Source organism: Mugil cephalus, chromosome 16 (genome assembly GCF_022458985.1).
Source record: "Mugil cephalus isolate CIBA_MC_2020 chromosome 16, CIBA_Mcephalus_1.1, whole genome shotgun sequence".
Lineage (NCBI taxonomy): Eukaryota > Metazoa > Chordata > Actinopteri > Mugiliformes > Mugilidae > Mugil > Mugil cephalus.
The window spans coordinates 5,472,152-5,616,048 of NC_061785.1; the positions used below are offsets into that span (position 1 = coordinate 5,472,152).

Genomic DNA, 143,897 nt, shown 5'->3' on the forward strand with positions numbered 1-143,897 from the left:
ATGGGGAAACTTAAACGCACACCCACTAGGGTATAGCAGAGCTGGCACAAAGTGAGAAGAGGTCTTAGAACATCTCCCAGCCCGAGTGGATGCCAGCGCTGCAGCTAGCACCGAGACTGGATGACAAAGAGAGTGAGTGTGTTTTGTACAGTGCCTCTACTTTTTTGTTCCTTTTTGCATATTTATTCTTTCACCAAACTGTCGGCCCTCTGTCCTCCCGCTTTGTCTGCGGCGCTCCGCGGCTACGCATGTCTAACTTTAGGAAAATGCATCCCCCGTGTTGTCATTTCCTATTTGGTGCTTGTTTAAAAAAATAAAATCAAAAATGACACAGTTCAAGATGTGAAATGAGCCGTGATCATTCATTTCTCTTGTATGTGTTTCAAGGTGAAGTTTCCTTTCCTGCTTGATTAATAAAAGGAGCTAACATTTTAACATGTAACGTTTCACCCCATGATGAGAAACAAGATTTCAAACAGTCCTTCGTGCAAACACATAAATGCACCACACACTTTATGGAAGTCGCCATCTGCCTCATCATATATAGGAATTAATCAGCACTTTAAAAAAAAAGAAAGAAAGAAAGAATAAAAGCCACTCATACCAGCACAATGAAGAATAAATGTCATTATCTACAGCCTGAGGTTTCATCACCTCAGACTCCACAAAGGTTTTACTGAAACTTTATTATTACCTCTTAAAAATAGCTGTTCGTCACTAAGAACGGTAGTTTGATGTGATATTTACAATACATTCACTTTATTTTGTGGATATACTGCAGTTATTGCTTATAAAATTCACGGCCAGCAGCAAAAAGATTTGTCCCATGTTCTAAAATCTAAAAAAAAAAAAAAAAAAGGAGAAGCCCTAAATCACCGACTGCTTGTTCAGCAATCATGCAGCAAGATCCTGTGCCAACCCCTTAGTCATGCGTCACATTTTGCAAAGCGTCTAAGTCACTTGGGACCAATCTGTGAGGCCTATAAATCAGCTCTGGAGCTCCGTGGTGGGGAAGGCTGGGGTAAAAAGGAGGCCAGTGATTCCTCCCACAATGAGATGCACATGTTGCTGCCTGGTGGGTGGGAGCTGGAAAGGTCAGAGGGGGTGTGTGTAGGTTAATAATGAGGTGAACTTGATCTTCTCCAGTCCCAGACAAGACTAGTCCCTCTTCCCCCCCCCTGGAGGGGAGACCATTATCTCAACAATGTAAGAAGAGGAAAGTGATGAGGGAGCGAACGGTGGTGGTGGTGGTTCTGGGTCAGATAATGGCTGTGAGATCGCAGATAAATCGATGGTTAGAGATTGTTAAATCTGTAGCTGTGTCAGAGACATTAAGAAGAATAGAAAACACTTAAAAGGGGAGAAGGAATAAAACAACAAGCCGATTCCTCAGTATATCCAGGTTTTCTTCTGCTTAACGAGACAAGAAGAATGTGCTTACCCGCTCATTGAAAAAAGAAATACTAGCCCAATTTTCTCGGATTGTGAATGTAGCCAGACCAAATAAAAGATTTGACTTAAAACTTAAACTTTAAAGCAGGGGTCTTTAATGTTTTTCAGGCTAAGGACCAACAAACTGATGGAGAGATTAAGCACCAACTACTATTATTATTATAACTAATATTATTCTATACTAATACTAATATTAGTCCTTAAAATCTAGTGACGCCCCTGTGTGTTAGCCATCAGTAGTAGCTGTGCCTCTGATGACTTTTATTTATCACTTACTGCACTAAACCTCTATTTATTATTGTGTTTCTCCTCGTTTCCCTTCCCTTCACAAGTTCAAATTAACCCGAAACCATTTTAATCCAGATATTTAGCGCGCTGTAGTGATTTCATGCCAGCTGACACAATGTTTCTTGTGTCCGCCGGGATTTCCAGAGGCATCTTTCTGCCACGATCAGCATGGTTCAGTTATACGCCAGTGGGCGAAAGGTGAACGTAGCACTGAGCAGCTTTTGGGCAATCGGGCCTCGATCCCCTCAGGCGCACTATTCCAAAGCTTAATTAAAAGGACTTTTAACACTCCCGACCTTCAGTCTGGGCTGTGAATGACCAAAAAGGGTCTCAGGCTGAGGTAAAAACACAATTTCTGTGTATAAGACACATTTACGTAAAAGGCCTGTCTGAATAACTGCTGACTAGCTACACTGTATATACATGTATGTTTTTTGCATTAGTTTATTGAATTGGGACAGTGCACATTAATCAACATTGATGCGTTCATCAGTATAAATGCACCAGACTGAGCAAAAAAATGGTAAATTTTAGCTGTAGTCCAGAGGCAGGTACAAAAACATACAATCATACAATAGACAATTACAGAACCAGATACAGACAATATTACTACAAAACATTTGACCCACAATTATATAAAAAAAATTATTAATGGACCAAGAACCTCCAAGACTATGAATCTGATTAAGAAAACTATTTATGTGAGTATATGTCTGATTTATTTTTAACCAATGTATGGGATTTATTTTTTTTATATACTAAGTAGTTGTCTCAGTTTTTGATGTGTGACTTGTTCCAGGAATGTGTTCCTCTTAAAGATAAAACCATTTTGGAGAATTTAGTCCTACGCCTCAGTTCATTACAGTCATTTTCTAGTCAGAGCTCTCCTTCTTTGTCCTTCAGTGTTTTTTCTCTGGATGAATTCATTCAGTGATGGGGAGGCAAGAGCATTTAAAACTTGGTAGCTGTCTAGATCAAGAATATTAGACTTTTTTAGGACATTACAATAATAAAAGTGAAGAGGTTTCCTGTCTAAAATTTTAACTGCCTTCTTAAAGAAAAACCTGATCGGTTTGACTGTACTTTCTTTTGCGTGTGTCCAGGTTGTAAAACAGTAATTTATGCGCAAAAATATCATGGCATGCATATACAGTATGTGGGTAAAATGTAAGAAAGGATAATGAACGGAGCTGGCAATTTGTAGGGAGTCGTGATAACTTCTATAATTCCCCTATCATCTAATGATTTTAGCTTATATTTTACTTGATAGGATTCTGGAGCGGTTTAAGTTGAAAAGTTTAGGGAACTGTGCCAGCGGCTAAGTGGCTGTTTATGGCCGATAACAGAACTTGGTAGCGCACGTGTTTAAGGAGCTCTTTGGGATCATTTCGAGGATCTAATTCGAGATACTAAAGGGCCTAAGACCTGAAGGCGCGCTGAGTTCAAAACAGCTCAACAGCTGTGAAGTTCCTGATAGCAGGTCAACAGGAGAGGCTACCGGCTATTTAAAAAAAAAAAAGAAAAAGAAAAGATAAAAAGTCTTCTTTAGTAAGGTTCGACCGTCGATGGAAGTCAGTTAATGCTCGAGGATTTTTATTTGGATAACGACTCAGAAATGTGCAGGATGAAGAGTCGGACTCGTCGAAATTAAACAGACTGTAAATCGTTCCGCGCGCGGATAAGAAAGCACTGGAGTGGTTTGCTGCACTCTGTTAATGTCACTTAATGCCACTCGGGTTGCGCCTGGAGATTGCCTCAACGTCTCTGGAAGACACACATGGAAACACATAAACACGTTTCCCTCCCCTCCCTGCTCTCCCCTCCCCTCCCCTCCCTCCCCCCGAACGAACGCTCGAGTTTGATTGATGAGGAAAAAGATGGCAAATTGCAGTGTCCGTCCTGATGGATGACATCATTTGGCCCGATGTGCTGATCACGTATGCCAAACCAGGAGCAGCCCCCCCTCGATTCCTCCTCCTCCTCCTTCTCCTCCCTCCCTGATCAGTGGGACTTTTGTACACGGCCCTGCTTTGAATTTAATGCATGAGGAGGGAGAGCAGTTGACGTGGCTCTTTACTGCCCGTCCCAGTCCCTCAGCCCCCCTACCCCCCTCCCTTCCCCCCTCCCTCCTCCACGCTCCCCATCTATCTTTATCTAGGGGTGGTCTGAGGGATGACAGATCCGGTGGCGGTCTGTTTGTTTACCCTCATATGCAGACAATCACTCCGTGTTAAATGGCCCTTCTGCTTTTAGATGGATTATTGTTTACACGGGTTCAATTATGGGGCTCGTACACGCGCCGACTTATCGAAGGGGAGACGAAGAACGATGGGGCAGTGGTTGTCGGCCCTTGATAGTTTCTGTCAATGTTTGTTCTTGTCATCAAACCGGAGCAAACACTGTCGAGTGTTTCATTTCCAGCCAGCGTGTTTGCCAAGGAATTTAGTAAAAGTCTGCTCAAACAGTCAGTGTCAACATTAGAGGCAAATATTCAGATTGATTTTAGAAGCTGTGACTTTTTTTTTTTGCCACGGGATGATGAGATGCACCTTATAATGTGCAAATAAGACCCCCTGACTCAGGAGGGAGAGGGGTTGTCAAATCTATTGGCACATGGGAGCCGTGCATATTCCTCAATCAAAATTGCTACACGTGTAAACAGCTCTTCTGCCAGGTCCTTGTTCTCCCAGAAGCTTATTTCCTGGAAGCCATCCAAGCGCCACCTCATATTCAAATGGGCTGACAGGTGAAAAAAAGTGTCAGAGGAGGCGGTCGGAGGCGGAGACGCGTTGATTGATGGGCCAATGGCACGCGGTGGCGGCTGGGTTTATGAGCCGGAGCAAATCTGAATATTGAGAACGCGGCCGTCGTGTCACGCCGGACATATTAAGAGTTATTTGACAATGCATTATGTTGGAGATCTGTCACGCAAAAAAGATGAGCGTGTCCTCCCCCTGCGGCTGAAATTACAACCTGCGGTGCGGTGAAGAGTGGCTCCCACTTTGTCAAATCTCCGCGGACGATCTTGACACGGGGCCCCGTTGACCGGGGGGCCCTCCTCCACTTATTCACAGTTAGCGCCTGCCAAAATAAATGATAAAAGGCATCAGTATGCATGGATTCCACTGTCCCAATTTATACTGTAGCGTAGAGTTGACCTTACCTTTGCATTTCTTTCGTGCATAAACTCGACTCCGAAGGCCGCCGCTCCGAGGCTGAACACTCAAACTATTGTGAAAGATGAACCTGAAGGAGAAACTCTTATTGCGACTCGTCTGTTGCAGTTGACATTTTAAATTTTAAGGAGTTCACAGCTCTCTCATGTGCTGCGCATTTTCCCATTACGTGGGAATTACTGGGCCCGTAAGCGTGCCACCTCGGGTCCGCCCCAGGGCTGTTTTACGCGGCGCTAACAAACGGTTTCCGCCTGGGCCTGCAGGATTCGGTTCGTCCTCCTCGGACACGGAGCGCTCCTGCGGCCGCGTGGATGCGGGAGGTTTGACAGCTGCGGTGTCAAGTGATCTCCGGCTGCGTAAATTGCGCACGTGCCGTTATCTAATTACGAGGCCGTCGGATTTATATTTAGACATTTTAATGAGAGAAATTAACCCCGAGGCTGTGTGTGCTTTTAAATTGCAAGATTAAAAAGAAAGAAAGAAAGAAAGAAATCGTGAGCCCCTTCATGAGCTTTGTGTGCGTTTGTGTGTGTGTGTTTAGCTCGTGGTGCAGGGGCTGAACATGACAAGAGTGCGCTGTAATAACTTCAAGGTATTAATCTGATATTCATTTAGATGTGGGCCGTGTTCCTCTAAATGGTGGAGGAAACAAATCATTGGCCCTTTAATAATAATCAATGCCTGATGCAACCACCACCACCACCAACCCCCCCACCCCACCCCAACCCCCCCTGCTTTCCGTGTGCATCATCTGGTGTGTGTGTGTACGTGTGGTGTTTCTAGGTGTACTCTGTGAGCCGTGTTTTTTCCTCTGGGGGGTCTCTTTGGCTGACCCCCCGACCCCTCTTTCTCTGAGGACAGCCAGCTAAGAACCAAGCAACATATCAAAGAGTGGGGGGGCACAGCCAGGCCACTGGGTTTCTGGCAAAATCATCTCAATAAATAAATATCACAAGACACCGCTGGAGGGAAAAGCTTTGATGTGGTGGTGGTGGTGTTGGGTTGTGGGAGGGGGGGGGAGGAGTTGAGCCCCATTCTCTCTTTTCTGTCTTTTGCAACCTCAATACAGGCGCTTCTCCTCTGGTGTCTTCACTCACCGCCGAACCCTCACCACTTGCTCTGACAAAATGGCTCATGTGAGCTCCTCTACACACATCTCAGCAGCACCAAACGTTTCCATCGGTGAGGAGGGGGGCGGGGGGTGGGCGGTGGGTTGGGGGGGTCTGGGTTGCAGTTTTCATCTCTGAGGAGGTGAGAGTTTTGGAGAAGCACAGTTTTTTTTTTTGTTATCAATAGATGCAGGGTGCAAAAGAGTTGCACAGAGGAATTTATTTTCTTTCACGGCGTTCCACTCAGGTGAAAAACAAGTTGAGGGAAAAGGCTTTTTCAGTGCAGGTTTCCATGAGGTGAGATTAGAGGCGGTTATCGGGTGGCACAAACCTGTCAATCGCTCTTTTGATTTTTTCCCATCTAAACAAGACCGGTGAATTAGACCTAATATAATATACAGGTGTATCTAAAAGTCCACAAAGCTTTCTCTGCAACACAGTAATCAGTTTCTCTCTCATCCATCATCCATTCTTCCTCTATTCACTCACGCCTGATTAGGAATGAGCATCATCTTTGAACAAGAATAAGTAGTTTTTGACAAAAAAAAAAAAGTCCTCATATGTGGGCACAGGGATTATTTTGCTGTATGATACAATAAAGTCACCAGTGTGTAACAAAATATAAAACTATTTATTTCAATTCCTGAACATTAATAAAATCCCAACGTCTTCAAATGAGTATTTGCTAATTAGAGACGTTGTAGCTCGTAACTATTGAGAGAATGTGTTAAATTTGAGCGTAATATCAAACTACAGAAGTAAATAACCATAAAAAACAAGTTACATCTGTAAAATTTGATGAGGTTTCGTAGCTTGTCCACTTTTGTCCCATTTTCTGAAATTCCCGCTATCGTATTTTTACACAGATTAGTGTATTGACCCTCCGCTGCCACAAGATGGCAGACTAAAGCGTCCACGTACAAGGACAATGGATTTAAATGGAGCAGAAAAAGAAGCTGCCACAAACCTAAAACCTAATGTCCCCATATGAGGACACGGGTTCAAACTGCTTCAATTCATAGATATTATTAGCCGTTATGCTCATCGATTCCCCTTATTGATATTTTTGTCTTTTTTACGTCCCAGTCCAGGTGGTGGCGGTGACGCTTTTAAAAGTTGATTGCCAACTGCCATAAAATGAAAGAAGAAGAGGAAGAATATATTTTTTTTACTAGAAGTACGCAAGCGGCAACCAAACGATGAAGCCCATGTGGAAGTGCAAAAAACTTGAGACTCCAAAAGGGAGCAAATCCCCATAGACCCCCACGTTAAAAAGCCCAACTTTACAGCATTATTAAACATGTTTACAGCCTGGTACAAAACGGTTTTGGTCTCAATAGTTTATTTCACTATTCACAATCCAGTGGGTGTCGTCACGATGGGTTTGTCCATAGTATAAACAGTCAATGGAAGCACATCATTCACATCACGTGATGACAAAGAAGATACGATGGCAGAGAGACTGAAACGGTCCAAGGTGTGACTTCACTTCAACAGAAGGAACTGTAACGGCGCAATGTGCAACTTATACTGCAGCGTAATTTCAAGTAAGGGCGGCAACACCATCAACAAGGATTTGTCAATGTATGTATTAAATACGGAGAGAGAGCCATGTGTTAGACGATCTCCAGTCAACAAGTCTCAGCAGATCTAGTGAGGATCCAGTGACAAATTTCCTATTTGTTTTCTTACACGAGCTCTTATCTCTTGTTTAGAAACTCAATAAAACTGCTGTTGTTTACATGAAATCACAAATGTTTTCTAGACCAAAAATTCACAGGAGGAACTGACAAGAGAAACGATCGATAAGCAGAACCGATAATGGCATCGGTATCAGTGAAATCTTATCGATGTCCATCCCTACTCCTGACTCATATAAATGAACTGCTCTTATATTTATTTTTTTGCTGGTTATTGTTTTCTGTCCTAAAGAAGATAATAGTTATAGAAAGCATCTTGACGTAAACTGTGTTAAATTCATTCAAGGGAATTGCAACACTTTTGCCGGCTCTTGCCTCAGTCTGTCGCTAGACACCGGATTTTTTATTTTTTTTATAGGGTGACCCCTGGGGATGAATCACAATGCCTACTTTATGGAGGAAGAAACACACACACTGGGCAGCATGAGTTGTTATGTGTTCCTTTTTTGCCCTCTTCTCCGCTCCGTCTTCTGCAGAGTTGCCTCATCCCTGCGTCTGCGAACGCCGAACTTGAACACACTGAAAATAGCTGACTTCTCCAAAAAAAATGTATCTGGCGCACTCTCCTGCAGAAGATATGAGACCGTCTGTAATGTCAAACACAGCGTACAGTGGATGGCTGAACACAAAGCTGACAGCAGCATTGTCAGCTGTTTTCTGTGATCTAGAATGAAAATACAAAAAGTCAGACAAGCGGTCTTATGGGTTTAAGGTCAGTGCATTGTTTGGTTTAGTTTTAGTTTTTTTTGGGGGGGTTATTTCACCCCCTCTGTCCCTTCTCCCTCAACTTCTACAGAGTATCTGCGCACAACATCTGTCCTTTAACAGGAAAAAAAAGGCCACATTATTTAATTATTCACACAATTGTAAAGTTTATCTTTCATTAAATTTGAATAAATCACTTTTAAATGAGTTTTGTCAAACCTGTTTTTTGGTGAAATACCACAAATAAGCTTTGGTCGCAGAACATTAATGTGGAATATTAATGTGTAGTTTTCCTTATGAAAACACATTCTTATTAAAAGCACATTTCCCCAAAATAATATACATAGTTTTTACCAATTCAGTTTTCAGCCAAATGCATTTTGTCTTTAGTTCTTTGTATAAATAACGTGTTCATACTCTGAGATGTCTGTGTGTATATATGAATAAAAACTGTATATAAACCGTGTGTACCTACCTAGATAAATAGCGGTTTGTTGTAAAGAATATTTATTGTTGACCTGTGTCCTCATCCCAGTCTCCTTTCACTGGAATATTCTCATTTAGTGGTGCAATGAATAAAAGACGACATGACAACATAACAACATGATAAAAGTGGGAAGTGTGTGTGTGTGTGTGTGTGGGAGGGGTGGGGTGTTGGGGGGGGGCTTTGCCTGGAGGGTGAAATGTAGGTACATTAGGCTCAGAAATTGGTCAATAATCCTTCCCTCTTACTATTGAGAGGCAACTGAGTGGAATGTGGATTGTGGAGTGTTTGTGTGCGTGCCCTAATACGTCGAGCACTATGGGGGTTAAACTGAGTATCTCCGGGGAGCGTGTTATTGACTGTTGACCAGCCCAAATTAATTTTCAACAAGCCTCTTCAGGGGAACAATAGAGATGGATTACTATTGCGAAGGGAGGGCCTCATGTGTTGTAGGTTGACTAAGTGGATGACCGGCCCCTCGATGTGCCCCCACCCCGGCTGAACTGAACTGCGGCGTTCTTGCTCTTGTGTGCTCTCGTGAGGGGTCGTCTGTCACGGTTTTTTGTTGCGCATCCATTTCGAATCCCGACGTCGAGGCGCGTTGACAGAGGATCCTCTTCTTCTTCTTCTTCTTCTAGGTCTCGTATGGATTTTAAACGCGCCTGTGTAGCTGACGCGCTTCGGCTGAGGGAGTCAAGTTAGCGAGTTAAACAAGGGGCCTCATTGTTAATTTGAGCATCCTGGCTTATTAGTTCGGTTTTGATCTATCGGAGGCGGCTGGGTGTCATCCCGTCGCTTGTTTTCCCTCTCCCACTTTGAATGGTACAAGTGACAAAAGGCCTCCCACACACAGTAGCTGGCGCAGTGTGATCACTGCATGCTGAGACACAGGGAGGTGTCAGCACTAATCTCCTTTAAAATGGCTCTCTTGTCTTACATCCGATGCTCACAGCATATCCCCGGCACTGTAATTGTATCTACTCGTCGAGACTTGCCGTCCCACTTTCGCACCACTTTTGTTCCGTACAGTGGGAGCGCGCCACTGAAGTTGTGATGCATTGCACTTGACTGAGGAGTCGGGATTCAGTGAAATGTTTTTACCTGCTATTCTGAGCCACGTCGGCGTGTCTTGTGCTTTCTAATCTCCCATCACTAAAAGAGGTAATAAGAAGTAATACGCAGTACAAACACACAATCTGCTCTCGTTGTCAGCGCCGGGATGAAACCAACTTGTTAAGTATATACTCAGGCAAAGTGATTGAGACTGCTGAATTTCGCAGGGGGCTTGGGATGCTAATTGACGAGTGCCTCTTCTGCCGGTGCTTTACATTCGGTACCTTGCAGGAAAAAAAAATTGGAGCAGGTTTTTTAGGACTCAGTGCATTAGATAGATAGATAGATAGATAGATAGATAGATAGATAGATAGATAGTATCACAGTCCACCTGGTTCCTCACATGGAGCTGTGTAGCGTCTTATGTCCTGAGGGACAAACGACCTCCTCAACCTGTCACTGAACGAGCTCCTCTGCTGCCTGTGGTGTTGTGTAGAGGGTGACAGTCTCCTTAAGACACTGTCACACACCCTTTCATCTTTTATCCACTGTATAAGGCTGTTCTCCTCACTTATTATTTATAACTTGGAACCATAAGTATCCGTATAAATATATATATCCGGCAGAGCAGCACCTCAAAAGTGAAGCCAAAGCAAGTAGAGCTCCCCCTGGTGTCTGGCTGCAGTGTAGGTCATTATTATAAGCTCCACCCCCCTCTATGTTAGCGAATGGGACTACATTTTGTTTCAAGCATTAAATCTCTTTTTTGTAATTAATATGATATAAAAATAATAAAATGCTGATGCATGGTCATGTGTAAATTCTTTGGATAAGCTCCTTTTTAGTTTAGTTGTTTAATTATTGGCGCTATAGAAACAGGTTTAAATAAAAAAGAAGACAAACGTTTGTGAGAGAAAAGGTTGGAAAAAAGAGAAAAATGTTGTTTAGTTGTGTCGGTGTTGGGAATTTTTTTTTTAGATTGTCTTTCACTAATATCGAACCCGTGCCTACTATCAAGCACCGTTTAATATCTTTATATTTTAGGCCCAAGTCAAAATAAAACTCAATAAACTCCATTGCTCCATTGCTTGCTTGTTTTTTTCTTCTGAGCATGAATGACCCGGAAGAACATTGCTATTAGAATTAATTGAATTGAATGAAATCTGACAATACTTTTTTTTTTTTTAGTCCCTTAGTGGGCTCCGTACAGTGGGAGAGTTGCAAGAAATGCAAGAAAGTGGAGACACATTGTCCATATTTATGCTTGGAACACAGAATACTCAGTCTTTACATTTTGATTTTCTGCTCACACTATAATCTGATAATCTAACGTGTTCTGGCCCAGTGGCACTATTTGTTTATATACAGCAGAAAAAAAGACTCTAACTATAATGTTCGCTGTGTAGCCACCTCAGTGCTGGGCACACAAAGTGAAACCAATCTTCTATACTGATGGCGGTGTTCATACACAGGATATGTCATATGTCAGGGTCGGCTCAATACAGTCGTCTCTGCTGGAGAAAGAAGAAACTCTGCGGTAGCTGAGGGATGCGAGCCACTCCATAAATTCAAGATTAACACACGGGATTTCTGTTCTTAATCCCTGTAAGCAGCGAGGAGAAGGAGGAGGCCCACAGCGGAGGTAGTTTTTCCCAAGGTCACTCAGTGCCTGTGATGAGGAGCAGAGCTGACTTGATGCATCTGGACTTCATTAAAGGAGGCTGGAACATCCTCCGTTATCATTCCTGCTATCTGCTGAGGGAGATGGAAGACAGCCGTGCAGCACCACTTAGCAGAGGCTTCTCCTGCTTCCCTCATGTTCGGGGGGTTCGCCTCCCATCTAACTCTCGTTTTCCCTTTTGTTTTTCGAATAACTTGGTCTTAATCTCCCCGTCTGCCTCTGAAGTGCTGTGTGTTTATGCAAAACCCATGTTTGGCACGCTTGTCGACACTGAAGTGAAGATTGAAGCTATCGTCAGTACTTCAGCTTCAAGTCTGCCTCACTCGGATGCCTTCCCTCCCCATCCCCTCCCCTCCCCTCCCCTCCCCGTGTTCCCTCCTTTCTCACTTTGCCGAGAAAGTTTCTTCTTCCTCTCCCGTGCCTCGTAGTTGCCCCGGAAAAAGTCAGAGCGAAGTCAGAGCTCTCCCTGTCTCACCCCCAGGACAGAGAGCACCTAGCCACATGCCTCGTAGGCTCGCCAGGAGCTCAGCGCCTCTGAACTGACTGATTGCCACACAGAAATAATAAAAAAAATAAAAAAATACATAAAAATCCTGCCACTTGCTGCCACACGTGCAAACGCGGAGCACATCAAAGGAGCATTACCCCCTCTCCGCCGCCTCATCAAGACGCACGCCCTCTTCCCTCCACCTCCTCCTCCTCCTCCTCACACGTCAGCTTGACTCTCTCTATCTAAAAATTTGCAGATGAAATCAAACGGACTAATTTTCATTGTGCATCAGAAGCCGTGCACCGGACCGCGTGGCTGAGAGGAAAAAAATCAATGCGGCTCTAAGTGGGAGATCAAAGTCAATATGTAGGTTTGGATTGAGCCGTAGTGTCTTCATTACGCCCGATAAGTCTGTCTTTCTCTGCACATGCGTGTGAGGCTGTGTTGCATTCGTGGCTTGAGGTGTGAGGCTTTTTATTCATTTATTGGTTGCCCCCCCTCCCCGGCGCTGACCCGACGTGGAACTTAAGCTCCAAGCTTCCAACCTGGGTCATTAGCCTCCTCACAAGCCGCGACAAAGTGGTCAGAATTAACGCGCGGCCGCTTAAAACGGTGGCCGCGCTTCGCTTCGCACCCGTCCTTGTCGAATTGCATCCGAGGGCGGCCGCCAATCCACCGGGAGCAGAAAAGGCAGCTCCCTCCGCGCGAATGACACAAGTAACACACATTTCTGTCTTCATTTGATATGTCATTGCTGGACCTTGTACCACATCAAGAAACAACAGGGATCCATTATTGATATCTGGCAGCTAAAGTTGCATCACCTTGAGAGTTCCGAAGGTGAGAAGCAGCATAGCACAACTGGGTGTTTTTTTTTATTATTTTTTTATTTCTTTATTTATTTCTGTTTCCCTCTAGTGAGATGTCACTTCAAAAACAGCCCCGACCAAGGAGTGTTATTATGCTGAGAGAATGTCAGCCAGTTACAATAGGCTGCTTAATGAGGTAGTGTGGCAAACTTTCAGGCAGGCCATAATATGAATTATTTGTCATTGGCTCTGTGTGTGTATGTGTGTGTCTTTGGAAAGGGCCCGGTGTAAAGCGGGATGAAGGCAGGCCTTGATGGAGAGATGTGGCACTAGCCTGGGGGCTTGCTCCACTGTGAGGGTAGTTAGCTTACTGCACACCGCCATCATTAGGGACTAGGGCACTTGCGCTGGGAAGGTGAAACACAGGCCTACATTCAGACAGCAGCAGCACGTACACGCAACACCTGTAAATATGCTGCACTTCTCCTCTGCGATTCTCTCTGTGTGGGTCTCGCGCGGTCTCAAGGCGCCTCTCCTCCACAATCACAGGGACTACAGTTCCCACGTGAAGCGCTGTTTAGCTCCAAAGCGGATCCCGAGAATAAACAAAGGCGGGGATGAGAGTCAGCTTTAAAAGTGCGGCTATTGACGTGTTAAAGAACTTTGCGCGGAATAACCGCGGTGTACGTGGATCAGGCATAACATTACGACCACCTTCCTAATATCGTGTGGGTCTCCCATGTGCCTCCGAAACAGTCATCAGAGAATGGACTCTGAGGTGTATTAAGGTATCGACCACATTTGCTATATAGCCGAGCTAATACAGCAACACAAAAAAAAACAAACAGATACAGTCATATAAAATATGTGAAAATGCTGTTTCAAACACTAAAAAAACAAATAAGTAAAATAATAAGACCATTAAAATAACTTATTGTTGAATTATTAAGAACTACCATAAAGTGAAAACTTAATTGTGACTCTGTCCTCTCCTCTTCTGTCCTCCTCATCATAAATGTCTCGTATTCCGTGTTTGTGCTTTAACCTGAGGTGTTTCTCAGGGTTTGTTGTGTTGCCACAACTCAAATAGTTTAGTTACTTTGCACCGTGTTCCTCTGTTTTGAGAATAGATTTTCGAGCATAAAGATCTGGTAGAGGACGTATCGATATTTCATTTTATCAGTGAATTTGGAGGCCAGGTCAACACCTTGTGCGATCCTTCATGTTTTTCTTTTTTTTTAAGTTGTTCCTGGAGCGTTTTTGTGTCTGGTCTGGTCTGGTCTGGTCTAGGTGGGTGATACATCCACACGTATGAACGCCAGGTCTAAAAGTTTCCCAGCAGAACACGGAAATGTCACAAGACGGTTTAAATGTTATTCACTTCTCCTGTCAGTGGCTTTAACGTCGTGGCTGATCGTTAATGTATTTTGAGTATTTTAGGGTGACCCGTGATGAGCTGAGATCTTAATAATTTATGAGGATTAAAGGTAAGCGAAAAGCTGATGTGACAAACTTGTGATCAAACTGTTGCATATTTACTTTTCGCTCCTGCCATTTGCCACGTTGTAATGAGCTCGGGTTGGGTATCTGTGCATAATAAATGACCTTCACATCGTCCTCCCAGTTCAAAAACCCACCCAGTCCGTTTGACTATTGATATTAAACGTATCTGCGACAGACATTTTTCGCAAACCTCCTCTCTTGTAATTTCTACCTATTGTACCCTTTTTTTCCGAATCTACAGGCCGTAAGCTGCATTTATATCAGTTTATGTGACATTAAAACACTCCAGACGGGTCAAATTTGACAATACGAGGGCGCTAAACTGGGATTTCATTATCTTTATCTTCCATCTCCTTCACAGTTCACCTTTCAGTTCATCGCACGTGATGGCTCCTGAGTGGATCGCTGTGATTTGAGCACGTTTAACCAATGCTAAATCTGCCGCATCTATAAAGCCGATGTTCAGATCTGTTCTTCTTACAGTACAATGTCACCCAACTTTGGCGTCTTTCATCTGATGTTGTGGCTTTTATTTTATAGACATTTATGAGGCGCAAGACCCGAAAGGACCCTTCACGTTTCGGATAGAACATCTACACTCCCTGTTGCTCTTTCCTTCCCTGTGTGTGCCGGCTATTGCCGCTTTCATTGTCCCTCTTACCGGATACACACAATACAGTATGTCCCCCTATGGATCCGAGATCACCCTGATTAAAGCTGGCCTTGTTGCCGGCACGCCGTGGGGCAGCCCTTTTGGAAAAGCATCCTGCACCAAATTGTTGCAAATTTTCCCCCGTGAGGTAGCCCCGTCCCCCGCCCCTCCCCCCAGCCCCTATTTATTTCTTGGATAAAAGCGACCCTTTCATTTTGTAGGAAAGAGAAAATCTCTTGAAATACCCATCTTTTCTTTTCATGTGCATCATTTTGTACTTCAAGGTTATGGCACAATTGTTGCGGAATAAAGAGTTGGGTGAGTCTTTCAAAACTAGTTTTGGAATATATGAAGGTATCCAGTCTACAGCTAACTAAGTGTATGCGTTGAAATTTGTGAAAACAAGGGAGGTTTAACATTTAAAGCATTTATTTATATATATATACATATATATATTCAGGGCTCCTATAAGCCTCAAGGTATTTTATCATTTATTTATTTAGATTTTTTTTTTTTTTTTATTAATTTGTCTGTAACTGTAATCATCATATTTGGTTTTCCAAACTGCAATGAATGTAGGCAGGTTTGTGGGTTAAAAAAAAATAAAAAATCCAGTTGGGTCTGTGAACAGCTGGTTCACAAAATCTCAAGTTGGTTAGGTATTTTTTATATATATATTTTAAAATTTTCCCTGCACAACCACCCTTCTGTTGCACATTTGAAACAACAAAAAAAAATGAATATTTGGATCCCGTGTATTATTTGGATAGTTTAGTATTGAATGCAAAATGATAATAATAATGTTTATTTAAAAATAGCACGAGGCTGAGTTTAATATATTACGCATATGGTAGGCTAATCTCTCCATCAGTTCGGGGGTCCTGTTGAAGACCACTGGTATAGGGTGATATAGGAGGTGACCCAGAGTGCAACCTGCTTTGAGGAGGTGCTGCTGCAAGCCCTAAAAAAAACAAAAAACAAATAAAGAATAATTTCTTCGGGTAGAGACGATTTTGCATTGCATCCAGTTTCAGGATGAGATTAAGCCTTAAGTATTCTTTTAGAAAACTTATTAAAATATTTATACTTCTATTTTAGCAATGTTTGATTAAGTAGTTGCAGCCAAAAAGAATAGAAGCAGTGCACACTATAAACATGTCGTAAACACCACATTGTCTGAAATGCGCTACATTATTATTATTATTTTTTTTTATCACCTCCTTCATTGTCCTCTTCTTCCTCTCACTCTTCGCCTGCACTGAAGAGGACAAACCTGTTATAAGTTTACACGTGACCTCTGAACCCACAGCCCTGCAAAAAAAAAAAAAAAAAAAAAAAAAAACCTATCTAACTATCTATTGACTTCGGTTCATCTTCAGACACGTGACTTAAATCTGCGAGATGCGGTCAAGATCAGCGCAAACAGGGCCCTGGCTCCGTATTCCAATTCCCCGACAATTACTCAAGTGCTCTTTGAGGCCCGTCGAGTTTGATAGCTGTGGAGGGGGGGTGGGGGGGCTTCTTCAAGGAGCAGTAATACCAAAGTGCGCTAGGAATAAATGAAGGTCACAGTGGGGCTGCGGAACATTGGAATTGGTTACAATACGTTCTTTTGAACTAGCCACGTAATTCAGGCTTTGTATTTTATTTTTATTATATATATATATATTTTTTTTTTTTAGCTTGAAGAGCATTAAGAGAACTCCTTTCAGGAATAGCGGCAGCTCGGAGAACGCGGCCACGCAGCGAAATTGAACAGTGACCCTATGTGTCTTTTATCTTCACATTGACCCTAATTGGGATGAAACGGGGAAACATCATCATGAAGGACAACGTAAACATGTCAGCGGGAAGCTCTGTGAAAATGTGGAGCATTTTCATCTCGGAACGCGCCGCAGTTGTTTGCGCTCCGTCGCAGCCGTTCCCTCCACCTTCCAGTTCCGTCCTACCACCATGATCAGGGTCGCGGGCATACATCTATTTCTTTAATAACATCCAAAACAATATCTCGCTGCCTCTTGTTTGTTGGGAACCTAGGGGACATATTTAATGTTTTGCAATGTTGTCTGATTTGTATGCTCGCCTGCAGCGATGGCCTTCAACATTGTTCCTCCATGCCACACCGACATCAAAACACGCCATTTCTCTACTCAGGTACACAAAGCCTCTCCTCCTCTCTCAAAATGTAATAGAACTGTCACGGACGCGTCCGTGTTACGGGAAGCTACTTGGTTTATAGTTCAAGGGTATATCCCACACAAATGCATTAAGTGTGCAAACGGTATACATTCAAAAGAGACAAACAAAAGTACCACGTTTTCTTGATCACAACTGAACCTCTGGTTTCAGCTCTTCTGTGCTGCTTATTCACTCCACACACTGCGGGCCACATTCAATTACAACCCAGGTGCTGAATCTCAGGCCCAGCGTAATACTTTTGTGTTGTTTGCTGCGCTACTTTGTAGATTTGAGCAAACTTGAAATAAATAAGAAATCAATGCCGTTCTCCTCCGCGCGAGGAGCGAATCCATAAAAATGTTGCACCCACTTGCATGTACGCACAGACTGTTTACTCACAAAGCTGCGGCTGATCCACCGAGAACGTGACGTGAAGAGGAGTCCAACCCAAAAAAAATAAAAAAAATTTAAAAAACATAGCACGCATCGCCTGCGAAGTAATTCGCTTGATGCGTTTCTCGTACGGAACATTTTTAGAACTCCACCGGAGGAGGAGGAGGAGATGAAATGCTGCAACGGTTGTATTTAACAGATGAAAGGGAAAGAAAATGAAATCATGGCTCTGATGAAACTTCATTGTGACAATAAAACGTCTCATTTAACCGATGCCTGCCTTCCAGAAGAGGTCCTGCTCCTTTGAGCTCGTCTTAAACCTCTGGCCTCCGCGCAGACGGAAACAAGGGAACGGAGAATTTCCCCGCTGGGATTCAAGAGGTTCAACCTTTATTATTAATTTAGCCAAAGACGTCCATTTACATGAGACACTGGTATGAATGAATCCAGTCAGACAGTCTGAGCAAAGGGGATTCATCTTATGAAGAGTCAGCTCTCACCTTTTCCTCCAGTGATCTTTGATTTTTCACATGTTTTGTACCAATTATTACAAATCTGTGCACAGCGTAGATTTCTTTGGGCTTTATTTGATAACTGACATGCATAAAATAAAACACAGTCAGAGGCACGTCTACGTACGCTATGTTTTATGGAGTAGGACTCATTTCTGCGTTTATACTGGAAGAAATGTTCCTCTCTGTATGTGAGGCCTTTTGCAGATGTTGTTTTTCTGTTTAGCAGCAGCCGCAGCAAAACACAATCTGGTCACTATTAATACCAGCATGTAAACCAGGCCTACTCTAGACACTACATGCCTTTAGCCGACCGTGTCGACGTTTGGTTGTTGAAAAGAGTCCTGAACAAAACTGTTTCCCAGCCACTACAGTCAATGTTAACTACTGCCAAAAGTTCTTGTTATTTCACGGAGCAAAATTCATTTCAACACATAAACTCTTGACAGCCGACTAAACCGACATGTCAGTTTCTTTAGAAAAGATGATCATTATACATTGAAAAGTTACTTTCTGTCATCAAATGTCAGAGTTAATGAGGACAAATGACTCTAATTTCACAGATCTACAGACTAATGTTTTCATTTAAGGCTGTGATTGTGATTTTTGCTGTTTCACTAACACACATAAAGAGTATTATTTGACAAGATTAAAGGGGAGGGAACACAATGAATAGTTTGAGGGGAAGGGATGAAGGGTTCAAGGGGAAGAGATGAAGGGGTTAAGGGGTCCAGGGGAAGGGATGAAGAAGGAGTTGAGGGGAAGGGATGAAGAAGTCCAGGGGAAAGGATGAAGGAATCGAGGAGAAGGGATGAAGAGGTGGAGGGGAAGGGATGAAGGGGTCAATGGGAAGGGATGAAGAAGGAGTTGAGAGGAAGGAATGAAGGGGTTGATGGGAAGGGATGAAGAAGTCCAGGGGAAGGGATGAAGGAATTGAGGAGAAGGGATGAAGAGGTGGAGGGGAAGGGACGAAGAGGTGGAGGGGAAGGATGAAGGGGTCGATGGGAAGGGATGAAGCGGTTGATGGGAAGGGATGAAGGGGTCAAGGAGAAGGGATGAAAAGGTTGAGGGGAAGGAATGAAGGGGTCGAGGGGGAAGGGATGAAGGGGTCGAGGGGGAAGGGATGAAGGGGTCGAGGGGAAGAGATGAAGAGGTGGAGGGGAAGGGATGAAGGGGTCAACGGGAGGGATGAAGGGGTCCAGGAGAAGGGATGAAGGGGTCATAGAGATGACCTGATGAATGACGTGGAAACAATTATGCGTGGTCCGCTGTGTGGATGCAGGAACCCGGGGAGTGAGATTCAGGGTGGGGGTATATCTCTAGAGACTCCTTGTTTCCCCAGTTCCTGTAATGAGAAAGTAGAGAACAGAGACGGACGGGGTGACGGGGTTAGAGAACTGAACCCGAAATGGGGCGAGGAGAGGTTAGATGCACCTATATAGACAGGTGCGGGTAATTGGATGGTTGAGGCCTGGTCTTGTTCCTGAACCCAAGTTAACCCAAGTTTAACTTAAAGTAGAGGAGCCGAGGAACTGAATCGACACACTCACACGCTGAAAAACGTCCAAACTATCTGGTAAGTGTACAAGGGAATTTGCAAACGAGCTACAGAAATGTTCTGTAACCACTCGTCCTCTGGAGGGTTTGCGGGGGAGGGCTGGAGCCTATCCCAGCTGTCACCCTGGACAGGAGGGCACCAGTCTACCTCAGGGCTAACAGATTCATACTCACCGATTAACGAGCATGTCTTTGGACGGACGGTGGGAGGAAGCCGGAGTACCCAGAGAGAGGGAGACGCAGGGAGAACTCCAACACAGAAAGGCTGAGGGAGTCAAACCCAGAACCTTCTTGGTGTGAAGCATCAGCTCCAAGCTATAGACATTAGTGATGTTTGATGCCAATGATTTCCTTTGTGATCCGATACCGAGTAAAATTCAGGCTGGTATTGCCGATATCGATCCGATACTTGGTGAAATCCACCCTAATAGTCATAAATTGTTTAGTTATTAAGAACTACTATAAAATGAGAACTTACATCTCAATTCTGACTGTTTTCTCTTCTGTCCTCCTCATCATAAATGCTTCGTATTCTGTGTTGTGGTTTTGATACACAAGGTTTGTTGTGTTGCCACAACTCAATAATTTAGTTTCTTTCCACTGAGTTACTAACATCGGACGACTGAAGTATCCAAAGTATCGATATTTTGATATGAGAATTGATTTTAGAGCATAAAGACCTACGCTAAGTATCGATATTTCAGTATCGGTCATCGCTACTAGACAAAATTAAAGTTTTAGGTCAGGTTGGAGCTTCGAGACCTGTCATTTTACTTTTAAATTGCAAATAATTTGTTTTATAGAATTCTTATTAAACTTCTCTGGCGCTTAGTTGACTTCCCGTCTGTCCAAGTAACTTCTGGGTCATTATGTTTAAAAGTAGACACCAATTTCATGCAAGTTGGACAAAATGCAGTTTTTAGTTTTTGGCAGACGCGCAGATATGATAGATTGATTTGATCCAATTAAAATATCCAAATGATGTTATTTGTGGGTCCTCTGTCATAAACTAAGATAAACCTCTCACTACTAGGGCGCCGCGCCAGCCACCGAAACCCTCGATCAAATAAAAAGGGAGCAGACGAGTGTGCACATACTAAGTTGCTTTTATTAATACAGAACTGCATGCTACAGAGACTGTACAGCATAAACATTTATTCATTACAAAAAAACATGGTTTTTAGAACCATTTAAAATAACAGGAAAAAAACGAACAAACGAAAAGATAAGAGCATAAAATAGAACAGGAACATCACAGCCGTTAAGGAAACATTCAAACTATTTATCATTAGCATCTTAATAAACCAGAGAAGAAATCGACAGATTACAGTCGCGTCATGTCAACTACAATGGCACCGAGTGGATGATTCTCTTGTAGCTTTTTTTTACAGCCTCTTGCAACATCAACATGCCTATTTTTTCTATCTACCTATATGTAGTAGTGTACTTAAAAGTGGCAGTTTGTGTATTTTTTTGTATTTAATAGTTTTTTTATGAACCTCCTAATATACATAATTTGGCCCTTGTGGGTTTATACAGTATGATGTCCGTCTTTTTATTAAGTTTAAATTTTAATATTTGACAATTTGCTACCAAACACATTTGTTATAGCAACATTTATACTACATACATAGCAATCTATGTAACGTCACAGCAAAGAATGGTATCGAAATGAAAGGAAACGACAAAAAAAAAAGAAAAAACAAACGACAACGGAACAGAAAAGAGATCCCTACAGCGTGGTTAGAGGCGAGGGAGGGGGGGAGGGGGGACAGAAAATTATCACAAAATTTGGCACGGAAAAAATCTGTACACGAATCTACAGTCGGAGAGATGTGACTGTGCAATAAAAAAGAAGGGCTTTTAGACACTTTGCCAACTACTGAACACACGGTACCCACTGTCTCTTGTTTCAAGTTTACTTTCTTCTTCTTCTTCTTCTTTTTTTTTTTTTGTTGTGTAAAATGGCTTATAGACGCGTTTCTTGAAATGAAGTTGTGCATACTTCTTGTTCATGAGATCTACACAAGTACACTGAGCGGAATCCAGGTCGCCGGCGAATGAAAGAAACTCGACAACGGAAGGTTTAGCCTTTTTAAAACCTTGTAAAAATGGATCATTCATATAGTTGCTTACCTTAAGAAAAAAAAAAATATTTGTACAATGTATTAAGAAAAAAAAACCAAAAAAAAAAGTCAAAAAGAGACACGTACAAGATACAACAAGCAATCTCTAAAGCAATAAATACTACTGGTCCTAGCGTTGTGACATTTTGACTTTTAATAACCCCCAACCCTCCCCACCCAACCTCCCCCTCAACCCCACCCGACTTAGCCTGACTCCGCCCCCCCCCAAAGGTAAACAACAAAGAAAAAAAGACAACGCAGTGGAAGAATGCATATTTAACACAGTAATCCCCCACCCCCTTCCCCCCATTTCCCCTCCCCGTTATTCTGTACATTTAAACAAGAACAAGTAACATCACAATTAAAGTTGTTCCTCAGAGAGGTGTCGCCGCTAGCCCCCGTGCCCTCCGAGAGTCTGAACAGATGTCGAATGATTGGTTCGCGAGCTCGTATTTAATACAAATAAAGAAGGAGAACCAACTCTGTCGAGAAAAGGGCTCAGTGAATAATCTAGCCTACCTTTTTATATCCATCTTTTAAACATATTCCAAGTTGAACTAGATCATTTTTTTCCCCCGTTTGCGCTGTTTTTAACACTACAAAAAAGACAAAAAAAAACAAACAAAAAAAAGAAACAAAATTCATAAAAATTTTGGCAGATTCACAAAGCTATACTACAGCTCATTGTATCATTTCTTTATAATAATTTGATTTTTTAAATTTTTTTTTTCGATAATGACGGGTCAAATATTGACCAATGAACTTTAATAAAACAAAAACTAAAAATTTCAAAGCCGTATGGCACGGAAACGTAAAAAGAGAAAAAGGAACCGAGACGGCAAGTGAAATATATAGACAGAGAAAGAGAGACTTGAAAGGTGTTTGTTTTTTGTGCGGAGCTGAAAAACGAAAAAAAACAAAAACGAAAAAAAAAAGAGGAGGAGAAGAATAGGGTAGACTATTCTATAGACTTGGTCACTAGCGACAGAGGCTGAGGGGCTGCGGAGGGGAGGAGCGAGTGGGAATGACACAGCGATGCCGAGGGCCGGGCCATTGAGGACGCCACAGAGGAGCCCGGCTGCCGCGAGGACGAGACGTCGCCGTGCTCCAGAGCTCCGTTGTGGGAGGAGGCGCCGGGCGTTTTGCTAGCTGCAGCAGAGTTTTCCAGCTGAACCAAAGATGGCGGTGGAGGCCCAGCCAGGAGGTGCGGGTGGTGGAGTGGCTGGTGGGCCGGTTTCATAGTCAGTGAGAGAGGTTGCATTTGTTCAGTCTGAGGTTTGGACTCTTTTGAGGAGGGGGAGGGAACCACTGAGGAGGGGGAGGATGGGGGGGAGTCTAGTAAGCTTCCGTCCGTAGAGGGAGGACTGGCACAGCTGCCTTCACCTTGGATGTAGCGAATGCACTTTTTTTTTCTCCTGAGGGACAAGGCGAAAGAAAGAGAGCATCTTTTAGCATCACACCTTCAGACGGGGAACGCCTCTTAGCACAGCCGCAGACTTAAATGCACCTTTTCTCTGTTTCTTTCTTTCCTTTTTTTTTGGTGTTTTTTTATTTTATTTTTTTTCTCTTTCAAATGATCAAAACTCGAACTTGAAGCGCGGCGGGCGGGCGGGCTGCGCTCCTAAAGGTGCATTTAAGTCGCTTTGAAAACCCCGTGCTAAGGAGAAAGGTGGCAGAGGAATGAAAGTCAATTTCCAAACACTGAACCGTGAGACAGGACAGACATTAAAAAGGGAAAGATCACAGGTGGAAGCACCTGGACAGGAAGCAGGCGGGGAATGAAAAGAGATGATGGCGAAATGAAGCAGATCAGATGTGGTAATGGCCGCTCTCTGGGTGTAAACGCGCCTCTCGTACGCGCAGTGTCGGGAGTAACATGTTACAAAAGTAATGCGATGCTGTAACGCTGGTTATATTTCACTCGGTGCAAATGTCAGGAACGGGCGTTACAACAGATTTTAAACCAGAAATCGATTGAATTAATTAAGTTGTGTGTTTTTATATAAATTCCGGATTAGCAGAGCACACATTAACTTCCTGTTACGCTTTGAACAGCTGATTGGGGAGAAGATCGGACTCTACGTTCACGAGATGGACATACGCTCATTATCTTTAGTTGGTCAGAGAAAAGGATACGAAGAACATTATAGTTCAGTTCACTCTGAAACCAAAACATCTTTGTACCTCGTGAAATGGCGCAAGCAATTTAGGAAAACATCTAGCGTGGTGCAGCTTTCTTTAGGTGTTCAGTTACAATATACAGCAGTAACATCTAGTATTAAGTCCATATTTCCACTTATCTTTGGTGAAAATAACTTAAATTTAATGCAACGCCTTACATTTCAAAGCCATTATAATGTAACTTGTAACTAGTAATAAGTAATGCATCACGTTTTTGAAGGAACTTGCTGTTTAGAGTAAAGAACTGCAACAACATCAGCAGCAACAACACGGCCTCTGCGCTCTCCCTTCTTCCCTTCCTGAGGGGGGGCGGGGCGGGGGGGCAGAGTTTGGATGCGAAAAAGTCAACAAGATCCACAACTACCACCAGCATCTGCCCCACAGACACGAGTGTGTGTGTGTGTGTGTGTGTGTGTGTGTGTGTGTGTGTGCGCGCGCGCGCGAGAGGGGGGTCAAGGCATCATGTTTGCATTCCTGCCTCGGGTCGGGGACCCCTCCCGCTGCCCGCCCGAGTCCTGAGGCCAGGCCCGTTGAGCTCCCAATGAATGAAACATGGGAGGAGAGGCGGCGGTGGAGGGGAGGACGGGGCCGGGGGGGAGGAGGAGGAGGAGGAGTGGGGGGGTGGGGGTCGGATGGGTAAGAGGAGGTTCGCAGAGATTGTTGCGTTTATCTGCGGTGACTCCGCTGCGAAGGCTGCAGATTTGGTTAAGGGGGGAATCTCTGCCCACCTCGTCTTTACCCTGACCCTGGCAGTGACCTCTCTCTCTCTTAGCTCTCCATGCTATCGCGAGGATGCCCGGAGGCCTTGGAGCGCCAGTGTTTAAGATTTGCAGGGACACGAAGTAGGTAAAAGAAAGGTGTTTCTAAAAAATAAAAATAACAATCGAGGCTTTTGGAACGTATTAGGCCGATCCGCCGTTTAAGTAACAACGCTGCCGTCCGACTCCGAAAGTTTCTGCGTAAACAGAGAGCGTAATCATCGGTGAGGAAGGGGAGGGGAGGGGAGGGAGGGAAACAAAAAAGGAAAGACACGGACGCCGATGAAATTACACACACACACAAAATAAAAAGCCAGACGAAACCTCGTCCACATGCTGGGTGAAAGGCGGGCATGCATTTCCGATGGACACTACATCAGACAGCACGGGACACTGGGAAAGAATGAGGATGAGGCTTTTAAGAGCATCCTGCACCGACACTGTAGCTCTTGCGCGGTGCGGAACATCGACCGAGGGGAGGGGAGGGGAGAGGGGTTGGGGTTGGGGTCGGGGTGGGACGGGGGGGAAGGTGGGGGGGGGGCGTAAAAAGGTATCATTTTGCGCGCTACATACGCATCTCGGCCTCGATAACTGTCTGTCAAACTGCAACAAATGAGCTAATATCCATCTTTTAACAGACGTATTGATTTATCGTATGTGCCCGTGTAGGTTATTGATTTCTCCGCCTCGGGGGAAATTACGCCAGATGCATCTTTTAGGAAATGGGAGCCCAGAGAGAACTTTTAACCTCCCTGCTCCTAAAATGAAGACTGCACTTCTCAGTCTCCCGGTGTCGTGATGCGCCATTATTATTATTATTTAAGGCAGGGCCAAGATTAACTATACGTGTTCTATATTTACTCTGCCTGCCGCTATTTATAAATAGACACTATCATTTTACATCCAGTATTGAGCTATCCCTCATCCCTTTACAAAAATATGTTGGATTCATATTAATGTGCATTTAAAGAAATTTAAATATATATAAAATGTCTAATCGACCAAAGATTTTGCGACCCCCCTACAGTGTCTCTGCGGACCCCCTAGGGGTCGCAAACCCCCTGTTGGAGACCTATGATTTTACGGATAACGTCTTATTTTCTGTAATGCATGTGTCAGCTTGGAGGGGAAACATGGAACAGGGTGGATCGCGTGGAGGCGGGTGAACGTGACGTAAGAGGAGAATAAAAAAAACGTCCGAGATATATCTAAATCAAAGGCTACGGTCCGATCCGGAACCGACCGTTTAGTCTGGCGACCAATGACTGGGAGAGTTGTGTCGAGAAAGAGTGGGGCGGGGGGGGCGGGGTGGGGGGGAGAGAGGTGTGTGGTGTGGTGCAAGCCGGACACAAAGAAGGGTGTTACGTAGCAGAAACAAATACCTACCATGAAAATATTCCCAATTCAAAGACTGCTTGTGTCAGAACAGAAAGACAACAGGTAGGGACTAAGTAAGGGTTATTGAAGAGGAGTTTGGAGGAAGAAGAGGTGGAGAAAGGAGGAGGAGGAGGAGGAGGAGGAGGAGGAAGAGGGCACAGAAAAGAGCGTCACTGAGCAGGCCCTCAGAGAAAGCAGGGCTAAATTTGTAAGCATTAACATTGTTATTCAAAGGCCGCCAATTAGAAACATACATGACAGTTAAGATGGGAGGGAATTATCCAGGTGCCTGGGGAGAAAATGGATTTCAACCACAGCAGTTTTAGGGCAGAACGAAAACGTCTTTCCGGATTATATCAGCGAGCATCATTTTGCCATTTTTTTTTTTTTTTTAAATTTTAAAATATTCAGCTAGACTATTTCAGAAATCCATTTTCTGCCACTGGGCTCAAACTGAGTTCAATGAGGAAAAAATAGCAGGAGTTTAGAGAAGCTGGGAAACTTCTCGGTAAAGAGCTGAGGAGTTTTTCCATCGGGCTGCCGCGCCGATGGAAAAGCACGTTTTAGCGAGACATCTGAGCCAATAAATCAGAGAGATGAGTCTCATCGTCTTCATCCCGTTGTTACTAGAGCAGTTATACCTGCACGGTTTGCACCATAAACTCAGCTGGTCAAGCCCGAACAAGGCACGACACTTCTTTGGGGTATTTGCATCTGTTAGCCAAAGAGGTAGACACAAACACACACACAGAGACAAAAAAAAAAAAAAGGAAACAAAAAAAGGAAAGAAAAAAAGAAAATGGACACGTCATTGCACAGACAAAAACATGTAGCCAGGGCTTAGATTTAGGCTGGCAACACTGGGATGTCCTCCATATTGACCAAGCCATCAGGCTCCAGATCCTCCAAGCCCCGACCTGCCAGTTTTTTACTTCTGATCAAGGCTTACTGAACTGTGCATCCTGCAATGAAACCCCCGTAACCCCAGGAACTTTTCAACACATATGCAAGGACACCATTCATACAAACACTCTGACATATGCTGTTAATAATACCCCCGTTTTTTTTAACCCCAAACAGGAGGTTAAAAAAAAAAAAAGAAAAAAAAGGAGATATATAAAAAAAAAAAGAAAACCAAATAGTGAGAACCCAGAGATAGACCGGCAGGGCGTGGCTGGAGGAAGCTGAGAGGTCACAATAGCCTGGCGGGACAGACAGGGAGGAGGGAAGCGAGGAGGAAGAAGAGGCAGCTGCATAGAACAGGAGGAGGAGGAGGATGAGCAGGAGGAGGAGGAGGAGGAGGAGGAGGAGGAGGAGGTCCCAGCGTAGCGTTACCCAGCCCTCACCTGGCCCTGGCCTGTGCAAGCACACACCATACACACCTGCACGGGCCACACCAGTTATTCTGTTGATCGAGCCCAAAGCGCGCTCGACACTTCTTAGGAGCGCTCAGGTCTGACGCACCCGACAAGGAAGGGGAAGCCAGCAGAGAAGAGGAATAGAACCGAAAACCGATAAAAAAACAATAAATAAAAAATAAAAAAGTAAAAAAAAAAGAAAAAAAAAGAGGAGAGAAATGAGAAGAAAAAACAGATAACAGTGAATCTATGAAGCTTGGCAGTGGCTCATTGTGCAAGAAATCCCACCATGTCCAAAACAAAGCCCCCCCCCGCCCCTTCTTTCCCTTAAAGCCATCATCAAAGACAGGGCTGAACACAGTAAGTGTGCTTCAGACAAAATGCATGCATGCACATTATCAGATTAAGATATTAATAAGGAAACTTTCAGTCGAAAAGAACAAAAACAGAAACTGACTTTTAGTGAAAGCTCGGGGTGAGATTATTCGGGCGAGAGATAAACGGAGCAAATGCAGAGGGGATTGATTTTTGCTGTTAGACGCTTCCAGTGCACTAGAGATCGAAGAGGAGAAGGTCGCGGCGGTAGAGCTAGGCAGCAGTAGCAGATTGCTAAAGCAGCGTTAGCCTTAGCCGGGGGGGCGGGGGAAGCTTGAGAAAGGGGAATCTACTCTTTAGACCTGGCATCAAACAGCTGATCGGCTTCGGATGTCTGGCGCTTAAACAGCTTCCAGTCAGTTCTTGCTAGCTCTACCCGGGCATTATCAGAAGTAGAGCGTTTGAGTCCAGGCCTCGTCTGAGCAGAGCCATGTTTATATTTTTAAAAAAAAGGGGTGGAGGGGGAGTGGGCCAAACTCATGCTGGCCTATAGGAAAGGCACAAGCAGCTACTGAAGCGTATAGATTAAGGAGGTTTACCCTGACGTCATGATAATCTAAACTTTGCATAAGTTCCTCAAGCATACTGCACAGTGGTGTTTCACTACTGGCTAACAGTCAATGGAGGTAAATGAGTCTAGCTCCAAGTCAAATAAACAAGAGCAACATTTTAAGAAAGGAAAGAAGCAAACAAAGCAAAAAAAAAAAAAAAAAGAAGGGGATAGAATTTAAGCTTAAACCTGCCTGAGGTTGCACATTCATTGATAAATAAATAATCAAGTAAGTAAATATAGAAAGAGAAATAAAAAAAAAAAATAATGATAACAAGTTAGTAATTTAATACTCAAAATGACATTAGCACCTGTAATCGGAGGGAGTGAAAGGCAAGGGTTTGGAAAATATTCTCTGTGTTCTGAAAAAAAAGAACAGATAGAGAGGCCTTCAAGAAGAGATCCGTCACCAGAACGAGCGCAAAATACATGACAACAAGTCGGCATGGCTCCTCACAGTACGATCAGGCGGAGAATGTGAATCATAAGGAAAAAAAATAAATGAAAATAAATGGATCAATCACAGAAATTTAGCAAACCTCCTTAATTTTAGGGGTGTGAGTGATTTTTTTTTAATTATTTTTTTTTTTAATTTTAATACTGGTATAAAAGCATGCACGGATGAGGGAGGGAGGGGGGAGGCAAGCGAGGGTTGCACAGGCATGCACAGTCACGCGCACACGCATACACACACACACGAACACGCACATGGTACAAGTAGTGCAGTCGGTCTGCAGGGCACAGGCAGTATAAAACATGGCTCACACAAACACTGGCAAAGTTAATGGCTTTCACGATGCTTCAACTTCTCAAAAACACATATGACAATACCAGATGATGGAGGCTGGGGGGGTTAGCAGGGGAGGGGGGAGGGTTGGGAGGGAGGGAGAAGGGAGGAGGGGGGGGGGGGTCATGCATATTCAGTTGTTATTAGCAAGGGAGGGCTTGGGAAAAGGAGGGGGTGCGGGCAGGGGTGGGGATGAGGGGGTTACAAGCAACTCTAGCATTTAAATATTGCATTGGGTAGCATAACGATACCACACACACACACACACACACAAAAAAAAAAAGGCAGGCAAAATGATACACACACAAACCAAAAAAAAAAATAAAATAATAAAAAACATAACACACAGACACAAAAAAAAAAGAATTGCTTGACTTTTATCTTGCAAGATGTCACATCTGCCTGACACATGATGGGGCTCTTCTAATATGGGAGATAATTGCAGCTCACTTACCATTGCTCTCTGCTTGCTGCTTTTCCCTTTTTCTCTTCTTCCTTTTCCCCTGTTGGTTAGCCGCCAAAAAAATAGAAAGAAAAAAATAGACACAGACAGGAACCTTAGTTATTATATTGCAGAATGCCCAAAACATGAAACAGAGAATAGGACTTATCTTGGTGTTTACTTATTTATTCATTCATTCTTTTCTCTGCCTTTTTCTCTGTCTGTCTGTGCCCTCCGGTTTGTAGCAGCCACTGCAGGCCAGACAACAATCCCCTCTTTCTCCTTTCCCAGTCTTTTCTCTGTAATCTTTTGTTTTATTTTTCCTCTGTTCGAGCTGAACGGCCAGACATCTTGACACACTCCTGATTCTGAAGACGTTCCTCTCAAGGCTGCTCTTGGAGGGACCGGTCGCCGGTCGGCTCCGTCCCAAAACGGGACAAAACCGATGGGGATCTAGCGTTTATGTGTCAGGACAAAGTCTGGACCCGGCACTTTCAGCCTAATCTAAAATAACCCGACATTAAAATCTCAACGATAAATTCGGAAAATAGAGGCATTTTTATCCACAGCGCCCACAGTGAAGGTTTCTTTAGTGTCGATTCAACAATAGTGAACACACGCTTTATGACTCAACAGCGAGTTGAGAACGCAGCCCAGGATGTAGGCGTACGTTATTCTCCGTCAACAATCAAGAGAGCAGCACGCTAGCGAGGGGCAGAAAGGAAATGAGTCTAATTTCAGAACGAAGCGCGGCCTCTGCGTTCGGCTCCCGTCTGAGGAGCTGACACACACTGACAGGTTTCCGTGGCGATTCCACATCTGACGGATACGCGCAGGACCCCGACGCCTCCTTCTGTTCGCCCAGATTCGCCAAAAAAGGCATCAAAGCGGCTCCCGGGCCGCGTCTCGCCGCTCGGCTGAAAGGTAATCGCCTAGACGCGCAGCCCGAAGGGCTCCTCGAGAGGGGTCGGAGAATCCTTGGCTTAATCTCAATCAGCGTTCTGCTGATGCACTCTGCTCGGCGGAGACTTTAAAGGCTTCGCAGCGAGCGCGGGCTGAAGGCCGCGGCCGGTAAAGGCCTCGGAGAGCATCATCACCACCAACACCACAACCACAAGCACCAAAGCCGCCGCCACGGGAGACACAAACAAGCCAATCTACGGGCTAAAGACTTGAGGCGATCATCGATTGCAAAGGATTCCGCGTAAAATATTAAACGCGATTATTTGCTTCATGGTTATCTCTCAATTACTCTTGATCCCACAGATAGAAATCTTGGGCGGCCGCATCTCCTCCACAGTCCTTTCTATTGTGAAGTGCTCAAATTAAAGCCGAGATTCTGGCCCTTCAATTCCATTATGTTACTTTAAAACCTAACAACGCAGTCTGGAGATCCGACCGCCGGGAGTACTTACAGCCCGGGCTGCGTTTCTTTAAGGGATAACAAGGCGGGCTTAGGGTCAAGGCAACGCGTTCGGTCTCAGGCGCACTTCAAGAGAATGAATAGATCTCTCGGGCTGAGTTAAAGCAAAGAAAATGAATAAATAAAAAAATAAAATAAATAAATAAAAAGAACTCATTCTGGATGTGTGACCTGGTGAAGAAGGGGCGACTTGTAAACTTAAAAACTTACATAGTTGTCTCGTGCTGACCAGCCCGGGTACAGCTGCATGTGGAGCTGTCGTTCTTTCCTGGCCAGCTCGTAGTACTTGGCCTGCTCCTCCCGCGATAGGGCGTGCCACTGCGCAGACGGGACATCGAAAAAAAAAACAAAAATGAGGAGAGATCGTGAACTTTTATGTAAAACACAAGGCTTGATGCGACTGAAGTAAAGCAGAGAAACTGAGGGGAGTTTCTCTGCTTTACTTCAGCCCCATCCAGCTCTTAATCCTATTCGTTTCAGGTGTAAACGGACACGTGTGGATGCCACACCCTTCGCTTTTAAGTGTCTAGTAAAGAAGCCGCCTGGACTCACCCTCCGCCCCAGGATCTGGTTGATGGCGGCGCTCTCCTTCAGCGTGCACTCAGCCACCACCTTGGCCCTCATCTCCTTCATGTAGAGCATGAAGGCGTTCAGCGGCTTCTTTATGTGGACCTGCTTCTTCTTCTCCTCCTCCTTTTTAGCGTCCGACTGTTTCCTGTGGCGGAAGCAGAGAGGTGCAGAGAGAGAAAGTCTGGTGAGGCTCTCTTTCCGGGGGCCACCGCGGCACTCGGGGGTGGGGAGGGATTGGGGGGGAATTCGCGGAGCGGGGTCTACTCACGAGCTGTTGAGAGAGCTGATGTCGCTGTGGGAGGATTCCTGCTTGACGTTGGGTGTGACGATGGCTGGGTGAGGGATGCCCGTGGTGTGCAAACTGTGGTGAGGGGGCACCATGTGTGGGGGGAACCTAGAGGACAGAAGACTGTGTAAATCGTCAGAATGGACACGGGTGAAATGAGAAGATGGAGCACATATAAACACAGAGACTTATACTGCAGGGGCTAAATTCCCATTCCCGTACTACGACATATACAGTGCATGCTCAGTTTGTTACGTAGGAATGGACCTTTAGCCACAACAACAAACACATACAGTAAATGCACAGATAAACATATGAAAAGGGTCCGAGGCCGACTCTTGGCGGCAGATTGTATTTTAACACACACAATGGGGTCGTGAAATTTAAGGCGAGACACAGCAGGAAAAAACTGACAATTTTGAGATTCATTTCGCTATGGTTTGTCTGTGTTGCGTCGCTAATTTACTCCTACTTCCTATTGTGAGCATGTGCATATGAGATACTGTTGTGAAGCTCTTTATCTCCTGCAGAAAGCTATCGTTTCCAAATATGGTCACATCCTTTGCATTGGCAGCCAATCGTAAAAGCAGAGAGATCGATCCAAAGCTAAACTCGAACTTGAATGAACTTTTTGAAAAGTTAAACTTATTTTATATATGTTAATATGTTTGAGTAGATCTGTTTTTTGGTTCATAGTGGTTTCCAATAAAAATATTCATGATTTTACAATGTAAAACTTTAAAGGCCGTTTTCTCAAAATGGGTTTTTCTGCTACTCTGAGGCAGAAATCTCCACTTCAGCAGCACCTACACACACAAAACCTTCCACATCTATTCCTAACTACATTCTGCAGGTATTTACAGAGGGGATTTTTCACATACCGCTCAGAGTCTGATTTATATAACATTTTAGTCATGGCAAAAGTTGATTTTTTTTGGACTGTTGACAGGGTTTTGTGATTTACGGAGTGATAAAAAGAGATATCCAAAATCCCCTCTGTAAATACCTGGAAATCTAATATGTTAACAAAATGAAAAAAGAATTTTGAACCTCACTTTAGCAATTATTCAGATTTTTGTTCAGGATGTGTATGCAAATTAGCAAATATTTAAGTAGACAACTCCTCATGTGCGTATTTAAATATAAATTCACAGAAAACTTGTAATATAGAAAAATATTGTATTGCTGTAGGTAATCAACTGGAGAAGTTGATCTGTAAAATGTTTTTCCCTGAAGTGTCTCGCCTTAAAATTGAGCACAGAATCCAGCCTGGACAGACAGTTTATACAAAATAATATAAAACACATCACAGCAGTCGAGGGCAAACAGTCACCAAACTCTCAGTGGAAAATGAATTAATATAATAATAATAATAAAAAGCTATATTGTGTGGCAAAGTGTTATCGTACAAGGATAAATCTCCCTTTTTTAGACTTTTTTTTTACAACCCATCAACCGAACACTTGAGCCGCTGAATTTTTATAAGCGGCGAGACAGGTTAAGCACTTCTTAGATGTAAAGGCAACGTCCTATCCTTAGAGTGATGGTAGATGGTTTCCAAAGATTTAAAGGATAACTATCGGTCTTTGAACTGTAAGATGACAAATGTGAACGTCAGCCCATTGTTAGCAACTCCGCTAACGCTGGCATATCTACATTTCTTCATGCATCGCTGTTGATTGATATGCACTGTCCAAATAAACACAATGCAGTCGCGTAAAAGGAGTTTGAACAGCTTCATCTCCAATGGAGTAACACTGCAAACTGGATTAAAATGTTCCGTCAAACGTAGCGGCCCCTTCACATATTTGGATATTTGTCTGCTTCCTCCAATTCTTTTCTGCCAATTCAGCACTGTCATTGGTTTTTCTCTTCATCCCTCTACACTCCATCAGCCAGAAACTCTTATTTATCGGATCGTTTCAGCCGTGAGATGCCGCCGCTGCTGCTTCTGCTGCTGCTGGTGGTGGTGGTGGTGGTGGTGTGTGCATGACGCTAATTATCCGTGTCACCGTTTTCTGAACATCTACTTCTAGTGTGTGTGTGTTTACAGCCTCGGCTCCACGTGACCGCACGCAAATTTAAGAGAAGAGAGGATGATGATGAAGGAGAAGGGGGGGCAAAAAAAGGAGGAATAATTCTTCTTCTACTTCTTCTTCTTCTTCTTTTTTTTTTTTAAAGCAGCTCATTATCCGGCTGTGTCTGGCTGCATGGCTCCGAGCCAGAATATAATGATGAGGATAAACTCGCCAGGAACAACTAGTTTCTGTTGGAGGCCATCTCAGGGGAGTGCCAGCGCTCCCCCCTCAAACTCTTTCCCTCCTTTTTCTCCTTTCCCCTCTTCTCCCTTCATCACTGACACATCGGTGTTTGTGCCATGTCATCCGTTGATGGGGAGCTCGGGAGGAGCGGTGGCTGCATATCGCCCATCATTAAGGGCTGCTGCATTTTCTCTTCACTCGCTCCGTTTCCTCTGCCTCTGTTCGCCCTCCCTCCTTCCCTCTCTGTGCACTTGTTAAAATTTCCTCTGTTCCGAGATCTATTTTTTCTCCTCTTCTTCTTCTTCTTTCTTTACTCCTCCCTGTCCCCTCACCACCTCCACACCGCTTCCCCTCTCCATCCCTTCCCCCTTCCTCCTCCCCCTCCTGCTGCCACTGCACGGCCCAGGTTATGGTTTAAACATGACGGCCATCCCTTTGAAGCGCAGGGGCATCATCATCATCATCATCATCACCACCATCATCACCACCATCACCATCACCGCGCTCATCAGCGGCAAGCGGCGCCTCGGACCAATTTAACCGACACAGAGCGGGAGACGCCGCGGAGACCCCCACCCATCTACGCGCCCCCGAGCCCGAGGCTCCTACGTCTCAATCTGAAAGGTAAGAATGGCTGGCGGGGAGGAGGGGAGGGAGGAAGGGGGAGGAGGGGAGGGGGGGTCACTGCCGCAGCAAGCCCAGTGTCAGCCAGTGCCATTTAATTGCCAGTGTGAAGCAGTAGCCCCCGTGCCTGTTTAATGTATAATGATCCGGCCGGTGCACTTCTCTCGTTCCCCGGGAAAAGAGAAGGATGATGGGGAGAACATATCAAAGGGCAGGCTTAAGCATGAGGGGCGAAGGGGGCCTTCATATCCACCCACCTGTCACACATACATTCACGCGCAGGCAGCTATACAGGGGTGGGGTTGGGGGGGAACCTGCACCGGCTCCCAACCCCATTATCAAAATAATGTCTTTCATTTGCTCCGCCGACTGTCTCTCCCTCTTCCTCCCTTCCTTACAAGGGATGTATTTTTTAACAGGACCTTTAACAGGGAAGGTGCTCGGCACGGGACTGCCGAGGTAACCGGGCTCCTTCCCCTGCATCCTAATTCGGCATCGGGGGCCGCGGGGAGACACGTCCCGCGAAGACCTAACTCCCGACAAGAGTACAAGGCCGAGATGTCTTCTCCTCTCGCTACAAATCGCTTGAGCTGCCGCAACCGTCTGGCCCCGTTCTTTGAACAACTGGCTGAAGGCTATGTGCGAAGGCAGTCTGCTAGTTTGCTGACACAATTAGACAAATTGTTACTAGGTTTTGTGAGCTGTTTTGAATTTTTTCTCCACTTTTTTTTTTTTTTTTTCCCGTCAAGGGGTGATTTGCTAAACCCTCCCATTCTCCAGAGGACTCCCAGAGCCCTCCATCTATTCAGTTATACTAATTCAATTAGGGGCCTCATCACAGGGCATTAGCTCTTCCCCATGGCCAGTCCCCCACCCTCCTGCCCTACACACCCCGACCAGTATATTCAATTAGCCGCACTGGAAACAAGATGATCACAATGTAGGGGCTGTCATTAAGGGACCAAATTAGCAGTCACTTAAAGCCCAGGACGGCTGGGTGCTGCTGCCAGATACCGACGTCTGGACTGGACAGACCCACCATCTGACCCCTTTGCACCTGAGACTTCCTGGAGACGGGCTGCGAAGAGACTCTAATCCACAAGGTTTAAAAGCCAGGAAGGTGTTTGTACATAAAGGCTCTCCCTCGACACGCGATCCATCAACGTCACGGAGGTCTAAACAAGTCGCCCCCAGGAGCTGCTTTCCCAATCAGGCTGTAATTAAACTAAAGCTTGGCTCGATCCCTAGACTCCGAACCAGCCCTGTCCAAGCTCCCCCTGCTGCAGGGGCATGTGGAGGGAGGGAGGGAGGGAGGGAGGAGGAGTGAGTGTGGAGTGGGTGCATAGAGAGCAGGGAGGCTGTGTTGTCTGTCCCTTTTTCTTTTGGCTCATCCAGACCCACAAATCACGGGGCTTTTAGGCGTCCAAAATTAATTATGTCCGCTTCCCACACAATATAGACGACACGCGTCCCTCGAGGGAACAATAAGAAGCTAAACACCGACTGACAAGTACGCACACATGTATACAAGATGGCAACAAATACACACAACCCCCCCCGCTCCCCTCCCCTCCCGTGGGTGCACTAATGTCCACAGCAGCACTTGAACTGGACCCTAATGGGCTGGATGGAGCGAAGCCCCGGCCAAGTGTCAGGGCCGCGGCTTTACATCATCCAGTCCCCTTCAAAGCGCTGCTGTTTGTTTATCTGCGTGGCTGCTCAAACATCGCGGCAAGGACATGCCCCAGCTCATTTCAGATCTGCCTGACATGCAGCGGGGGTAAATGTTCTTCAGGGGCCTCATTAGAAAAAGATAAATATAATTAATATTTGAGCATGCGAGCTGAAAACCCCCACACGCTGGAGGATTGGCCTTTTGAACGCGATGAGATGGGGAGTGCGAGCTCTCCTTAAGGGAAAAGTTTCTGCTTGCACTCTGTGTGTGTGTGTGTGTGCGCGTGTGTGTGCGTACAGCCAACACAAACACACACAAATGGCTGCAGCGGTGAGCGAGAATCAGAGTGTGTGTGTGTTTAGTTTCTAGGGCTTCACTCACCTTGACATGGATGCGTTGACAGTGAGCGCAGTTGGGTAGGGGTGTCTGAAACCCCCTGTTGTGATTGGATAAACAGGTTGACCTTGCCTGCGAAGGGGGAAGAAAAGAAGAAAGACGGAAAGGTAAAGGAACGGGGTTGATGGAAGAGGAGAAGCTAAAGCCCCTCCGTCTCTCACGTCTCCCCACCGTGGGCCTCTTTATTCTCATTTGATCAGGACAAAAATCTAGGGGATTGCAGAGCGCAGATCAAAGGGAGGAAAACTCTGAACAATTTGAATGCCACAAATCTTGATAGCGATGGCTAATTAAATTTCATAACCCTTCGCTCTGTGTCGACAGAGCGGGGCCCCGTTCCTCCCCAAGCTGGAACTAGGTGTTTTGTTGTGATAATTAAAGACGAAGCGCGGGTCTCTTTAATGGAGCCATCACGCTAATTGAGGTCTACACATCCAAAGACAAACAATAATGAATGTAAATTTATACCAAAATAAAGTGCAGCAAATCAAAGGGCGCCATGGCTGCGCTCAGGGCCTCTCTCTCGGTATTTAGATCGCGGTGAGAAAACATTAAATTAACAGAGCTTAATTTGTAGCCTTTTGTCATATTAACAAGTGTTGACAAGAGTTACCAGGGGACAACCCCTATGTGGAATTGCGGGTAAAACATGGGCAATCACAGTTCATTACTCTAATTGAACTGTACACAGACATGCAAAATAGTATTGGCCACGAAATAGTGAGGCGAGGTTGCTCCGGCGGGCCGTAGCGGTCCGGGAGTGTTTTAGAAAGTTAGGGGATCGAATTTAGAGGCGCGCAAAGGGGAGATCCTCTCTGGGACGAATAAGAGACGGAGGAGGCTTTCACACATGCAACCCAACATCCTGCTTCTGCAATGCAAGCAAATGAAAGGTAATATCCAGCTTTACTAGGCGTGGGTATTGGCAAGGACTTACGATACGATATGTATCGCGATAAGTGAGTTACGATACGATACATTATTGCGATATAATGATAACGGATATATTGCAATATTCTACATAGTTCTGTGAGAATTTTTAAATCAGATGACAGTGATAATTCACTGGACAAATTGAGTCAAAAAACTATACTAATCCAAATTATCCATTTCCAATTTATTGCACTTCGACTGGAAAGGTCGCTGTGGCGCCACCTTGAGGAGCGGAGGTGTGGAAGTCATTCACGACCCGAACCACAACTTTTTCCTTTTAAAATCGATATTGAAACATTCAAAATCAATATTGTATCGCAACAAAAAGTATTGCGATATATTGCCATATCGATATTTATTCCCACCCCTAACCTTTTCTATATTTCCTTTTAATGATTTGTCTCAATGCTTATCCATCATTACAGTATGTCATCAAGTCACAGGGAAATACAGCACAAAGAGTAGTAATAATAATAGAGAAAAAAAAGGGTTTGCTTACTGTGGTACTAACCATCCCAGCGGATGGGGGATCTGGCCGACAGTGCCAGGTGACAGCGGGTAATAAGGAGATATATCTGGTGGATGTGGAGGCCTTGGAATTCCTGCAGAAGAAAGAGGATGACAGGAGCAGAGAGGAGGTGGACAGACGAGACGATGACAGAAAGAGAAGAGGGAGAGAACCAAATCTTTGTCAGTGCCGAATTCGTTTCTTTGTCGAGTTTTCTACATCTGAACGGGGCAGACATCACAGGAGCTGCAGATGGGAGGAAGAGGAGGAGGAGGAGGAGGAGGAAGAGGGCTTGTTGCCGGCGTGTACACACAGTGCTAAATCACACTTCCTGATCAAAGGGCTCTGAGGCGGCGCGGCGGCACAATGTGTTGGAAGAGGCAGAGGAAAGACAGAGAGAGGTGAGGAGGAAACACCAACACGATCCTTGTCACATTTGTCTGCTGAATCGGGAGATTAATGATAGAAAAAGACTGAGGTTTAGAAGTTAACAAAACACGGCAATATAATTAAAGCCCCCTCTGTGATCAGAGAGCTGCCAATATGGGGCAGGTAGCAGTCGAGTGTACCTGCTGATTAACAGAGGCATCCTGGCTGCACAGATTTGAGTCTTGCTTGGTTATTACATGTTATGAAGTCAGGCTCGTGTTTTCAGTCCAGCTAATACTTCTGCTTTTGACTCGTATTAATATCTGACTCCGGGCTCCATCGCAGCGCATGCAACCACCCGATTCCGAGATTTAACATAAAAATGGCAGCGGGGTTTTGTTTGTTATCCCCCTGCTGACGAGCAGTGACAAAGATGTCCAATCTGAGGACAGCTCTTTTTGAGAGGGCCACCATCGAGCGATCACAGCGCAGACGGTGTTGCCTTTATTTTCCCGTGGCAGCTGACAGGCGAAGAAACCGCATCGACAAGCTGCCCCGAAACGAACGTCTTGAAAAAGGTCTTGTACACAGTCGGGTGTAAAAATAACTTTCTCTCTCATGACAAACTTGAAACGGGGAACACTAGACATGTGTAAGAATGCAGCAGGCGAGGGAGATGTGCTCAGTAGACCAGAAACTGGGGGACTTTCATTTTGGATTATTCTTTCTTCTGTTGTTGTTGTGGTTGCGGATGTTGATGCTAGTATTTTGGCCTCTACAAACACTGCCGCCGTAAACCCTGATGAATCTTTCATAGATTAGAACATGGCCAGCGTTGGCGTTTGCACCTAAAGGTGCACCTGTTCCAACTCAGTGCATTTAGATGCAGAGCTTAATCAAGCTATGCTCGAAATTCGACTTTCTGAATGTGGTCCTTGATGGGAACATGTCCTCCTCCTCCACACTAGGTGGCACTATGTCTTTTCAGCAAGTTAATATGGCCCCCTTGGTGACCTATTATATCATATAATAAACTCTTAACTAATTCGCCTATCGCGGCAGTACGGCATTTCAAGCAACTACAAGATGGATAATAGTTCAGCTTTTTTTTATCTCGTATGTGTGCGCTACTTCTGGTGCAGATAAGATGGCGCTATCCCTCAGGTGGTTCTTCTTCCGGCTTGGTTCATCTTCTGCGACTGACTTTCTTGGATGTTTTTGTTCTGGGGTCATATGCCAGTGCAGTGGTTGTGGAGCATGTGCACACTTGTTGTTGTCCAGTTAAAGTCCAATTAAGGCGCATATTAAAAGACACCCAAATATCTGGGTGTCTTATTCAGAGTAAGGAGTAACATGTTAACATGCACTTAAGTTGTCCAGTTAAACTCAGATTAAGGCAATAATTACTTCATGCACATGTAAATGTACTGACTGTCTCCAAAAGGTGGTTTTGTGTAGCTACAACAACAGCCTAGACCGTAGCGCTGTCACGTCACCATGATGTAGAGCGCAAGAGCTGTGATTGGTCCGTTTGGTGGTAGCGTGTTTCCTCTTTAGCATTTCCGGCTGCTTTCTCCATCTCAGCAATTTTCAAATCGATTTGGATCAATAAGGATGGAACACATCGGGCATACAAACGTTCGTATGACTTGTCGAAATTTCTGGGAAATTTAGGTGAAGCAGGAAGTCGAAACAAAAACAGGCAAAGAAGACACAGCGCCAACTAGCGTTTGAGTGGTGTCGTTACAGAGCGTGCCAGACTGAAGAGCATACAAGTATAAATGGCTCGTACCGGCGTGGGCTACGTCCACCGTTTATGTCCCAGGGTACTTTAAATGAGCCTTAAGTCAAACATTATTATTGGAACACTGCTACAACAAAGGCAAGTTCTATTAAAAAAAGGGAAAGGCTGGAGAACATTATCCCATCGCCACCCATTGCTCAAGACCTAATATAGCTCATTAATTAATTAAACACTGTGCCCAATTAAGCAGCCCCATTAAGCACTACATTAAACAGCAGCTGGCACATTATTTCCCCTTTGTAAGGGCCATCATAATAAGGGAACATTATTACCTAAAACACTGACTGAATCCACCAGAGACCACTGAAAAGCCCGAAATTATTCACCACACTGAAAGTGCATTAACCTGAAAGGACGAGCTGAATGACGGTTAGCTAAAATCAAGTGCTGGGTCAAGAAGATGCTCATGGAAATGAAGGAAATTACCTAAAAATGGATTCCGAATGGTCTAGCGAGACGGACGCGGGGGCCGAAACGAGCCGCGTAAACTAGCCACAGATCCAATCAGTGAAATGAAGACTTCCATCTTTATGAAGCTGAAGGCATCATAGCAAACAAAAAATGACCTTGAGGACACGATCTCTGGTATTCAGATGTGAATCGCTCCGACCACAGCGGCCGTCTCGTTTCCGAGTTTTGACATCCGGGGGTTGCGCTCGCCAGTTTGTGGCCATCCCAAGCTTTTTTTTACGAGAAGTTTTCGAGCCACTTTTCGGGGTTCTCAAATGTAAGACGCTGAAATCAAAACATGCTAAAGCGCATGAAAGCTAAATCAATCAGGGACACGCGAGAGTGGCAGCTGTCAACAAGGAGTCGTTGCGATACTGTAAAACTACCTGTGTTGTAAGTATCCCCTTTCAGATATTGAGCTGTTTTCATAAGAATCTGTCCACAGATACATGGTGGTTTTAGCAGGAACTAACCTTTAGCAAACAAATCTTCACATCAGTTTAACATGGATGCACTGTAGTAAAATATCTTTACCTGTTTTGGGATCCACGTCTGTCTGTAGGTGAGGAGGGGGGTTCCCCGGTGTGAAGTGCTCATTGCTGTAGGTGATCAGAGGCGTGAGAGGGTGCACATGGTGGGGGTGCTGTACCACTGGAACCTTATTAGACTGATAGAGAGAAAGATCCAAGGAGAAGGACAGATGGATAAAGAGGGGAAGGAAAAAGAAAAAAAAAACGAGGCATGGTGTTAATATTTGGGTTAGGGTTTAGTGATTGCAGGCGCCTGCCGCAGAATTACAACTTGGGTCTGAAAGCTCTCGAACGGAGAGCTATCAAATTCTGGGTACGTCTGAGGCGCCAAACCACCAAGCCACAGTGAAAATAGCATGGTTTGTAATTAAAAGCAGTTCTGTGGTGTCGCCGTGGAATTCAGTAACACAATCTGAGAGGCTTGGGGGTTTGCCAATTCACATTTGGGTTTGATGTGTGATGAGGCACTTTTAACCACGGATGCTGTGAAGTAATCGATCATCTGGAAACCACGAAATCAAGGCAGCGCGTGGAAATCCACAGTCATTAGCAGCTCCAGTCGGCTCTCCGCTCAAGTCTCGGGGCCTGCTTCCATTCTCCCCCTCTTCCCGTCATCTATTCCCCCAGGGCCCCGGTTCATGGAGGGTACGGGTGTATTGTAATAAAAGGGTTAGTGGAGGACAGGAGGAGAAGAGGTGGGGCTGAAAAATCCATTTCTGCATTTTTGCCAAATTAGTTTTAGCTATGTAATCTTCTCTTTGTGCTCCTAAGTGGTGCAGGCCCCCTTTTTTTTTTTTTCAATTACCCAAAGATTACAGTGGAGCTTTGGGGGTGTGCTGCCGTGGGCCCCTGTGTTAACCGGAGCTCAGCCCCTCTCATCAGGCCCAGGCTGGGACGGAGACTAATACGCACAGTCCCCCGACCGCAAAGATAACCAGATTAGAGCTGTGCTGTAGATTAGGCTGGTGGCAGAGGCTCTGCTCTCGCCTCTTTACCCACACATCCTTATCCTGCCCTCAGCAGTCAAAGAAGCAGCACTAATCAGGCTTATCATAACATGGATGATATGTTCAGGGGGAGAGTAGCGAGACACCAAGCTGCTTACGTCTCTGTGTGTGTGTGTGTGTGTGTGTGTGTGTGTGTGTGTGTGTGTGTGTGTGTGTGTTGAATCTGCTCTCTCGCAGGCCACACACCCTCATTAGCGACTTTAACCCATGCAAGGAAGAAAAAAGAGCTCCACTGTGGCACATTTCCAACAGACTCTGAAAAAACATTAATGGGACTAGATGCTGGCGGGAGGGGTGGGTGGGTGGGTGGGTGGTTGGGAGGGGGGGCTACATGCGTAAGACGATGCTCATTGACAATACAAATGCAAAGCTGCGTGGGCCCACGGCAAGAAGACAACTGTGGGCAGAGCTAATTGCTGCAAACTAATCATTTGCCCAGACTCGAGTCAATATGAGTCCATTCAGAGTGTGCCCCCCCCCTCACCCCGTGCTAAATTTGCACAGGGTAGTTAAAGCTGTCGGTCTGTATGGTTAGTACGAGCACGGCCATCTAGGCCTCTATTCTATGGTGGCGAAGATGGGGGAGTGGAAAGACTGTGCGTAGGGTGTAAGGAGGATGGGAGGGATGGGAGGAGGAGGAGGAGGAAAGGGGGTGGGGGGGGGGGGCATTCCCTATTGCCTTGGTCCCAATGAAAGATTAATGAACCCCAGCAGAACTCCAGGGAGGCAGAGAGACTCCTGGGACTCATTCACAGCCCTGAGCTGAAAAGGCTAGGGAGGGGAGAAGGAGAAAGAGGAGAGAGGGTTTGGGGGCGAGAATACGTGTATGTGTGTGTGTGTGTGTGTGTGTGTGTGTGTTTGTTTATGTGTGTGTCAGGGGTGGAGGAGGCGGTGGGAGGAGGAGGAGGAGGAGGAGGAGAAGGAGGAGGGATGGGATTCGTTAAGAAAGAAACACAAACCGAGACACTCATTATTGGATCCCATTCTGATCTGCACATCCAGAATAGATGGATGGAGGGATAAAAAAAAGAAAACAAACTAACAAAAAAAAAAAAAAAAACGAGGACAGAAGTTAGGACCGGGCTAGAAGATGGCCTCTGTCTTTTCCTTGCGTCCCCACCCCATCCCTCTCACCTCCTAACCTCCTCCTTCGCGACTCCCCCCCACTCCTCCCTCGGGTAATGATGTGAAAGAATGTTGTCAATTCTTCATCTCTCTCCGCGCTGGAGAAGCTTCGGAGGCCATTTAAATGAGCTCTTTTGTCCGGGGAGCCCCGGCCATTGAGGGGACGGTTCAAAATGCCCATCCACTGAGTCCACATTTAGACAGAGGGTGTTAGAGAGGGACTGAGAGATAGAGCCAGAGGCCAGACGATTTACATCATAGTCACTTGTGGTATGAAAAAGGCCAGAGTGATGCAAATAGCAATAGGCTGAAGTGACTGCTGCCTCCTGTCTGTTCAGTCCATTACAGGCAGAGGCTGAGAAGAGGAAAAACTGAGAGATAAAGTTTTTGAGCTTAACCTCCTGAGACCCAAGCACTCGTTTGGATCTTAATTCCTTTAAGATGAGATATTTCGGTATTTGGGATTAATAGGACCCAAGAAGTACAAAAACAGGGATTATTTCACTAAATATCACAAATTAAGTCACTTTGAGTACACCAAAATAAAAGAAAATGTTCATTTTAATGTAAAAAGAGAATTGGAAATGTTGAAATCCCAACGTCCACAAACGAGTACTTGTGAATTTGTTAAATTTGCATGTCATATAAAACTAGAAAAGTTAATAAGCATAAATAAACAAGTGCGTTGACCCTTTGCTACCAGCACATGGCAAACATAAGTGTCTCCTGAGCACAACAGGTCTAAATCAAGTGGAATAAGGTGCAGCAAACCTAAGAAGAGATGTCCCCACGACGCCGGGTCTAAAGAATTAAATATCTGCTCACACCCCTCAGAAGTCTGTAACATCAGCTGATCAGACTCATGCGACGATGTGATCACCGCACGCACTGTAACATCCACTCGGCCTCCCGCTGACGTCACGGCAGCGCCCGGTGGTCTCCGGGCGGAAAGAGGAGGCCCAGCACCTGCCCCCGTGGCCCACCGCGGGGACAATACAAAACCCTGGGGTTGGTGTGTGGCGGGCCGAGGCCGGGTGCTCCGGCAGAGCCCCGGCAGAAACAAAAGCAGGCAACGTGGGAGGCTCTGCGCTTCCCCCCTCCACCCCAACCCCAGCTCCACAAAAGCCAGGGGAAAATAAAGAACATTTCCTGCCCCTACACCCCCGCTGACTTGCATCCTTCCCAGCACCACCACCACCACCACTTGTCGTTAAAGCAAACAAATACACAAGAAGATGCGTGCACAACACCAGATTCCACCACTCCGCCCCCCCAAAAAAACTTTGGCTTTCATAAGGCCCCCGAAGAAAAAAATTTAAGGGCACCCTTCATGCAGGAACATCAATGAACACATTTACTCCTTCCACATCCAGGACACATACGGCGCCCGCTGCTGAAGAAGGCCAACGCTGAGAAATCCACGCAGCACACTTAAGTGCAGCAGACACAGAGGCAGGAGGAGTTGTCGCCTCCGGTTATGCTATTGATATCGCCCTGGCTCTATTTATTCTATTCTTTTCTTCTGCATCCAGCTGCGAGTCTCATATGCTCACCAGAACCCCATATGCTTCGGTGTAGCCGTACTGGTGCAGCACTTTCTGATCGGTGTTTCCACTTCTCACACTTCCCGTAAACTGGCAAACACATGTTTTTTGTTGTTTTTTTTTGTTTTTTTTTTATCTTTTTTTTTTTTATATATTTAGTCTTAAAAACTTCTTACAATCCATCTCCGCCAGCTAATTTCACAAGCTGCCGCCGTGACAGAAGTGGCGACGTGGGCCCTGCGTTTAGCCGGTGACTTATGAGGATCTGCCACCGCTGTGCAAAAGACCCCCTCGGACAAATGAAAGCGCCGCTTCGAGCCAGACCTCTGGGGAGAAAAGGTGACAGCAGGACGGAGCGAGACAAAGAGGAGGGAGACGGAGAGGTGGAGGCCGAGGACAGGAAAAAGCTGTTGGCCTTGCGTTTCCGCCCGGTGGCACCTCGCAGGGCCAATTTGAGGCCTAAACGCGAAGGTGGCGACCTCTCTGGCCCAGTGGGTGGCTGGGTAGAGGAGGAGGGATAGAAGAGGGGCTGGGGATGGGAGGGGACGAGGGGGGGGGGGGGGGGGGGGCTGGAGCCTTCGCCTCTCTGCTTCATGTCATGATATGATGAGTTGTCACAACAGCTTGCGGGGCGCTAATGAGCTGTGGTGAGGCCGGGGCAGGGAAGGGAAAGGAAGGGAAGGGAAGGGAAGGGAAGAGAGAGGCCTGGGAGTAGAGGAGAGGAGAGGAGAGAGGAGGGATGTGGGGGATGACAGTGCCGTGATGGATTGGGGTCCCTCCGAATTCCAAAGCAAGCAGAAAAAGCTGCCAGAGCGCTGTCTTCTCCCAGAACGTGCGAGTGGCCCACGTCCAAAGCACATGGAGTGAAAAACACACACGATATTGAGGAGGGGCGGGGAGCAATTTGTGTGTCTGTCGATTTGATTTTTAGAGTAAAGGACACAAAAAGAAAAGAAAAGGGGGGCACTGGCACCAATCTAACGAGTCATCTGGTATTATTCGGTGTTGAAATCTGTTTACTGTTTACACACAATAGCTGCTGTCCTCTGGGAAGCATAGAGTGCCCCCTCCAGGCTACAGATCTTCATATATATTTATATATATACACACACACACACACGCAAACACACACACACACACACAAGTGCTGGTAGCTCCTCAGTCAAATCAGATTCAAGCAGACAATCTAAAGGAATACTTAGAGATTAACGGCAAGGGAATAGGAAACACTCCAGCAAAATTAAAAGGCTTATCAGAGGCACGACCTCGCAGCACAGCTCGCTGATTAGAACCCTGCTACGTTTCACAAATTTTGGTTAATCACGAGAAGAAGAAGAAGAAGGAGGAGGGAAAACTCAATACAATATTAAGAACCTGGGAACCGCAGCGAAGGGGGTTAAATCGCAGATATGGAGGTGCTGATCAGTTTTCTCTTACAGAGGAAGAAGAAGAAGAAGAAGAAGACGAAGCGTCTCGCGAGGGCAAGAGGCTCCCGAGACCACGGCATATTTAAAAGTTAATCTATTCACTTTGCTGCAGTGACACGCTGACTGCTTGATCAGAGCGCCGAACAAAAATATCATGTGGGCCAGAGCCTCTGCTCCCCTCTTCCTCCTGCTCCCTTCGCTAGCACTCCAAGTCATTCATCACCATTTATTTTTGCCTCCCATCTTTGATAGTCGGCACATCAAATGGAATCGCAGAAAGGACACGCTCGGATATGTCACGGATAAATAAAAGTGCGCGCAAATAGCTTAAACGCGAAGTGGCGTTCGGCGGAAACCGTTGTGTTCCCCGCGAAGACAAATCGCCTCTTAAGACGCGCGCGCGTCGAAGATTCTCTCCTTCCCCCCCCCCTCCCTCCCCTTTTTTCTTTCAGTGTAAACAGCCTCTTGAACTCCCCATACCTGAGTTAAAGGGGGCTTCTCTGAGAGGTGATATTGTATCACGGCGTTAAGAGCCCGGGCTGAATTCTGCCTTTTGAAATGCAATCAGCCCCTCAGAATTTCAGTTGAAAGCCAAGCAATTAAGAATTTGAATTGGGTGGCAACATTGACAAAGGAATATGCTAATCTGTGAGCTTATTGAAATCTTATTTTACATTTCATGGTTAAGACATGAGCTCGATCAAATAATGTTTTGTCAAGTAAATAATATTCCTCTTGAGGGAATTGCATCTCTTAAAAAAACGAAATGAAAAACTAGTCACATAAGATGTACCGCAGGATGTCGGCGCACGTTAGCGTCACGCGAGTGGCGCGCACGTGGATGAACGTGCGGAAAAGTTCGCAGCGTGCCGGGATATTTACTCTAACGCCAAATGACCACCACTCCTTGAGCCCCAACACCGCCCAAACCCCCCCTCCCCTTCCCTCCTCTTCCCTTTGCCCTCGCGCCGTCTACTCCAGACCTGCACCACAACAACAACCTGTCAAAACAGTGCTAAAAGCCTTCAGTGGGAAGAAAAAGCAGAGACGGCGGAGAAGAAGCAGGGGAGCAGAGCTGCGTTACTCACCCAGCTGCTCAGATTGAGGTGCCAGCAGCCCACCTGCTGGAGGAGCGAGAGCCCGGGGCCTAGGGCTCCTGCCTTGGCTCCCATCTCCTCCGGCCCGGCTGGAGCTCCATCCCGCGGGTACATGACCCCCTCGGTCCCACCCCCACCTCCTCCTCCTCCTCCTCTTCCTTCTCCTCCTCCCTCTCCTCCTCCTCTTCTTTCTTCTTCCACCTGACCCCCCCAGCTCCTCCTTCTAGCCCTCTTGCTACTCCTGGCCGCCTCTTTCCTCCACTTCTTCTTCTTCTTCTTCTTTGTTTGCTCCTGCCCTGGCTCCTTCCTCCTCCTCTGAGTGTGTTGCCGGGCATGTGCGGCTGGTTCGCACGTTTTTATCGTCCCCCCTCTTTTTGCCAGATGACCATTGTTATCTCTGCCCCCCCACCACCACCACACCACACACCTCCAAGGTTTTCACGTTAAAGTGAGAGTCTAGTGGAGGCTCAAGGTCCGAGGCCTGGTTTCCCCCATGAACACACACACTCACACACACACACCTAAAAAGAAACAAAATCCTTCACCCTAACCACAGAAGAAGCCCTCCCGTCTCCTTTTCCTCCTCAGTGAAAGTTTTCATGCCGGTGACAAGTACAAGAAGAGGAGCCACAATGTGGACAGACGTGAAGGAGAAATTACTGTGAGCAGCTTCTCAGCACTGCATCAGTCTTCCCACCAGCAATAAAAAATAAAAAAAAATACTCACAAACACACAAAAAAATCACTTATTACCCAAATCCCTGCAGTACCCTGTGTGTGTGTATACGTGTGTGTGTGTGTGTGTATACGTGTGTGTGTTTCTTAAGAGCATGTGTGCGTATGTGTGTGGGCTCTGCTGCGCCTCCAGGATGCCCAGAGACGAACTGGCAGCTTGAAAAGCTTTGGCTACAAGGTAAAGCGAGCAAAGCGAGAGATGGAGACAAAAGAGAGGAGAGAGCAGGAGGAGAGGGAGAGAGAGGGAGAGAGAGAGAGAGAGATGGGAGCAGGAAGGACGAGAAAAAAAAAAAAGAAAAAAGAGAAAGGAACAAGACACAACAACATCCACAAAGGGAGGGCAGGCTCAGCAAAGTGTGGCCAACAGTCACTTTATCTGTGTGATGCTGACAGTCCCTTCTTCATGCACACACACACACACACACTTCTTTCAGGGAGGTGGTGGTGGTGGAGGTGGTGGTGGTGGGGGTCTTCACTCTGACATGGACGTGGCACCTTTTCGTCGCAATCTTTTTCACTTTTCTAGTTTTTTTTTCGCCCCACCTCCTTCTTCTCGCCCGCTCTCCTTCCTCCAAACAATACCTCACAGCGGACCGAGAACAATTCTTCTCTTAACTCCAGCCCCATTCAAGGTTCGTGCGAGCGAGGCCTCGCGTCCCCCCTTCACCCCCCCCTCCCTCCGCTCCTTCTCCCCATTCTGCTCCTCTACGCAACTATTTCACCTTCGCCGCCATTATTCCTCTGAATGCTAAAATCAAACCGTCGTGTGGTCAGAACATTTATTTATTTAATTTTTTTACCCCAGAAAAGAAATTCAAAACCTCAGCCTTCTGCGTTGAACTTTAAACTTGTAATTTAAAAAAACTGTTGTTTTTTTTTGCTCTGTTAATACGTGACATTTTAAAGTAGTTTTATCCTCTCAAGATCCCTGAAGTATTACAGATCTATTATTAATATATAAAATATATATATTACTTTCAAGAAGCTTAATAAGCAGAAAGCAAATTTCAAAAATGTTCCATCACAAAGACAATATATATATTTTCACATAATAACTAAATAAACCATTTTAAATGTAATTTAAATATTTACATTATGTAATTAACTGGACTTGTCATTCTTTAATTATCTCTTATAACCTCTAAGTGCCTGGATGTGACTAATGACCATGACAAATTAAATATTTATTGAATAAATTATTTCCATCTAAGGACATTTAATAGATTTTTAATAAAACGTAACGAAGAATAGAAAAAATTACATTCAGGAAATTTGAATCTTTTTTTTTTTTTTTTTAAAAACAGACATTGGAAAATAATAAAACAACCAAAAACTTTCTTTCCCCCACTTCCATAAAGCACAGACTTTCTTTTAATGCTTTCTTTCTGTTTTCTTTTTCTTTTTTTTTTTCTCCTCCTGTACTCGCTGAGCCTCCCTGTCTCTTGTGAGGACCCTGCTCGTCCCCTGGCCTGCAGCAGGCAGTCCTGGGGCCCTTAAAAAACAAAACAAAGCCCTGGGAATGTCCTTTACACAACTCGGACAATGGCGCCGGGGCTCCAGCTTGACAAGTAAAAGAGCTCCGACAAGGCGGTGGCTAATTGCCTGCCCTCCCTCCATTCAGCCGCCCCGCCACACTCCTGCCATCTCCTTTTGTCCCACGTGCACTTTCTTAAGTAAACTGCCAGCTCGCCAGCGCGTGATGGACAGCTCCCAATCACCCGGGCCACAATGGCATCAACGGCGCGACACAAGAGAGCGTGGAGGGGATGAGAAAAAAACAAAACAAAACAAAACACAAAGAAAAGAAAAAACTCCATTCCAACTCCGCCGTGCTGAGATGTTCGCACGAGACCCGAAAGTGTGCGAGAAAAGACGAGGGAAAAAAAAAAAAAAAAAGTTTCACGAGACAAGGAAACGGAGCAACCTATGACCTTTAACTGTTCATTGTCTCGAAAATAAAACAGCGTGCAGCTTCTCTCGCTGCAGCATTTCACTCAAATGTAATTATTGCATTCACAAATAAAATGCAACAGATTTAAAAAATAAAAAAATCAAGATAAAATACTAAATATATATATGTATGTGTATAAAATACAAATTAAATGTTAACCTTGATTTGTTAAAATTACCAGGAGCACAGGAAAAGCAGATCAGACCCATTATCACATTTACTATTTAATTTAAATGTTAACACAGTAAATACATTCTAAAAGAATTCCATAACAAGGCATTTATCTATTTCATGCAATTGTGTTCTTCTCCTTTTTTTTCCACGGTAAAGTAAAATAAAATAAACAAGCGTATTTAGTTTGATGTCTTAGAATAATACACCCCTGTCAGGCTGTCAGGACAAAGCAATCAAACAGTGCCTTTCATTATCCAAATTGTCAATCTGTCACTTAGCAACATAAGTGTTATAAATCGCCAAACGGAGCCCGGAAAAAAACACCCGCGAATAAATTCCATCCAAACGGGATATTTAAAGGCGAACAAGCGGCGCAGAGCAGAACGCGGCCGTAATTAAAATGTTGAAAAGTCTTACCATTTAAAAGAGCTGTATTTGGGATGCTGCTCGGTTCCTGGTTAAAACAAGCATGCTGGCACTCGTGGTAGTGCACAGACTCCAAGCAGACTCCCACCACCATGTCAGCCACTAATCCACTGGGGGGCAGCACCTCATCTACGGCAGCCCCCCTCGCCAAAGCCCGATGGGTTAAGCCGATAAGACAGGCGGCCGGAGGAGCGGCGGCGAGGACCGGGGCGACGCCGGAGCGGCTTCAGGTCCCACAGCGGACTGGACCACTCGCTAGCGAGAAGGCGGGCGGGCGGCCGGAGCTGTTCACTCTCAGCCCCGCCGTTCAAAAGCCGCTCTCCTCCGCGTCCGACCGGGACTCCCTCTTTTTTCCCCCCCTCGCCCATCTTCATATCGCCCCCTAACAAGCTCTTTTGTGTCCATCTCTCTTTCTTTGATAAGTTGAAAGAACAACAAAAAGAGGGAGAGAAAGAAAAGCCCTCATTCAGCGCCTCGGCGGACATAAAGGTAGTGGAGTGCCGTCTATAGGAGTTGCCCCTAACTTAGCTAAACTCAAGCAGCGGGGTGTCTCTCGTCATGTCATTAATCCCCAAAACTAGCCACGCTCCATTCACCGGTAGTCACACTAAATTAAAATTCAAAAAAAAAAAAAACACAAACGCCAGGCAGAAGAAGAAGAAGAAGAAGAAGAAGTGTCAGGATAAAAAAAAAAAAAGCGTTCCGATCCAGGGCAAAGGGTCTGCAGCCGCGATGCCCCCGAGTCCTGCCCGTCCGCAGCCCCCGAAAGCCCCCCCCCCCGGACAAAAAAAATAAAATAACAAAAAATAAACCGCCACACAAAAGACAAAAAAAAAAAAAAAAAAAAAAAAACATTTATCACCAAAAGAGCCTGTCACTGCAGTGCAGCTTTTCCACCTCCAACAATCCTGCCTGAACTCTCTTAAGACAACTGAGAGGGGGGAAAAGGAGCCCCAACTCCAAAGTCAAACCTGCCAGACAACAAGGCAACAACAGCAGTTAAAACAATACCGGCAAAAAAAAAAAAAAAAAATAGAAAACAACACAAATAAATGGATAGAAGCCGCGGATGGTTATCGGGAGAGCTGGCAATAGAAAATTCAACCCGGCCAACTGGTGGCTTGAAGAGAGGAAGCCCACTCTTAAAGCCGTGATCCGACCATCCACTATACCACCGCTGTGAGCCTTTTAACCACAGCAGAAAAAAATTACTATTGATCTTCAAATGGCGATAATTGAAAAGATCAAAAAGATTAAAAAGGAAAAGAAAACAGAAACGTGTCGACTTACCATGTTGTGCTCCCGTGTTTTTTTTTTTTTTTTGCAGTAAAGGTTTTGTCTAAATAAAAAAAAAAAAGAAAGAGGAATTTGCTCAAAGATGCAGCATTGGAGGTGTCAAATTTTTGTAGCCGTCTCTTGATCGTATTACTTCCACAGTCCTGGTTTCCAATGCGTCTGAACTTTTTCCCTTTCTCTTTTATTTTGTTTGTGGTACCTAGCCTTTTTTTTTCCCCTGCTTAAGACTTTAAAAGCCTTCAGCTCAGCAAAGCAGCACAAATTATCTTGCCACCTTGCTCAGCTCTGATGCTTTGGCCGCTAACTTTGGAAGGCCCTTTACTACTGCATCAAAATTAGCATTGTCAAAGCAGTTAATGAATATTAATATTGTATTTGTCATTGGAGCTGGCCCATTGCTGAACTCCAAGTCATCCATCAGGGACAAGATTAAGCACACAATTATTTCTGACTGACAGGGACCAAATCTGGAAGATTTTTTTTTTTTCCTCTCTCTTTTTTTTTTTTTTTTTTTTTCCTCCTCCAACAATTTAAAGAAAAAGACACAACATCATCTTAAGGTACCTCCCATGAGACGAGACAAGATTAATACACTTTTAATGAAGCAAGATTTCATGGTGCATGAACAGCAGTAACCTCGAGAAAAAAACGGAGATGGATATAGAAATATTATAACTCAATTTACACCTTTTTTTTTTTAAAGGAGCTGAATTGCCAGTAATTCTGACAAGATAAAATTTAAATCTTATTTTTCTTTCAGTGAATTTAAACATCTATTATTCTTGATTTTTATTTTTTTATATATATATATATAAGATCTGGATTAGATTGGATCTTAGAGATGATAAAATATATTTATATATATGTGTGTGTGTGAGACATGGAAGCGCTGCAATGTGAACATCGCTGCAGCTAAATTTAACATGAAACATTCATTAAAACCCTGGACCTCCAGCGCTCTCGGCAGAGCCCAGCGGAGCGCCGACCGCTGAGGACCACACAGGCAGCCCCGCATCAGCACCACCCGCCGCAGCGTTTCAGCTCCATCCAGGAGCCTCCTCCGCCCGCTTCGCACAACAACAAAAAAAAAAAAAAAGAAAGAAAGAAAAAGAAACGGCTTCACGCTACCGACCACGGCTCTCCGCACAATTCTCCCAACCTTCATCAAATGGGCACACTTCGCTCTCTTGATTAAAAATAAAATTCTGGGACGGTAAATAAAAAAGCAGCACCGACGGCAACAACACAAAGCTCTCCTACCTGCGCCTGTCTCGCAAAATTAAGCAGATCACTTTCTCCGCTCCTCCGTGCCCAGAGCATCTTTTGCAATATCTTAATAAAAAACCCCGCTTTTCTCTCATGTTTTAATTCCTCTGCGAGACGCGGCGTCCGTCCTTCCCAGCAGAATCGTCCGATTCATTTCCTCGGCTCGGCGGTTTTTCGGTCGGGGGAACGGCCGAAAACCTTATTCGGATCCAATTAAAACTTATTTTGTGTTTGCTCCCCTCTGATGAATGCACCATAAAATAAAGCAAAATAAAAAAAAACTGGGGTCGCGCACACACACACACACACACACACACACACACAAAAAGAAGGAGGAAAAAAAAAAGGCAGATGTGGGGCACTAATGCCAGCAGCCCAGTGAATTGGTGTGAGTGTTGGGGTCAAGCTGCGGGCTCACCTTGGAGCGCCGGGCCCCTGCCGACCACCCTGCCGGCTCCCTAATACCATTAGCAACCCTTAGATGAACATACTAAATTGGCCTTTTGTTCTCCAGGTGCCGACCCGGCCTCACTGGTATCGCGGCACCAAATACAGATGGCGCTGCCTTTTTCTTTCTTTCTTTCTTTCTTTTTTTTTTTTTTTGCGGTGAAATGAATAGCGCTCCTTTTCCCCGATTCTTTCTTCCCGTCATCTTCCCAAAAAAGCCGTCGGCTTCACGCTTATTTTTTATTTTTCCAGCATTCCTTTTAAAAACTTCAAATATCTCCGCGTAATATTTAGTTGCATTTAATACCACGCGTCACCTAAATGTGTTATTTTTACAAACATAAATTAAAACAAAGAATTTATCTGATAATGAGACATGTCAGACGTAATTGTGCATTTTTATTAGGGATAAGAAACAATTTATTTGGATTAATAATTGTTTTCCGATTAAATAATTTCCTACCAAAAATATATATATAGATAATTAAAATATAATATGCAATAAATAATATTAATTAATAATGAAGATACAAAACGTGGACGTAAAATTCGGCAAAGGAACGCTGGAAATGAAACTCCAATTAGACAAATGATATTGTAATTGTTGTGACACAAACACGGGCGCTGATTAAGTGTTCGCGCGAGGCCGGCTGTGAAAAGAGGCGCCGAACGCCGCGACTTAATTCGAGCCGAGAGCCCAGAACGGGTCCGACCCGGGCGAGGAAGGAGAGACGGGGAAGAGAGGACGAGAGAACGAGAGCGGAGCGGAGCCCAGCGTGATCACATCAGCGCCCGGTATCAAATTAACTCTGCGACTTTGAAATTTATTGATCTGCTATTAAGACACTAGTGAACTTGATGAAGTGAGTGCTGTAGGTGACTCCGGGACTTCAAAGTCTTGCACCGAGCCACATAAAACAAGCCACTTTGATCCCCGCTCCGCTCCTCGGATCTGGAGAGGGGGCTTCACAGGAACCCCCCAATTCTGCTCTCCTCTCTTCTCCCACTCACCCCGGACCCCGAGCTCCAGCTCCCCTCTTTCTCCCTCCCTCCCTCTCCCCACATCACCCCACCTCCCCCCACCTTCAACCACGTCTCCCGATGCCCCGAGAAGAACCAGCCGGTGCCACACAGCGCCACATTTTCACATTTAGCGGCGGCAGACAGATCTCTTTTCTGATTCACCAACAAATAATAAACCAACTCACAGAAAATGCAATACGATGTCAAAACAAACTACTAGACTAAGGCGGCCATCTAAGCGCGCCGGCATTAAAATTCAGTGCCGATAAGGAGGGGATTCTTCATGCCAAATACGGCATGTAATAAGGTCGGCGATGAGAGAGACAATGCAGAGTGGGAGATAGCAGCACCATTGTGTGGTGAATACATCCCCCTCTTCGCTTAAGGCAAGTCTTCCCACTACATTAAATACTGTGTGCTGCCAATCACACCTGCCTTTTTTTTTTTTCCTCATTTTTTTTTTTTCATTTTGTGCCACTGGGTGGAGGTAGTAGTTAATGTTTTCAACACGCACCGCATCACCACAAACGCGCCGAGGCGAACCCGCAAAAAAACGGCCCACGGAACACTTCTCCCCGTCCGCCACATAAAACCGGGACAAACGAGAGAAAATAAACAAACAAAATCTAGTTTTTTTTTTTTAGTTTTTTTTCTCCTCCTCGGCGTTCTGCGACGAGGCGACGCGCTAAAATCTCAGGCCCGCACTCCAACGAGCCGCTAACTTAGCAGGACGGAGTAAAATAAATATTAATGGGTAAATTAATCACCGGCAGGACAGTGTTTGCGCTCAGGCTCCAGAGCTCAAAGGCAGGACGTGTGTGTGTGTGTGTGTGTGTGTTTGTGTGTGTGTGGTTGTGTTTGCGTGCGAGCGCGTCTGCTGCACTTGGAGCGCTGGGGCTAAGCCGCGGCTGTTTAATTAAGAGGGGTAAAACAGATGACAAATGCGAGACAGTTAAACATTTAATGTGTGCTTATCTCCCCCCTTCGCCCCCCCACCCTCATTTATTTAGACGGGGGAGAGAGGTTTCGGAGTGGGTGGCGTTCAAGAGTGATGCGCCGGCGGAATTAGAACGCAGCCCCGCGAGGAGTCAGCGAGCAGCACCCAGTCATTCCCTGACAATTGTTTTGACGTCGTGCGACTTAATTCTGTTTGATGGGAAAGAAAGGGACCGCGCGATAAATCAAATAAATACAAATACGGATTCTGCCGCGCAGCTGTTTCTGAAAAGCAAAAAAAATAATATGTAATAATAAATAAAGATAGAGGGGTTCAGTGTAAATGACACGGTGTCACTTAATTATTGGATATCGTATTTTTAGCGGCGTTGTCAAAACAAAACCGCGCAATTAAAAAATGCGACCGCATCAAAGGCGTCCTCCTTCATTTCACCTGACAAAGATTTAATTTTTTTTTCTTCTGTTTTGTTTTTTTTTTCCTCCTTTTTTTTCTTTTTTTTCTGGATGATCCCCATTGTGCACCTCGCGCTGATGCGCATCGCCTAGAGTCAATGTCAAATCCCAGCTCCAAAAGTCCCGCGAAAAAATACAGAACGAACACAGCCCGCGGCCTTTCACTGCAATATCTCACCACAAAGTTATCGCTTCCTGTGTGACAACGTTAAAATGAAAAACAAAAAAAAATATATATATATCTATACCTCCATCTATGCCTTTATTTATATCAGATATATATATATATATATATATATGACTGTAGAGGGAGGGAGAAAGAGAGATAAAGACGGGTGGCAGGGGTGGGTGAGGGGGGGCTGGATGGAGGGGGGAAAGCTAAAAAAGCAAAAAGATGGATAGAGAGAGGGAGAAAAAGAAGAAAAGGAGGAGGAGGAGGAGGTGGAGAAGAGAGAGGAGAGAGAGAGAGAGAGAGAAAAAAAAAGCCCTGTGCCACGAGCATATATAAGAGAAACCTTCACCAATTAGTGGGGAGAAACGGGAGAGGGAGCTGCCGCGGCGTCGGCACTCAAAGAGCCAGGCCTCGCGGCGAAGCTGTCATGTCGGCAGGATTGATCAACAGGCCTGCTATTTCTAATGGCATGTTGTCATGAAGCTGCAGCCATGGGGAGCCACCTGCCTCAGTCCTCACACAGCACTCGCGGGGCGCACGCGCACGTGTGTGCGTACGTGTGTGTTCACGTGCACGGAGGCGAGGGGTTTGGGGTGGAGGGTGTGGAGGGGGGTGTAAGGCGGTATTGCAGCAGCTATACCTATTCTGTGCCCATATATCTTTTACTAACAATTTGAAAACAGCCTGCGATTCTCCTCCCACTCTCTGGCAGGCTACCTTGCCTACCCCGGAAGGTGGAAGAGATGTGCCATCTTGGATTGTTCTTTATTCTCGCGCAAGCGAAGCCGAGCCGTGCTGGAATAAAACGGTGGCTGCAGGACGTACAGGAAGCTAACGACGGCTTCAGCAGTTTCATAATAATAATAATAATAATAATAATGTATGAATGCAAATCCTGGTTTCTTTTATTTTTCTTCATGGATTCAAATTCAGGCAACTTTATTAAACCCACCAGGGGCAAATGGTTTAAACAGCTACTACACAATACACACACACACAATAGGAGCAGATAAAGGTACAATAAAAAAAAAAAAGAAAAAAGGCAGAATGGATTAAGTGAACACGGTGGAATCGGTGGTCCATAAATTGAATAAATAGATAAAACTAAACAAACTAAAAAAGCGCCCAGATAAAAGATTATATGGAATTTAAGAGATAAATAGCAGAGGGAATAAAAGGTTTTAAAAGACGGGTTGTGTTCCAGACAGGTGGAGCGCGCCGACGACCAGAGGGCGGCGGAGGAAATTCAGCGGCAAGCACGCGACCGGGAACATTTTACAAATTCTCAACCTTCTCGAATAAAAGCACACTGAAATCTACCCCGAAAGCCACTGTTTTTCATGAACGTCCGTTTCCTTTAAATAAAAAAAAGCAAATCATCAAATAATCAAATGACGTCGGCAAAAAAAAAGCGACGGCGGAAAATTCACAAAATCCCAAAAATGATTTTAAAAACCTCGTTTCAGCAACGACGACAACAAAAAAAAAAAAGAAAAAAAGAAAGAAAGAAAGAAACGCCGCCGTCGTCTGCGGCCAAAAAAACGGGCCCGAACTGGCTAACAATGAAAAGTCAAATAAAAGTTACAGAACTTGAGAGTTCAAGGTAGCGGCGGGCTGCTTGGAGTGCGTGTCACGTACAGTTAACCTTTTTATCGGGCATGCCTGTGGTCTCATCAGTCGATGAAATTCTTCGCCCGCGGCGGTGGCTTAGCCGAGGGACACGGACCAATAGAAAAATATTTCATTGTGTTAGCATTTCAAATGGCGAGTGGAGGGCGGAGAGGAGGGCGTTTGGAGGGGCGGTGGGGGAAGAAGCTCGAGCCGATCGTTGCCAGCGGAATTAATTGCCTATTCCGAGAATAATGTCCCTTAACCGCGATCCTCGGAGGGCCGAACGCTAGCAGAGGCCACTTTTTTTTTTTTTTTTTTGTTTTGTTTTGTTTGGCGTCTTCAAAAAGAAGAGCGCTTAGGGGTACTGGCCGTATTAGGGCTTTAGCTCGGTCCCCTTCAGGCTGGGAAAAAAAATAATCAGAAGCGCTGAACCAAACTCAGCTAATCCGCTACAATTAAAAAAAACGACGAAGCCGTCGTTTTGAATCGCCGAACAAATATTTTTAAGCGAACAACGGCGTTGATTAAATGTGAGAGAGCGCTAATACTTGGGTTATTAGGGGAAGGTAAATTTGAGATCGCGGGAAATGAAGCTGGCGCGCTCGGCTCTCCGCCAGCGCTCGATAAATGGCTCAAGATGGCGCGACCCCGGTGGTGCTTCTATCCTTTTATTTGAGGGGATTTAAGTTCAGGCTCTGCTACACATCGGCCAAGCATATGCAATGACCCTAACTGATATTGGTGCATCTTTTTAGCCACATCTTAATCTTAACCTTTATAAAGCTGTGCGGCTTTTCAGACTCAAAACAGCATTAAAAACGAGCATTGTTCGGAGCGAGGAAAAAAGAGGCGGGCGGGCGGGCGGCCCTGGGAGAAAAGCCGGACCCGGGGCCGGGGACGTAGCCCTCTGGAAAAACAGCTGCTTATGCACTCCAATCAGCGGGAAAACAAAACCCGAGCGCTAAGACGGAAAGAAAAAAAAAATCTACGTTTTTTTTTTTTTTTTTTTAAAGGTGAATGGGCGATCCCAAAAGCTCCATCCCTCCACATCGACCTCTACGGGGCCCGCTCGCGCTCGGTGTCGATTTCATCCCTCGGCAGATGGACGGGCGAGTTCGCAGCAGTCCCCCATTACACGCCTCTCTCCGCCGCTCATTGTGAATTCAGTCAACGAAGTCAATCTTATTAACTTCCGCGCCGGTTCACACATGACATTTTCTTCAATTTTCTCGCCGACATCAAAAACATCAATTAGCAGCTCGAAAATGGGAAGGAGCGAATGACAGAGTCCGATAACGCCGACTTATTTGAAGCCGAGGGTAAATCTATTCTCCAGTTTTGAATGTGTTCATTACAATTGCGTTTTCAAAGAAGACCTCCAAATAGCAAAGAAATTAAATTTATCTCCTAGAAATGTCCAGAAATTGTTTTTTTCCCCCCTCTTCCTTTCTTTTTCTTTTTTTTTTTTTTAATCCTGCGTCTATCTCTCAGCCTCAGCGGGTGACACAAAGCATTGTGGTGCTGCATTTTTTCCTTTTTTTTCTCATTAGAACAGATCACAACTCCCACAGAAGTTGAAACCCTTCGCCGCAACCTCTAGCGTAACCCGTAAAAAATGATTTTAAAAGGAGTCCCAACATTTTCTTAAGGGAGAAAAGGAGATGATAAAGTAGCCCGGCCGTGACCCACGGTTTCAGACATTCTAGATAAACGCAGTGTCTATTTTTGCCCAACAAGCGGAGCTATTATCAGATTAAAGAAATAAAAAAAATGCTTTAAAAGGAGAAAAAAAAAAAAAAGCTGTGTGGCGTTTCCTTTGAATTTGTCGATATTTAAAATCAGTGTTCGCATTTAATTTAAAAAAGGCACGGCACCTTTTAAAATTTATACATTTTGCACGTATGTTTCGCATTATTATGAAGTAAATAATCATATAATCGGGGCATTTAAATATTTTAAAGACACAATTTAAACACTTTTTTCCTACATCTTTCGTTTATTATTAACAATAAATTGCATTCTCAGGTTAAATTTGTGTGACCCAATAATCCTCTGATATATATGTATATATATTGATATATATATATTTTAAAATATGTACCTGCACAGACAGATACAGATAAGATAAGATGTCGTTGTATTAGATTTTTTTTTTTTATTTAAAAAAAAAAAGAGAAAAAACTCATTTCATCCACAGCCTCATTGATCATTTCCTGCTCCTCCACATCACGTCTGCGTCAAAACGTGAAACACAAACCTAGACATTAATGAAGCTCTCTCATGGCTCAACTCTTCTGCCCCCCCCCCCCCCCCCCCCCCCCGTCACTGACGAACGTGTAACTCAATAAACCTCGGGCCGGTAACCTTTAAGTAAAAGGCTATTTTTTGCCAATATCCAAACATTGTCGGGCGGCTTCCTCGTGCTTGAGTTACGTCTCCGAGGGGGCGAACGAAAGCAACTTTAGTGGCTGCGGAAAGACACTCGTAATGCGACGGGCGCGGGGATGGGGAGGGTTTTAGGAGAGAGAGAGAGAGTGGGGCGGGGGCGGCGGGCTGCCCGGGCCCGGCCGGGGCTCATACGGAGCCGCGCGGATCACGTTCCTCCGGCCCATTGATTTCTGATCTTTTGACGTTATTTAGTTGCTTTTTATTTTCTTGCCCGTCTTTTCTTCCATGTCACAAAAGACAGAAACGTCCAAACAAGTGATGTCGGGAGTATCTACTATCTGTCAAAGGAGCAGGCTCTTCCCGGCATTAAAGCGACCGAATGCCTCTGACGCAGTGCCGAGAATCGGCGGGATGAAAATATCACTCTTTATAATGGAGGCTAATCAGATTTCGGATGCCGTTCGCCTCCTGGCTAAAAAGGAGATGGAAACGCGCGGGGCGAGCAGGGCTGTAACCAATACACTTATAGTTCACCGCCGTCCTGACCTCGACACAAAAAAAGGGCCCGATTTCACGTCCACAAAACGGGTGAAAATCCAAATTAAAACCATCATTTTTAAGCCTGACTTCTCCTCCAAACCGAGGGCGCGGCGAACGCGGACAAAAGGCGAGGCATGTGTCACGCGGCTGTCGGCTGAACGCCGAACACACAGTGGTGATCAGTTCCATTAAGCGGGGATTTGATCATCTCCCCCGTGCGCCTTCACAGCCCGGCTCCAGATTAGATCACTGTGAAAATGGTCAAATGGTGTGTTTATCTCCCTGTAATTATTTTGATGCAGATGACAGAGATTGGTTGTTTGCATGCGGCTAGATGAGTGCGCACAGTGTGAGTCGAAGGCGCGCGAACGCGGCCGCGCAGAGAGCTGAATGGGTGCTCTCAGCGCCATTAACCCATTAGATGGTTTCAACAAAGGCCTGGAAATAATGTTTTTTTGTTTTTTTTTACGTGCATGTTGCAATTACCGCACATAATCCTTAAATTTTTTTTTTCTTTTTTTTTGAGTAATATTAATGTTCTTGTCGGGGGCGACGCAAATGGACTTTCAATGAGAGTGAAAGTGAAAACCCCCGGGGCAAGGATGGAATGTGTTGAGCAAAGATTACAGATGCAAACGCTGCAGGAAACCACCTCTGCACACATCTTACGTGCAGTAGTTTGACGACACGGGTAAAAAAAAAAAAAAATGCGATCTCTTCCCGAGCGATTATTTCCAAATCTCTGTTCGAGCTGAGAAACTGCTTCGATTAAATCACGGCAAAAGCCCAAATCTTGGTAAATCAGCAGTGATGTCACGTGTGTTAAATTTGCAAATTTGCAGAACAGCTCTGCTGGAATTAACCGGGGGACAATGCGAGCTGATCTCCTTTGTGTCTCCCGTCCCTCGACGACCGGCGACCTTCAGTGAAACCGTCTTAACCCCGAGGAGTCGCTTTAAAATCCGCGACACACACACACGTCCGGGGCCGGTAACGCGTTCGGATTCGCGATGTTTCTCCTGATCGTAACCCCCTCCCCTCTTTCCCTCCTCCTTTCCTTATTTTCTACTTCACTCAAGTTAGGCTGTGTCACCAGATTACTGGACCCCCTTCGTATCTACCTTTCCAATTACTTTTAAGAGTTTCCGATGGACAAATTTGCGCTTTCATGTCCCGTGTTAGCGGATGAGTTGCTGCTTCTGGCCATGAAAGGGGAGTTTTTAATGAGCTGAGGTGAGGTTAATTGGTTCAACTAAAATCCTCCGAGTCATGCGCCTCTATATGAAATTAAGGCCGTTTCTCGGAGTTTCCCTGGATGCATTTAATAACAAACACTTCAGCCCAATTTCCAACAGAGGAGGAGGGGAAGGGGGGGGGTTTGCATGATGGAGGGGGGAGAGCGTGGTTGCTTTTGCATGTGATGCTTTTATGCACTTCCCTATAGTGTAAACCCTACATATGCGGTCATGTTTCATCAAAAAACGTGTGCTGCGTTTTTTTCTTCTTTAATCCTATAAAGCCGGAAGCTGCGTCTGTGTAAGTTGATGTGGTTCCATGTCATATAAGACACTTGTTTTTGCCTGTTTTCAGTTCAGCCGGTGTTTTGAAACTCGATCGCACCGCGTTCTAAAAAGGCACCGCTCTTATTTTACACAACATAAATCGGAATCTGTGCGCCCCTAGACCACGAAGGACGAGGCCTTTCTCGTCGCAGTATCTGAGGAGTGCAACTGTGAAACATCTCCGCGCAACCTTAAGACACTAATGTCAATCAGTCTGAGTGGCTGCTCCACATCTTCCATGAGCGGAAAAAAATCGACGTTCTCTGGAAATTAGCTGCAGCTAGAATACGTATTTAAAAACAAATAAAAATATATATATTTTCTTTAAATCCTACAAAGCCGGAAGCTGTATTTGTTGTATGATACACGTCACATTTTTATCTGTTTTCAGTTCAGTCAGTGTTGCTGGTTTTCATTTTGTTTTCTTGAACCCGTTTGGAAACTTTGTTTGCGCTGCGTCCTCAAAAGGCACAACTCTCATTCACTCAGAGAATAAAAAAAAAAAATTGCCGCACGTAAACAACGAAGGACGAAGCCTTCTCTGTAAAACATCTCTAGGCAAACGTAAACGCTTCGAACTTGGGAGAGAACAAGACACTGCTGTGGGGAGCGCAATCATCCTGAGTGGCTGCTACGTGTCTTCCACGAGTGAAAAAAATTGATGTTCTCCGCAAATTAGCTGTAGCCAGCACATAAGTTAAAAAAAAAAAAAAAAAAAGTCCCTTGAGCTCCTTGTTGCGCATCTAGAACACGCGCTTTCCTAGAAATGTGTCCTATAAGTGCAGCTTCTTTTTCCTTACGCGCGCCAGCTCTAAAAACAGCCGCTCCCGACGTACATAATTGGAAAATGAGCTTTTGCACGAAGCTCTCGCTGCCTCTGTTGTCGTTCCCTTCACAATAAAGGTTCGCTGATCCGCTGATCACTTCGCTGCCGCCTCGCGCGCCGCGCTCCCACACTAATCTTCCACAAATGACTGGGCCTTTCACTTGCTATTAGGGACTACATGACGTGAATCTGCCCAGACTAAAGGCCCTTGTAATCAACACTGGTGTAAATGTGTTAAGTTCGGTGTCTCGTTCGGTGTGTGTGTGTGTGTGTCGTGTGGGGTGGGGGGTTCAATGGTCCTGACAGTGTAATTACGGGTTGCCGCCACAACGCAGCGGCCGGCACACTCCACGCTAATTCAATCCATCTTCATTTCCAAGAGCAACGCCCCGGCCACTGATGGATAGTTATCATTAGAGAGCGACAAAGCACTGAAACGACTGAGGCGCGAGCGGCAAGTGTGTGTGTGTGTGTGTGTGCGTGCAGGAGGATGCGTCCTCGTATATTGCAACCGGAACGAACACGGAGACACGGGATGGAGGGGGAGGGGGAGGAGAGGGGGGCAGCACTTAGGGTCAGGGAGCATCCGGCACGCACACACACACACACACACAAACACACACACAAATAAACACACAGAATACCCACGTAGGGTGTGTGGGAATGTGTACGTGTTCGCATGCACACACAAACAGTTTGGCCCCGACACACAGAGAGGCTATGGCTCAGCTCACCAGCCTTTTATAGCATGCTGCTCACACTGCCGACACACACACACACACACACACACACACACACACACACACTCGCACAGGTCTGGGCACCGTCTGCAGCCAAACACTAAACCACAGGCTGTGATTGAGGCAGACTGGCCTGCTCCTCTATATTTTCAGTCTATATATTCAGTCCACCCTCGGCTGTATATCTTAATTATGTGCTCTGCCTTTTTTTTTTTTTTTTTTTTTTTGTGTGTGTGTTTTGTGTTTTTTCTAAAACAAGGGGTGACGGAGTCTGCGAGTCAGGCACCGGAGCAGCAGCAGCAGCAGCAGCAGCAGCAGCAGCAGCAGGCCACCGAAATGAGGCCCTTCCAGTCTTTATGGGGCCTCCGGCTCAGCCGCCGCATCATTACGCCACTTTTAAGCTCGGGACAAAAACACAGCGGACGCCTCCTTCCCCCGTGTGTCTTTCCCGGCGCACAATGGGAACGGGCCGCTTTCGAAAAACAAACGGCAGAACTTCTCCGGCCGGGGCTAACGGGCTCGCGAAAAAGGCCTTAATGAGTAAATAGCTCAAAAGGGTGGAAAGGGGAACAAATGCCCAGAAGGATTCCGAGCCGAGCGGTGATTATCTCTGCCTTTTTCCTTGTGGGTCGCAGCTTTTTAGGTCACACACACTCACACACACACACACAAACACAGGTTAGGGCTTTGCCATTTCAATGACTCAATCACATCTGGAGCTCTCCATCGATCGTGGTCAGCGACCCGGCAAAGGCCTGCGAGGTCAGCGTCCGCTCCACCTCCCCGAATGAGACCGGAGGAAGCCGTGGTCGCCCCCGTCCGTTAGCCAGGAGGTGGTGCTACTGGGATGTGGAGCGCTGCTGATGCTTCTTCCATTTTTTTTTTTTTTTTTTTTTTTTTGCTTATATTGTTGAAAGCCAGACTGGGATTTGTTTGGTAGGGGTTTTTCATAATAGTGGGGATTTAAAAGGCTTTTCTGACACCTGGAGTTGTAGACGCTCCCTCAAAGACACAGACGCGCTCTGTTTTACTGTCGGTGTCGATTTAGCGGCGGAGAGCGCGGAGGAGAGAGGTTCACCGTCAGGTAACGCCGCCCGCCCGCCCGCCCGCCTGCCTGCCTGAATGCAAAAGATCCTCAGACTTGTGAGCTCTTGTTCGGCTGGCACGGGCGAGAGGAATGAGCAGCGTTTCTCGAAAACCCGGCGCGTGCTCGCGCGGCGCCCACGCAAAAAAAAAATTAAAACCCCGATTGCTTACTCATGCACATTCCTAATGTGCCATTTATAAACTCGCATATGTCGCGGCGCAGTCAGCGCGCCGGCTCTCCCGGGGGGCGACCCCGCACGCGGGACGGGCTCGGGCGGGCCTTTTTCCACGCTGGCTGGCCTGCTCGCAGACCCTGCAGTTTGTTTAGCAACACTCCTTTTGACGACGCCCGAAGGGTGCAATTAAGCCCAATTAGAGCCTGTCGGTTTTATTAAGAGGCACAGACTGGCCAGGCTCGGGGGCAGTGAGGGGTAGAGGCGGGAGGAGAAGGAGGAGAAGGAGGAGGAGGAGGAGGAGGAGGAGAAAGTGCGGCGCTGATCTAGCGCTGCTCTTGAGAAGCCAGAAGCATCACTGAGAGGGAGCTGCTGTAAATACACTTTACGCCAACTAGTCAAGGAATGGCAGCTGCGTCTTCAGACTTTTAAAATCAGGTCTTCACCCCTGCTCAGGTTAAGCAGGTGACCTCCCGGCGCTCTCTGCTCAAATGCGCGCAGATTACCTTTATGATGGCACATAAAAGCTGCTAAAAATTGCAGTTTTGTGATCAGAGGAGCTTCGGGGGGATCAATGGACGACAAAAGCAACTCATCTATAAATACTCACTGGCTGCAGTGAATGGAGACATGTGTGGATGCAGATGTCACAAAGCATTTTCGGAAGGGGGCTAGGGGGGCGGCGGCTGTGTAGTTATGCGATTCTGCCCCGACACATTAGCGTGGTGGTGAAAAGAGCAATACAGCTGGCTGGGAACAAAAAACGCAGCGTCTCTTTCATCAGCAAATCAAAAAAAAAAAAAAAAAACGCAAATGAATGTATCATCCCCCCACCGCCCCTCACAATTCCTTTTCCGTCGACCCCTTGACAGAGATGTTTACAGATAGCTATCATTCCCCCTCTTTTTCACATTTGCGCTTGGACATGTTTCAAAAGGCCGGGCCTTTTCATCTCCCCTCTCGCTGTGAGGAAATTTGCTCCTTAATGGCTTTCAAAACAGGAAGCGCAGACAATAAAAAAAAAAAAAAAAAAAGGAGAAGTGAGAAGAAGGCTCCGCTCCCCCCCAGCCCCCTTCTTCTTCTTCTTCTTCTTCTCCACCCCCCCCTCCGCCCCCGTCAGCCGACGCATCCTTTGCGGCGCTGAGAGCCGCGGCGCGGCTGCTGCCGTGCCAAGGTGCCAACTGTGCCAGTCACACTGACCTCCATCTGCAGGCAACTCGATACCATCTCCTCAACCGCCGCGCACTCCCACTGAATGGGCTCGCTCAGTCACACTGAAGTCTGAATGCCATTCAAGGCTCCGGCTCGGAATTGTGTTTCGAGTTTGCGCGCTATTGTATTCTTTGTTCACAGCTGCTGTGTGTAAAAAAAAAAAAAAAAAAAAAATCCTTTATCACTAAACTGAATACTAAAACGGTTGTACTGGAGGAATGCACACAGGAATACATTACTGCCAATGTGCAAATCATTCCGCCAGCAAGCAAATTAGAGCTGATTTTTCGCAAGTCTTTATCAATGACCCCCAGAAGAGGAAGGTTGAACTGCTGCGGACCGGCTCAAATTACTACTTAAGATGCTCTCTTGCCAAGTGCTAGCCTTACTATTTTAATAGTATATGTAGGTGTCTGTTTACTCATGTTGTATTCATAATTCCGCCTCCTGCAGGGCATCCGTGTCCACCGAGTGCCCTTGAACATGCCATGAGTAGTCTTTCTACGCCTCGACTAAAAAGAGACCTGAAAGACAGCTACACACGCTTCCGCACAGTTGGATAAAACAAACCTTAACCACACAACTCAACCTCACCAAAGAACCGGCTTCTCTCTCTCTCTCTCTCTCTCTCTCTCGCTTTTTTTTTTCAAAAGATGTTCAGAAGACTGTTTTTTTTTTCCTCTCTCTTCTCGCCTTTTCTCTCCCTGGGTAAAACAAATGCATCATTTTTCCGTAAAAAAATAAATAAAAATAAAATAATAAATATATCTTTACTCCCTCCTCTCCCTCCCATTGTGCCGTTTCCGTGCATGGAAGTGTTCCCCTCCCATTGATTTTCTCCCAGCCGAGGCCCTACCCAACACGAGCTGCTTCCTCGCTGGTGTCATCTCCTTGTGCCTCTCTCCTTTCAACTGCGTTTTACTCTTGTGGCATAACGCGCAACTGCCAAACTGGTAGCGGGGAGGAGGAGGTGGTGGTGGTGGTGGTGGTGGTGGTGGAGGAAGGGAGGAGGGAAAAACTGATACATACGCTCCAAAGTTTTGGCTATTGATTTTCTTTTTGATGCAGATAGAGGAAAAAAAAAAGAAAAGAAAAAGAAGAACTGCTCAAAGCTGCGGAGAGAAGCCTATTTGATCACCACCACGCTGGAGTCAGCTGTCGGTAGCAAGGCAACGTTTACGTTGCTTTGTTACGGTCCGATCCAGTAAAATCATTCGCTAATGGTTGCCAGGAGAGAGCGTTAATTCCAAAGTGAACAGATTAGGCCTGCAGCAGAAAAACACACACACACACACACACACACACACACACACACAAAAAAACAAAACAATGCAACTTTGTGAAGAAGCACAGAGATGGGGCCGGACTACGCAGCACGACCGGTTGCCAGGTTTACAGAGACAAGCAAAACACAACCGAGATTTGAGAGGTGGAACTTAGGGCTATGACCAAAAATGTACATCACGGTACTTTACACACATTCTGACGGTACCACGGTATATTACGGTATTTTTTTTTCTTTCATGCATAATCACATGTTCACAACATTTCTACTGATTGAGAGAGAAATTAATGCAGTAGATTGACTGAGGATGGACTTTTTTATTGTGATGGTGAGTAAATATGGTAGAATAATCCCACACTAGTAGTAAATCCCTGGACATTTAGAGCTCGGATATATATATTATTTTTAACTGATATTGATAATTTAATTGAAGAAACGGGGACAATTACGGTTTCATTTATTTTGACATATGTATTCATGTTTAAACATATTTAAACTGCTATGTCTGTGATGTCAACAGCAGCACGACTGAGTACCGTAATAACTGTAGTCTGCGCGCATACATTTTTTTTCTTATTCATAAAAAGCCACAACTGGGGACATTTTCGTGGACAGCTTCAGTCGAGGGACAGGTCATCCAAAACGGGGACCGTCCCCAGAAAATCCAGACGGTAACACCGCCCAGCCCTACGCGGAAGGAACACGTAGCCGCAACTTGGGGAATATTCACGACATCTGTTTACTTTGAGGCTGCAATCAAAAGAAGCAGAGATCCAGACATGGAGGTGGAAGTTAACAGGAATCAGCTCCAGCCAGTGCAGCTCCTCATCCCTGGATCCCCCCCCCTCGCCCCCACTCGCGAACCCCTTCTTGCTCTCTGCCAGCCCTCTGTGATGTGCGCCTGTGTCCACTGGGGGCTACAATTAGTCCATCAAACTCATTCCAGCCGGGAATCCTCACCGTCTCTCCAACACCCCCCCCCCCCACCCCTCTCCCCTTTTTCCACTGACTCTCCGAAGCCCGCGCTCCTCCAAAGAGACAGGCAACTTGTAAGACTAGGGGAGGTAAGCCTTTGATGTGCCAGGTTTTTGCCGAGGCCTCCCCTTTTTGCTCGCATCAAGGCTGAAGAGATATAACAATTAAAATGGCGGGACAGCAGGCGAGCAGGCGCGGCGGCGGCGGCGGCGGCGTGCTCCCGCGCGCAGGCGAGCACACGCCCGCGCGGGGGGAAGCACGCCTAGGACCCGGGACGCCGGCCCCCTCGCAGGTAGGCAGCGCAAGTCGGGATACGTCCTTTTTCAGCTGTAAATCCGTCACGCGGCCTCTCCCGGCTTCTGATTGGCACGGCCCCGTTTCCGTCTGTCAGCTCGGAGCCTTTCTAGCCTCTAGCTGTAGTCGGAGCATTTCACAACCTTCTCTTTGGCCCGTGGCCTGTATTGACTTTAGCGTTTAATGCAAATCTGTCAGCGGCTTAGAATTTTCATTATCTCTCATTAACTCTCGGTAATTTATCAGTCAAGAATTAAAAAAAACTGAAAACATGCTGCTTTTGTCTTATTTTAAGCTAAAACCCACAAGTGTATCTTTGCGAATTCGACTGTGCCGTATCCTCTCAGACATTTTAAGAGGACACCCTCGAGACAGAAAATAATATAACCGAGCGAGTTTAATTTAAGACGGTCTTTTAGAAATTCCCCCAACTGATTCCAGGTGCAGTCGGGACCCCCAGCTGAACAAACTCGAGGGCCAGCGGTTCAGACGGGCCGCTGCGCTGCGCTGCGTTGTGTAAGACACGGCTCCGCTCCTGTCCCGGCTCCAGTGGGGCTCGGTGGCAGGCGGCCAGGTAATTACACAGCACCGACTACCAGCCCCGGAGAGAAAGGCCTACTACCAAACACACGCACAAAAACACTTATTTGCATGAACAAGCTCACACAACTCCACTTCCACACACACACACACACACACACACACACAATCTTTCTCCTCCCTCCTCCTCACACATGCTCGCAGTCCCAGCCAAGCACAAAGACTACATTATGTCAAGGAGGATTACAATGACTCCGACCTGACCCGGCTCGGCAGCCACTCACTGCCTCTGGCGTGAGTGTGGCTGAATTTACTGTTTGAGGTGAAAGCCGGTCCACGGTTTAAACAGGTGTGTACTTTATGCAGATGCACAGCTCAGACATGTGGTTCGCATTAGCTGCAGCAGCGGCGGGGGCCGAGAGGCGAGCTCTTTCGCCCGGAGGGGGGGGGGGAGGAGGGGGCCGGGAGTCGAGCCCAACGCGTCATTCGGGGTTGGCGACCCGTTCGTGTTCGAATCCCAGCGCTCAGGAAGCGGACGTTTCCTCGAATTCCAAAACCGGTGAGTAAGCTAGCCTCTCGGCGGCGTGTGCTCGTTTAATCTCTCGGGCAGCGAAATTGTGAGTTGCGAGTAAGCTGCTTTCGAGTTTACTCGAGTTTCTGCATCATATCACATTTACACTTATCTGCTCGGTGTAATTCAAATGCTTTAATCCTTCGCGGTTGAGCTCGAAGGTGCACAAAGATCCCAGTATGACATCACCGCTTCGTAGGGACCCCAGAAGCGGCAGCACAACGGCGCGTAACGGAGTCATGACTAAGTCTGGAGACCGAACGCAACTTCAAAAAGCAGAAATGCTCAATTATCTCTAACCTGATTCCATCAGTTATTTCTCCGCTAATCCCCACTGGCTTCCTTTGAGTTAGTCGGATAAAAGTATAAGGAATAAAGCGATAAATCACTATGGTGACATGTTTACCGTATTGCCTCTAATAGTGGCCCCGGCCTTTGTTTGCTCAGCCGCCCAGAACACCCAGCCATTATTGGAAGCAGGGTTTATTAGAGGGAGGGCTTTATTTTCTAATTCCCTTTGTTTCATACCGGTACATACCGTATTTGCTCAAAGTTTTCCTACCATTTACTATTTGTAAGACAGGTTTTACTTTTATCCTCACTTTGGCAGGTACACCACACACGCAACGGCAGCAGGGCAGGATTAATAAAGGCTTAAGCGCTGGCGGTAAGAACGGACAAAGGAATAAATGACACCACTGGATCAGTTTGAACTGTCAAAAATAAACAGGGTCCATTAATGGGGCAAAGTTACAAGGTTTTAAATTTAAGGGTTCATATGGCTCTTCAAATGTAGCTACTGCCACCTGTGGTACCTGTGTGCTACTACATCTATAATTGGCTAACGACTAGCTAGCGCACCCGTACCAGATCTGCTTGGGCGAGTATCCGGCGCTTCAAGATGACATCACGATGCAGCGGATGTTGACATAATAGGTTTTACAATAGGTTGGACAACAACAAGAAGCGGAAGAGAGGTTAGCTGTTTTAGCAGTTAGCGGTTGTTGTTTTGTTCCTTTCATTCTTTGGATAAATTGATATAAAGCTGTTTTATTATTCAATCTTTGTGCGTATGCTACACAAGTGTATCGTTCTGTCTCTTCCAAAGATATTATACTTGTGTTGTGTAACCATGAACCAACCTCGCAGTCCGAGCCAAATGGAGCCGAACATATAATCGACGTCATCTGGAAGCGCCGGATACGATGCCAACACCAGCCTTCATTTGTTCTCGTAAACCACGCCCCTTTCTATTAACTGAACACCGGCCACTATTACAGGAAATACGGTATTCCGTTATTATTACACGCAAATGAACGCTTCGACTGCTTCACATGCAGTGAATGCATCGACATGGGTTAGCCATTTCATTCTGACAAAGGCACAAAAGAGCCAAGAAATGAGTCGGCACAAAAGCCAAGTAAATTGCACCGACAAAACAAAAGGGAAGTCATGCATCAAGGAAGGAGGTGGTATTCTCTCTCCCTCTCTCCGGCTCTCTCCCCTTGTTGGTTATTCCCCACTTTTTTTCTCCCCCCCCCAATAAAAAGAAATGCCACGGATTCCAGTGAATGCCAGCGAGAATCAAGCAAGCTATTCATGCTGCCAGTTGATTTAGGCACGCCTCGCTACACACCAATCAGCCCAGCCCCGGCCTCGCCAGCCGCCGCTCACTCGTCTGCCATTCCGACGCAAGATGGAGACAGTGCCAAAAGTTCCAATTAAAATATCCATTTGTGATGTCTACGCAGAAAAAAAAAATATAATAATAATAAATAAAAAACAAGTACCAGGCTTTTTTTTTTTTCGATGGCGTAGGAGAAAACACAACAAAAGCTGCCAAAATTCTGTGGACACGCGCCTAAAGACTTCCCTGTCTGCACAAACTAAATGAGTGTGAAGGGCGCACATGAAGGCGGCGGGATACGCGCGCGCGCGCGTGCGGGGGGGAGAAAAGGCAGACGGGACCGGGAGCGCGTGCGAGCTGCCGGGGAGTAGGGAGCGTCTTGTTACGGAGGAACAGAGCCATGTCGCAGATGAGAGGGCGACGCTGTTCAAAGGGAAAGGCAGGCCGGTAAAGTGCGCGCCGATTCGACATCATCGCCTCGCTGTCCCTTAATGAGCCTGGAGAGGAAGCCTGGTGTCCACGGAAATGCGCTCTCCGTCTCGCTCCAATCACGCTGCAAACGGGCCTTTTTATTCAAATCCCGACACGCGGCTGTCACGCAGTCAGTCTGGCCGCGCTGTTTATCTCACTCCAGGAGGATGTTAACAAGACAAATGAAGGAATAAATACACAAATAATGCGTTTAGGTAATGTTAATAATGTATGAAATGGAAGCTGCTTTCTGACAGTAGCGCTGCACTAAGGATTCTTCCCAACTTTGGTGACAGGCTTGTTTATTTTCTTCCCAGCATGCATTGCTCCGCATTTTTCCGAAAGGCTGTGTCTGGCCAATGCTAGTGCACATCTTGCTGATGAGAAAAAAGCGCTTTGACAGATTGGCTTAGTCTCCTCTCCCACGAAAAAAAAAAAAAATAATAATAAAAAAAAAAAAATAGCTCACGCACCATCAGCGTTGAGCAATCTCTAGTATGACGATCATCCTCCTCAGTCTGAGTCTTTTCACCCCATCACACATCCCCCCCCAGCTGTTAAACAACTGATTCCAAGTGACACGCCGCTCAATTAGAAGATTGAAAAAGGACAGAAAAATAAAACCCGCACCTGCACGGGCACGCGAGAGCATCGCAATCACAGCGTCACCTGCGCCTCGACGGAGTGTCCCAAACTTCCAGGGCTATTAGAAAAAAAACAAGAGCAGCGAAGGCCGCTCAAAGAAACCGAGCGAGTAGGAAAATAAGCATCACATCAAATTCCTTCCCCAGGCCCCGAGACAAAAGCGCGGCCAGGCGCTCAGACACTGACGACTACACAGACTTGGAAGACAGAGGAGAGGGGGGGGCTGAAAAGAAAAAAAAATAAAATAACAACACACACATCAAAACCGGAGCCAAACAAATCCGAGAAAAGTTCACATAGGTCCTCATTGGAACTGCCGGGAGGAACGAAATCAAATAAATTGGGGGGTTAGTCTCGTTCGGGCTGCCCCGACAAAACCAGAAGACGCCGTTTAAAATACGCGAGGAAGGTGACGGAGGACGACGCTAAATGACTCAGAACGCAGACGCCCCGCGCTTTCCCCCCCCCGCAAACTCCAAAGAAAAGCCCCTCTCTCCTGTTAGGACGCGGGTGGGAAACAGAAAAACTGAATTCGAGGCAGCTTAAGTGCTCTCTGGAATCACTCAGCATTCCACCGTCTTCAACGCACAAACACACACACACACACACACACAAGCGAGCGCGTTGGCCGAGCTGAAATTTGACTGTGACAGTGTATCCATCCATAACTGTAAATTGTTCTTTGGGGAATTTGGCTTCGTATCCCTCCCCACCACCACCACCACCACCACACCCACACCCACACCCACACATCTTTCCCCCTGCCGTATCCCTCTCCCCCACTTCCAAGAAGCTGTCTCCATCACTCTCAATCACAAGAGGCTTGTTCGTATGTAAAGAACAGACCGGTTGCCGGAGCGACTGTGGGATCGCCCCGGCGCTAAATCGCTACAACACCAGAAGATGTCGGCGGCGATTGCGATGAAGAGCGCCGTCCTTGAAACACCTTTTGTAGTTGGGATTATTGATCGCGTCTCTGATTACGGATCGCTTTGCTCAAATCTTTGAAGTACGTGCGACCCCCCCTCTCCCCTCCCGGTAACAGTTGAGGCGTCTCTCTTGGTTTAGGCTCAGAACCAGCACTGCTAATAAAAACCTTAAATTTTAAAACTTTATTTTACACACCGATCAGGCATAACATTATGACCACCTTGCTAATATTGTGAAGGTCAGGGTTAGGCCAAGTCAACACCTCGTGCGTCATGCTTTTTGAGTTGTTCTTGAAGTGTTTTTGGAGTGGGGGGGGGGGGGTATCTGGTCCGGTCTAGGCGGGTGCTACATGTCTAAGCAACATCCACACAGCTGAATACCAGCAGAACACTGAAATGTGCCAAGATTCGCTTCGTTGCTATTCACTTTTCCTGTCAGTGGTCATAATGTTGTGACTATACGTCATCCCTGCTGCACAATAGAAATTAAGATTCATTCCCCTGATAGAAGGCGACTCAGCGATGATGCACCCGACGCTTAAAGACTGAAAGATGACTACTCCTCAAAAGTGAAACTTCCCTCCCCCGGCGTACGCGCGTTTCCACGCGACCGAATAAAACGCCGCGATCACCCACGGAACAGACCTGCTGTTTAAAAAAAAAAAAAAAAAAAAAAAAAAAGTGCACGTGTCGGTGTCATAACAATCAAGAGCCAAAAGCTACTCTGAATTCTGCAGGCCACCCTTGGGATATTTGCTAAATCGCTTCACCCCCTCCTGAAAAGTTCACTTGCAAACTTCCTGGAAAAAGGAGAAGATATTTCTGAGGAATAACAAAGAGGGTTAGCGAGAGTGCAGAGTAATAACATCTCGTTTAATCCCACGCGATTCCGACTCGTACGAAAAAGCGGGACAAAAGCAAATGAAAGCTCCCGCAGACGGACGGACGATATCAGCACATTTAGGAGTCGGGGAGAATGTCTGCAAAGAAAAACAAAATGCCACAAAACCACCGAAATTCACAGAAGTTGGAAAAAAATAAATAAATTAAGAAAAGAAAAAAAAAAACGTTGAAGAGCTGCCATGTGCAAGTGTGTTTCCCCTTTTCCTTCTTTAGTAGCCCCTCCCTCCCCTCCTTCCTACGTAGCTCCCCTCCTCTTTGTGGTTCAGCTCAAACCTCAACCCCTTCCACACAACTGCTGCTGAGAATTAAAAAAAAAAAAAAACGAGGTCAAGGATCACCTTTCTCCAGCCTGCCTCCCTATGGTCGCCCCCACCCCTCCATCCATCCTCACCTTCATTCCTTCACCATGTAAAAAAATCCTCCTTCCCCCTCCCCTCCCCTCCTCCCCTCCCCTCTTCTCTCCCACCCTCGGCCCAGTGCTAATTGGTAAATCTGTTGAACCATGCCATCCCAAACAATGAGACACCTGGAGTTCTGTCAAAACAAGTTTCCATGTGAAACGGCCCCCAGCGTTTATACAGTAGCGTATGGAGCCGCCTATGGGGAGGGCTAGTCCCGTCTGGGGGACATTTGGCAAACGCGAGTGCCCTTTTAGTGCCAAGCCGCGAGGACGCTCGGGCTGATCCTGAACCACTAACTTTAAAAACCGTGTTCCCGTTTGCGCCGGTGACGAAACGCGCCGCGCACGCCTGGAAGTCAGAGCTTCGGGGCTGAGAGACGTCGCGCTACCGCATGCAAAACACACAGGAGTTATAACATGACCTGACATAGCTCTGGCTACCTGTCATCTAAAACTCAAGTCACACCTAGGACGTGAGGACACCGCGTCTACGCCGGTGTAGACTCAAGCAGAAAGACAGACGGGCACACCCAGCTGTGATCCTGCCAGACCTCGTCAAACAAGTTCCAGCAGAGGCACTCGTACGAGGGAGGGAGGGAGGGAGGGGAGGGAAGGAGGGGAGGGAGGCACTAAGTTGACATGGGGAGAGGAATGTTAACCATCATAGGAACAGGACTTTTGTTATTTACTCCCAACAAAGGCCCTGGAGAGTGTGCAAAATCAACAAGCAATTGATTAGTCAAACAATCGGAGCGGGCAGGCAATCCGGAGAGAGCCACGGCCCACTCGGAGGAGATTAAGGCTCCTTCTCCTTGGGGCCTTCGCCGTGCCAGCCAGCCAGCCGGTCCCAGAGCGAAGCGAATCAAAACAAGGCTTACCAATGTCCTCGCTACGTCAGCCCCTGCAGTAAAAACAGCTTCACCTTTTCAGCTCCACTTTGTCTAATTCACAGCTCGTTTCATGGGAGCAGTTTTTCAAAATGGACAGTGACGAAGGAAACTGGAATGCGGCCTTTTTTCTTTTTTTTTTCTTCTTCTTCTCTTCCATTAGGTCGGCGGCATTTAGACCCAGATCCCGTTAATGAAGAGGGCTCTATTCAAAACAGCTGCACAAAGAAGCGCGGCGCAAAAAACAAAACAGGAAGACGCCGTAATGCGAAACGCCGCATCTTGCGGCGGTGACTTAGGAAGTGAGATCTTTAATAAAGAAGCCAAAACGCAGCGGAGCGAGGAGACGACTTAACCGAGCTCGAGGAGCCAGGCGGTCTCAGCCCGGTTTAACACTTTGGACAATCATCAATCAACATCTCAACATCCAGAGTTAACGCATCTCTTGCATTTTAAGACATTAGAAAGCACATCAGCAACCAAGCAGCAGCACTGGATTAGTACAAAGCAACAGCACAGCATGATTATCATCATCATCATCACCATCATCATCATCATCATCATCATCATCATCAACAACAACACCAGGATTAAATTATTTTTCATTCACCATTTTTTTTATTTTTTATTTTTTGCTTTGTTTTCTTGCAAAATAATCAATCATCAGTTGTTAATTAATTCGTGTGTGTGTGGAATCAACCAAAAGAAAAATAATAATCCAACAAAAGATATATTTTTGGAATTCAAAGGTCTCTCACCAAATGAAATTGGTGAAGGCTCAGATCTGACTGTCCGGGGAATTCCCAGCAGAAGGGCCCCTGAAAGGCAAAGATGGACGTTCCCAAGTCACACAATTATATCAGCTCTCCGTCTCTCTTTTATTCTCTTTCACACACACACACTCTCACTCTCACACACACACACACACACACACACAGTCCTGCACACAACCCCAGCCGACCACGTTTTTTATGCAAAAAGCAACATTGTTCTCCCTGGAATTAGTGCATTCCTCGGCTTTTCAGTTATTTAAACTACTACCTCGTCTCTGCTGGCTCAGCTCTCTCCCGGGTGCGCGTTGGGCCCCATTATTGCTAATTTTACACGGGGAGCGTAGGAGAACACTGGCTCTGCACCGGGTTACGCGGTTGTTGGCGCTGGCTGGCTGCTTGTCGGAACACCGTTTCGCTTTGGCGCAGCATTTGATCTGCTCAGCGTGCGCACCTTCACAGATGTTCGGCCGCAGTCAGCTGATCTGGGTATCCGGTGTCGCCGCCGCAGCCGCCGCCGAAAATTTGGCACGCGCTCAGAACGTTGCACGCGCGGGCGGCGTCGGCTTTTCCCCGATGCGGGAACAGTTAAAACTATTTTTTTTTAAATGAGGGCGAGTCCCCAGAGCAGTCGGTTCTGATCGTTTTACCTAAAATAAATAAATAAATAAAGGAAAAAGCGTCTTTGCTCGGCTGTTTGGATTCAGGTTTCTGCAGAGGAGCCGGCGTACGGAGGTTAACCCGGCCGAGTTTTATCTGCTGCACCTAAAAGCGAGAAATCAGATCTCAACTCTTTCCAACAGACATCACAGGACGACAAAAGCGCAGGAGAAGCACAACATAGGGAGAGGAAAAAAAAAAAAAGAAGGGAGGTATTGATTTCCTGTATAAGAAAGGACACGCTAGTGGGAGTCGCAGAACATGCAGGGAAAAAGCAACAGGGCCTTCAGTTTACTCGAGAGCCTAAAAAGCCACTGTGCAGATCGCTTTCTCCGCACTGAGATCACCGGCTTCTATTTGTACTTGTGCATGAGCCGAGGGTTGGGGGGGGTTGGGGGGTTGGCGGCCAAGATAACTTTTCAAAACAGCTAGACAGCGAACGCCGCGGTCACTGGCGAAACACACACACACACTTACAAATATGCACCATCCTTTTAAATGTGCGTGTCCAAAGCGGAGTCACACATTCCCCGGGGTAGCTTAAGTTCGCCGGGGTTATTTAGCAGTCAAATACCACAGCAAGCAACAATGGCCCCTGGAGCTGTTCACACATTGGGAAATATACCACTATTCAAGTTCCCTACTAACAATCGTAAAACCTAATATACACACGTGGTTAAACAACATTTTTTTCCCCCCAGCGCTCGTACTTAAAAATGTTTAGGTATTGTGTTCGCGCGCGGGGAGGCTCTCGTTGGCTCCCATTGTTGTGGTATTGTTGCTGACTAAGCCAACACTGAGCGGACTGTCTGTCGAGGGAACGGGGCCGGCGTCCAGGCTGCCGGACAGATACAATGACCGAGGTGCTCCCGCTTCGGTTGTCACGGCTCCCGGGGCCTGACGCCACGTCTCGACGGCTTGAGCCCGTGATGTAAGCGTGGCCCCTTGAACGGGCGCCTTGTCTGGAGAAGGCGGCGAGAGGCGGCGAGAGATCGGGCGCGACGGCCTCCTTCTGAGGGCCGAGGGCCAAGGAGAAGTGGGCGACGTGGACTGAAAATGGAGATTTCCATCAGTCGGGCATAACATTATGACCACCCTCCTAATATCATGTAGATCTTGCTTGCACATTCAAGATCTAGTGAAATTTGGAGCGAATTTGCCATCAAGGAGTGTCGTTGCTATAGGGTGGAGGTGCATGGTCTAGTTTAGGCGGGTGCCGCAAATGCCAGGTCTAAAAGTTTCCCTGCAGAACACTGACTTGTCACAAGATGGTCAGTGTTAGACTGATCAGTACGTTTTCTGCAAATCCAATTAACAAACTGTAAAACTGCCCATTTCTTCGCGCCAAGAGACTTCCCCCGATCCATGCATTTGTGAGATATGAGCTTTCTCTCGCAGCAAAAGGTTAAGGACGGCTGGAGGGGCGCATGCACAGAAAAAAAGAGACAAAAGGTTATTTGGGAAAAGGCTTAAAAATGCAGAGGGAAAGAGCGGCTTAAGGTCGGCACAAGTCAGGGCAGAGAAAGCCTCCTAGGTAAAGCCTATGTATGGCCAGTGTGTGGGTGGTGCCCGTTGACCACGGGGTCGCTCATTAACAGCGGAGACGGCTAGGCCTCCCAGAGTCCCGCACAATTGTCTGGACGGACCAGGTGCACGGGCCCATTCAGGCCACAGGAAGCCCCCTTTATCCCCGTTCCTCCCAAACGGACAGATAAGTGGTCAAGGAGGGTGAATGTGATCCTGCCTCTTTCTAACACTGACCTACAGTAGCAGCGGCCGCGCGCGGCCGTCCGAGCCCTTTGGAGCATTGTGCGGATCCACCGAGTCATTGTGGTGTGTCTTTTCTCAACGCTAAGCTTAGACCGTTTTTTTTTTTTTTTTTTGGTTGTTGTTTTTACAATATCAAAACACGTCAGCTCCTTTCACCCTCTCCCTCCGGCGCGCATTCTTCGGGACAAACAGGTGAGAGTGAATGGGGACAGAGTGAGCGTGTGGAGTGGCTGTAAAGGCTCAGGTGGGAGGTCTTTGCGCGCCGCAAAAATGGCCAGATTCCATCACTTCCTCTCCGCGCTAATTACCATACACTCGCAAGTGCCCACCCTCTCTTCGTCCCCCCCCCCCCGAGCCCATGCTTCACTACCTCTGACAGACGCACACACAAGCGCACACACACACGCACGCACACACAGGCACAATGACACACAGCGAGGTGCAGTTGGGAAATGGTTAACACTCCAGCCGTCCCCTGCTGCCAGTGAAAGCCCACAAAACAATGAAGACATTGTTCGGCCAGGGCTAGACTCTAGACTCCGAGGCTGTGTATGAGCGTGTGTGTGTGTGTGTGTGGTTGTGTGTGTGTGTGTGTGCACATGGATGTCAAAAAGTAGGTTTTTTTTTTGCATGCTTTTACCCCAATTCCCAGAATAGCAAATTAAGAAATGTGATTGAATTAGAACAACCTCTGGTGGGCAACATGCTTTCATATATCACTGCAAACTTTAATATATATAGATAGATATTTATATATCTATATATATATAATAAATAATGTCATGACATTATCCGCATGAGTCTGCACTCCTTTTGTTGATGCTATCAACACACACACCGAGCTGAGGATTTACAAAACAACCCGCTATAACATGTTGTTTTACATCAATAGACACTGTGCAGAATGGATATTAGATATCTTCCTAAATTAGTCAGCAGTCCTTAAACTTAAACCGGAAACCGCGATGAGTTTCCGAGCCTGCAATGTCAAATTAAAACACGGCAACGAAGTGGACAAAAAGCAAGGGCTCTTTATGATCTCTCCCCCCGGGGAGCTGTGTGAGGCGCACAAATCCTTCGTGGAGTCTCTCCCTCAAAAAGTACACATCAATAGCGCGGATAAATATTGAATAACTTTCAGCCAATGGCATAAAAGTTCAGCGGCGGCGGGTTTGGAGGCTGCCCGCGGGGCGGTCAGGCACTTCAAAAAGGCCCAGCGCTGCCCCCTTTGAGGGCATGGTAAACAGGGGGCACACGGCGCGCCCTCAGAGAGACCGGCCTGCGTGAGGTCACTTCCTCTTTTTCTCGGGGCTGATCCTCCAGCGCTTCACCTCGACGTCCAGACCGAAATGAAAACCACCTGTCTCCAGCCCTGTCCATCTACTATCTCCTATCCTCCTCGCCTAGCTTCCTCAGAGGCTTTATCTACGGCCGGCTATACCTTTCTGTTCAGCGGTCCCCGGGTCACATGTACGCTTCAGATCCCGCTTATCTACCAGGCCCATCAGCAGCTCCTTATCACCCCCAATGCAGACGGTTGGCGCTGCAGGCAGGCCGGGGTCAAGGTTCTTCAATGTTTCTTTGCAATTTGTAAACAAAAAAGAAACTACCGTTTACAGCCCGGTGCATTGATAAGAGAATCACGTACTGGAAACACCGGCCCCCGCGCAGCGAAATACAAAAGCTTGACCGATTGAGTGACACCTGTGGGATCCCACGCGGGGTTATCATCAGAATCCACAACGCCCGTACACAGCAATCTGTCTTTTCTATATGTACGACAGCCAGTATGATGCAAACCAGGGAAACATTCGATCACACTTTCTCCTCAGTCAGAGGTGGATGCTGGAGCAGGATGGAAGGAGCGCCAACAATACAAGCCGCATTTCACATTCAATTTCATCACTTGTACTAACAGTCGGTTGTGCGCCTATGCAGCGATGCTGCAACGCCTCTGATCTCGCCTGCCCGCACGCTCTATCAAACAGATCACACTGGGGCTGGGCAATACGACCACAAACATTACAATATATTCTCTGGTATTGATCAGTGTCAGCACTAATCACGACGCGCGTTTATTTGCGCTACTCCCGTTACCGCGATTCCGCTTTTGCTTCTCGGCGCAGAACTGAAGCCGGGAGAAAGAAAACGAAACAGAAGGCTCATTCAAGTTTCAGACGCTGAGCTGTTGATCATCCGCTGATGATCCTTTGGCTAAAATCGCATTATCATTTGAGGAGCTCATGCCCCGGTCACGACTAAAACTCGACCCGTCGTTAGCCGGGGGCCGATCTGAGCTAAAACTTTAACATCAGTCCAATTATGGGGCGTTTCAAACGCTTACTCTTAAACCCAGTTTTTTTTATTACTTTAAGCTGGCTCGGTATCGCTTGGTATTATTTTGTCTATGTTGGACCTGTTGTAGCCATTCCTTGGTTACGGTCATTATCCCCTTTTCGCCGACTTGTTTTCACATCTCTCTGAGCTATTACTTCATTGTGTCTTTTATGCCTCTTATCTTCTCCTGTAACCCAATAGGAACAGGCAGTACATTTCACTGCGAATGGGTCCGCGGCTTCAGCAACATACAAGCTTGTTTTTTCCATCTGACTGGTTGTCCATCTCGGTTGTTTCAAGTTTGTTTTTGCCCCACAGCCAGGTTTTTGTTTTGTGATGAATAGCTGGTGTTGCCCGTTTGTTCCGAGCCTGTTAGTGCTGCACGCTTGACTGACTGCCTGCCTGCCCGGAGCCGTAATCCGACTCATAAAAAGCAGATGTTTACATGCATAAAATGATTATGATTACATTGTTATAATTTTAGCACCTCAATCTTACTATTATTATGTTACAACGAGGATAAATGCGCTTTCTGACGAGATAAAGCTGCCCCCCCCCCCCCCCCCCATCCGTCTCCTCTTCCTTCGCGTGGTGGAGCGGAGCGACGGCAGAAAGTTCATGTGTATGTGAGGCGGTAAATATTTACAGCCACATGACTCATAGCGGGATAAAACCTCAAGTATTTACCTGCAGCGTTTGCTTCCTACGACCACTTTAATGACTTCACAGGGACTCTTTTTCTCAGCGTCTCCTAAAATAACAGACTAAGAGAAGGCCCCGTGAACTCTTTGGTATAAAAATAACACCAGCATCGCGCACACACGGGGGGAAGATAAGGAGGGCCTTAGCCGGGGCTTGTTTTGTTCAGAATAACACTCTCATCACAAACTTTTGACAAGGTTTCTGTTTCAAATAAACACCCTCGTCAACCGGAGCTATTTTAAGATCGAATTAAACGGGGGGGGGGGATAAAAAAAAAAAGAAGGAGGCTTCAGTTTGCCAAATCTGTAGTTACTGTATGGGAAGGTATTTATTGCGAGCCATAAACGCGACTGGACTGATCAAATGTCGACGGTGACTCAGAGGGGACACGGTGTCTTGGCGCCGTAATCTGCGTGATAAAAAATTGTCACTGCAGCTTATGTGCGAGTTCCGCAATCCAGAGGCGTCGGCGACAGCCAACGGCGTCCGTCCACGGAGCATAAACAGAAAAGGGCTGAGTTATTAGCTCCGAAAAGGCCTCTCCTCCTCTAGTCGTTTTACAAATTTCGAAGCGCGAAAACAAAACAAAACAAACGCGCCAATGGGTCACCGGTCACCTCGCTAATTCAATCCCCGCCCTCATCGATTTTCCTCGGCTCGCCCCGCGACCACATGCCAACACCTCCCCTACGCTCGACCTCTCCGCTGACCTCCGGGAAACTTTTAAGCTTTCTGGCGAGTCACACATTCAACCGCTCGTCGCGGAGATGATAAGCCTCTCAGATATTGATATTACACGCCCGGGGTGGACGATGCTCCGTTATGTGCATGCGCTGCTCGTGTCCTGCCAGAGCGCTCCTCCGGCTCCACGGACGGGGTGATCAATGCTGGAGGGACGCCCACACTCCCCTCGAACACGGCGCGTTAGCAGCGTTATCTCGTTCTCATGAAACAAAGTTGTCAACCAGTTTTTATAATCACCCAAAAAAAAAAAGGGAGTTTATCATTTTCTTTAAGACTACAAGAAGCAAAAAGACCAACCAGTGCACCTGCCACAACGGGGTCCTCCCCCACGCCGATCCAGCTCCTGACAACTCAAACAAAACCTCCACTTCCCCGGGAATCCACACATCGTTCACTGTCAAAAAATGCAGCTACGCAACAGATTACATAAAACTGAGTGGCCGTGTTAGTGACTTGAGGGTAAATGCAAACAAACGTCGAGCCAAGATGGACGAGAGAAGGGAAGCAGGGGATTCCTGTTCTTTCTTTTTTTTTTTTTTTTTTTCTGCTTTTCTGTCGTGAACGGGGGGAAGAAGAGCTGAGAGGGAAAGAGGGAAAAGTACCGAGCGGAGAGAGGATTACTTACAACGATGTGTGCCGGTGACGGGGACCTGGCATCTTTAAGTGCTTGTCTACTCTGAAGACCTCCTGGTTGAACATCTAGCAGGGGCCATTTCATCTGTAGGTACTGAATGGCAGAAAGGAAACAGAATGGAAAGAAAGAAACAAAACATGTTAACAATGCAGAAAGCAAAAGGGGGAATCAAAAACAGGACAAAAAACAAACATAATAAATAAAAATAAATAAAATTAAAATTAAAAAACGAGAGACGACATTTCTTGACACGTGTATGGGTGTGGAAACTCAAAAACATGGTGAAAGCAAATAAAGGTCGTAAGGCGGATGGTGGGAGGGGTGAGGATGGCCTTTAAGCATGCATCTCTTTAAAACTTAAACCTACTTGTGTTTTTATAATGTTGCAGAGGAATGGTTTTTATTTTCATTGAGTCACTCATTTAGAATCGGGGCTGAGTTAGGTTTAATACTGTACACAGCTTATGACCTAATGTCATAAATGTGACTGTTGTCAGACTTTTTTATTGGAACCAATAAAGAGGCTAAAGCATGGCGTCTCACCACGCTCCTCTGGGGCTAAACCTCCTGACTGCTCCCATAAATGATTGACTTGGACTCTATCAGAAGCCTGTCTGTCTGTATTCCTCTCACCCTCACACACACACACACACACACACACACGAGCACAGAAAAACAGATAAGCAGCAACAAGGGTCATGAGAAACATCTGTCTGTGTAATAAACCGGGTGGCGTCCTTTTTTTTTTTTTTTTAATTTGATGACATCGTCTGTGTTGATCTAGAACGGTCTACGGCGTTAGTACCTGTGCACACAATCACGGAGATCACTAAAACACGGTCATAATAAACGAGGGAAACGCGCACAAATCGGCCGCCTTCGCTAAAACGTTTCGCTTTTAGATCGGTGTTAAAATGGAAACACGTCGTTTGACATGCCGACCGATTCTCTGTATATTCCGTGCATATTGACTTTGCGGTCCAAACTGTGCTTATCAATGTCACAGCCACCGAGTTCGAAGGAAAGAGGTCACAGCAACTGTGTGTCAACTGTGAGGTGAGGAAAATAACAGTTTAAAAAAAAAAAAAAAGACTGACTGAGGGACCTTAACCATCCTCTCCACCACGTAACTTTCCCACCTTCCCACTTCAAGCCGTACAACTCCTCATCTGGACTTAGTGCTATTAATTTCATTTAATTTTAACATTCAATAATTGAATTATTTGTTTGAATAGTGTGTATATTAGGGCTGGGTATCGGCAAGGACTTCACGATACGATACGTATCACGATACTTGAGTCACGATACGATACATTATTGCGATATTATGATATTGCAATATATATTGCAATATTCTACATAGTTCACTGAGAAGAAAACTATTTATATAAGTATATGTATGTATGTATGCATGTATATGTCAGATGACAGTAATAATTCATTGGACAAATTCAGTCAAAATAACTATATTAATCCAAATGATCCATTTCCAATTTATTACAAAGCATTCCAAAAAGTCTATTAAGTTTCTTGCCACTTAAATGTCAAAACACAGTTTGCAAACTGTACACTCTTTGTGCAGCTTATTAGTTCCTTCTACCATTGGAAAACCAAAGTGGCTCCAAACGTTTCAGGTTTTGCCGCCGCCGCGATGCTCGCTTCTGCTACTTGCTTGTCCACGTCTTTGACTGCCTCGCTCACCACTGCAGGAAATGCCAAGGAGCAAAGCGGCGCTACAGCAAAACCTTGCGGAATGGAGGTGCAGAAATAGTTCACGATTGACCCACAACGTGACTTTCTCTTTTAAAATTGGCATTAAGACATTCAAAATCGAAAGGTATTGCGATATTTTGCCATAATGTTATTTTTTCCACCTCTAGTGTATATAGAAGCACACTTTTATAGATTACAGATGCCTGTACATTGCCACTGCAACAGTGAAATGTCTCTGTTTGCATCTATCCGTCTATAAACTACTGTGGAATTCAAAATCAGGAAGGCATGTGGTTTCATTAACAAAGGAAGTCTCCTATATTTGTATGCAATGACAAACAAAGCTAAAAAACAAAGTTTAATTTTAAATATATCAAACAAAACAAACATTTACTGCAACGCTCGACTAAATGATTCTCACTTTTCGAAAATCTGGGAGCAAGAAACTCAACTCAACAGCAGCGACCACTGGTGCAGGCAAAACCACCGTAAAGGAGTCCTGTGCATGCACGTGTGAGTGTTTTAAACATGCCATGAAATCTCAAAATAACATTTTATTTTCCAGATTTGCTTGGCATGCTCTCATTTTCTCTCGTTTTGTTTCCTTTTGGTTTGTTTTTTGAAAAGATGAGTTCAGAGACAAAGTTACGTTCAATGTCGTCTGAGAGAAACGCAGAGTGATGGTGTGAATGCTATAAAAAGTGGCACACATTCAGAGTTAGCACGCAAACACTGTCCTGTCAGATGGAGCCCTGGAGACAGCGTTTGGTCGTAGTGGATGAAATCCCAGACAGATGTTAGCTAGCCTCAGATTAATTAATAGGTGACCGTTTGTCAGCGAGCTTAGTTCGCACAACGGCAGAGGAAGGAGGAAGACGAATACTTCATATACTAGTCATACTGTTGTTACAATACTCAACATTGTCATCGTATGCTGCAGACTTCCATCCTGGGTCTATAACGAGGTAACATAAAGCTAAACGCTTTCTAAAAAGTACCGATGAGTGACTCTGGACTTGAAGCTGGGGCTGTAATGCCATTTGGACGTGAACCTTTGACCTGAAACCAAAAAAAAAAAAGTCCAAACACTGGAGAGCCTTTCTTCTCTCCCCATCATCTTAAATTGCATTTCATGAGAGGGAGTGAGATCATGTGCTTCTTTGCGCAATACTGACATAAGGCCTAAGTAGCTCCTTTAGTTTTGTTACACTTCGTAATTACCGAGCCCAGGCTCCGGGATCACGTGTTAGTGACAAAAGGTTTTATTGCCGTTTTTATAAATTATAATCAGAAAATCCAAGCGCAGAAGGAGCACGGCTCTTTGCGTTCCTATCCTTAAAAGGTGACCGCTAGTTTGTATGCACGTCTGACAGTATGTGTGTGTGTGTGTGTGTGTCTGGTCAGAGAGCGAGCGTGTCGCGACCCTTCCTGAGACTGTGTCTAAATCAGTGGTAATTAGCGAACGGTTCACCGTGGGGTGCCTGCCAGTGGTGGACGCTGGAGGGAGTTATTGACTCCGTGTCTTCTTGAGAAAACTGCCTGGTCTCCCTCCACCACTAAAGCTCATTTATGACCCAAAGACGGCTTTCACTGCTTAAAAAAAAAAAAAAAAAAAAAAAATGTTGACGCTTGTTTGTATGTCCTTAAAGTGGAAAAAAAAAAGAGAGGTTGTAAAAACTCCAGAGTTGAGGACTTGTGGGTTTTTATGGACCCCCCACACTGGGTATTAATTGCCATGAAGGGGGCGAGAGGAGGAGGAGGAGGAGGAGGAGGGGTAGAGGGTGGTAGCGTAACAGTAAAAGAGGAGGAGGAGGAGGAGGAGAGTGACGGGGCTGCTGTCATCTACGAGGTAATTCAAGACAGTGTCCATTGGTGCCAGAGGGGCTAGAGGACGGGGCCGCGCTGGAGAAACTGTGGATCCAGTCATGGGAAAGTCCTCCTGTGGAGTGTGCACATGCTCACACATGCAAAAATTCAAACACAGCTGCAGCCGCGAAGAGGGGTCCAACGAGAGGACATTCTGAGGAGGTGGGTAAGGAGCGTGAAGGTGACACCCCAGAGTGTGGCAATGGGTTAGTGACACAGCAACCGGCCGGAGGGAGGGCGGGCGGGTTGGCGGGCGGGCAGGCAGCACGGGAGGGTGCTGGAGCGCCTGCCCTGACAAGTGGCCCCACTTCAGCGCAGCTATTGCAAATGTTCTCACACACTAATCTCTCCTGCAGATTTTATAAGCATGCCGGGGAAAAAAAAAACGGAGCCTTGGCAAGCGGCGCGCTTTCCGACCACCCCCTTCTTGGCCTCCCGCCTGTCTGCCTTTCGCTAACGGACACGCTGCCCGGGCTTGAGGAGGCCGTGACCTCTGACCTCCTCTCGGCGGCAGCGGCTGCGAAGGCCCCTCCCCGTCCTCCTCCGCTCCTGCGACCTGAAAACTCTCCTGCTATGAGGGGGGCCCCCCGTGTAACTCAAGAGCCATTCCAATGTGACAAATTGCTCCGGAGTTCCAGGATAACTCTCTCTTCTCCGCTGTCTCTAGCGCGCCCCCCTCTAACCCCCTCCCTCATCCTCCCACACACACACAAACACTAACCAGTCCCCCCCTTGACAGACCCCCGCCACGTAAGAGCCAACCGGTGGTTCCGGCTTTGGGCTGTGCTGCCGACAGTTTCTCCTTCTCCTACTCTCCCTACCCCACGTCCCTCCTGTTCGCCTCCCCTGCCCCGCGCGCCCCCTCCTCGCCCGGCCAACCCCACAATGGGAGCTGAATGACTCAATTGTCTCTTATGAAGTGAAAGACAAGCGAGTCCTCTAAATCCTCAAAGAGGGATGAACTCACCCTCACTGTCCCGATTTCCCCGGAGTCTATTGCGTTCCCAAGCACAAGGAGGGGGACAGGAGGAGGATAGGAGGAGGGGGAGGAGGGGGGGAGGAGGAGGGGGAGTGCGTGGAGTTGTTTACAAGACTAAGAAATATAAAATTAATTTCCTTATTGATTCGTTTTTGTCAAATAGCTATTGACTCACTCGCTCCTGGGGTATTTTTTGGATGATTAATCCTCTATCGATCAAATAATCTTCCAGTGTTACCCTGAACCATTGGCGCCGAGCTTTGGCATGTTACGAACAACCGCGTTAACCCAGATCCGCAGTGACTGTCAACACCGTGAAAACTGGCTGCGGAGGGGTGGGGTGGGGTGGGGCGGGGGGTCGGTTGTTCCACATGTCCCAGCTCGTGGCAACTGAGGGGCGTCCCGGGCCCTACCACATCACCACCTCACACATTCACACAGCGGCTCTCGCCACTGTTGTCACTAATCCAGAAAGCTGGCACAGAAGCTATTTGGCCTGAAACATCCTTCAGTGGAACAGGTGTTAGACTCTGATCCTTCCAGAAAAAAATAAAATATTTCCTTGTAAATCCTATCAATCTTGAACCAGACGTCGATACGAGCCATGGACACGGAAGGGGAGAAGTTTTTTTTCTTTTAAGTGTGGATGGCTAGACTGTATGATATAGACCCAGTCCCATCATAAATAAACAAAATGAAGATTTTCTTATCTTACTTATCCTCCTAGATCAGAACCATGTATTAAGGGGCTGTCAAAGCTAATGTAGCTACATGAGGGTAGCTCAGACCTTGGCTCCAGAAAACCTGGGCTGTTCTAAGTCCATAGCCCTCTACGCATCATTTTCTCGGTAGATGAGGAAACTTTTTAGTGCTCGTTGTTGTCATTTTTTGTTTTAGGCGTTGAATTATGTTGGTAGCATTGACCTGCTACCATCTCGCCAAACATCCACATTGCATATTTTACAAAGAGCACAGCGCTTCTGCACGTCGTTTCCTAGCTTTGACGCAAAGAGACGAAGAGGAATCCAATGTTTTTGCGCCACGGGGACGTGGTTCTGGTTTATGGCAGACTTAAAATGAACAACTACAAAAAGATCAGGCTTGGCTTGGGCCCAGTACATCAGGAGGATCAGGACGTCCCCGGCACACAGCGCAGGACCGATGCCCGTCAGTCGTCGGCTTCTTTTCCAGCGGGTCCCCAACTGATGCGTTTATCACATGCGGCCTGCGCGCGGCTTGTTCGTTTTGTTTTGGATTGAGAGCAGAGGGCTTCGAGACCAATCAAACAAACGGAGCTCCTTATGTGCCAATGTGGCTCCCAAACACTGGTCTGCTTTCCAGCAGGGGACCAGGAGACAAACGATGAGGACCACTGGGGCTCCATCCAGCATTTCAGCCATGTGAGCAATGCATGAACCGGAGGGAGGGAGGGGGGAGGGGGGTGCAGACAGAACGACAGACAGAAAACAGCTTGGGTTTAGAGCCAGCATATGGATGCTGGATGTTGCTCTGGAGAGTCCAACAGATCTTGTGGCCATCTGTGTGCGCCTCATAACGCAGACATGACATAGTTCTACACAACGTGTATACGGAGAACGCATGTACGCTCGTGCTGACCCCCCCGACGCCCATCCTGACACGCTGTACGCGCTTATTCACCGATTCACACCTGAACGACGACGCTTGGCCGTATTTTAACGGGCGCACGGTCGACGGGGGGGGGGGGGCGCTCCTCCTCAGGGAGAGCGCTCAGAGATGGGATTGACAGCTTGCAGATTACACCAATCAGGGCCGCTACTATAAAGAGCTTTATTTAAGGCTGAAATGATCAAGGCTAGTAAGAGGAGCCCATTCAAAGCTCCGCAAGTAAACTGCGGCGAGCTTAAGAGATTAGTTCCATCCAGTTTGACTACAATTTTATCCCGTTAAAAAACGAGAGCCGAGCATATCGTCTTGATCTGTTGCGGATAAACGCTGGCAGCCGCCGTCGTCCCTCGCAGGTGCCAGAGGAAAGAGGGGAAAAGCAAACGTGCTTATGCAAACACGTAATTTATTGAGGAGGAGAAAGTAATTTTCTGTAATTGAGGGTGGGAGAAGCTTTACACACAAACCCTTTGAAAGCCTCTCGGATATATAAAAAAAAAAGAAAAAGCAGACCGGCTACACGGCGCGTTTCTTCTGATTCTGCGTGTTTCTGGAGGAACGGGTTTCGGGATGGATGGAAGAATTCCTTGACAAAGCAGGGAGAAAGTTAGCCAACACAAGAGGGCCCATCATGGCGGCTTTGGTTTCGACTAATGCACATTTTATGAGTAAATATTAAAGAAAAAAAAAAAAAAAGAAAAAAAAAAGCACCCCACCTGCTCTGATAGCCAGAGGCGTTTTGCAACCAGGAAAATAAAAGTGAAATGTGGGAAGGCCTGGGGTTTGTGTGCCCTGGGGCGGGAAGGGGTCCGCTGGGCCCATATTTACTCCAAAGCCAGAACCGCTTGGGGGTTCCACTGGCCCTGACAGCGCTGGGGCCGCCGACCTGATCCAAAAACCCTCCCCTCCTCACCTCCCACCCCTACTCCCCCTTTGCCAACAATCTCCACCTCAACCGCAAACTCCCCTTTTTCTTGCAGAAAAACTCAACCCGACACTTTCACACAAGCCTCTTTTTTTTTTTTTTTTTTTCCACAGAGGGAATGTGCACGTGACCTCTCCTTCCTCTCCGCACAACTTAGACTTTGCTCACCCCCTAAAATGAGGCTGTAGTAGAAAAAAAAAAAAAAAAGGTGTCCAAATACGTCCCTTTGACAAAATAATACCGAAAAAAAATGTCGGACTTTCTTTGTGTTTCTAACTTTACTGATACGTCTTGTGTCCTTTCTTTAGACTTATTTTCAAGAACACTTGACTTTTATCGGGCCCGTTCGGGAAGTTAGTTTCGCTCTCTTAAACACTGGGTCATGAGATAAGTATGGCTTTGCTGTGACGCTGTTTACTTAGCAGGTGTGGGCAAATGCGCTGTTCAAACACCAGCTGATTGACCGGAAAGTTTCAAAAGGATTGCGCAACACGTGGCTGACAAATTTTGTTAAGACACGAATCCCAGAGGAGACAAAAAAAAAAAAATCAAATGTTTAGAATAATAATAATAATTAAAAAAAAAAGCAGCTTAATTGAACTGATTGATGGTGACAGGATGCGGCAAACGATTACACAACGCACCTATAAAATTCACAAAGCAAGTGTGAGGGTGACACGTCTGCATTCCAAAATACACCAACTTCTCAGCAAGTCTCACAAAGTAAACAGCGTTCCATTTCTGACTTTTGCACTGCACTGCACTGCACTGCACCCCCCCTCCCTCCCTCCCTCCCTCCCTCCCCGTTTACCACTGTCCTGTGTCATTAAAAGTATCTCTTGGCTGCTCTATAAATAGTGGCGGACGAGGGTGAAGGCCAGCAGGAGATGGCTGGTCTTCCATCAGGCCCCCGCTAATGAACAGCCACTCTGGCACCTTTAGCATCGGCCTCCGCGACAGAATGCCTCTTCTTTCAGGTTCTTTCACCTGCTTCACAGAGCTGCTGCCGCTCCTCTCTCTGAGTGACTCTCCACTTCCTCTGCTCTGATACAAATAGAACTCGGGCTCTATTTCCAGGAGGGTGACAGCGGGTTAGATGTTACGGCGTTTTTCGGCTGTAATAAAAAACCAGCCAGCTTCCTACTATCAGTGTCGCAAAAGGAGATCAATTTTTGTTTTTTGCTTAATTGATTTTAGTTTACAACAATGATAGGAGGAAGTTGGCTGATTTACTCATCGCTTTGTTCGTAGTCACATATAAAAAAAACAAAAAAAACTACAATTACGTGGCTGCAAGTAGGTCGGCACGGTAAACAAGTCCCTCTACTTTAATTATCTGTGTAATAGGATATCTCGATGTACTAAGTCAACTGGATTTACCGGATTTGGTTTGAGGATGTTCTTGTGTTTTGTACTTCTAAGGACTAACAGGCACCCTGTGTGAATAGAGGCACACACCGATCAGGCATAACATTATGACCGCCTTCCCTGCATTGTGTAGTTTTCTCCGAAACAGCAGTTAGTCATCAGAATCAGAGAATGGACATGGGCTTTCTGAGGGTTTCCTGTGGTGTCTGGGAACATTGTGTTGTTAGTGGGAGGGGGGGTTTGGGTCCTATGGGGCAAGGGGAGGGGCCTCTTTGAGACTCTTGATCAACTTGGGATCCAGTCAATTTGTGATTTGTTTTCTTTTAATTGTTCCTAAAAAGTGTTTTTGTTTGAGTGCCTGTGTCAGGCTGTTATGGGGCGTGGTTGCCAGGTCTGGTCTAGATTGGTGACATCCATATGAATGAATGTCCACAAAGTTTCTCACCAGAACCCAAGATGGTCAATGGTGTTTCCTTCTTCTAAGTGGTCATAATGTTACGCCTGATCCATTCTCACCAAGGGAACTGGATCTACTGGTCTTCTTTTTGAGGATGTTCATGTACATTGTGCTTCTTAAGGACTAAAACGCATCTTGGACGCAAAGGTCAAAATAACGAGTCCAGTTGGTTTCGCTGGGTTTGTGCGAATCCTGATATTCCGTCAAATTAGCCGAAAGCCGAGTGTGGAAGATGCCCCGGACCGACGCGGGCAAAGGTCACCCTCTCAGACCTTCCCAGTCGGAGCTTCATATACGATGACCTACTTAGAGGCTGCGTGGAGGCGAACAGGCACGTCCATAGGCCTAGGTGTGTCTGAGCCCCTTACGCAAGGCCAGGCCAGGCCAGGGGCTGGGAGGAGGAAGAGGTTGGGCAACCCGTACGCTCGCACCACGCTTACCTTTGTTTGCAGGAAGCAGGCTTAGGGGTGTGGAGGGGAGAGTTAAAAAGGTGAACAGCAGCTGAGCTCTGCTAAGGGAGGAAAACTAAAGCTGATTGCTGCGCCCACGTTCTGCTGGAGAATGCTGTATTTGGTATTGTGCTGGAGGAGAGCTGAACGCTGCCCTTGATGTTGGGTGTCTGGTTTTGTTCTGCGAGAGTTCACTATGAATTAGTTAAACGGTAGACTGGATAGAAGGAAGCTACGGAACATGCCTCAGAGGGAGAGAATGTGTACACTCTCAGGCTTCACAAAGACTTCCGATATTCCGAAAAAAAAACACTACGCGCTATCACACAGTTCCACCTACGCATATTCATCAATCAGAGAGCGTTGTGTCGGAGGCATCACGCGCGCACACACACACACACAAACCGACGGGCAATTAATCCTCGCAGAAGAATCACACGAAACCAACAAACACTCAGCCTGTTTTGCGTCTTTTTCCACACTTGCACATACACCTTGAAGCGGTTCAGCCTCCATATTCATGAGGGCCTACTCCCTCAGCATACCTAAAACCCCGGGATTTTAAGGGGCTTCGGCTCAAATCTCAAATATGGTTTGAGGTTATGGATTCGTAACCCGACCAAGTGGGGTAACTCATCAGCTCCAAACCGCCTATTTTAGGTTCGATTAGCTTTAAACCGACTTATTGTTACGAAACGCGGTGTTTACTAGGGCGCGTGAAAGATGGGGAGTTAAAAAAATAAAAATAAATAAAAAATCCCTCACCGGCAATTACATGCAAGCTCACACAGTGGGGCACTGCCGCTTTGCCACGGTAGCTTAATGAATAAATAAGTAATAAGGACTCGGTTATTGGAGCTCATTAAAATGGGAGATGCTTCCAAGACAATAAGACCTTAAGAGGGTCAGGGGAGGCGGTTGTGCGACTAGGGCGAGAGCCTCACCTCGTCCAGCCCCTCCGCGACCCGACCGCGCGGCCCCCGAGCGCTCGCCTCCGAATCAACTCTGTCAGTGACGCACCCAGAGCCTTAGCCTCGGCGTCCCGACCTTCCCGTGTCTTCACCAACACACACACACGGGCTCGGAAAGACACACACACACACACACACCTCTCTCATAGCTAATTACCACTTAGCTCAATCACGTGGTGATCGGTCCATAAGAGCCCGCGCACCCGCCTCCCCCGCATCACAAACACACAGCGCACATGCCAATTATTGATGAATCTTTAATACGGCGTTTTGCCGAGTCTCCATCTCATTTCCTGCCGCCGAGGCGACGGCTGCGCTCGCAGCGGAGGCTCGCGCACGTAAAAAAAAATAAATAAAAAACTGAGCAGGGATAAATTAACTTAATGTAATATCATTGCAAGCCTGTAATAAAGTGGCCTGAGCTATTTGGAGGAGAACTTTCTGGTTTTCATTTTTTAAAATTTTTTTTTTTTGCTCCTCCTGTCTTGCATCTCCGGCTAGCTCCATCTAAAACCCACGCCCCAGCCCTCCCCCCGCTTCCCGACAAAAAATCCCACGCCGCGATAACATGTCAATAATGAGCTGAGGCCATCTATTGATCAGCTTAATTTTGCATCTATTAGCTAGGGAACGGCTTGCTCCGGGGGCGAGGGAAGCCAGGCGCTAACACGCACCGACAGGCTGGATGGAGATCATTACAACTGATGTTCACACACACGCTGTGATTGACATGGAGATAAGGCAGGAGAGAGCCCGGGCTCGCACGCCTCCCCGCACACTAAGCTAATGATACACCAAATGTGCGCTTGGTATGTGTACAGCGGCGTGTGTATGTGTGTGTGTGCGTGTGTGTGCATGACAGCGAGAGCGTCTATCAAGGAAGAAGAGTTGGAGGAGGAGAAAAAAGGGGAAAAGAGGAGAAGAAAAGAAGGCCACACGCCTATGCTAATTGGCACAGTCAGACAGAGGAGCTCATAAAGGACGAAAAAGCATTTAGCGGCGCACCTCAGCTTTCTAGATGGCCTCGCCGAGCCGGCGTCGTTTAAAACGCAGGCGAAAAACCCGGCTTTGACCCGGAATGCGCGGCTTCATCCGACACTTTCTTAATTTAGAGAGTTTTCACAAGAAACTCAGTCGAGGCGTTCATTATGTAAATCGTTTGTTTTTCCCTGTAAACGGGTGATTGCGAGGTGTACGTGTCCCCGTGTCGACAGAGCAACCGAAGCAGCCCGGAGAAGGTGTTGCTCCTTCTCCGGGCTGCTTATTCTCTTCTCACATTTAGAAGAAAAAGCGTTAAGGGTGATGTCGCTTCAACAACATGACCAATTTTAGACGACGCAGCAGCGAGACACAGCGTCGCTGAATCTCCGTTTCAACGTTTCTAGAAACTTCAAACTACACACTAGTTTTTAAATTGTGTTGACAGGCCGAGTAAATATTGAAAACGCTGCCATCACTTCGGCGCGCTAGCAAACGGAGAACGCTAGCCAGCTTCACATGCTCGAGAGCAACCTATCGAAGGAAAAAGGCATCCCACCAACCAATCAGGAAATGGTGTGTCAGCGGTTGCTAAGGAAGAGGGAAACGTTGGCGGGAGCGACGCTGCATTCAGTTTATGGAGCGACTGCCAGAGATTTGGGACTTTGATTTGGGAAGTTATAAAAAAAAAAAAATGGTTGGTTACATTTTTTCCTGCTCAGATTTTATAGTTTTATTGTGGTTTTACGTCCAGTGTGTTAATACGGTTTGTCAAAATGAAAAGATAATTAAATAATAAGTAAAATGACACCAAACAAGGCAATGCAAACTGTTTTTAAGACCAAATACAAAGGTAAAACCAAACGTAGTCAAACATAGCCAATTATACTCTGGAGTCCAGACAGATCCATATGACGAGGGCGTTCAGAAAACCGGGGTTTCCCGTACAATGTTAACAATACATCGGTTTAATTCATAACAAATCGGGAATATTCTCGCACGTCTCGAACAACGTTTTGCACCCAACGCATTCCCTCCAGTTGACTGTTTAACCCGGATCACTTTTATCCGCCGACGCTCGATTCCACGTTACATACATTTGCCAATAGAACGCCACGTCTCAACTAACGCAGAAACCCGGTGGGAAACGCACTGAGAGAAACAATAACGCGGGATGCCCCTTTCCCCTCCCGCTAACCCATCCACCGCTCCGCTGCTGCTGCGGCGCAGGGCCCCGGCTCGGCATTGATGCAACAAGCTGCAACACTGGACGCCGCGTGTTGCCTACGCGGAGAGCGGGAGGAGAAAGGGAAAGGGGAAGGGGCCTGGCTCTGGCGAACCTGGTTTTTACCTCAACGTCAAAACAAAGCAAAAAATGTAATTAAAAAAATATATGAAGTGAGAAAAAAAGCGGGGAAAGCGCTGGTGTGCTCTGTGTGCGTATACCTGGGCTTTTATGGAGATGTACGGTCCAGAAAAAAAAAATAAAAAACAACCCTTGGCTACAAACTGTGTGTTTTTGTCAGCTGAGGGATGCAGCGGAGGGATCGAGGGAGCACGGGGAGGAGGAGGAGGAGGAGGAGGAGGGAGGCGAGGCGAGGGTGGTGGGGGGGGGGGAGTAGGAGGAGGAGGAGGAAAGAGGAGGGAAAAAAAAAAAAAAAAAAGCCCTCAGCCAAGCCATCAAGTTGAACATTGAACTTCACAGTAGTAGCTGCCTTTCTATGCCTCTCCGTTTGATGTTACCTCCAAAGCAAAGGATCAAAGGCTTGGAGTGTGGCGTGGGGAAGTCCCAAGCTCTTAGCCTGCCAGCCTGTTATATATGCAAAAGTCTACGCCAAAAGAGAGAAGGGGGGGAGAGGTGGTGGGGGGGGGGGGGGGGGGGGAGGAGGAGGAGAGTAGGGGAGGGGAGGAAAAAAAAAAGAGAGGAAGCTTGCATGGAATGTGGCTAAACAGTGCGGCGTGCGTCTAATGAATGACAAGGGAATGATGCAATCAGTCACTCGGTTGCAGGGCATGACGTAGAGCGGGACACACACACACACACACACACACACACACACACACACACACACACACACACTCACACTCACACACACTCGCGCAAGTTTCAGAGTGCAGCCGCTTGGTGCTCGGATGGAAGGGCATGAATGGGATGGGACCGGGGTGGAGCTGGCAACGTTTGTCGGCCTCGCGACTCCCACCCTCCACCCTCCACCCTCCCCTCCCCCCCCCCACCACCTCCACTTCCACTCCACTTCCACCTTGCACCAACCCAACCCCTCACCCTCCCCCCTCAAGCTCCTCTCTCCTCCAACATCAAGGGGCTGAGACTCGGTGTCGTCTTGACATAAATATACAGCGCGCCGTTAAAGCGAGGGCCACGGTAAACACAGCGCACATGAAACCCCCGGTTTGTGTCTCGCTGGAGCGGAGATGCACAAACACACACACACACACACACACACTACTGTGGGCTCAGCTGGGCCGAAGAGTGGAGCAGAGGTGTGCTAAAATTGACAAATCTCTATGAGACAAACACAATCCACACACACACACACACACAGACACAGACACACACCCTTTCCCCAAGGCTGTGGGATTAAGAGGTCCAGCTGGCTGACAGCAAGCCCTTCCTTCCCACGTATCCCGTCGATCTCCCCCCCCCCTCCCTCCGTCTCTCTCCCTCTCTCACACACACACACACACGCACAATCGCTCCCCCACTCCAGAGCTTCCCGTTCCACACCTCCACCTCTGCCAGCCAACCAGCGTGGCAGGAGGACACACCTGAATTTGACATCAATCGGCCCTGAGCCCACTTCACCTCGCTTTGCCCTCCCCTCTCCCCTCCCATGCAAACACACTCCATCCCATGCCAAAGCATTTAGAGATGATGAAAATCCTCATGGTTGAACACGGACGCCGGGTTCAGGTGACGGCCGCGCGTCGCCCGTCCGTCGGTCCGCGCCTTAACGCCGGCGGTGACGCGGATTCCTTGAGAGTCGCGGCGTCGAGCGACACGTTGGAAGAAGAAGAAGAAGAAGAGGAGGAAGAGGGAGAGGAGGAAGGTGCCGGTGATATATAACACATAATGAGGCATGTGGATGTAGAAACAAGAGAAAGCGGGATAGAAAGATTGAGGGGAAAATAAAGCGGGAGCTGCCAGGTCACTTTACGAACGTCTGGGAGAGAACGCGGCGCATGCAGCAGGGTGTTGTTTGAGTGTTATATCACTCCGTTGACAGGCACGAATACGCACTTAGAAGAATTCCAATGTGCTCCAAAATGAAAGTTGGGATTACGTTACTGGTTTGTGCGAGCGTGAGTCAACCAAGAACGAAGTGGGCAAGAACCAGAGCGACTAGTTTCCCTCAGACACGTAACGTTTCAGCCGAACTGGTGTGTGTGCAACACCTTGTTTTCGCTGAGCTGTTCCTAAGGCGTTTTTTTTTTTTTTTGTGTGTTTCTGTGTCAGCCTGCGTCCCGCTGTGGCTGAATACTGGGAAGTTGCGCTCTCTGGAATTAAAAGAAAAGCTGCCGTTAACGGCAATGATGACGCTCCGCTGCTGTTGGCTGCTGCAGGTCGGACGCAAGGCTGGAAAGACCCAGGAAGAGGAACGTTTTTGGTAAAATGGAGTTAGTTACACCCTTGAGGTGTCACGAAGGTGCTCCAGACAAAAGCACAACTTCCCAGTGTTCAGACACACTTTGAACCGTGTCAAGTCAAACCGCGCACAGCGCAAACCGCTGTGAGTTAGGTTAATTCAGAAGCGGCGAGCTGTAACGGAAGAGTTAACTTCTTCTGTCGGTGGTCATAATGTATTGCCTGATCGGTGTATGTGGCTGGCCTTTGGCAGAACCAACGTGGTGACGCGGTGTTGGTTCTGTAAAGTCTGAGATTTGTAAAATTAAATCAAAATCTGCTCATCTTCTTCTTCTTCTTCTACGACCCCGTTGCCATAAGCCACTGACAGACCTTCTGTGGAGCGTAGACAATTTTGGGGCGAAGAAGAAACGCGAGCGGCTACAGCGGGGTCAGGGTGTTATTTCGGGCGCGATCGCAACCCGGAGGACGCCAAAGACTTTTGGGCCTTCGTCCCGACGGACGGCTAATGAGAAGAGAGGAAAAAAATCCATGCGCCGATTCACCGCGACGCCGTCAATTCGCCGAGATACCACTGACGAGGGAAGATCGCTGCTTTACACCGGGGCTGGGTGGAGAGTACGAGGAGGAGAAGAAAAACGAAAAAAAAAAGACAATGCAGGGGTGTAAGGAAAGAATAAGAATTAGGGAGTGAGAAACGTAGAAAGGAGAGCGAGCGAGAGACAGAAGGGAGGGAAAAAATTCACAATGATGACACGTAAGTGCAAAGAGCGATTAAGGATTTACTTTCAAAAGGACGCCCATTGATCTTTTTTGATAGACCTGCAATAAATCAAACCGGATTGACTCGCATGAGAACCAAGCCTAATCCTTTAGTCAGATCCAGGAGAACTCCAACCAAACCAGCTGTTAATTTAGGCTTTACAAGATAAAGCGGGAGAAATCCAACCTGATGTACCCTAGGGCAGAGGCTTACATCATCTCTGTAAAGCAATCAACTTATTGCCAGTTTGGAGAGGTAATCAGAGCACATACTGAGAGAGGAGAGGGATTTCTGGGAGGAGAGGCGGAGGGTGGGGAGGGAGAGGGGGGGCGGAAAAAAGAGATACGGGAGACAAGAGATGGCTGAAGAGGTTAGAGAGAAAACAGAAGCAGGGTAATGTAAGAAAACACTTGCTTTTAAAATAAAGAAACTTTTTTTTGGTGTGTGCGTGTCGGGTAGACGCGCGGGTCGTCTGACTGAAACAATGAATCTGAACTTTGAAAAAAAAAAAAAAATATATCGTGTTTACAAAGAGTACGTCTCCAATTATCTCCAGAAGATGAAACGGGGAGAAGCTCGCTGGCTGCGAGCACCAACTCTCTGGGTTGACAGCGAGGATTGGAGGACCGACTCACTCCCCCCCTCCTCCCCCTCCCTCCCCCTCCTCCTACTCCTCCTGCACCACACCACCCTATAATTTCCCAGCAGGCCGGGCCCAGACCTCGTCCCCTATCCCCAGCGGCCAGTGCCACCTCAGCCGGGTCCTAGCAGCCATGCTGCGGCCGCACCAAGCACAGGCATAGTAATTAAAATGGTTATTTTTGTTTGGAGGGAACAATAGGGATTTTTTTTTTTTTTTTTTTCTCAAGCTCAGGGCGGAAGTATTGCAAGACACCATCCAGCCCACACAGCGTAAACCGTGCTGATGTCTCTTTCAGTTGTGCGACGGGCTGCACGTGTGCGTCACCAAGACACGACGGGGGTTTTAGTTTTAGTTCCTCTTCCGAACTGGGCGCGCGGCCGCAGCCGCGACGGACGACGCCGAGGACGAAGCCCGAAAAAAAAAAAAAAACACACACACGCGCAAAACAACAACCTCCCTCCTCCGCTGACACTAAGACCCATTAGCTCACCATCTCCCCCGTCTTTAATGTCCTGTTTACAAGGCAAAACAGCCAGATCAGGACTGAAATCCAATCACGGGGCTTTGCAGGGCCCTTCACGTCGGCCTCACAGGGGAGCTGAGGAGAAGCAGGCCCTGTAGTCTCTGGACACTGTCCAAGGGAAACCTCAGGAGTCCAAACAAAACCACACATAAAATCAGAGTTAAAACAGCAGCCTCTATTCAGCCCATCGTGACCCCGACACCACACACACACACACAGAAACACACAAACAAGCGGCGCACACTCCCTGACCCCTGCTTCTCTATCCTCTCCCGGTTACACTGCATGCACACAGGGATCACGCCGACTTCACCGGAGCTGCGCCGGCTCGGCCAAATTGACTGAGGCTCGGCTCAGACTGGGGCTTCTCGGTGTGTGTGTGTGTGTGTGTGCGCGAGCGAACGCACGCAGAATGCACCCATGTAAAGACTGCCACTTAAGCTTAACTCACATCGGCCCCGCGCTATCTTTAGCAGCTGGGCTAAACTTTTAAAACCTCACAACAACCTCCCCCCCCCCCCTTCCACTCCACTCCTCTCAACAAAACAAAAAAAATCTCCGAGTCTGCCCCGACTTCAAAATAAGACAGCCCCGGCTCTTTGGCAGTCGCTGCCCCGCGGCCGCCGCCGCCGCCGCCACCACCACCTCCCTCCACGGACGCAAGGTCACACGTTTAATTACACAGAAAGTAGTAATCTCACCAGACAGATGGCAAGCAGGCCGCCTCTCAATTACTTTATGCCCAATTGCATCACCACTGATGTTATTTGCTGAAATATGGCGCACAGAAAAACACTGCTGAAACTAGATTTGTGACACAGGCGGGAGGGAGGGGAGGAGAGGGGAGAGGAGGGGGGAGAGTGGGGGGTTAAAGGGTCGAGGCAGAGTTAGGACAGAAAGGCAGATGTGCCTCTCGCCAAGCAACTGTGACCGGGATCAAAAAGGCGTGAAGGGTACAAGCACGACTGTTAGCTTTTGGGAAAGATTGGAAGTTTAATACTGCAGTGATCAGCGCCAGAGAAAACAGACCCTTATTTTTCTCCAAACCAAACCTGGTACAGAACATTGGTCTATGTGGAAACCGTCGGCTCCCAGCAGCCCAGTTGAGGAAACCGCATGACAAGGCCAATTTAAAACGTGCCGAAAGTGTCTGTTTCTTTTAAGGGAGCCAAGGAAAAAGAAAAAGGAGTTGTTGTTTTTTTTGTTTTTTGTTTTTTTAATTTAAGGACAACCAGTTCGTCATTGGTCCTAGCCCCAGTGGGCTCGACCCCTTTCCTGAACAAAAAAAAAAAAAAGCCATAACGGCAAGTGTGAGCCATCTCGACTCAGCCCTCGTTCCCCGTTGATGCCTCACTCATCATTACTCAGCTCCTCCTGCCAATGGCTTCTGTGAACAATTAGAGGTCGACTTTCCCAGCGTTTCAGACCACAGCCTCTCAGTCTTTGGCCAGGAAGCGCCGACGCTCGGGCCAGCTCGCCAAGAAACAAGATTCCCCCCCCGAAGTCCAGGTCTGAGCTTCGCTCTTTATATATCGCTGACTGTTAGCGAGGCCTCTCCCGGGCTGTTTATGATTTAACATGACCACGGAGCTAAATAACAGCAAATTAAATGCGCTGACTGGACTTATTAATGTCAAGGCTAAAATGCTTTTACTGAGATCACTTCTGAACGCACCCGGAACGTTAACTCAGCTGAGCAACCCTGGTTGTTTTTAGACTTTGTGTCTAAGAGCAGGAGATGTACACCAACCAGGCATAACATTATGACCACCTTCCAATATTTTGTAGGTTTCCATTGAGAATGGACATGGACCTTCTGAGGGCGTCCTGTGGTGTCTGGTAACAGGATTTGGGATCTAGTGAATTTGGAGGCCAGGTCAACACCTTGTGATGTTCTCCATGTTTTTTTTTTTTGAGTGTCTGGTCTGGTCTGGTCTAGGTGGGTGCTACATGTCTAAGTAACGTCCACTTCAGGAACAGGTCCAAAAGTTTCCCAGCAGAACATTGAGTCATCACAAGACGGGTGAACGTCATTAGCTCCTCCTGTCAGTGGTTTTAATGTTATGGCTCATCTGTGCACGCTTCTACACCCGAGTCCAACATTTGTTTCTAAATTTATCAAAGCATAAAAGGGATATTAACAGGCAAGCCCGCACTAAGACACGACTATGTAACTACATGTAGCGGTAGTGAAAAAAAAAAACAAAAAAAAACAACTGGTGACTGTAATAAGTCTGGATGCTCGCCAGTAACTCAGAGGCACGTCTTACTAATGTAAAATGATCTGTGGGAGCATATAGGAAACTTCCATGAGTTTTTTTTTTTTTTTTTTTTCTAAGTCAGGGTGAGGAATTCTGCTGGCCTAAAGATGGCAGCCAGCAGTTGTTCTCCCATGAGGGGAGGGGAGGGGTGGGATGGGATGGGGGGGGGTGTAGGGGAGGTGAGGGGGGGGCATCTGGGAAGACGCGAGCAGGCCGATCAGATCGGGCTAAAATCGTGACTAGATCTGCATATTTACAGCACGGGTTTTTTTTTTTTGGTTTTCAGGTCTCAAAGTGATCCCACAGGCAGAAAAATCAGAACCGAGGGCCCGTGAAACTTCCCCTCCTTGAAGGCTCGGAGGGACTTACAGTAATGGCTCCCAGGCACATCCACAACCCCAGCACCCCGAGAGGACTGGGGGAGGCTTCCTGTCCGACTTTCCAGTTGCGCTGCTGGTCTCCGCTTTAGAGAGCGAAGCTGCACTACTACTGTTTAAGACGGCGACGCTCACACGACCATGGGAAGTCAGAGGCATGCGGGCATTTGCGGAGCGGGGTCGGAGACGTTTACACGACGTCTGCAATCTGCGTCGAGTGATAAAATTAAAATGAAGACGCGAGCAAGTCTCGAGAAAGCGATTCAGTGGCGCTCTTTGGTTTGCAGTCAAACGACAGATGCTGCGCCCATTGTGGCCGTCGCGTGATCACACGTTGCCGGTGATGCAACGGCAGCAAAGAGCTGCAGATGCACCCGACCACGGTTTGTTGCAGTGCATCTGAGATTTTCCCACATGTGTAAATGTTACCTGAAACGTCTTTGAACCTGTTAAGCTGTTTAACTCACGTGCGACGCTGAAATAACAGGCAGAGGCACAAAGGCAGGAGCGCAGAAGAAAGTATGCTCGGTATACCGAGCGTCTGCACATGGTGCATGCACAGGCGCATACAGCGTGTTTCAACCTTAAGCCGCGGGAGGCCTGCCCATTCCACCCCCCCCCCTCCCCCCCACCACTACCGGGGAATTCTAGCTGATGCTGTCTCCCGATGGCCCACGCTTAACTGTGGGCCTCGCAGTCTTTCCCCCCAGCTGCCGTATGGCAGGCATGGGAGGCAGCGCCGGCACCTGTCCCTGACAAGCCCCGGCATTCACACCGACTCTGGTTTCCAGGGGACGGCTGCCTCGCAGTCAGGTGACGCGGGCGAACGCCACACTTTCTCCGACAAACATGCGGCGCGCGCACTGGCAATCCATATCTCCTAAACCGGGAGGCACTTAAGATGATCCCAGCCACTTAAAAACCATAGCATCGTAGTAAGAGAGGGCCTCAGTCCTCTCATGTCTCCCCGTCTGATGGTAAAACCCTCCCCTGATTCAGGCTGCGGCTTGAAGCTGTAAACCAAAGCTTCCCTCAACGCCTCTCACCCGCCCGGCGCTGCTCTAACCACTGTTTTTGCATACCACTCAGCTTGTGTAACAGTCGAGTGGTTTTTGCTCCACCAAGACAATAGCCGTGTAACAGACTAAGCAGAGTAAAGCCGTCGAGCGTCAATGCATCACGCGAGTTGATAAACAGAAAGACGTGCGGACGGCCAACAAAAAGAGAAACATTTAGAAACCGAAGACCCTCCAGAATAACACGCAGAGGAGGCTGATTTCTGATGTCGGACGGAGTTTATCCACATCCACGGTGATTAAACTTTATTATTTTTTTTTATGCAGAGAAGGCCCCGCTCGATGAGGCGACACCAGGATCAGAAATAGTGCCTACACCTGCTGTATCCAAAAAAACAGTCGTTTAACTTGCGGGGTGTGAGGGGGAGGGGGGAGGGGGGAGTAAGGGAGCGCAGACAGGACTTGATTGAGCTCCCGGTGTGGCAAAGCTCACAGGTACTCACTCTGCTGCCCGGCAGACCACAGCCACGTTTTCCCCACCTCATTTGCAAAGCAATCCTGCTTCCCTCCCACTCGGTGCACTCAGTGCATCTTTTTGTCATTTCCTAGTCCAGGCTCCATTGGGTTCTCTTTCCGCTGAGTCTCAAGGAGACCGCTCTGCAACCAAAAAAGCATCTTCACACACACACACACAAACCCCTCCAAAAACACACACACGCGCACTCAACCCACTGAGGCAACACACGCTCACCTCTTCCCCCGCCTGACTAATGTGCCCTGACACTCGTACATCACCCGTAAATTGGCCAAATGAATTAACCACGGCCCCTGCTTAGCTTTACGGGCTTTAAATGGATTTTCTCCTCTCCAGGTCTGTCCAATAATTGCATTTATCCATCTTGTTGAAGCCAGGTTTACACACTCACAAAGATCATGCCAATCCCCAGATACATTTTCCGCTCTGGTGGCAAGAGTGTGAGAGATTTGTCATCGGATCATAACAGGTAATTCAAACAACAATTAGTTTGACGACTCCGCCGTATGTCAATGTCTGGCTCCTTGTTGGACAGGACCTCGGCGAGAGCAATGAGGTGCCTCCTATCTCTTCATCTGTCTGTGCACCTTTTTTTTTTTTTCTTTTTCCTCGGTGCCCTTCCCTTATGTCTCAGTGTGATAAATGGAGGCTAGTAATGCTTTTCGTGCGCTGCCCGAGCCCGCGGGTTTAACGCGGCAAACAGCCGCGGTCGGGAGGAAGGCAGCGGCTCCGAGTCCCCATTGTTCGCACGCGCGTTCAGACGGGGGGAGAGAGGCGGGGGGCGTGAGGCAGAGCTGTGAACACCGGCATCAGTGGGGGTCATCTCCGCACTTGTGAATGTTTGAACAGAAGTGCATTAGACACTGGGGGGGCCCAACGGACAATTCAGCTATGTAAACATGCAGCAACTTCCTTCCCTCCAGTCCTTCCAGGCCCGCGCTGAGACGAGCCACTGTTTAAACAGCGCACACTGCATTCCTGTGCCTGGGCCCCGGCCAGCTGCTGCATCCCCACTGCAGGCCTGCCTGCCTGCCTGCCTGAGCAGAGACAGATACGGGCCTTACAGCAGCAGCAAGGGTCATCCACAACAGACAAAGGGCTTTTGTAAACACGCAAAACCGGGTCCACCCGTGAGAAACGCTCCCCGAGGCCCCGCACCGGCTACTTGACCGCCGACGGCCACAGTCCAAGATGACCCTCCCACAGGTTAGCTGGAACCGTTACGTCACAAGAGGATTCATCCAGAAACTGTACACACACACACACACACACACACCCCGACGCCATCTATGACAAAGCTGAAAATTTATCTTTATTGATATTCCAAATATGCAAAGATGGCAGCCAATAAAGATAGATGGGGCCGTAAAGAGGAGATAAAAATGCCTCCCGGGTTCTAAAGTGCACTCTGACGTGCGTCACATGACACAAAGGCCACCCCGGCCAAGCGATGCCAGTCTCTAATCTTAACTTTCATTATAACAGAACAGCAGGTTTCAGGTTCATGGTAAATATCTCGAGTCAACCTTTGGCTCCGCATGCCAAGAGATAGTAAAATTAAATATCTTTCCGTCTGAGAATTCGCCTTAACTGTTTTACCTCTACCGAGCAATCATATCACGTTAAGGTGGTTACCATAAGTCAAGTTCAAGACTGTGACTGAGAACACGGTGACCTATGGAGAATCTGTGCAACCAAAAAAAAAAATCTCGCCTGAACCTTCAGACACTGCTACCAGAATGTTTTGTTTGTTTTGTTTTATTTTTTTTTTTTTACAAAAGCGTGTGTTCCCGAGACGTCGAGACATTCGTTCACCGGGAGGCGCGATGAATTTTCCTGCAAACGGTCATGGAACATCCTTGAGACGTCCAAAAAGCTACATGCCAATCTCCCCTTCCTGGTTTATCTACCAAAGAAAACTTTGTTTTGGACCAGCCTCGTTCCACTTAAGTAGTTTCCAAACCAAATAAGAAAGTTAGAGAGGGAACGGCCACGGGGGAATCCGCTGGAATAACACTTGTGTCCCACGTTAGGTCAAGATCGATCATTAGGAAAAATCAGGATGTGGAATAATCATCCTCGAGCGATGCCGTGCCAAAGTTTGTAAATGGAAGTAAAAGAACATGTGCACCTTGGCTTTATTTTAGGTCGTAACTGTTACCGTCAGAGCTGCAGGTTGGAGAGTAACGTCAGTCAGTGCAACTAGGTTGCACCGTGTCCCTGCTGCCCACCCGTCCGTCCGTCCCCTCTGGCCGGACAGCGGAGGCCACTCGTCTCACCACGGGACGGTCGTCCAAACAAGACGCCCCATTCACTCTGACCCCTCGAAGGGAGGCAGACAATTGACGATTCACTTCCACTAGTCAATTTGTTCACTTTTGGATTTGACCCTGAACACTGCTGACACACTGGCCTCTCGCTGGAGAGGGATGAATGCATAATACAGGGAACAGCAGGGAGGTGGAGAGGAAGGGGGAACTGATTTATTAGTACTTTTATTATTAGTAGTATTTAAAAAATCTCAAACAATGCCCATGCATAAGAGTTTCTGTTTGTTATCCGTTCAAACGCATTTTGGTTTATTTGAAAGGAACTAAATCTGCTAAATATGTGAATAGATTCTAGAAATAACTTCAAAAAATTGCATTACTAATCATTAATGCGCGAGGCTGTATTTAACACTAACCACAATCACCTGCACAATGGTTGGCAACACGCACTGGGCCATGTGTGGATGTGACAAGCTGTTCACATGAAATGTTATCTAGTGCCGTACACAAGTTGACAGCTGTCTCTTTGTCAGAGGCGTATTATTATTGTGCGCAAATAGGTCTCTAACAGCTGGTTAAAGAGCTAACATGGGAATTTACTCTTAATCTGTTTTCCACTGGAATTGGTTCATCGGCTAGGAAAAAAAAAAGGAAAAAAAAAAAAGAAGAATCTAAAGCCGTCCCAGGGTAAGAGGGGTTACATTTTATTAGCCTTGTGCATTTTTAAGTAATCTTGCCAACAATTTTTATTTATTTATTTCCTCAAATCCCACCATAATCCCCAGATTAGTAGATGAATTTATTCCTAGCTTGCGCTCTAAAACCTCCCCTCACCTTTCGCAGGCAGTTATGAATCCGCCACCTTTTTTTTTTTAAAAAAAAAAAGAAAAAGAAACGACAAACAAGCAGATGATCACCTCATTAGCGGGGCTCGCTCCGCTTCCAAAACACATAATCGCGCACGCTCCTCGGGGCTTATCCCGCCACAATTAAAAGTTTAATTAGTAGATTAAACATACATCGACTGGAGTTTTATCACCTTAAACTCCTCCATTATGTGTTTAGCTCAGACACACATTCGCGCACACACACATGCGGGTCCCTCCTTCCCATCTGAGTCATTCTGAACAGATTACCAGCATACTGAAATTCCCCTGACCGTATTTGAAACAAACCGAATGCAAAAACAAGGCCGCTGTAAAACGCCATCTGCATTTTTATATCACAGCTGAAGAAAAAAAAAATAAGAAAAAAAAAAAAAGGTCGGCCCCCGAGTGCATTTTTACAACGTGAAAATTAAAACAGAGCATAGGGGGGGATATAGGCCCAACATAACATCCTGTTTGTGTGCAAAACAAAGCTCGCAGTCGCAGGTGAGGGCGGTGCCAGATACGATTCCCTCCCCACACACACACCACTATCTGATTGCTGATGTGAAAAACTAGCATGAATGAGATTCTTCTTCTTCTTCTTCTTCTGTGGTACGTTCCAGCGCATTCTACCACATCCATAAAAGGCTGGTGTACCACAGGTGTTCACTGCACACTGGCAGGGCTAGTCATTATCTAGCCCTACGTGATCATTAAGGGCTGCGATGGCAGTGTGGCACCTCCTCCCTACATGCACACACACAAAAAATAAATAAATAAACTCCAACGGAGACTCAAGCACTCCTTATCAGTTGTAAAAAAAAAAAAAGAGAAAGACTGGAGGGGAGGGGGGGGCGCTCCTTTCTCGAGGAAAAGCATGTCAGCGCCGGTGCACTTTGACCCTTCCCAAACACACTCCACAATCCAAACAGAAGGTCGGCACCACGAGAATTCCTCCGGCGTCACAGCCCCCACCACCACCTTTCTCCCACAGCTTGTAAAGATAATTATTTATTTTTATTATTGGTGACGACGAGGTTTATTCAGAGGCTCGAATCGCACGCTCGCACACTAAATAACTCTGAGCTTGCTGTTTTTTTTTTTTTTTTTTCTTAAACAGGAAGATAAATGCGAAGCCCAGGGCCACTATTGTTTGGACATCTAACCAGGAACTGTCGCTGCTCTCATTGCCCCGGCATTAACAGCAATTATGCGCTCCATTCAGGCGGCTTTTGTGCGTCCGACCCGCGGGCCCCCCCCCCTACTGCCACCACCACCACGCCACCGCTGACCCCCCCACCCCACCACCTCCCACTTCACTCACACACACGCAGAGGCCTACGACACATTTCCCGCTTTTCTCTGCCCCCCTCCCACTCCTACACTACACTACTACCAGGGGTGGGAACTCATTTGGCTACTACCGGAGCACTCGGCTCCCATCATGAATGAACTTACAGAAAATGTGCACGTCCAGGCGAGGAGAGGAACGCCACGCAACGTATTTTCTCAAACAGCTCAAACAATTCTTTCTCTTCAATTAAAAATGTGGCAGAGATGTGGTTAGATGCACCTCTGCACAGCTGTAAGATAAAATAAAATAAACCGTTTTCAGCATTTTCTAATAATCACTTTCTGAGAAGAAGAAGAAGAAGAAAAAAAAAAAAGGTAATCATGTCTTGAAACTGGCTAATCCTAACGCTGCCTATAACCTTCGGATCTAAAAGATGCGATCAATAATCATTTTAACCTTATCTTTTTTTTTTTTTTTTTAAGTTGGATGCAGCAGCCAATAAAAATAAAAAATTACATTATCGCCATTTTAGCTGAAACATTTCCACCCAAAGTTGACCCCGGCCGAGCTTCTGGCGGCAGCCAACGAACGACACCTGCGTCTGAGCATCTTGTGACGGTAAAATGATTCCAAACTGCAGAGACTTTCAGAAGAATGGGAAGAAGGCGGTCAAATTAATACCAACCAACTGAGCCCATTTCTGCACCGCTTTTGATATTTATAAGAGGAACTTTCCAGCTATCTCTACAAGATAAGCAGTAAAATAGAAGGCAACATCGTCTGTATACGGACAGATAATTAATTAGTGCCTACTACTACTACTATTACTACGCACACACACACACGTATAGAATAATTTCATTCCCATGTTTAAGGGAGCCCCAAGCCTCTTGGGCCAGCTGAAGCTAGCCTATATTTAACAGATGACACAAGTTGCATTCCAGATGTACAGTACTATCTTTGTGTTTAGCTCTATAGAAATGCGCTGGAGAAAAGGGAGGAGGTGGGTTGAACCGGGAGAGGAAGGGGGTTACAGTGGGGTAGTGGGGGTGGTTGGGGGGGGCAGGCTGGGGTGAGAGGGACCCCAGTGCACAGCTGCTTAACTAATGCCTTTTTTTTTTTCCTCCCCTTTTTTGCTCTGACACAGAAAAGCAGAGAGTGGTGGCTCACTGACAGAAACAGGGAATAATACAGGAGGTGAAAATTGATTAATTCATTTTGAGAATAATTTATTTATTTTGTGGGTGGGAAAAAAATAAATAAATTAAATAAATAAAACACATCTCCAGGCTGTGCTTAATGAGCAACAGGCATAATCTGTTACATTGAAGTCCAAATTAGGCCTCAGATTAGCCGTTATTACGTTAAAGACAATGAAGTCGATGATTTAATTGAGGGAGAAAAAAAAAAGAGAAAAAAAAAGAGAAAAGGTTGAGCTCCAAACCAGACTTGACTGCAGCTGCTACACCCAAACCCAGCTCACACCGCCACCAGGGAACCACGAGTCCCTTCGCACTAGTTTAAAATCTGATTAGAAACACACCCCGCAAAACTGACTTGATTTCTCTTTTTTTTCCCCCCCTCCTTCCTTTTCTGCCTCTGTGGTGTTTCAAGCAGAGTGACAGATCGACGAGCGCGTAAGCTCTCGCGCAGCTCAGCCTGCCAACATCATCATCATCAGCATCAGCAGCAGCATTAGACAATTAAGCCCCGATAGCTAAAGAAGGAAAAAATAAAATATATATATCACTATATCTCCTCGGTAAATATTTACTGCACAAATCCTTTCCATTCATTCACCAGGCACTAACAAAACCTTACTGTACTCCCGCTTAGTCTCTTTCTGAGTCCTCACCAGCTCCCCCCCCCCCAACACACACACACACACACATCCCCCCGCCCACCCCCACCACCCACCCCTACATCTGCGATTCATTGACTTTACAATTTACCACATGTCGAGATGGGAGAGGTCGAGCCTCCATCTGAATCACGGCACAAATATGCGAGTGATTTATTGTTTTAAAAACCCTGGGCCGATTTAGTGCAACTCCACTTTTCCTGAGCATTACTCCTATTGGCAGACCATGAACAATTACAGTTCGGACTAATTAAGCTCTGAGAATGTGCTGTGCACCGCTAATGTCTAGCAGACCCCAATTTTAGTTTAATGGTGCCAAACTTTGCTTCCCAGCCCCCCCCCCACTCCCCTCCTCCTCCTCCTCCTTTTTTTTCTGTAACTTAACTCCTCAAATCCAAAGCAGATTGTACTTTTTTTTTTATGAGTGTTTATTGAGTCGAAGAAAAATAAGGACCTTTTCTTTCCTCTCTCTCCTAGCATAGGATGAGAGAACCGGCGCAGATAGAGGGTGAGGAGAGGAGGGAGGGAGGGAGAGGAGGAAGAGGGAGAGCGCTTCCGCCATACTTTGTAAACAAAAGTGATTTGCAAGACAAAAGGAGCGCAACCTTCCAACTAAATTCAGAGTGCATTTTGCAGCTTGAGGCACAAAACGCGGCCACGTCGTGCCACGAAACCCCCCGCGGACGCCAATTAGGCCCCATTAACATGTAAAGCCAATTTGATAAGGTGTGGGCCCCGACTCCCTTAAATCCGCATTAAACTATCTTTCCTCTTGTCGCAGCCAGGGAAAAAAAAATCCATTCACTGCAAACCCAACACACATAATCCATATGATATACCATTGTCATGCTTATGCCGCCGCCACGTTCAGGAAAGATACCGTCTAACGCCATTTACAAGAGACGAGGCCGCCGCGCACGTTCATTACAATAATCTGAGCAGAAAATCCGCCCCTAAAATAAAAATGATAAAGGAATGAGACGGCCCACATCAGTGGGGGGATTTATTCACTTATTTATTTATTCCGGAAGGTGAGCGGCCCCGACAAGACAACTGCAACAAAGAGGGAGGAAAAGGGGGAGAAAAGCTATTGTTTCAACCACACAAAGCCTTTCCAGCAGAATCATAACGGTGTCGGTGTTGCTGTTGTTGTTGTTGTTGTTGTGGATGCTCAGTGTGGCATTTTCATCCCCCAAGTTTGCCCCAACCACCTCCACCTTCTTCTTTTTTTTTTTTTTTTTTAAAAATACGCTCGTAATTGTACGACGAAACTCAAAACCTCCGCCAAAAGTCTCCGGGCCTGCAGAATTATGGGGCCAGGGGTGGCGTCAAATATCTTAACATTCATAAGTCCGAGAGGCAGTAAATAAAGCCAGTGGATTTACGGCCCTGCAGCAGCAGCAGCAGCACCCCCGCACCCCCCCAACCCTCACCAACCCTCACCCCCCTGATGCAGGAGAGCTGCTGGCCGCCCCGATCCCTCCGCTCCACAGCCTCTGCGTCTCCAGACCTGTTGAGGTGTGATGTTAGCCCACAGCACCGGAGTTAACCCGCCGCCTTCTTTCACAAGCCCCGTGTTAGCATCGGCAGGAAACAAAAGGTGGACGGGGAGAGGAAGGGAGATGGAGAGAGCAAAGGGGCGAAGAGGAGGGGGGTGGGGGGGGTGAGGTGAGGAGGGGAGTAAGGAGATGGAGGGTGAACTAGCCAGGCCACTTCTCCGATTCAACCTGCGCCCAGTGATCCAGCAGGCCTTTGTGTGAGGTTTAAGGGAGGAGGGAGACGAGGCAGGGAGAGGAGAGGAGGAGAGGCTTTTAAAGCCCGGGCACAGTCTCATGTCAAATTGCTAAATGATACTAAATTGTGAGCCTACTTGGACTTAGGTGGTAGGAAAAACAAATTCTCACTGGTTACGACTCCCGGGGGTCAGACAAATTATGGTAACGGCCACATGCGGGATTTTTTTTTTTTTTTTCTCCCCTTACGTCAAACACAAGCTAAAAAAAAAAAAAAAAAAAAAAAAAAAAAAAAATGACGCGTAAGATAGTCCAGATACATCAGGATCTGTGGCACCTGATTGAAAAAGCCTAAAACGTATTTTTAGATAAAGCACGATTTTAAATAATTTCCTTAGAATATGACCAAAAAAAAAGAAATAATTTAAAAAGGTGTAACACACACACCTATAAATAATATCACAGCAAAGCCATACCCAGGAGGAACAGAAGAAGAAGAAGAAGAAAGAAGGGAAAAGCAGCGAGAATCAAAGCCTTTCATGACAAGACAGAGAAAGTCTCCTCCTAATAATACTAGCAGGCATATTCAGCTCCTAACGTGACATGTTAGGGTGCAAGACAGCTAATCAATGTCCAGGTGAATTATTTATGCCGGCTTTAAGTCTAATAGATTTATATTACAGCGACCGCTGACTTCAAAGCTCTAATGGCTGGACACACAGGGCGCCGCAGACAGAGGGGGCCGAGGCGGTACAGTAGGAAGACCACCGCAAGCCGAAAACCATGTTCAGCTACAGTTACTGTTCAGGTAGATCAATGGCTTCGGCTGTAATAAATGTCGTCTCATAGCCTGATAATAAGCACCTCCTGGATAATCAGCGGGGGCTTCTGGATTTCGCGACTTTTTCCGGCGCACAACAGCTAGCAAATCAGGGAGCACCCATTTAAAAAAAGACTCTTCCCTTTCTCAGGCGCGTCTAAAAAAAATGACATTTCAGCAGCGTTACGGGAGAGCAAAGGTCAGAGCCGTGTCGCCGCAGCATCCTCGAGCCACACCACACGGTTTTACTGCTTTTCCCGGACTGCGCCGCCCGCGCGAGCACAATGAAGCGAGCGCTCCGCAAGACAGCGCTGTGACAGTCACAGCTACAGACCTCCTCCGCCACCGAAACAAGGAAGTGCTTCAGTCCAAATCATGCGTGAATGTGCGTTTGTGTCAGCGCTGATGAGAATAATGAGTGACTAGTTCCACATACCAGCCAGAAGAAGTAGTTAACAAGGCCGGCTGACTAACAGAGGAAGAATGAGGCAAAATGTTCTCCACACACACTCACACTCACACACTCACACACACACGATGCACAGACGGAGAGAATTGTGTAAGCAGCAAAAAAATTATTTCATGTGATATTTCATGTGGAACCACGGTCGATCAACTCAAGAGCAGAAATTGTGTCAACCACAAAAGGAGGCATTATGTGCCGGACGTGCATTTATTTTCAAGGTGTGCACGAAAAAAGAAGAAAATAAATTGAGGTAACAAATATCAGTTTCGCTAGGCAGAGCTGAGGTATTGGGGGGGGGTGTGGGTGCTAAAGGGGGTCGTATTTCCTAATGCCTGGTCTTTGCCTTAACCTTGTAAAATGAGATGACAGGTCCTAAAGCACAGACTTGTAATTGCAACCGTTTAAAATAGGGAGAGGAAAGGGGAAAAAAAAAAACAAAAAAAAAAAAAAACACCCATGGTTGAGAAAATTATGCTGCTTAAGGATTGCCACTGCCCAGTGGGACCAGCGAGGTGCTGAGCAAATGAGTAAGAGTGCATAATTATGGCACGGCTGATTGTGTCTAAATAAATAACATGAATTTATTTATAAATGTGGGTTCACTTGGCACGTGTTTTTGTTGAGTGCAATGGACTCCTCGCTGGAAGCAAAGGCGGTGCACATGCAGAGCCATGCACAAGTGTCCCATATTCCCATTCAATAAACAGCACCTTTAAAATAAAAGGGGCATAAATATGCACATGTATGTATATTTAGATAAATATATTTATTATATATATACACGAAATATTATTTAATTTTTAGAAAAAAAAATCAGGTTTCTGCATGCATTCAGTCCCTTGCATTCTTTACAAGTTTTGACACATGCAAATCACTCTGAACGGCTCATTTGCATATTGATTTTTATTTCTGTGCTTTTACATGGCTTTACACTGCCTACAGTGTGTCAGGGAGCCAGTGTGCAGGTCTGTCTGAGCGCTCGTGCAGCTTGCGTTAGTAAAAAGGGCATTTTTGATGAGGCTGTGCAAACAGGAGCCAAGTGCATTATTCAGTAGGTGAAAATCATGCACTTCTAGCCTGGAATACACGAGGAATAAAACATAATAATAACGTAATAACAATAATACAATTTAGTCTTTTTAAAATAGTTGCCATGCGTTTAGTTTAAAACTTTTTTTGAAGGAGAAAATTACGTATAAATAAATGAACAAATAAAAAAAATAAAATAAAGAATGCCGTGCACTTGACCTGTCATTTAACTGGAATGTTCCCTTTTTTTCCCCTCTCACTGCTAGCACTGTTAGCATTGTTAGCTCGTGTCCATGACAAACACGCGCGTGCCAGCGCACTGGACACTTCACGGGGAGTCGCAAAACTTGGCTTTGCATTTTTACCGGGTGCATTTTTCACGGTGACAACACGTCCGGGCTGCCTCCGTGTCCACCCGTAGCGCGCGCGTGTGTGTGTGACAGAGAGTGTGTGTGTGTGTGTGTGTGTTTGAGGAGTGTGTGTGTGTGTGTGTGCACATACGGCTGTAAATAAAATGAACTTACTGTGCGTGCTGTCGGAGAAAGTGATCCATTGGGAAGGTAGGGGCTTGTGAGATCGGGGATCATTATAAATGGATAGCCCGGGTACGGTGGGCTCTTGAACAGCCCTCCATCTTGCCTTTTCGCAGCTAACATGGCGAGGGGGGGGGAGTGGTGGGGGAAAAAAAAGGAGAAACTTTTTTAATAGAGTGGCCGTGAAAACTTTTTTACTCCTGAAAAATTGCATTTGAGGAATAAAGCGGGGGGGACACCCCCTGCGCCTGGCACATTTAATGTCATGATGCGAGGAACAGGAAAAAAAAAAGAAACAAGAGAGGAACAATAAAGCAGAAACTCACCCTCCTCTAAACTTTCTCTTGTTTTGTCTCTGAAAGTTTCAGACCTAGGCGGAGGCCGTCTTTCCGCCTTGAAATGCAATGAAACACAAGGATTGCGTTAAAGTTAACACAGCGGGCGACGAGGGCGATACTTAACTTAGTTTCCAAGTCTACGAGCGCTACAATGTGACAAATGTGCAGGCCCCTACTAACTTAACACAGAGTCGGGGGGCGATCGATGCCCCCGATTTTTAATCTGCAACTTACCTCTGAATCCGACGAGCTGTTTTGATTCGTTTCCGACTCGTTTACAAGTGAAGATTTGACATCTGCTAAATCCCTTTCTGCCGAGGAGTTCTCCGAAATTTTCTCTTCCTGCTCCCCTTCGTCTTTGAAGGAAATCATTTCATCGTTTGCACCCAGATCGTCCCCTCCACCGCCGTTGAGCTGCGGCATTTTTCCCGAGCAAAAAAAAAAAAAAAAAAAAAAAAAAAAAAAAGAATATTTTCTTTTTTTTTTTTCGTAGGGGGGCAAAAAAATAACACAAAGTTTTTTAAAAACCCTTGATCTCGGTGATCTAGAAAGTCCGAGTTTAAGTTTTTTGGGGTGTCTGCACTGGCGTTTTCCAAAAGCTCTGGCGGTTGGTACAAAACTAAAAAAGAAGGGAATCTTGGCAGAAAAAGGAAGCCGGAGAAGGAGCCGAGCCGCTCGGATTGAGTGAGTTGAAGTTGGTCGGAGTGGTTTTCAGTTCAAAGGCGGCGCTGATTGACAGATAGAGAGGGATGGAAATAGAGAGAGTCTGGATTCAGGATTATTGACAGGGAGAAACACACAAGAAACTAATGAGATTCAAACAGGGAGGGACTTGAAGTGACGTTTTCATAAATAGGAGGAAAAAAGAGAGAGGGAGAGAGAGAGAGGAGGAGAGAGAGAGAGAAAAGGGAGGGAGGGAGGGAGGAGGAGGAGGAGGAGGAGGAGAAGGAGGGAGGAGGAGGGGGGGAGGAAGGAGAGAGGAAGGCTTGGAGGAAGCCGGGCGGACGACTGCAGTGAAAAAGCATGTGAGGAGGAAAAAGGCAGTTTGGGAGCAGGACAGTGATGGTGAAATAGGAGCAAGATAGGAGTTGCTTGCAAATGTGGATTAAACGCACATATGGGCGGTCTCCCAGTGGAACAAAAAAAAAAAAAAAAAAGGAGAGAGAGAGAGAAAAAAAGAAAAAGAAAATGAAAATAGGGTTCCTCCTCAGGCTGTTTGCAACCAGTTTGACTCCTCTGCTCCTCACCGGTCTGTCACACTCGGTCCGAATAACATTTTACCTTACATTATTTTATTTTATTTTTAAGATTCCATAACCTATTTTTTATTTATTTATTTTATTTTTTTGCTTACTTAATACCAGAGGCCTATCAAAGGAAGAATAAAAGCCAAGGCTGTTTTCCCACTTTATCTGCTTTGTCAGGTCCTTAGATCTATTTTTCATTATATTAGATAATACTTCCTTAGATCTATTTTATTTTTATTTTTATTTATATATATATATATATATATATATATTTTATTTTTGGGACGGAGGGTGCTATTGTATCCTGCTTTTCTTGACAGGTGTGATGTCCTCTGGGACTGAACCTGGATTCCTCGCTGGCAGCACAGACTGTTTTCTTTTTTACTCTTTTTTTATTTTTTATTTTTTTATGTCTCTTCTCTCAGCAGCCAGACTGGACACAAATAAGCAATGCAGATTGGATGCTCCAATTGTCTTATTTTGTAGCATCAACATTAAAGAATATATATATATATATATATATATGATATGACCAGGGTTGCTGACGGTTAATAGGAAAGAAATGTGCCGAAAATATCGTTTGACCACATGAAATTCAAAAAATAATCCCTTGCAGATTGTGTGTGTGTGTGTTTGTGCCGTTCTTTTATCTTTTGCACGCCTATACGTTGCTGCAAAGAAGCAAATGAGACGTCTTTTCTCATTTAACTGTGTTCCCTTTAATTCAGAACGAGCGTTTTCGTGAAGAAAAATGGAGAAATACAATCAGTTTCCCCCAAATAAAAACAGATTAATTAGGGACGAGCATTAAATGACAAAACAAAAAGAGCTACATGAAATGTATATGAAATCAATAAAGGAGGGGCTGACTGTGCACGCGTGTGTGTCAGTGATGAGCTCAGCAGTGATTCAGAAACCTTATCTCATCAGCCTGCAAATGCAGCTTTGCTTATTTCCGCTGATATTTGACGGAGCAATCACAAAAACAATTAATATCAAACGCAGAGACATACATCCAGGTGACACTTACACTCCGCCGCAACGTGGCTGGCTCCTTTCAAGCAAAATAAAACGCTGCTAGATCAAAAACAAGACATAGAATAGCTGATTAAAAAATATTGTCTGGTGTCATCAAGCTGTTAGACGCATGAAAACAAATATTATGACACTAATTCCTGTGTATTGTGCGTCTGCTCTCGGCGGTGTTGTCAAGCAAGCAGTGATGGGGAATTATGTGCACAGTGCAGCACCAAGTGAGTCTGCCTACCTAGACCAGGCAGCACCATGAAAGCAGACGATTCCGCTCAGTGATCACTGATGTGCTTTATCTGGATGAGGTGAAAGCAGTGTTTGTGTTAGCCGGCTGTAGCCCAGCCAGCAGCGCAGGGGCAGCGTGCAGGAAGGGATTGCCGTCTCTGGTTCTCATCCAGTGCGCGTCTGTGTTTAGGCAGTCGGTGGAAGAAGAGGCGCCCCGCTGCTCGGGGCCCTCCAAAACCCGAGCCCACACAGACCAGACCAAAGCCGAGGAGCTCCAAGCTGGCCTCTCCCCGGATTGCCTCAGCAGGCACCTGAGAGTTTACCGGGGGCTGGCAGCGTGTTATCGTGCGTGCCGTGGGGACACCTGCTTCTGATGCCGCCCTGGTGATTCTAATCTGCAGGACCCTTTAATAACGTAATGATAGGCTATGCCGCCGCCACCGCCGCCTCTCTGGATGATGGAGCAGGAGCAGGAGCGCGCCCGGCTTGCGTTGGTGTTATTTATTTTGTTATGAGGTTTTTCCGTGTTCACCCCTGCTCCTTGTGGTTTGGCGTACAGCTGGGGATCGTCTGCCCCCCCCCCCCACCCCCCCAACCAGGCCTTTAGAGTGTGGAGGAAGTCAGAAGCATCATGTGTCTGATCACACGACCACATCAGGCCTGGCGATGGCTCCTCGAATTAACTTGAATTAACACTTCTGATGTTAGCAACAAACAAACGGGCCCAGATTTAATTACAATGGCGTCTTCTTCTTCTTATTTTTTTTTTTTAAAGCTAAAAGGAAATGATATTTTCATATTTCACATGTTGATGTGGTACCTTAAAGGTAGCTCTGATGTGATTTTGAATGAAGATATCATGCCTCATGCTATTAGCTTCTATTTGGTAATAAAACACCACAAAAATGAACCTTTGACCGCAGCGTACACAAAACAAAACATGTACAAGAAGCTTTTTACTCTTAGTTTTTTATAACTAATAACGTTGCATGCTTAAATAGTCAAAACACTGTTTGCATATGCAGAGGAAATCTGTTTTTCATGATGAGGGGTTAGTTCAGCAAACAGAGGCAGTACAATTAAATTTACATACGTTTAGTGCGTGTTATGGATTGTTTATAGCCTAAATAGAAAAAACTGTATTTTTTAAATTAAATGCTCTTTATCTGTTTTTGCTCTGCGCAGGTATGTGTGTGGCTGAATGAGGTTCGTCTACAACCGTTAAAAACAGAAGGCCAGATCGGTTAATTAAACAAAGGACATCCTCCAGTGATCTTTAAACAGGACACACACACACACACACACAAAAAGAAAAAGAAATCAACTGCTTTCCTGTAAGAACACGCTTCACCTTGACCAGAGGAAACACATCTTCCACGTCCGTAAACAGTTAACTGCCCATAATGTAGCCACGCCGCCGCCCGGCCCCACTAAAAGGTCTCTCATTGCTGATTAACATATCACTGCTTGGACATTTGCTCTCCCCCTTTTTCTGCACCATAATGCGCTTCTTTCATGGTGACTGATTTATTCCTGTAATGAGGTTTGTTCTCTTGACAATAAGTGAAACTTAACATTTAGTTGAGTGCAGGTTTTATTGTTGGGGAAAGATTTTTTTATTTTATTTTTTCGGGCGTTTATTGTCAGCACAGCTCATATAAATTCTATCACGGGGATAAAGCTGCAGTTAGACGTAATTACATCTATACTAATGGTCCTGGTGATTGTTCCGAATGGACAGGACGGAGCGATAGATTTACCTGATTGCAACGAACGTGTTTCATGCCTTATTTATTTATTTGTTGGGGGAAGAAAAAAAAGAAAAAGAGAAATGCTCGGATTTGTGTGTGAATGGTCAGTAGTGTTGAATAATGAACTTATTATTGTGCTTGTTAAATTCAGCACGTCACTGTCCTCCGAGCACAACATTTCTGTGTTTTAATTACTCGTTGGCTGGATTGGGGTTCGTATTCTGCACATCAAAACATGAGCAATGATGAGGAAAGTGCAGCTTCATTGAAAAATCAAATCATCACATATGTACAATCTATACACAGAAGACATATGTATATATATATATATTTCCCTCTTATTGTACTTGTAAAGAAAAAAAAAAGGATTGTCACTGCTCATTCGCTCCTCGCCACTCTAATCATTTGACACAATGGGACAATGCATTTGAAAATAAAAGCCTTGTGTGCAGGGACTGCATTGACAAACGCTTCGGAAATGAATTTAGAGTGTTATGTTGAACAAAGCTTTAAGGGCTGAGGACAATGTCGGTCTCCTATAGAGAACCTGTTATCAGTGAAGTCGGTAAATCAGAATCAGAAGTGGCTTTAATGGCAAATATCTGACAAACGCAGACGATTCGTCCCGGTGTGTTTTGTACGTGACAATCATTTAAGAGAGGAAAATAAGGAGAAGGTCAACTCATTAAGGCGGATTTTGGCGACTTTAAGAAATACTGTCATCAATCATCTTTTAGCATGTATAAAACAGCTGCTAATATGGTAAATGAATTTCCTTTCGTGATTATGTTTTCTGCCATTGTTCATCAGAACAAAGACGGCAAAGACAAGGAATAACTGTGTAATGAAGAATGAGTCACACTAGGGGTGACTCTGCACTCATCTAAAATCAATACCAGCCCCCCGAGACTAATATAAGTAAAACTCAACGAGCATTTCATTAGGTTAAAAGTTTAAGAATCAATAACCGAAACAGATCAAATCTCAAGATGCGAAGCCTTGTTTTTTAAAGTCCCAGGAGCTGGATCAGGGGTTTTTCCTGCGAACAGTTTGGACACTTGTGATTAATGCAGGCGCGCTGCTTTTCATATCACTGTAGGTTTTGGACCGGAGCAGGAGCCGAGCGTCTCCAGAACTCATCGCCGAGGCATCGTGGGAACCGTACGGGGCCGTCTACGTGAGCTGTCTCCCGTCGCCTCCAAAACAAACAGCCAAGCGTTTTTCAGAAACGGACGCGATAGTCATTAATCAAGGTCCGGGGGCAGGTCCTGAACTCTCTAAACATGGAATCCACCTGAGAGACAAGGTAACTTATGTACTCTGATTCTGCAGCTCTGCAGGCCCCGGCGCGCACACAGCTCACCTGTCCGTCACGGCGACAGCGCCTCACCGGGGAGACGCGAGCCAAGCCGCCGCTGGCTGGTAAATGTTACTTAAAGGTCAATGGTATATAAGCCAAGGGGCTGGTGGTTTGAGTAATATTTTCACACCGGCTTTACAGCGAATGCATCAGTCGTCAAGTCGCCAAAGGAGATTTTTATACGCTGATTCACGTCTTGATGGAGGGAGCGAAGGCCTGTTTTTCCACCGGACCATCAGCGGATTCTTCACGTGCAATGCAAAGTTATTCTTGTCTGGACACACATGACTGAGAGTAATTTTTTTTGTCGAGACCACGTAATTAAACCAGAGAAGGAAAGAAGCACAGGTGGGTAAACCCCAGCGGCCTTTAGAGCACAGAAGAGATAAATATAAGCCCTTATCGCAGCTTTTCAGTCGAGATCCCGGCAAATTAGAGGTGTTTAGCTAGACAACGAAGCCAGGCAACTATTTAATCTCTGACCTTTGAACCTTTTACGGCCAAAAACAAAAGCTCAAAGCAGGTGCAACTGTAGAGAAAGTAGCTTCCTGTTGACCCCTGCTTTGTGTGGACGTTTCTCCAGTGGTTCTCTAAGCAGGACCCTCCACATCTTCTTCACGCTTTTAATAGGGAGAAACTTTCTGATTGTCCCGATGGGGAGCATCTCACAGGAGGCACTTCCTCCAGCAGGAAGCTCTTTTTGTGAGAGAGGAGAACGTAACGGAGGAACCACGTCTTCTTCACATTTCTCTCAATGGGATTGATTAAAACCATTGTGAGGACAAGTTGACCTTTGGGAGCCTGAATGAGGAGTCATTATGTGCAGGATCGAGGCGGATCGTCTTTGTGCGGCCAAGTTTTGAGCAAAGTTTTTTGTTTTGCGTGCGCATTTGTTGGTTGTTTTGTGTCTAAAAGTTACTCTCAGGATTTCCACGGCGCTTTTGTTTAGCGAAGGACGCGTTCCGGCTGCAGGAAAGCTCCGTGCGCATTAGCTCGTCGCCGCGACACGAAATCAGACCTCAGAAAGGAATTTAAGAAATAATTTCAAACATAAAGCATTTGAACTTGACATTACTGCTCATTTGGCGAGTTTTAAAGCAGCGGCTGTTTTCCTTTCAGCGCGAGAAAATTCTCGGAAAAGCTTTAGTACAGAGAACCAACTGAATCTTTAACGCTCGGCGCGCACATTTATTAATGAGCGACACAATGGAGACGTGACCTTGAGTCAAACGAGTCGCCTCTCGGTACAAATCAGAGCGGCGTCGTGTTCATTCGGCTATGTTTTCATTAACAGGACGGAAGATGAGCCCATTAATGAGCCATCACGCTGCATTCTTTGTACAATACAAGTCAAAAGAAAGCTAAACATTATCCAAGGTTAAGTTGTGAGCAGGTTATAGTTGATGCTCGCGTCTGTGCAGTCACATACCGCTGTCATTATCTCCCGACACGGAGAGCAGGAAAACAGCCTAAAGATCTGAATATCGCTTCAGGAGATAGTTACATGCAGCCACATGTATGTAAACATTTATTTAAAACTATTATATTAGTTTAAAATCCTGAGGTTGACTTTGCTTTGTAAAAAGTAAGGAACTGTTCAGTATAGAAATGTATAGAAACATATACATCCATGTATACCGATCAGCCACAACATTAAAACCACTGACAACCATCTTGTGACAAGTCAGTGTTCTGCTGGGAAACTTTTCGACCTGGTTTCCATTCACCCCCACCCCATAGCAATGACAATCCTTGATGGCAGCAGCCATCCCCAGCAGGATGCAGCCTAAAATGGTTTAGGAACAACAACAAAAAAAAAATGCGAAGAACAGCACAAGGTGTTGACCTGGCCTCCAAATTTACTGGATCCCAAACTGATTAAGTATCTGTGAGACGATCCACAGAGACCATTCCTGGTGGTCATAATGTTATGCCTGATCACTCCATATGTCTCGTATATAAGAAACACACAGTCACGTCGGCACAGAGATGAAAACTTTATAGAGATAGAGATGCAAAACACAACATTAATTCCAGATTACGAGGCAGACAATCGTAGATGTGACGGAAGTAAAACTACTGCAAGTATTTCATTTCATTTAAAGTAGAAATCTCTACAACTTTCACTTAGAGAAATGTCTGTGAAATCATCTCCCATTCCCACACATTATAACACATTGGGGAGTGAGCCTATGACCCGCTGGTGACACTACACGAAAGCTTTTGCATTTTCAGGTTTTTAAACAGGGTGTCTGTCATTAACACAGATTCAGTCATCCAGCGTTTGCGTATGCGCCAGAGAGGGATTTGAATGTTAGCTCTGCCCAGCTAACATTCAACTGACTAATGACTAATGACTAATAATGTCAACGGACACGCCTGCCGTGGAAATACACGTACAATCACCTCCACAGGCGCCACCAAAGACACCAAAAACTGAGGTCGACCTGATTGTTGCTTTACGTAAACGCACAAGGCTAAATGTTTCGTTTTCATGTAGATGAATGGATTTAACATATGTGCTTCCTCGCCCTTTACAAGCGGTAAACGGATGTAAACATGTATTTGGACCATTGGAACTTAAGAGCATTAGGCCACTTCTTGCCGACCATATTTCACCTTGATCGTCTCTGATTGGCCGGATGCTTGTAAACCTCACTGAGAGGTACAGAGACGCAACTTAAAATGTGCACTGAAGTTACCATATGTGAATCGTTTAGACTGACATGTCAAATTATTGTTTCACTTTGTGTAAAATCTTCACATTAAACAACAGGAATCCACCAGCCGTGAACGCTTAAACTACTGGATTTGCCAAAAATAAATGCAATCTTTAAAAAATTTCCCCAAACTACTGTCACACCGACGGACATCAGAATTCAACGGTTTTTATTTGGCCGATTCGTTTTCCCCCCAACTGCAAGAAAGCAGGCGGCAGAAAGCAACAAAGACAACAAAGTGCATATTTAGCCGTGTAATTCCTCTCTCTTTGTTGTCAATATGACACATACTGTACGCTCACAGCTGCTCTTAAAGGTCTGTCTGCCTTTTGTTTTTTATGTTTGACTCTGATGGAGGGATGTGAGAGTATGAAGTTTGAGGGCACAGTTGGTTCAAATATTGATCACCTCTCAGGTATTCATTTTTACCCCCCCTCCTAAAATTGATCCCAAAATCCTTCATAATCACGCAGGTTAGGTAGATCAGATGCGCCATGAGTGGAGTGGAGGTGAGGGGGGGGGGGGGCACATAATGTACGCACACACATGCACAGCCACAACAATAAGGCCCCAGAGCTCCATGCTTCAAACTGGAGTATTTTGGCTGCAGCCCTCGTGGTCTTCTTCCAAGATCCTAATTGAGAAATTAATGCAGAAAAATCAATTGGCCTCAAGTTTTATGTCCAATAGACTCCTGAAGGCTTCAAGCGAGCAGCAATCAATGTTTTCCACACGGGTGGCTCCGAAGCCCCCTCACTCTTTTGTTTATTTGTTCATAGCTGGAGGATTTCGATGTATGAATTTCAATGAAATAAACATTAATGAATTTTCCACCTTTCACGATCCCCTGTGATACAAAATGTATATTCCGGGGCATGAAATCACGTCTTTGTTGCCACTTAAGTGTAACTTAACGCAAGAGAGCTTTCTCGATACATTGTGTAGAAATTGCGCCCTTACCGGCAACTCTTTGGAGCCGGGCCTTATTTACACTTCAAAATGAGGTTCTTTTAACATTCTGTGATCATCTGCGGCATTGTTGGCGGATGAATCACCGCGTTTTGTGCATCCCTTTTTGCCTAGAGGACATCAGCTTATTTAGGGCCATTTGAAAGCTGTGCACATCATCATCAGGTCAATGAAAAAGCAACCTTGAATTCCCTTTGACACAACCGTCTTTTTCCAGTACTCTAGGCAAAAGGCAGAACGGGAGAAACGCAGCCATACATGAGCCATTTTTAACTCAGCTGCCGCATTTTTATTCTGTTTTCCTTCCACCTATTAACGGCCCAAATCTCCACAAGAAGAAAATGGACATCTGCTCGCGGTTGCTGCACTGGGGGACAAAATGAGTGTCATGTTCCTCTTTGTGCTCGTTAACCACCTTCCAAATTCATCATAAGCCCGGAGATCAGATCACAGTAATATTTGATCAATATTAATAAGGATAGGCAAACTCCTCCAGTAATTACCACAGTCTCCGGGCTTTGATTTCGACCATTACTAACGCCTCTGCATCTTTAGATTAAAAAAAGCGACCCCCTTTTATTTCATAACATTAAATCCCGACATGCATCTTCTAAAAGCTCTAATAAGACAAAGATAAGATTTGCATCCCCATACAAGTGTCTTTTTCAATTGATTATGAAGCCGCCATTGATGTGCGAGAAATTGATGTTTTCCTCTGTTCTTAAGGGCGGCTAATAGAAGGGGCGGGCTTCGAGGAGGAGACTTTGCTACTTTGATCTTCAATCAGTAAAAAATCCCACTTCTTCTTTGTCGGACTATATTTGGTAAATAACAGTGACAATCTGCAGGGCCTAGGGATGGAAGGAAGGAGAGACGGAGAGGAAGAGAGATGTGTTGAAGTGATAAAGAGGGGGAGGAAGAGGAGGGGGAGAGGGGCATTAAGAGGGAAATAGCTCATTGGTTGAATTCAGGGCGCTAAAAAAGCGAGACCTTAAAATACCTCGCCCAAAAAATAAAAGAATGAAAAAACAAGGAGGGAAAATGCGAGAAGAATTGTGCAATAGCCTCCAGCCAACGCCAATATTTGCTTCCTTGTTTGTTTTGGGCAAAGCAAATTTTGCACGGCTGCCCTCGCGTTTGTGTGAGTGACGTTGCACTATGACACACGCAGTCGGCTTCTAATTATGAAAAACAACAGGTGGATGTGAGCCAACATGGCCGCCGCCGGCTCTGCAACGAGGAGCCGACGGCGGACGTGCACTCTGAACGTACGCACTAGATGTTTTGTACTTTTTAATCTGATTCTCAGTCAGTGCGCTTACATGCATGTGAAAAAGTGTTATTATTGCCTTAATCTGATTTTAACTGGACAACTTGTCCTGGACAATGTAAACATGTTACTCCAACCAATATCTGAGTTCTCCTGATCAGACTAAGACGGATAATACAGTTGGAAATAGATTTTCATCTGGTATGTATACGCCTTAATTGGACTTTTACTAGACAATGTGTGTGGGCATGGTCCACAAATGGTGCGCTGGCGTATGACCCCGGAACAAAAACATCCAAGAAGACCGGCTTATGTAACAGATCTGCTCTGGTGAGTCGTAGCTTGGCTACGCTCAGCGAAATCGGTTTGTGGTCAGACAACGCAAGTTTAATTTATTTTTCACAATATGTTTGGAAGAGGTAGCTCGATAAAGTTTTTTATTTATAATTTCTAATTTCCACAAAACAAAAAATGCAATGACAACACATTATTCGTAAAAAATAAAGTAATAAAACGACAACTGGAAAGGGGGATGTATTAACCTGCTGACAAGACACATATCGCCACCTAGTGTGCAGGAGGAGGACATGTTCTTGTCGTTTATTCAATTTTCTCCGTTGCATGTAAACTGGGACAAGGACCGCATTCAGAAAGTCGAATTAGCTCGATTAAGTTGTGCATGTAAACGCACTGACTGATGGCGCTCGGGTCTGTGCGGACCGAGGCACAATGCACGGATATAAGGACAGAGAAAGAAACTTCTTTACATTCCACTGAACTGAGTATGACGAGCAAGAGGAGCTTATGCGTATTATTGTGGTGAAATTCATATTTCATATCAGCTTTAAGGGGATTTTGTGATCGAATATTATTTTCCAGTTTGTTGAGTTAGATAAAACGTTTTATAGAGCTCTGATGTCTGGTAAAGATACAGCTGGAGCAAACGTTTAGCTTGGCCCTTTCTCACAGCTCTTTAAAGCACACACACACAAAAAAAACACTTTATGGTTTATATGCACTTTATAACCGATATGTTTATATGTGTAAAAGCCAATTACATTTTCGTCTGAATTATGCCACTCTGGTTTCAGTAGCTCGATATCAAGGCTGATCCAGGCTTCAGCCAAGCCTGATCTTTTGTAATTATTTATTTTAGGTCTGCCATAAACCATAAACCCTTTGGCTAGCTTTTCACCCTGGAAAATGAAGTCCGCCAGACAACAATTTGTAAATTATGCAAAGTGGGCGAACTATCACCTTTGGCCAGGTGGTAGAAGGTGGTCGTCATTCAGTTCTACCAACTAGATTCGCCACCAAAGAAAGAAATGCTCTGTTTTAGAGAACGAAGCCAAGGTCTGAGCCACCGTCCCCTCGCTACATTAGCTTTGATAGCTCCTATTTGGACTGGACTTAATCCAGTTTCATGATGCACATGGGATCTAGGAGAATAAATATGATAAGAATAGTCTTTATGAATCTCTAGGGGCTACATTTTGTTTATCCGAAGATTAAAAGATCGGTATCAGATTGCAGGGCAATAAAACTTCATCAGGACATCCCTCGCCATCACTACTGATTAAACATGAAGCACTGTGTTAATTAGTGAAGTAAAGAAGTGGGGAAAACAAAACCATCACTTCCAGAGAGCCTCATTTTTAAGTTGTGAAAAGAACAGAACAGAAACAAAACACTCGGTTTGAAATACTTCCTAAAAGTCTCTAATAAAAAAATTTAAAAAATAAATAACGCATAATAATAAACAAAATAAACAAAATCAAGAATTTAGTTGTCAAGCTAAATAAACCGAGGCAGGTAACAGTTGCGAGGGATGAGAGGAGGAACTAGTCCGTCTAGTTTGTGATGTGCTATCAACAGGTGGAGATAACTGTTACTTAAGAGAACGTCGCTTGAAAAGTATAGAAACGTCTTTTGTTAAAACAGTAGAAGAAGAAAAAGAGAAAGGAGGCAGTGGCCATGTGAAAGAAACAATAAACCAAAGCTGAACTGAGATAAAGAAGAAACAAATAAGCTCCGCAAAAATGACTAATAAAGGAAGGTTGAATAACAAAGGCTTGAATAGAGAGCTGCTCTTTTTTTTTTTGTTTTTTTTTTTGTTTTACAGTTTAGTTAAAAGGGACATGAGACGGGAGGCAGGAGCTGCTGCTACGATGGAGAGCCGGACGGACCGAGACGGAGGGGAGCTCGGTGGGAGGTGGTGGTGGTGGTGGTGGTGGTGGTGGTGGTGGAGGAGGCTGGGGGCAGTTCTGCAGGCGGAGGAGAGGGCAAGGGAAGGATTCACGGGCCAGGATCAACCGCAGCACACTCAATAAAACCCCACGGACACCGGGAAGAAAAACCCCACATGCCTTCAACACATGCAAGCACTCATTTAAAAATGCTTTTACAAGCTTTAAGGAACAACAACAAAAAAAAAAAAGGTGATTTGAGGCTGTTCGATATTAACCCTCTAACAGTCAAATAGCAGATAACTGTGGATGGGGGTTTCATTTTGATTATTATTTGATTCTTTGTTTTTTTTCTTTTACTTTTTCAACTGTACAACAAAGTAAAAGCTGTAAAACATACTCATTTTGAAAAAAAAAAGAAAAAAAGGATAGGAGAGGATGGGACAGGATAGCGCCCATGTTAATCTCCACTACATCCTTTAATTGCAAGTGACTATTGGGTTATTAGCAGACAATAGTCATGTGAGTTTCGGTTGGCCTCCACCCACAGATACACCCACCCTGTTAACCTCACACAAAGGACAACATCATCCTTGAGTTTGCGGGTAATTGGATGCATCACCCACAGAAGGGAGGTGGCCATCGTCAACGTGGTCAAGACAAAGGAGATGAGAGTGGACACGAGCATCGTTAGCAAGGACCTCGCTTAGAGAGACGTGACCACACGGCTGGTCAAGAAGACTCAACCGTGAGTTTGGTTGTTAGGGTTTATGAAGGGTTAGGGTTATGCAAAATAAGTATTGAAAACGTCGTAGCTATGGTGACAACCCAGAAATGTAACTACACGTCACAGCGATGCAGACCAACCAGAGCTGTGATTGGTCCGCTTGATTGTTTCCGCTTTAGTATTTTTACGTTTGCTTCTCGATCTCAACATTTTTCAAATTGTTTGTTTTGGATCATTAAAGATGGAACAAATGGAGGAAAGAAGCAAGTTCAAATATACAAACATGTATATGACTCTTCTTCAGTGAGAGTTTCAGTCACCATTGTTGAAATCGTTTTCATAGAGCGAGTCACACTGACGAGTCGCACAAGTATAAACAGCTCGCACCGGTGTAGGCTTAGTGTGTAAGCCTCCTTCAGGACATCTAAACTAAATAAGACTCCTGAACTACTGACAGGTCACTCTTGAAAAAGAGGTTTTAAATCTCAGCGAGTTTTATCTGGTTAAATAAAGGATTTAATAATAATAATAATGATTATAATCATGAACTACCTCATTTTACATACATATAACTGCACACTTGTCGCTGACTGTTGCACATACAGCTCATGAAGTTTATATTTCTATTGTGTTTTTCAGCTTTTTGAAATTGCCTTCATTCTATATTAATGTTAATTATCTATTTTATACTTTACATTGTTTGGCATTCATCATGGAGAGCAAAGCAGCAAAGAAAGAATTTCATTGTATAGGGAAACATGTTTCCTTATGTGACCATGGACATTCTGAACCTTGAACATTTAATATAAACTCTCCGGGAGTAATTTATATCATATCTTTTAAAATTGAAGAAGCTTCTTAGACGAGTCTAGAGACACTGTCTGTTCAGTTCCTCCAGTAACAACAAGAGGACCAGGTCCCTGCCTTAGTCTCCAGTCTTACTTTGATGAGGACATTACATTTTCATTTATTTATTTATTTTTGTAGATGTGCTATGACCTGAGACATGTCATTGAACAACCATTTGATACATTAGAGCAGCATTAGTCCAGATTTTAAAACTGAGATCTTAAGCTGGGCTGCATATTTGCAGCATTCAATAATGAGGAGGTAATGACAATTTTCAGCACAAATAAACATAATTACATGACTAACTGTTTATTCATCACTATCGTTCACCATCAATACTTTTTCACATCTGAAGTACAAGAATAAACATTTTCTCTTATGTAAACCAGGCATTTGAACCAAAATTGTTCATTTAAGGTGATAAAATAGTTTCGCATTTTAAAAAAATAAAGTATCTGACAAAGGAACATCAAAAACATCACCACGTCGGATGTGCTTGACTGCGCCCACACTCGGATACTCCAAATATGGGCACGGGGGTCGTGTTAGGGGTGGAGCTAAGGCTGCCTGGACATTTAACCCCACTACGGCGTTAGCTCAGGCTACCGTACTAGGCTAGTCGCTTGTGCTAGCAGGCGGCTAACACGGTGCCGCTGGTTTTCATCTTCAGTTTTCCGTTTAAGGGTTGACAAACACATGTTTCTTCAATTTATAAAAAGGTTTGTATCATTTGTTTAACGCGCTGCATTGTGGGTTGGTTGCTAGGCTACCCGAAGTGCTGCGTTCGCCTTCTGAACTATTGTAGGAATTTCGAGTTCATCATCATGAAACGATGCAGTGAATATCCCTGTTTGTAATTCCTCTTAATGCACTGGGGTGAATCATTTACTTTTGCTACATACGTGCGCAGATGCATGAATCATCTCCAAATAATTGCGCAGTATGACCGCACCACAGAGAAACTGTCCTGATAAATATATTTTAATTTATAAGTGAAAGGGCGAAAGTAGAAGAAGAAGGAGCAGAAGCAGTGCTGACAGTCTGACTTCATCCCTTCCTTAAACTGAGAGGATGGAGGGTTGTGAATGTGGTGAGGCGCTGCTGCAGCTGAAAAGCCCCGGTGAGACTGAGGGCTTCGTGTAGTGGTTACCGGCTCACTGAAGCCTCTGACCCAGCGACCACCAGCCTCTCAAAAGTAACTCAAGCCAAAAGAGAACATAAGAGGCTCTTTCTTCCGGCCCTGTTAGTGCCCGCATCCATAAAAAGCTCTGCTGCTCCGCTTCGGCCTAAAGATGGCCAGGTTCTTCCAAACATTCGGCCGGCCAGAACTATTAAAACTCTTCAGAGAAATCCACACAAGCGGCCCCCTGTCCCTGAAAACGGTTTCACATTGAGCAACGAGGGCTCGGTTACTACGGCAGGTAGTGAGGGTTCGCGCTTAAAACAAAGCATCCCAAGTCCTGAGCTGCGACGAGGCGAACTGAAATAGCAGCAGGCGGAGACGCCAGAGTAAAAACTTTGTCACCTTTCTCTTTCTGGGAATGAAAATTTCAAAAAGGGCTGTTGCTCCTCCCGGTCCCTGCAGGTCTATTATTAGTGGCCCCCATAGCCCACCACGACGGCAGAGGAAAACCCGTGTCAAGAAGTCTGTTTTCTACCGGAGCCTCATCAGCATATTTGAATAATACATAGTGCTTATAAGCATATTAAATGGGATGTGGCCGCGCGTCATTTGAAGGCAGAGATTAGACCTTCCCAGTTAATTATAAAGATGTCAAATGTCAGCGGGTGAACCTCCGCCCTGGGGTCACCCCCTTTAGTTTGGTGATTATATGCACAAACTATAGATAAAGTGTCATCATACAGGCTATTAAGGTGCTGAGGCTTAAAGAGGGGCCTTTATTACTATGCAGAATCTGTCAGGGGAGGGAGACGAGAGCGCGCACTCTTAATGGTTTCTCAAACATTATGTCTCTCACACACACTTTGAAATGAACCGAGAGGCGCAGGTGAATTGAGTATCTTTTTAAAATACACACACACACATATATATAAATATTTCCTCACTTGAGACAATGGTGAGGCCGTATACGTGTGTGTGTGAGGTTCACGCGGGTTTGTTTTGGTCATTACCGCACCATTAAGGCCCAATCAGCTCGCCGGGGGCTCAGCCTTGTGGAAAGCCGAGGCGGCCTGAGAGAGAGCACCACTGGGTTCACCTTGACAGGACCGCCAGTCAAACGAGGCAGGCCCCTCTGTGTTCCTGTCAATCCGGCTCCCCCCTCTGAAGTTCATTTAAAGGGAGGAGCGGCGGCTCACTAGCTCCTAACAGGTAAGAGGGGCCCATATTATCAGCCCTCAGAGAGAGCAGGGCAGAAGTCTGATGTGCTCTTTCAACTGTACTAAACTGTCTGTACTGTAGCTCAGCTCACCGACTGACTAGACACACACACGCCGACACACACACTCGCAGGCAGCAGCATCACTCTGTCGGCTGATTGGAAAAAACTGAGAGGAAGAGCTGAAAGTGGAGGAGAACAATCGTCCAGATGAGAGGAACTGATTTGCATGGGGAAATGGAGATGTAAAGAAACAAAAAAGATTAAGGGAACGAGAATAAGGATGTGATTAAATCTAGGATTGCCCAACCCCGGTTTGTGCGTGCGCGTGTGTGTGCATGCGCGTGCATCTGTGTGCAACACAAAGAAAGTAGGGAGGGAAGGAGGGGGAACTGAAAACAAGATAGAGAATGGTATATTTTCAATGGAAGGTATATTGCAATCCACTTTTTCTGATTTATAGGAGTACACTGGGGGGCTTTAGGAGTTTGTTTTGGTTTGGGGGAGCTGACACAACATCCAGTGTTTCACACACACACACACACACACACACACACACACACACACACACACACACACACACACACTACATGAGGCCCCAGCCCAGCCCTTCCAGCTTCCTCAATATTTCATGGGATGAGCCCACGCTGACTAACTCAAGGCCATGCAAGCAAAGCTCCCTAACCGACCAAAGCGCTCACAATCTGCCGAGATTCCCGCTTGCCAATATCCACGATCACAGAAACAATAACATTTAGCTTCAGCTCCCCGCGAAGACAAAGAGGAGAACGCGGCGGCATCCTAATAAATGTAAATTACCTTTCTAATTTCTTTTTTTAAAATATATTTTTGTCCCGTAAAAGCACAAGAGCGAAGGTGTGAAACCGACGCCTAAGCAGATTTTCTTCTTCTTCTTCTTTTAAAAGAATTTGGTGCATTTCAGAAGGTCAAACACAATTGCGTGCAGCCCATCCTTGGTAGCTCATCCTGTGGGTCTCACCGAGGTAAAAAGTTCTCCAGTTCAGACTTGGTTTTAGGACGAGTGCGTGAAGTTACCTCATGCAAAGTTCTTCAACTTTTTGGGGGAGTTTTTTTTTTTTTTCCTATTGTGCTTCTTGAAACTCCAAACAGGCAAAATAAATAAATAAACAAACTGCTCACGTGCGCGCAACAGAATCTGGACACAACAATAGTAGCTGGACAGATGCTAGCACAGGAGGACTTCTTTTAGATACATCGCTCTGAGCTCTTTGGTCGTTTCAGCCCAAACGGGGGCGAAGCGCGTTGAATTTACACGCAATAAACTACGAAGCTTTCGTAGATTTGATGGAAGGCGTGCGTTAATGATTCAGGCTTATTTGTCTTACGCAGGATTAAAACGTTTAAAGGGGGTTAATGGTGCAATGAAATGTTGTGAACCGGACCGCTCAGCCATAAATATGGTGCAACACGCTGAACTGTTTACAACCTCGGAGATTTGACCCCAAGATCACGTCTGATATCAATTCTGTGCTTATATTAGGCACATTCTGTCCGTACGCTCTGTGCACTCGCTAACTTTAGTCTCTCGAACTCTGTTTGCACTATCTGTGTGTGTTTTGGTTTCATTTTTAGTAAATTTGACTCAGGCAAATGCTCCATGTACTCCTCCATTGTGACTGTACTCCACTGCACAGAACAATGGTATAAAACTACAAGTTAAAGCACAAACATTTGCAGAGGTGTCGGGAGGAAGTGGCTGACACGTTGCACATTGTAGCGTAGCCGCAAACAGAGGTTCATGTTCTCCAGCTGCTTCATCAGCATCGACCGGTTTTCATATCTCGTTGTTCGGAAGGAGAGAGCGGTAACGCGGCGGCGGCGTCGGTGACGGCCGTCCGGGTGAAGGTGTCAGAACGGAAACCCGAGACCGGGATCGTTGTGGGCGTTTGTAGATTTCACGGAGAGCCGCGTCCAGTTTTTTTTTCCTCCTGATCTTTCTTTGTTTTTGTTTTTTTGTTTTTCTCCGAGTCTGTTCAGCGTGAATATCGAACCATCAAACGCTCCAATTTTCGCCACTCTGCCTTGTTTTGTCTGGATTTTCTTCAAGCCGAGTGTCATTGGAGAGTAAACTATGTGTATGCTTTCAGTCCTTTGTATTTTTTTTTTTCCTCCCCTCCGCCTCCCTTTCTCCCTTTCTCCCTCTCTCTTGCCGGATGTGCGCCTGTACGTGTGTGTGTGTGTGTTTGTGAGCGAACGTGTGCAGGCTTTGTTTTTCTTTTGAACATCTCTTTGATGCTGCTGTTTATTTATTTATTTCTCTGCCTGCAAAGGCCTCTCCTCGGCGGTTAGGGCTACAGCGGATTGGGCGCGCGTTGCTCTGAGTGCCATCCATCAGCGAGGAGCCTCTCTGACGGATGAACCGGTGACCTCGGCTCCCTATAGCACGTCGGCTCGGAGCTGCAGCTACGCCGGGGGATTTTTGTTTTTAAGGAGATGTGGTGTAAACCGAGGGGAGGTGGAGGCGGGTGGGGAATTGAAGGGAGTGGGGGGTGGGGGGCTCTGCTTCATCACCACCCTGTCTGGCTGAGTATCAGTGTGCGTCACATGTAAAACAACTATTTCATCTCTGGCCAGGAGGTATCGCTTTACTTTGGTTTCTCGATGATAATGGAGCACCTTTCTGTACTTTTTGCGGCTGATTCGAAACCTTTGTCTTCTCTTCTCTTCACACAGAACAAGAGACGCGCGACTTACCTGGTTAAATTATTTCTGCACAGCTCGAGCGGCTGTATTTCAAAGACTCTTAAAAAAGTTCTTTAAGGTTGGAAGTAATGTGAAAGACGTAGGAACAAGTCTGTCTAGTTAAAAGGGAAGAAGGGAGGTGTTCGCACGTCCGAGATGAAGTTTGGTAACAGGCGTCCAGTCTGATCACAAGGATTACACTCTGGAGTAGTGGTGTCAAACATACGCTTTCCATTTTTCTGGATTCAGTTTGCCCGAAAAACTAGAGTGCGCTCAGTTTGCGTTAGTTAGTTAGTTAGTTATTATGCTAGTTATTGTAGCACGAGCTGTTATTTCAGTTCGACAGGTGAGGTCACTGTTTACATGGGTGTCAAACATACAGCCCGTGGACCATAAATGGCCCATCAGGGGGTCCAGTCTGGCCCAGTCTGAATTTGCGAAAATTTCATTACACATTCACTGCAATTTTTCAGTAAAGGAAACTGCTATTCCTCATTTGCCCACTAGGAATCTCACTGTTTTAGTCGGAGATACGTAACCCAACATGGAGACCGTGAACTAAACTGTAGATGGCAGCCATGTGCCAAAATTGGGCCTATTTCATTTAAAAGGTTTCAGGTTGTTGATGAAATGTTTTGTAAAAGGATATTTAATTAAATTGAAACATTTCCATAATGTACTGGTCGTTATTTATACGTCATTATGCTACTGGCCCAGACATCTTGAGATGAAATTGGGTTGAATGTGCCCCCTCTTCCTGAACTAAAATGATTTTGACACCCCTGCTTTAGGGTCTTTGGTCGGCAAAAGTGGTGCCGTGATTTGTTCTGAGGCATTGTCACCGATATTGTGGGATCGTGGCTTCAGAGTCATGGTTCTGCCCACCTCATAACAGTCAGTCAAACCCGGGAACGGTTTCTTCTTCCCTTCTGTTTTTGTTGAACGATGACGAGAGTCGACACCTCCGACCTCCGTACGTTGCTCCACTCTGAACGTCGATGTATCTGTCCATGGTGCTGAAACAACCTGGTCAACGTGCAACACTTGGGATGTCTCTGCGAAGAAAAAGTCAAATGCATGAGGTATATGCATTTCAATTATAAAAAAAAAACAAAACATATGGCCTTCAGGTCCACGTTCAGCTTGTCCAAGTCCACGTACCTTCGATGAGGTCTCCTCTGGTGGATAGCCGTCATCATCCGTCAGCCTGTACATCTTAACCCGCTGAGTTAAACCTCTGACAGATGTGAACACAGACTTCCTGACAGCTGAAATAAACCTGAGCTCAGGTGTCACACATCTATCTATCTATCTATCTATCTATCTATCTATCTATCTATCTATCTATCTATCTATCTATCTATCTATCTATCTATCTATCTATCTATCTAGTTTGATAGACTTCTTGGTGTTGGTTCTGAAAGTCAGCCACTTTAGTGCCGTCTAAGCTTTCTTTTCTGGATTCCAGCAGCCCCTCGCAGACTGGAGCCAGACCGAGGATGCTGTGTGTTTCGTCAGCACGGCTGCCTTCACATTCCGTTGGAAAGCGAATCAAAATTTGATAAACACAACAGGTAAATAGTTGTGGGGGCAGGTTTTGGGAGCGAGCTCCTGCCCCAAGCGAAAGAAGTTCAAGGATCTCGGGGTGCTGCTGTTCACGAGTGAAAAATATAGACAGGCGGTTTCGGTTCGGTGAGGCGGCGGCGGCGGCGGCTGCTGTAATCCGGACGCTGTGTTGGTCTGTGGCGGTGGAAAGGAGGCTGAGCTGTAAGGCAAAGTTTTCAATATACATGTCGATCTACATTCCAGCTGTCACCTGTCGTTATGAACTGTGGATCCAAATCCACTGATGACTTTGTGATGTGTTATGACTTAATCTCTGTCTCTGATGACGTCACTAATAAAAACCTAAAAGAAGAAAGTAATGAAATCTATATTGTAGACCTGAATAGATAAGCTGAGAACAGACAGCTCATGTGCAGATATGTATAGGCTGTAAAAAAACAGGCTGCACCTCAGCGCTATCAGCAGCATTTCATAGTACAACACAGTGTGTTGTTAGATTTGTCTGAAGCTAAAGGTCTAATAACTTCACTTGATGAACCAATGACCCACTGGACTCCTCACCTGTCTTCTAGGAGGCGTCCATGTTTTTACTGTCACATAATCAGCGACTAGTCAACACGATGCTTATAGCATCATGGAACAGCAGACGACAAACCGATCAGTCGGTACAAACCCTAGTACTTGACAGTTCAGACTCTTCACTGCAAAAAAAAAAAAAGAATTTCAAGAAGGCAAAAAATCATTGTATCAAAGAAAAACATCTTATATTTTGTTCAGAGACGAGAACTTTGTGCTTATTTTAAGAATTTTTGTCAAGTGTCTTCTTAACACTAGATGATTTGATTGAATATAAGAATGTTTTGATACTTTCTGATAATGCTGTTTTTGCAGCGTGGTGGACAGTAGGGCACAGTTTGGTCATTCTCTAATGGGAAGTGCACCACACGTGATGACGCCCACAAAATACATTCTGGGAAACTCGACTGTCCCAAATCCACACACGTTACCTTCCAATGCATCCTCAGTGAAACGGTAGTGCACACCTGTGAGACTCATACCGTCTCTGGTCTCTGCACAAATGTTCCCACAGAAATATCCCCTGCAAAAGCTAAAACAAAGGCAGTGGGACCTTCTCGATGACGTCGCACCACTCATCCAAGCGGCTTCTTCGCTGAAGCGTTCTTTTAGCTGTACTACGACATCCTGAAGGCTAACCAGGCATTAAAAAGTAAGACCCATGCAAATGTTTTCACACCGAGCGCGTTCGTCGAGCTCTGTGCAGCCCGGAGTTGTTTGAGACTTTGCTCTTGTACAGTAACTTAAAAGAATAAAAAGCAAAAAAAATACAAAAGTGAGAGTTGCAACGAATAGGATTTAAGGCCGCGGTATTATCGTTGGCAAAGGCAGGGTCAGGCGCTTAGATTTTTCTCGGCTTCAATATCAACAAAGCTCCTTTTAACTGTAACCTCAGTGCAGACCAAACAAGCCAGACCGGGCGACAATAGCGTCTGGACTGAAGCTAATGAGTTTCGTGGACATTTTCATGTGAGCGGAGGCGACTTGAGCTCCTGACTGAATTACGGCTCCCAGCATTTTTTGTGTTACGCGCTAAAGTAACCGGGCTCTCGTGACCGTCCCTTCGACGAAATGACAACAAGCGGCATTCTTGAAGGTTTTACCTTGTTGCTCGCGCGCTGACAACGCAACAACGGCAATGAAAGAGGAGAGAGGGAGACGGAGGGAGACGGAGGGTGACGGAGGGAGGAGGACACCTGACGGTAGGTTCCACATAATAAACACAATTGTGCAGACGTCCACTCCGCGCCAATGCGAGCTCAAGGCCGCGGCACAATCGCGCAGCACTACACACCGATGGAGATGAGTGTCTCCAGCTGCTGACCTCCTCGCATTCTTCATGGAGTGGCAAAACTCTGGCAAATAAAAAACTTCTTAGTAACGCTCTCGGCTTCCACTTTTACTTACTTTTTCCCGTCCCATTGTCCCGTTTAAGGGAAAGACCCCCCACCCTCACCCCCTCCTCCTTCGATCAAGGATGCATTTTCACTTTGAATGAGGGTCCATTGAAAGGCGCTGGACGTATGCGACTATAAGATCAGTTCCTTTTTCTAAGCGGGGGCCGTCCTTCAACCGCTGTCATCAGCTCAAATACGAGAAGATTACATTTGATTTCAATGGGAGCAAACTGTGGCCGAGTTGAATGAGGGAGCTTCTTTTATTCGTACCACAAAAGAGATTTCTTTTTATTTTATTTTATTATTATTTATTTTTTTCTTTTGGGTCCACTGACGTAGTTTCGTTAGAGCTTAAATTTCAAATAAAAAACGTAATGAAATACTAGACGGCTTTCACGTCGACCACCACTATTCCCAGATTTACAACCAATACGTTATGCAAATCTGAGTGATATTCTTGTGACATACTGTATAACGTTGCTTCACACTAACTGGAGATTAACAGGCAGGAACCAACAATCTTTTGGTTTTGTTCAGACACAAAATAAATAAAAAAAAAGAAATCCTCTCCATAAGAGGCTGCACAGAAAGGGTTTTCTTTTTTTCTCCTTTTGTCCGCTGAGGAGTGTTTGTGCGAGTCTTCAGAAACAAAAGATAAATTTGCGCTGGCCACACATTTCATCGATCCCCGGATGCTTCTGAGAAGACAGTTACGCCGAACAAACAAAAAAATAAATGAAAAACGTAAGACTTATTTAAAGTTAGCGGCTTAACACAATGTTGAGTAAAGTGAGAGGGCCTTGAATAGGTGAAACTATTTCGCTCTAATCAAGAACCTTTCAGCTTTGTGCTCACAGTTTCACATCCAGACACCAGGCTGCGGACGTTTAAGAATGTAAAGAAAAAGGTGTCACTCACCTATAGACAGACTAAATTCAGGTGAAATGCACTGATTATCTTGAATGCCAAAGACAAAGCACAGAGTCCTGAGAAGCAGACCAGCGGCCGGAGTTCAGAATGTGCCTGCAGAAGGTCTCCAGACATTAGTTTTCCACCTCTCAGGAGTGCAGTGTGTGAATTCAGCATTTTGATCCCGGGGTGTAATCGAGCGTCCCCTTGTTTGGAGAACCGCTGAGGGATTGAAGCGCGATCAATCACCTCTCTCTGGACAGTCCGGCCCCGCTTTACATGTGGCTGGAGTTGGAGCTGCCCAGAGTGTATGGAGGACAAAAAAAAAAGAAGTAGAAGAAAAAGAAGAAGAAGAAGAAGAAGGGAGGGAGTGGGCGTGAAAAGTTTTTTGACAGGCTTGTGTTCGAGGCTGGTTTATGATTTTCTCATCACATCAGTGCAGCGTGACCTTCGCTTAAAGGAGCATTTATTGTACTCGCGCCTTCAGATTAGAAACGACCTCAGGTCTTTCATGTGTTTTAGGAGTTAACAGCGATCAGGCATAACATTATGACCACCTCCCCGAGCATCGGTGCCTCCAAAGCAGTTGTGGCTCAGTCAGAGAATGGACATGGGGCTACGGAGGGGGACGTGTGGCGCCTGGAAAAAGGATGTTGTTGGGGGGGGGGCTTTGTGCATCATCCCACAGATATTTGATCAGTTTGGGATCTAGTGAATTCGGAGGTCAGGTCAACACCTTCAGGTTTTCTGAGCTGTTCCTAAAGCGTTTTTGTGTGTGTGTCTGCATCCTGCTGGGGTCATTGCTATGGGGAGAGGGGGGCTGGTCTGGTCTGGTCTGGTCTGGTCTGGGGTCATTGCTATGGGGAGGGGGGCTGGTCTGGTCTGGTCTGGTCTGGTCTGGTCTGGTCTGGTCTGGTCTAGGTTGGTGCTACATGTCTAAATAATGAATAATCCACACGAACTAATGTCAGGTCCAAAAGTTTCCCAGCAGAACATTCAATTGTCAAAAGACGGTCGACGGTATTATTCACGTCCCCTGTCAGTGGTCATAATGTTGTGGATGATCAGTGTATTTGTTCCTCTATGATAAAAAAAAACAAAAAACAAGATAAAATCTGATCATCTCAAGCAGAATTGTCCAGTGCATTGTTCTCAGCTGGGTCAATCTCTGTGGTTCACGTTAACAAGCATGCCAACAGAATAATTAATATGCTTTACCCCCCCGCCAAACCCCCGCCCCCCTCCTCCTCCTCCTACGCCTGGTCAAATAGGCCTATAGGCCAAAAGTGTTGCTGGCCTGTTTAGCATAAAATGAGTGCATTAATACCCGGAGACTCAATTATTTTACAAATAGTTTGGTTGACACGGCAGGTTACAAGACGCCGTCGACTTTGAAGACCTTTAGCTGGAGGCAACGCTGCTTTTTAGTTTTTCTGCCACTAATTATGGATAACAGTATGGCATGGATGACTTGAAATGATGTGTTTCATTCAGAAACCACTTTTTTTTGTGTGTGATAACATGACCCCCCCCCCAAAAAAATAAAATCCGTGTTGGATGCAAATGTATTGATTTGTGTGTTCTGAGCTTTGATTGTCTCGGGTTGGTCGTTACATCTGGGTGATCGGGGAACATTTCATTTTCGCATTTTTTGAGAATCAAACGAAAGAATCCAACGTGACGCAGCGTTTACGACTTCTCTCCTTCTGGCTCGATCCCGCCCCCTCCTCGCTCTCGCCTCTCGCAGATCCAGACGGCCGTCTTTACCCATAATCCCCCCCGCTGACTCCTTCCCCTTTCTCTCACCTGATTAGAATTTCTGCCGCGGCCTCTGGGATTGGATGATTTCAACATATTTTATTTAACTGCTTTTGTACGGCCTAATATTCAACAGCTGTGATCTATGGCTGAATTACAATTTTCAGGGTCAAGGAGGGACTCGGCTGTGGAAAAGGGGTGGGTACGACTGCTGCTCAGGTTGAAGGGTGGAGGGGTGTGGGGGGGTGTGTGTGTGTGCATGTTGGGGCGGTGGGGGTGGAAAGAGGAAAAAACTGAGAGGAAAAAGGGAAGGAAGAATCTCACGAGTTGTCTTTAAAAATGAATGAGAAAATGGGTAATCCCAGAGTCGCAGCATGAAAAGAGGGAAAATCAATATGGCCTCTCAGTTCACTTGGGCCCTCACAAGTCCTTGAGATGAACAAAAAGTTGTGCATTTTGTTGCCACGTCCATACGTCTCAATAGAGGGAGGTGTGTTTGTGTGGAAGTGTGTGTGCGTCTGTCTGTCTGTTTCAGGAGATGCAGTTTCGTATCCGAGCGGCTGTTTTGCTAATTTCTAACGTGGTAAATTTGGAGGGGGGGGGGCCCGACGTGGGCGTCCGCCTTGCAGTGACAAACCGAGTGAGGGTTGTTTCATGTGCTGCACGTGGCGGATGTGTCAGGATGTAAGAAGACATCATACGGGCTCGGTGACCTTTGGACTCCCGGTTCCATTGACCCCCACGCACCGGTCTGGAACGGGCCCCCCCTCACAAGAATCCGATTGTACTTCCTGGCCTACGCAGAGGAAACTGGCTGGAGAGCTCCGGGATTGGACGCCTTCTCATGAATATTTAATTGCCACCAACCATCTGAGGAGGAGGTTGCATAGAGAAGGTTGGGGGGGGGGGGCTTTTCTGTTTTGTTTTTTTTTTTTCCATACAATGCAAACACACATTTCTATCCCCCCCCCATACAGGCACCCTTCCAACCACTTGAATGTCAAGGAGAAGAGGCTGCACCTTCGCCATCCATCCATCCATCCATCCATCCATCCATCCATCCAGCCCCCACTCAACCACCCTTCTCCTCTCCACTCTCATGCTAAGCGATGCCCACCTCCTCCCCACACCCCCTCCCCTCCCTAGTTCATTAGCGAGCTCCTCAGTAGCCTGTCATGGCGGATGTGCTCCATCAAAGCTGATCGACTCCCCGTTTTTCCAGAAAGATGTCGCGGGTTATCACCGCGCGCTCAGATCTCCGGCTACGGGGGGAGCGTGACTGGCAGGCCGTCTTTTGAAGACAGTGATTCCTCCACTGATGCCTCCCAGTTGGAAATTTAGTATCGTGTCTGCTAAGACACCATATGCAAAGTAAATTGCTGTACAGGAGCGAGCCCGGCTAAACCCTCCTTACTCAGGTACGTCCAGGACACCGAGTGCCTCCCAGGCAACCTGGGCTTCCTCCGCGCTCACCCCCCCGCCAACCCCTACCCCCCCCTCCCTCTACCACCCTCCCACCCCTCCACCACCACTTTTCTCTTTCTGTCTGTCAGTTGTCTTTTAAAATGGTCGGCAACAGAGGAGAAACGATACAAGGTAAAACTACAGCGATGGCAAAAGATTTCCATTCAACACAGGTGAACAAAAAAACATTGAGGAATATGTAAGAAAATAAATAAATAAATGCATTGAAGAAAAAAAAAAGCCTTCACCACAAATAGATCCATTTTCATCTCCATCACGTCTCCATTATCATGCAAACGACACTGCTGGTTACAACTGTACGTCTTTGTTGTGGTAAAGTGTTAATTTCAGTTCAAAGGTTGCAGCTGTATTCTGCAGGGAGAGACACGACGGAGAGATGATGGAGATAAAGGGGCGCGGAGGAAAGAGGAGGGGGGGTCTTTGTGTTTCTGACGGCAAAACGTCACCGTGACTCACTCAAAATCTAATGGAGGTGCACGTTTTGAAAATGCCAGACCTCCAAAAGGCTGTGACACACCAAAGCCAGTGTCGCTGGCCTCGGTGTCGGTGGTGCTTTGTCAGGAAAGTTGCCACCAACCAGATCTTTTAAATCTCTGATGACGTCATGATCACTAA

At 46.1% G+C, this 143,897-nt stretch overlaps 1 protein-coding gene across 33 annotated transcripts; it reads right to left on the reverse strand.

Annotated features, from left to right (window-relative positions):
* Nucleotides 1-20,832: 20,832 nt before the first annotated feature.
* Nucleotides 20,833-117,087, reverse strand: tcf7l2 (transcription factor 7 like 2). Of its 33 annotated transcripts, none has more exons than XM_047609354.1 (16): nucleotides 116,427-117,086; nucleotides 116,181-116,247; nucleotides 115,846-115,970; nucleotides 83,899-84,000; nucleotides 77,049-77,108; nucleotides 41,530-41,662; nucleotides 38,364-38,466; nucleotides 36,917-37,003; nucleotides 31,958-32,098; nucleotides 31,672-31,834; nucleotides 31,330-31,437; nucleotides 29,709-29,772; nucleotides 28,779-28,829; nucleotides 27,567-27,639; nucleotides 26,194-26,254; nucleotides 23,139-23,283 (listed from the first exon to the last, which is right to left on the reverse strand). In XM_047609354.1, the coding sequence occupies exons 1-15, from the start codon at nucleotides 116,613-116,615 to the stop codon at nucleotides 26,212-26,214; spliced, it is 1,509 nt and encodes a 502-aa protein (XP_047465310.1). In that variant the 5' UTR covers nucleotides 116,616-117,086; the 3' UTR covers nucleotides 23,139-23,283; nucleotides 26,194-26,211. The 33 variants fall into 33 exon arrangements, with proteins under 33 accessions (XP_047465290.1, XP_047465293.1, XP_047465289.1 ...); XM_047609359.1 differs by having other exon boundaries at nucleotides 26,194-26,218; nucleotides 116,427-117,085; XM_047609356.1 differs by lacking the exon at nucleotides 26,194-26,254 and adding an exon at nucleotides 26,826-26,898 and having other exon boundaries at nucleotides 23,144-23,283; nucleotides 116,427-117,087.
* Between the last annotated feature and the right edge of the window lie 26,810 nt (nucleotides 117,088-143,897).

Bases quoted from the DNA above. Each gene is read 5' to 3' on its own strand.
- tcf7l2 (XM_047609334.1), bottom strand. From the start codon at position 116,615: ATGCCGCAGCTCAACGGCGGTGGAGGGGACGATCTGGGTGCAAACGAT. The intron at 31,438-31,671 runs GTGAGTCCAGGC...CCGTCTGCGCAG, and splicing joins ACCAGATCCTGGGGCGGAGG to TGGCACGCCCTATCGCGGGA. The intron at 26,899-28,778 runs GTGCTAATGTCA...TTTGGCTAACAG, and splicing joins TTCACTCCCTCCGATTACAG to ATGCAAATACCCCAAAGAAG.